The sequence below is a fragment of the Colossoma macropomum genome, unplaced genomic scaffold (assembly GCF_904425465.1).
Source record: "Colossoma macropomum unplaced genomic scaffold, Colossoma_macropomum, whole genome shotgun sequence".
NCBI lineage: Eukaryota > Metazoa > Chordata > Actinopteri > Characiformes > Serrasalmidae > Colossoma > Colossoma macropomum.
Window position 1 is genome coordinate 4,598,173 of NW_023494790.1, and position 134,592 is coordinate 4,732,764.

The 134,592-nt window shown below is 41.2% G+C and overlaps 7 protein-coding genes across 7 annotated transcripts; 5 read left to right on the forward strand and 2 right to left on the reverse strand.

Moving 5' to 3' along the window:
* The first annotated feature begins 3,855 nt into the window (after positions 1 to 3,855).
* On the forward strand, positions 3,856 to 8,418 carry LOC118809029 (putative zinc finger protein 286B). Its single transcript, XM_036571960.1, has 2 exons — positions 3,856 to 3,925; positions 5,624 to 8,418. The coding sequence occupies exon 2, from the start codon at positions 5,762 to 5,764 to the stop codon at positions 6,365 to 6,367; it is 606 nt and encodes a 201-aa protein (XP_036427853.1). The 5' UTR covers positions 3,856 to 3,925; positions 5,624 to 5,761; the 3' UTR covers positions 6,368 to 8,418.
* Positions 8,419 to 12,284: 3,866 nt separating this feature from the next.
* On the reverse strand, positions 12,285 to 31,701 carry LOC118808931 (zinc finger protein 585A-like). The gene is made up of 4 exons (XM_036571810.1): positions 31,568 to 31,701; positions 28,239 to 29,557; positions 21,183 to 22,195; positions 12,285 to 13,992 (listed from the first exon to the last, which is right to left on the reverse strand). The coding sequence occupies exons 2-4, from the start codon at positions 29,442 to 29,444 to the stop codon at positions 12,951 to 12,953; spliced, it is 3,261 nt and encodes a 1,086-aa protein (XP_036427703.1). The 5' UTR covers positions 29,445 to 29,557; positions 31,568 to 31,701; the 3' UTR covers positions 12,285 to 12,950.
* Positions 31,702 to 33,378: 1,677 nt separating this feature from the next.
* Positions 33,379 to 37,096, reverse strand: LOC118809023 (zinc finger protein 239-like). Its single transcript, XM_036571947.1, has 3 exons — positions 36,933 to 37,096; positions 35,881 to 35,979; positions 33,379 to 34,511 (listed from the first exon to the last, which is right to left on the reverse strand). The coding sequence occupies exons 1-3, from the start codon at positions 37,027 to 37,029 to the stop codon at positions 33,565 to 33,567; spliced, it is 1,143 nt and encodes a 380-aa protein (XP_036427840.1). The 5' UTR covers positions 37,030 to 37,096; the 3' UTR covers positions 33,379 to 33,564.
* A 4,590-nt stretch (positions 37,097 to 41,686) lies between these two features.
* Positions 41,687 to 53,032, forward strand: LOC118809035 (zinc finger protein OZF-like). Its single transcript, XM_036571964.1, has 3 exons — positions 41,687 to 41,767; positions 43,122 to 44,090; positions 50,027 to 53,032. The coding sequence occupies exons 2-3, from the start codon at positions 43,229 to 43,231 to the stop codon at positions 50,641 to 50,643; spliced, it is 1,479 nt and encodes a 492-aa protein (XP_036427857.1). The 5' UTR covers positions 41,687 to 41,767; positions 43,122 to 43,228; the 3' UTR covers positions 50,644 to 53,032.
* Positions 53,033 to 54,450: 1,418 nt separating this feature from the next.
* On the forward strand, positions 54,451 to 74,515 carry LOC118809031 (gastrula zinc finger protein XlCGF26.1-like). The gene is made up of 6 exons (XM_036571962.1): positions 54,451 to 54,652; positions 56,934 to 57,670; positions 60,016 to 60,044; positions 62,178 to 62,197; positions 63,493 to 64,061; positions 72,009 to 74,515. The coding sequence occupies exons 2-6, from the start codon at positions 57,033 to 57,035 to the stop codon at positions 72,721 to 72,723; spliced, it is 1,971 nt and encodes a 656-aa protein (XP_036427855.1). The 5' UTR covers positions 54,451 to 54,652; positions 56,934 to 57,032; the 3' UTR covers positions 72,724 to 74,515.
* A 1,938-nt stretch (positions 74,516 to 76,453) lies between these two features.
* LOC118809028 (gastrula zinc finger protein XlCGF7.1-like) lies at positions 76,454 to 80,264 on the forward strand. Its single transcript, XM_036571958.1, has 2 exons — positions 76,454 to 76,534; positions 77,780 to 80,264. The coding sequence occupies exon 2, from the start codon at positions 77,857 to 77,859 to the stop codon at positions 78,742 to 78,744; it is 888 nt and encodes a 295-aa protein (XP_036427851.1). The 5' UTR covers positions 76,454 to 76,534; positions 77,780 to 77,856; the 3' UTR covers positions 78,745 to 80,264.
* A 963-nt stretch (positions 80,265 to 81,227) lies between these two features.
* LOC118808932 (zinc finger protein 585A-like) lies at positions 81,228 to 110,184 on the forward strand. The gene is made up of 9 exons (XM_036571811.1): positions 81,228 to 81,380; positions 83,796 to 85,754; positions 87,501 to 88,806; positions 92,253 to 92,325; positions 94,688 to 95,189; positions 98,591 to 98,724; positions 101,891 to 102,775; positions 106,116 to 106,248; positions 108,572 to 110,184. Exons 3-9 carry the CDS (start codon positions 87,635 to 87,637, stop codon positions 109,429 to 109,431), a joined length of 3,759 nt encoding a protein of 1,252 aa, XP_036427704.1. The 5' UTR covers positions 81,228 to 81,380; positions 83,796 to 85,754; positions 87,501 to 87,634; the 3' UTR covers positions 109,432 to 110,184.
* The last annotated feature ends 24,408 nt before the right edge of the window (positions 110,185 to 134,592 follow it).

Sequence of the window (134,592 nt, forward strand, 5' to 3'; positions counted from 1 at the left end):
GCAGGGTAGTGGAGGAAAGGAGCCAGGAGGGGGCGCTGCAGTTGAGAATTTCAAATGGGAGTCGTGAGTTTTTTATTTTTGTATTCATGTTAAGCTTGTTGCATTACGCAGTTTAGGATTTCAGAATGTTAGAAGGTTACCGGGTGTGTTGTACCTCACTGTAGTTTGCTGGCAGCACAGCACAGTGATTTATTGTTTCTGTTTAGCGCAAAATAATTGTTCAATTTGAGACGATACTGCATTCCAAAACTCTGGGCACTGGAGAGAATCACAGAGTGTGACACATGTAAAGTGTGTAAGCTGTGATTATGTGGGGCAAAAATGAGGAGTTCATTTGCAAAAGTCGATAAACTTCATCCTTTCAAATGGAGCTGACAGTGGTGAGGTAATAACACTCAGCTCATTCTGAACACTAAACACGTTTAGTCACTAAAGCCATTATTGTTCATCATTGAGGCATCACAAGTTCACGTTTCACAGCAGAAACGGTTAAACGTCAGCACTGTTCTCCAGCAGAACCCCGTAAATCAGCGTGCAGTATTCAGGGTCAGGTGACTCAGCACTGCCGCCTATTGTTTGAGGCAGAATCTCAAATGGCTCCTCCATACAAAGAGCAGCAGTCTTAAAATAACGGCTACTGCATCTAAACAGAGCTCAGTGAGTCTGACAGAGAACCACTCTGGATTGAGCCATGAGAGACAATTCATACTGGACATAAAGACCAATATTTTACGGAGCCCCACTGGTGTCATCCTGTATAAATAAAAATAATGCATGGCCACACCTTATTAATGCGTGGGAACGAGATCCTAATGCGTGGCCACGACTTAGTAATGCATGGGAATGAGATCACGCTTTACTAAGTCGTGGCCACGACTTAATCATCTCATTCCCATGCCTTACTAAGTCGTGGCCACGCATTATTTTTATTTATACAGGATGTCACCAGCAGGGCTCCGTAATATTTGGGTGGAAAAGACTAAATTTCTCACAAAGTGACTATATAGGGAGCAGTGAGCCGTTTGAGATTCAGCCTTAGGATTTCCCGAGCTCTGACCTTTTAAATGATTAATATTGATCATTAATGGCTGTTTGTGTTCAGTTTTCAGATCTTCAGCTGCTTGTTTCATGATGAAGGATGTTACATATTGACCTCAAAGGAACTTGTATCTATTAAATGGCTTTAACTGTGAAACTGGCCGTTGGAGTTATCTGCTTTAGACAAAAAACTACGTTAGACAAAACTTTTTTTCAGTACAGTTTAATTTTATAAGTAACCTGTATTTTAACTTCATCAAAACAGCCCAACTGCGGTTTTTGTTTGATATTATCTGGAATGCACAATGAAGTTCACGAAAAATGCAGATCTTCAAATATTTATCACTGTGTCTCAAAGCAGATTTGTTGTGTATTATTACAATAATGTTTTAAAGTTTGAAGAAGTTAGTACATTTCTCGGTGTTGTCCAGTTTTCGTCCTTGTTGGTAGACAAAGAAACACACTTTGACAGATGTGGTGATGCTGACACCATGACACCACTTCTTCTTTATGTCCTGGACTTGCTCTGGTCTCCTAGTTCTACCTGCCAGTCCAGCAGCACCTGCACACCAGGAGTACCCAGCTCTGCTCCTGAGGGCCAGAGTGTGCAGCAGTTTGGTGATTTTTCCTGCTCAAACTAACCAGCTCAACTCGCCTATTAATGACCTGCTTGATTAGGTGTGTTTGATCAGGAAAAACACTTACGCCGTGTTCAGATTGCAGGTAAATCGGATTAGTTTCTCAAATCAGATCTCGACAGTCGATTGTCCGCTCTGTTATCTGTATGTGGTCAAATCTGATTTGTGTGTCCAGACATCACTAGTCTATCTGCATGGGTTGCCATGGTAACAATGTAGACGTCAGTAACTGCATAGCTGTGCTGGTGACGCAGATTTCAAACGCAGATGCAGGAGAGTTGGAGGAGCATCATCTCACCTTCCAAACTCTTCAGAATTCCCTTCATAATCGTGAATCTTTGGAGCTCTTCTTGAATCCCAGCACTTCATCACTCTGGATTTGACATCATCGTTGTTTGTTGTGTTGCACGTGACGAAAAAGACACTTTGAAATCTGATTTGAGCGTCCAGACTGAGACGCATCTATAAAAATCTGACTGGAGTTGCATTTCAAACCACCTCAAAATGTGATTTAAATGCGATTTGCAAAAATCAGGTTTGATGTGTTTTTTGCTGTTCAGACTATTAAAAATCTGGATATACCAAAAATCAGATTTGGGCTGCCAGTCTGAACAAGGCCTAAAATGTGCTGGACTCCAGGACCGCCAGGACCTCCACTCCTCCTGGGTGAGGGGGTTTAACTGATTGGTGCTGTAATACAGGCATCTTCAACTCCGGTCCCAGAGGACTAGAGTCCAGCACAGTTTGGTGATTCACACCTGATTCAACGTACCTGTTAATTGCCAGGTTTAATAGGTGTTTTTAAGTAGGGCAGTTACTGGATTGTGCTGGACACTGGGCCTCCTGAACCAGAGCTGAATAAACCTGCTGTAGGAGATGGAGATTTTAACCATGTTCCCTCATCTAGAGGAGTGTTTCTCAGCGCTAGTCCTGGAGGCTCACTGTCCGGCACATTTAGTGCTTGTCCTGCTTTAACACACTCACGTCAACTCAATAGGGGGCTGATAATGAGCTGATCAGGTGTCTCTCTCAGTTTACTTTCACTTCTCTCTCCTTTATTCATTCACTCTTCATCTCAGATCGGCTGCTGAATCGTTCAACATTCCCCAAACACGTCTTCTGTTTTTCTGATGTACTAAAGTGCTTCTTTGTAAAATAAAGAGTTTTTGTGTTTATGTATGACAGGGCTGAGGAACCATTAAAGGTTCTCCTGGTTCCTTCTGGTGTCCAGTAGTCTACTGGTGTTCTGTATTCTCCTGATGGGTTGATATCACAGTGCAAAGGACTCCTAATGGTTTAACAGGTGTTCTGATTCCAGATGCATTTGATGGTTTCCTAATGGGATCTAAAGGTGTCATACAGTAAGCTAGTGGTCTCTAATGGTAACCATTAATCCAACAAGCTTTATAAAGCAAAACCATCATCAGGGTTTTAGTCCTAAAGGTTCTAATGGTATTTTTTCAGCAGGGAGATAATTTGAAAAAAAAAAGGAACCAAAAAGTTTCCATATAGAACCATATACAACACGTTCTCCATCAATCTGAAGACCCCATTAATGATGCGAAGAACCCTTTAATCATGCAAATGGTTCTTTGATTGTTCACTGTTCTTTATAGAACCATTTTATTTACTAAAGAACCATTTAAGAACCATCTTTTGGTGAATGTAGGAAAACCATGACCCTGCTGAAAAACCCTTAAATGTTTCTGTTGGTTCCTGATGGTTTTGTAATGTGTTTTGGCTTTTTTAATGGGTTGATATCACAGTGTAAAGGATCCTAATGGTTTAACAGGTGATCAGTGGCTGATTCTAAGAGCATTTGATGGTTTTCTAAGGGGATCTAAAGGCGTTCTACAGGAAACATGTAGTCTCTAATGGAAACCATTAGGCCAATTCCCATTAGAGAGCAAATCCCAATGGTTTTGAATGGTCCTTTTTCAGCAGGGACATCACACTGAATCAGTAGAGTTTGTATCTAAAATATTCTGATGAAATTTTATTTCCAGGTTGTGGAATTCTCAGGAGGTGGGGTTTGTAGGAATACGGGTGTGTTTTATAGGAATACGGGTGGAATTTTAAATAACGCCATCTGGCGCCACGTTGAAAGCCCTGCAGTCCAGCTGGGGGCGCTATATCTACAATGGTTTTCCAACAGCAATGCATGTAAACCAGAGAAGAACAAGACCAGCCGTCCCGGCGTCCACAGAGCTGCTGGAGGCGCAGGAGGAGCAGGAGCTGCTCTGCTGAAGGTGAGGAGCTTCAGCTCTACTGAACACTGTTTACTGTGTTCCTTTACAGGAACAGATCCGGTAATGATCAGACTTTTAAAAGGTGCTGATATAAACAGACACAAACAGCGTCTGTGCGCTCCTGAGCTCGTGCCTTCAGTTGATCACGTTCTCCTAACTTACACTCTTAAACAAGATGGTTCTTCAAGGGCTCCTTAGTAAAGAAACTGGTATTATACAGAACCATGAACACTCAAAGAACCCTTTGCGTGATTTAAGGCTTCTTTGCATCATTAAATAGTTCTTCAGACTGATAATGCTGCAAATGGTTCTATAAGGAACCTCACTGAAAGGGTTCTATATAGCACCAAAAAGGCTCTGTTATTGTTACGATGTCTGGCTTGTATACAATAGAAGAATCCTTTGTGGTACTATATAGAAGGCTCTAAATAGAACCACCTACAGCACATTCTCCATCAATCTGAAGAACCATTTAATCATACAAAGAACCATTTAATCATGCAAGGGTTATTTGACAATTCATGGTTCTATATAGAACCGTTTTCTTTACCAAAGAACCCTTGAAAAACCATCTTAGCAGTGAAAGCCTTTTTTTTACTCCCTGTCTGTTTTTGGCTTATAAATGGATGCAGTTGGGTCGAAGACCGTTGGACCGCTTTACTGATTCAGGTCGTTTTTCCTCACATCCTGAGTGTGAATGGAGACACACTGTGATCCAGTCACTGAACCTATATAACATTTGATCTTGCTGATGTCCACTTATGATCAGATCACTCAGGGTGCATGTTAATGCCAGGTGTGATCAGGGCCCGACGTGGATTTGCAATTGATTTTCTTTTCTTTTCATTTTATTCTGATTGTTTTTTACTTGATCTGATACTAAGGCCCAATCCCATTTCACCCCTCGCCCCTACCACTTGGCCCTTAGCCCTCTGTTTTGCGTGTTCTCATCTAGGGGTAGGGTGTCCCGATTCTTGTTGAGATGGAGGGGTAGGGTGACAGGCCCTCCAAACAGAGGTTTTTCAGAGACTCCAAACAGAGAGTTATGAGAAAAAAAGAAAAAACAGCAAGATGGCTGAACGAGAGACCAAAGAAACCCTCAAATGTAAGAATTTTCTCTGTTAAAGAATTACGATAATAGCATACTGATGTCTCGGTAGTTAGCTAGCTAACTTTGCAGTTCCACCTTAAATATTCCAGCTGTTCTGATGCCTGAAGCGCCAGAATGTAACTGCTGCACCATTTAAGGTAGAACGGGAAAATTCGAACAAGAAGCTGGTGAATATCTGACTTCAGCTTCATATCACTGAAGAATTAGCGGTGGGCGATAATAAATAATTGCCCCCCTCTTTGAAGGCATATGATGCCCTAAATGTAACTAAAGCCCAGCAGTGAGGTTGTTGAACGTTACCCTTCTCTGCTGTCACTGAAGATGGGCCGGGTCGCCTACAGAGCAGCGCTAGTAGCTGTTAATTCAGCAAGGTTGTTTTTTTTTTAATTTATTCAAGGGTCCCATTTTGTAGGGCAAGATTTCAACCACTACCCCTTGTAACTCAGTTCCAAGGGGTTAGGGTGACACTCGAAAACAAGGGGTATGGATAAAAAGAAGAAATGGGATTGGGCCTAAGTGAACTTTTGTACAATCCTGACATACGTTTGTGCACCAACAAATTGAATTCTTTTGCTTTTCTCCTCCAGCTATGAACAGTTTCCTGTTCCAGATCTTCTTCTGGTCCTGGTGTCCACATTCCTACGCAGTATAAATTTACCTCCAAACCAATCAAGAGGTTCCACCAAGAGTAGTACATCACATGGTTGAGGTCAGAGGAGATTACCATGGCATCCAGAAGAAGCTCAAGGACTCAAACGTCTTCTGGTGCTCTCTGCGCCAACACATCTCACAGACAGAGGCAGAAAAGTCCAGGAAAGAAGAGGAATCATCAGTGCTCAGAGTGCGGGAAGAGCTTCACTCAGCGAGGTCACCTCCACGTACACCTGCGCATTCACACGGGAGAGAAACCGCATCACTGCTCAGACTGCGGCAAGAGTTTTATTGAAATCGGTACTCTGAAAAAACACCAGCGCATCCACACAGGAGAGAAGCCGTATCGGTGCTCCGAGTGCGGGAGGAGCTTCACTCAGCAGAGCGGACTCCAGCGACACCAGCAGATCCATTCCGGAGAGAAACCTCATTACTGCTCGGACTGTGGGAAGACGTTTAATCAGCTCGGTCATCTCCGACGACACCAGCGCATCCACACAGGAGAGAAGCCGTATCAGTGCTCCGAGTGCGGGAAGAGCTTTAACGTGCAGAGCGCTCTTCATCTGCACCGGCGCATTCACACCGGAGAGAAACCGTATTACTGCTCAGACTGCGGCAGGAACTTCAGGCACTCAAACACTTTAAAGACGCACAAATGCATTAAGAACGAAAGCTCTTGATGATAAAATAACATTTTAATTTTCATGAGTTGTTTTCAAAGGGATGGGTATCTTTAGGATTTCATCAATACCGATATTGATACTGATATTGCTTATCGATACTGATACTTTTGATCCAAAAACAGACATGACATGAAAAGATCTGAAAAGATGTGAAAAGGCTGTGGTCATCTCCAGATGACCGATAACTATTAACAACTGTTAAACCCTATTTGGACAGGATTCGTTTAACATGATGAGGAGGGTAATGTAAATACTACTGGTGTTTCTCAGTGATTTAATTTCATCTAAATGCACCATGTAGTCATTTTACTGACTGTGCTTTCCCGCTTCAGTAAAGATTCTAGCGCCTTTTACCTTCCATAAAACGAGCCATAAAAATAATCTCGGGTTATATGAACCCAGTGCGAATCAACATGTCGGTGAAAGTGCTGAAAGTCGGTGAAAGGAGTTATTTAAGTTTGGAGGCTTGAAGAAGTGCTTACTTGTGTTCTCTGACGAAGCTGAAGACGGCTTCCTATTCGCCAGCTTCTTGTTTGAATTTTCACGTTCCACCTTAAATGGTGTGGCAGTTATAACGCTGAGGGCCAGAATGTAACTGCTGCACGATTTAAGGTGGAATGGCAAAATTTGAACAAGAAGCTGGTGAATAAGAAGCCAATTCTGCCTCACTGTTTTCTGTGGCAAAAATCAGGCTGATGTGTAAAAATTAGTTTGATTTTATGCGGTGAAGTCGACTGTTGTGAATTCTCAAGCTAACGGTGATGCTATTGACGCTCTGCATTCACTTAAGACAGAAAGGTAACTGGTTAGTGTAAACAAAATTACAGCTAAATTAAATGTTTTAACATTGTTTCTACTCTTTTGTGGAGTGAAGGAGTGAATGTAAATTGAGTATCTGCTCCATCTCGTCAATTAGACAGAGATTTCTTATCCTAAGTGAATCACTCATAAACATTAGACATCCTGGGGTAAACTGGCATCATCCACTTCCCCATAGAAAACTGAGCTAAGATCAGCTTAAAGGAGCAGTGTGTAACCTCTGATACCAACTTTTCTGAAAAGGACATTTAGACTATCAAACTCTCCCACCTGCAGTTTTAATACGAGGCTGCAGTCGGCTTCCAATCCGCCAAATTCTTGTTCTAATTTTCCCATTCCACCTTAAATCGTGCAGGTGGAACGGGAAAATTAGAACGAGAATTTGGCAAATAGGACATTGACTTCAGCTTCTTAGTTTTAATGCTGGTAGTATTTTTGATAAATTGATTTGAGAAATGTCCCACCTAGAGTTTCATGTATGGAGCAACCAATAAATGTGCGCTACAGTAGGACATTTTGACAAGGTAAAAAAAATTAATCAGAACACCAGGTTGAGGACGGTGGTGCAGCAGCCGCTTTGCTGAAGCAAACACACATCACTGCTTCAGATTTATAGCATGTTGTGTTTGTGTTTGATGAGGCTGCTGGTGTTCACACACAACTACTGCCTTACATGCATTACATTAATCTGCAGTATCGTTACATTTAGTAAAGTGAATCACGCTTTTGAGTCACACTTACACTTTCAGCCATGATGGAGAGCACAGAATGACGCTCAGCATCTGGAATGGTTAATGTACTCAGAGGAACACTTTCGTCACGCAGACGCCCCTCCCGCTCATCCAGTCAGCACCAACTATTTAAAAACGGCAGCTAAGTAGAATAAAATTAATGTTACATAAATACTGATAGCAGCACCATTTGTCCAAGAGTTTATTGATACTTCGGTACTGACCGGTACCAATTTAGTACCGCTTCTCGATACCCATCCCTAGTTTTAAAACATGCTGTCTGTGTTTCTGCTTTTTACTCGCTTCTGCTGAAGGTTTTTGGCAGGCTTAGAATTATGATTGTCAAAATTCAGTTGTGTGCATACAGTTAATTTACTAATCATTATTGCCATTTCCAACTCACATAAGGTACCTTATTGAAAATGTCATACTAAGTAATAAGTTTGTATCTCATCTGATGAATGTGTGAAAACCAATTAAAGTTCATATTTTGTCATATTACGCTCCCAAGCAGTTTGTTGGAGGGTTTAGTAGTTTGGCTGCTGTAACTTGGAAGACCACACAGTTAAACCTGTTGCACTTTGACTTGGAAGACATGACCTATTTAGGCTTATTGATAACATGAAAGTGACCCAAACTTGGTCGCCCAGTAGCAAGATAGCTAAGTCAGCTGAATCATCTACAAACCAGAACTAGCTAGTAAATGAAATGCCGTTGAAGGTTTGTGAATGCAGATCATGAAGCTGCTGATATGAAAAATAAAAATAAATCCTAAAACTGATTTATTTAGCTGACAGTAGTAAGTTAAGTTATTATAAATAGTTATTTAGTATTTAAAATTATTAGCTACTTCATCTATACATTGAGAAAGTGCAGTAAAAGATAAGCTGAAGGTTTTGTCATTTTGGTACCTCTCAACTTTGGGGATGTTGAATAGTTTAGATAACTCGCATTTAGCATTATAAGCTACATCATCAAAACATCAAGCTTGCTGCCAAGTACTAATTAGCTAGCTAGCTAAAATAATGTAAAAATATTTGCTTTTCCATTAGAAAGCAAAACTTAACCTAAAGGTTGTAATGGTCTTTTTATGCTTAGTTGAACACCAAGTGTTGGTGCGCTGTCACGTAAAAACCTTTGAAAATATTTGAAAAATAAAATGAACACAGAGGGGCAAGGACACCTCCATTAACTTACCTGCAGTTTGGAGTTCAGGACAAGTTCTTAATCTTATTTATAATTTTCAGGTATTTTAGTGTCCCACACCTGAGTTTATGTACCTTCCATAGTGTTTTGCAGGCTATAGGCAAGTTTGAATCAAATGCAATATTAAGTAGGCAATCATGCTTAAATTAATGCTCAATTTTATGTATAAAAAATATGGATGCATGCTTGAAAAGTTCTTTAAAAGATTTATTTAAAAGTCATTAAACAACATGCATACAATACAGACACACCAAGATGTGCACGTTGGTAAAACGAGGGGGAAAAAAAACAAGGGCTGTGAGATTTTCTCAAAATTATTTTGATTATAGAAGAAAATTATCATAAACTTTATTTTTAGAGCATTTGTCATACACAAAGCAGCTCAGAATGCTTTAGAATTAAACAGTAAAATAAAAGCAGACACACGAGCTAAATAAACAGAATAAAATTTAAAAAGTAGTAAAAATAATCCGATTATTTAACAACCAGTCCTAAAACTGAAAATGAAACTGAGAGTGAAGGAAGTGATGAGAGTGACAGAGCAGAGAGCCTGTGAGGAAATAAGGCTGTCTGCAGAGGGATGACCTGGCGTAGCTGACGTACGTGTGTGTGCAGGTGGGAGTGAAGGTGATGACTGGTGATTGTGTTTGATTATTTCTGGGGGTGGTGGGAGGGAAAACATGCTATGATAAGTGATTCATATTTCCCCCGGCCCCTTCTACACAGTGATGTCAACCAAACGTCAGGTGGTAAGAGGTGGGAAAAGGATTTTGGCTTTTGGATGATACGTGTGGTTCTGATTTTGGTGACCAAGGTTTCACCTTTGAGAGATGTGCATGCATCCAAGCCATTTAAGCGGATTTTAGTATAGCATGTTGCTTTACTTACATAACCATGATTTATGTATGCTTACAAGAGGTACTCCTAGCTGTAGAAGGAGCTTATGTTTCTCTAAACATTAGGTGGACTCTCACTGTTCTTTAAGTGCAAGAGTTAGATAAGTGGTCAACTCTTTACAGTTTCCCAGGCTCCATGGTTCTGTTATCTGTCCTGAGGCCTGGCTGAACTGACAAGGGGCTACTGTGATTCATTGTATAGTGGCCTTGAGGGTGCAGAGACGAAAGTTTCTGGAAGGGGCGAGGTGGAAGTCTTTCTGACCATATTAGAGCTTCCTTCCTTTTTATTCATTATGCATATATGTTAGCACTGTAACTTTGGTCTGTCTTCAGAGACGTTATTGTTTTCTGGTTTGTTTAGGTTTTTTCTCAACGACATATGACACAAAAGGTTGTGTTTAATATGACCACAAAGTGAAAAAGGTGCATTTTGATTTTATTTTGACTCATTTACTCGGTTTTTAGTTTCACAACATCTTAGTGCAAATACACTTTTATAGAGAAGGCCTGCTGTAATTACATATGGTTGGATAACTTAACATCACCCTACACTCTTAAAAAAGATGGTTCCTCATGGGTTCTTCAGCAAAGAAAATGGTTCTACATAGGACCACGAAGACTCAAAGAAGCCTTTGCATAATTAAACGGTTCTTTGCATCATGAAAGATTGATGGAGAACGTGCTGTAGATGGTTCTATATAGAAAATGGTTCTGTAAAGCACCCAGAAGGGTTCTTCTATTGTTACAGTGTCAAGCTTATAACAATAGAAGAACGGTTCTATGTTCTCTATAGCACATCCATGCACATTTTCCATCAATCTAAAAAACCTTTTACGATGCGAAGAACCATTTAATCATGCAAAGGGTTCTTTGAATATTCATGGTTCTTTATAGAACCATTGAAGAACCATCTATTTTAAGAGTGTACTTAACATAGCTGTGAGTGTAGCTAACCATTAGCATTTTATTTTGAAGGACCAATTTACTCCAGCCCAGCGGTTTTGGAATTAACTTCCCATGACTCTGTTCTCACAAGCGAGAATTCTATCATAAGAGAATCTGGAAGGTTCTGTTGCTGTATTTGTTTAAGTGCTGCCTACTTTGACAGGAAAGGGAGGTTTGACTGACACGTAAAACAACCAATCACAAACCATCGCTTTAGCGCGACGTGTAGAGGTGAGTATTTCAAATGCATGAGGATTTCACTGTTACTAACTACTGAATAACTGTAGGATGTTGTTTATACGCCCTTACAAAAGTTGGTTCTCCAAGGGTTCTTTAGTAAAGAAATGGTTCAATACAGACCCATGAACACTGAAAGAACCCTTTGCATGATTAAATGGTTCTCTGCTTCATGAAATGGCTCTTCAGAGTGATGGGGAATGTGCTGTAGATGGTTCTATATAGCACCAAAAAGGGTTTTTCTATTGTAATAAGCTTAACGTCATAACAGTAGAAGAACCCTTTCCAAATAGGTTCTACAAAGCACCAAAAAAGGTTCTTCTATTGTAACAAACTTGACATCGTAACAATAGAAGAACCCTTTTCAAAAATGCATTGTAAAAGTGTTCTTCAGATTTATGGAGAATGTGCTGTAGATGGTTCCATATAGAATCTTTTTGAAAAGGGTTCTATATAGCACCAAAAATGGTTCCACTATTGTTACAAGCCAAACAACCCTTTTTGCTAAGGGTGTAGGCTACAGCTCTGCATTTAACACCCTCATTCCTTCTAAACTGCTGTTAAAGCTGAGCAGCCGGGTTCTGTGCAGCTCCATCCACAACTGGGTACTAGACTTTCTGACCAACAGATGGCAAACAGAATCAGAAACATACTGGAAACTGGAAATGAATTAAATTGGAAACATGTATTGGAAACACTTGCATGCCTAAATGGTTCTTCAGATGAAGACTGCGCTGTATATGGTTCCTTTTTTTAAAAAAATGGTTCTGTATAACAATAAAAAGCGTTCTTCTCCTATTACAAGCTTGACGTCGTAACAATAGCAGACAATACAAAACAATAGCAAAGGGTTCTTCTATTATCATGATGTCAAGCTTGTACCAATAGCAGAACCCTTTTTGGTGCTATATAGACCATATACAACACACTCTCCATCAATCTGAAGAACCATTTCACCATGCAGAGAACCATTTAAGCATGCAGATGTTTCTTTGAGTGTTTATGGTTCTACGCAGAACTACTGTCTTTGCTAAAGAACCCTTAAAGATCCATCTTTTTTAAGAGTGTACAACAACGGTCTTAAGATACAACTATGCATTTAAAGTACACTACATTTCACTTTTCCCAGAAAGGGGTATATTTATACCTTTTCATAATCAAATGAAAAAGAGAAGAACCAATGTAAAAGGCTGGAGTCGGGACAGGGTCAGTTAGGGTTGGGCTGATAGACGACGCCGTCGTCCACCATCAATGGCGGACAGACATTACAATGTTGAGGCAGCTATGATGTTTTTAGCTTGTAAAAGGCGTGTAAGTAACATTCCTTACTCTGTATGTCTGTTTTTAAGTAATGCTTTATTTAAAGGCTTAAACTTGACGTCTGTCTTTTATTACTTAGGCGTTAGCCTGTTAGCTTTCTGCTAACCTGCTCTAATCAGGACAGAATCCAGTTATAACACGAATGTAAAGTGTAAACCAGTTAATGTGAGTCTGTTAGGAGCAAACAGTGATGTTTAACTGGCAGTTTTCATCTGGTTCTGTTTAATAGACTCAGATTTTAACGCTAACAGCTGAGCTTTTTCACTGAGTCATTACGAAGCCAGTGTCGTGTCTGCTGGAGCTCTGAGCTGTTTATGTTTGACGCACTGCTGTTCAAACGTACTGCAATCTGCAGCCATATCTGAAAGACAGAGCGGGCAACTGCTACTAGAGTGTGATTCCCATCAGACTACAAAAAGGCCACTCTTAGGATGGATCAACTTCTATTGCACCACCAAACTCCAGCTGAAAAGAAGTGCACTTGTGTGTCTTCAGAGTGTGTGCATGCCTGAAGTTCCTCCCGCACTCTGAGCACTGATACGGTTTCTCTCCGGTGTGAATCAGCTGGTGTCGTTCGAGGCCGTTCTGCTGATTAAAGCTCTTCCCACACTCCGAGCAGGAGTACGGTCTCTCTCCGGTGTGGGTGCGCCAGTGCACTTGGAAGTTACTCTGTCGATTAAAGCTCTTCCCGCACTCCGAGCACTGATAGGGTTTCTCCCCGGTGTGAACGCTGTGGTGGAGTTGGAGGTGGCTCAGTTGGCTAAAACTCTTCCCGCAATCCGGGCAGCGATACGGTTTCTCTCCGGTGTGAATGCGCACATGTGCTTTCAGATTTCCTCGGTCACTAAAGCGCTTCCCGCACTCTGGGCACTGATACGGTTTCTCTCCTGTGTGGACGCGCTGGTGCGACTCGAAATCTCGAACATCTCTAAAATTCTTCCCACATTCCGAGCAGTAATACGGCCTCTCTCCGGTGTGAATGCGCTGGTGCAGCTGAAGGTTATTCCGCTGACTGAAGCTCTTCCCGCACTCCGAGCACCGATACGGTTTCTCTCCTGTGTGGACGCGCTGGTGTGCTTTGAAGGTACGTTTGTCTCTGAAGCACTTCCCGCACTCGGAGCACTGATGCGGTTTCTCTCCGGTGTGGATGAGCTCGTGTCGTTGAAGAACACTCTGCAGAGTAAAACTCCTCCCACACTCGGAGCAGCGGTACGGCTTCTCTCCGGTGTGAATGCGCTGGTGTCTTTGGAGAGAGCTCTGGTGGTGAAAGCTCTTGCCGCACTCTGAGCAGTGGTGAGTTCGCTTCTTTTCTGTATTGTTCTGAGTTGGGCTGTGAGGTGTGTCGGTTTCAGGGGTACCGGAGGACGCCTGCTGAGCGCCAGAGCTCGTCTCGAACGTCATATTCTCACATTTAACCTCTCCTGAGTTTATCAACGTGATGTATTCCATGATCTGTTTATGGAGATAAATTTAAGCTGTGTAGGAAGGTGGACACCGGGATCAGTGGGAGACTAGGATGGTGTTTGTGTCTGGAACACAAAAAGAAAAAAAGTTTTTGTGAAATGAAAAATGAATGTAAGAACACAGTCAAATGACACACTACCTCTTGGGGTCCTATTGGGCATGGCCCCACACTTACACACCAAGATTGATGGCAATACAGCTTTACCTCATTTCAGTGTCACTGTCAGCTATTGGTGTTATTTCACTAGGCAGTGTGGAAACGTGACGATTATAAATCTGTGATCACACATTTTGTCCTCATTTCCTCTGCCAACTGAGCCGGACCACACCTTACTACCCATGCTGAATCTGGTTGCCCATCTCGCTGGGACACCAAACATTCCAACACAGGATGCATGGGTGGAGTTAGTTATGGTGCAAACTACCTATTGGTCAAACTTCAAGGAATCATCCTACAGTGTCACTGGAGTTGTATGACCATTTTTAAAAAAAAATCATGTGACCACATTGCATTTTGTTATTAGAGTTGCTGCTATCCTTTCATGCTCAGGTCATCACACCCAGGGGCACAGCATCAAATTTTGGGCCCGGAAAACAGAAATAACAGGACTGAGTTGCACCAGTTTATGTGTAAAGTACTTACTGAGTCCTCAGGTACACTAGTGAGCTTTAAACTGTCCTTTTACAAAATTTGGTTGCACCAGAAATCCATAAATCGTATATTAACTAGTTACAACTGACTAACACATAAGTTGATTTAATTTGATGAAAATGATCAGTAAACCCGCTGCCAGGGAATCATGCTGGCAGCTGCTCTGACTGAATATCCAGCCTAGAAGAGAACAATGTGTCCAAGTTAAACCGAATAAAACTAATGATCTACAGCCGCTGGCTGTCAAATACGCAGCTTTTTAATCGACAGTTTCTGGCTGAGCAACAACAGCAGCCTCAGTTCAGCCGTCTGTGCAGCTGCTGAGACTCTGAGCTGGAGCTGTGGGGGTTTCATGAGTTTAAACCAGGGCTTTAGATTAGACCTGTGAGGAAAATCACAGCGTATAGCGTTCAGAGTTTTTAGCTTAGTAACCAATAAAGTCATGTTTTTGGTCTTTTTGTGCTCTCTATGTAGTTTCTCATGGTTTCCCCAAAACCTACACCTGCTGGGGTGGGGGGGTGGGGTGGGGGCGTGAATATTTAGTAGCTACTATGCTCAGCATTAAAACTAGTATGTGGTGCAACTCGCTTTGATTTAGTAATGAACTTACGTACAGTTGGTGCAACCAGGTAGATAAGCATGGGTGGAGCCAGTAATGGTGCAAACTATTGATCACAGTCGACTTGCTGCGGCCCTGTGCAGCGCTGACTTAACGTAGTGCATGCTGGACTTAAAACAATGCATGCTGGTTAGAAATTCTGTCCTCACTTACACTAGCGCTGCAGAACGTCACCATGACACATGACATAATATCTGGTGGAATCAGGGCAGCTGCTCTCCATCCGCTGCACAAGCTGCAACACACACTTTGTGACGTCAGAACATCACCATCACACTCACTAGCTGGAATCTCTAATTACAAACGTATGTTCCATTTTTATGCTAAGAACTTCAGATCCGTTATCTCCTGCAGTTCTCTCTCCCAAAAGGGGAGTTCCTCCTCCTGCAGCTCGTTGTTTACATACAGCCACTATAAACACTACAGTTGTATTTCCAGCAAAAAAGGCTATGAAACCAGTTTAGTTAAGGAATTTGTTATTTTAAAAGAAATAAAGCCATCGTAGGTCATAATTTCGTCTTTAGATTCCTGTTATCTTGCTGTATGGCTGCCTTTGTAATTTTGTCATTTTTACTGTATTCTCAGGTATCTGGTTCTCAGTAAAATAGAAATAAATAAAATACCTCTGAACCAGTGTGGCTCTAGCAGGAACTCCACGTGTGACTTTTTCCCTGACACATTAACTCACTGTCCAAGATGTTTTCAGGAAACATCACTTAGATTTAATTTGATGTGTCAAAAGTCTAATGTAAACTTTTACACGCTTTGATCTGTCTGCAACAAAAAAGGCAAACGCCGCAAGATCGGCCGTTGCTGCGAGCTCAGTAGGGGCAGCAGAACATGTCTGGCTTGATGGCAGTGTTTTTGTGTTCCTGCAGTCATCAGCAGTTCACACTGACCATCAACATCAAGTCAGCCAAAATCAGGCTAAGTCAAAAGGAACGCAGCCATTGATTGGTCAAACGTCAAGGAATGGAAACGTTATGATCATGGAAAATGCAGTTATGTAACAGAGAGCATCAAAATTGGAAACCAAAATCAATTTTTTCCGAGGCTTTTGTAAAGCCCCCCATTCAGAGAGGGCTCTGGTTAGTCAGGTCCCATTCAGTCCGACGCCCTGATCACATCCTGCCTCTAAACGGGACCTTCAAGACCAACGTGAATGCACACGTTAGAAAGATGCAAAGCCTGATCACTTACTGATGGTGATGTGCTCGGTTTCGAGTGTGAACACAACAGAAAATGCCACTTAACCTTTTAATGTTGAAAGAATACATTTGATCAAGAATATCTATGAGAAAACTAATCTAAAACTGAATTATCAATTCCTTTTTTGGGTTTAGTGTCATTATGTTACGCTGGTTACAGCATCCGACTTATTTTATGAGTGATCAGACGTCCGACTTCTGAGCTTCTTAAGAATTGTAACTTATTTGTATTGTAGATCAACAGCGAATCTAAAAGAACAGGGTCAGTCAGACTTCAGTGCTTATTCTGAGAGACGCTGGATGCACCAAGAGGTTCAGCCACAGTTAAGCAGCAGGTCAAAAAACTGTTTGTGTTTCTACCAAGTTATTTTTTGAAATGGTACTTTTACATCTACTTAACTCATGACTTCACATAAGCAACAATACTGCAGTATGAGTTACCATAGCAACCACATTTACACAGATTTATTTATATATATTCACACCTGCACTAAATATAGCATGACCTCTTTTAATATGTGTGCACAAACTGACAATACAGTAGAGAAATACCTGCAAATAAAGGATTTGAGGGAATTAATAAAGAGAAACAATGGAACAATGTTCTGAAAAGAACAAAAGAAAAGAATAAAAGCTAATAAATAATAATAATAAAAACTCATAAGAGTTTTAGGCCCAGAGTGTCAAATAATCAATCAATTATCCAGCCAATCGAGTAATAAATGCAGAATAACCCTGCTGAAAAAGACCATTAGAACCATTAGGATTGAACCCTAATGGTGTTGATTTTTAATGGGAATTGGTTTAATAGTTTCCAATGGAGGCCACTATTTTCCTGTAGAACAACTTTAGGTCCCATTAGGAAACCATCAAATGCATTTAGAATCAGCCACTAGTCACCTGTTTAGCCATTAGAATACTTTACACTGTGATATCAACCCATTAAACAAGACATAACACATTACAAAACCATCAGGAACCAACAGACACACTTAATGGTTTCTATTGTTTTTTCAGCAGGACGTTATTCAGACAAACCTACGCGATTCTTACACTCATGTATTTCTGCACCTCATATTAATCACCTCATTAATAAAGAACTGTAAACAGGTCAGGTGGTCATTACCTGGAACTGTCCAGCTCCTGTTCATGTCCTTCCAGCAGCACAGATGGAGGAGTGGACTAAGCAGGGGCTCTTCTTCTCTGCTTTACTGCGGTTGGAGAAAGCAGCGCCCCCACCTGGACTGCAGCAGCGTCACACTGGACACCACGTGATCTTCGAGTTTAGAGTGTAACTTAATCCCACCCGTATTCAGACAAGCGACTGGGTAGTAGACATAGACATACATACATACATACATGGTACTAGATATGAGCAGCTCGCCCACTGGCCAACTGTGAAATCATCGGTGCAGTAGAACTTAAGTGGCTTTAGATGCTCCACAGCAAGAGAAGATCTACAATAGAGTTTTTACTGATGCAGTACAGCAAGTCCACCTCTTTGTTTCTACACTCACTGTCCACTTTATCAGCTCCACTGACCATATAGTTTCACTAGTCCATCTGTTTCTCTGCATACTTTGTTACCCTGTTCTTCAATGGTCAGGACCCCCAAAGGGCAGGTATTATTTGGGTGGTGGGTCATTCTCAGCACTGCAGTAACACTGACGTGGAGGTGGTGTGTTAGTGTGTGTTGCGCTGGTGCGAGTGGATCAGACACAGCAGTGCTGCTGGACTGAGAACCAAAAAGCCGACAGCGTCCTGTGGGCAGCATCCTGTGACCACTAATGAAGGACTAGAGGATGACCAACACAAACTGTGCAGCAGCAGATGAGCTATCGTCTCTGACTTTACATCTACAAGGTGGACCAACAAGGTAGGAGTGTCTAATAGAGTGGACAGTGAGTGGACTCAAAAACTCCAGCAGTACTGCTGTGTCTGATCCACTCGTACCAGCACAACACACACTAACACACCACCACCACGTCAGTGTTACTGCAGTGCTGAGAATGACCCACCACCCAAATAGTACCTGCTCTGTGAGGGTCCATTGGGGTCCTGACCACTGAAGAACAGGGTAAAAGGGGGCTAACAAAATATGCAGAGAAACAGATGGACTACAGTCTGTAACTGGAGAACTACAAAGTGCACCTATATAGTAAGTGGAGCTGATAAAAATGGACAATGAGCGTAGAAACAAGTAGGTGGACCAGTCAGTGTACATAATGTGATAAAACTTTGGTAACAAAAAAGATCAAATTATCCATGTCAGATTTATTTTTAAGTCCTGTCTGGCAGCAAATCAGGAAATGATTCACAGAAAGAACAAAGAGAAGTTAAAAGCAAAAATATCTTAAAAGGGTGAACAGCAAAGAGCACTAATATTAATCAGAGCTGATTCATCTCTGCTTTGGGAGGTTAGGTTCCTGTTATCTGTCCTAAGAAATAGGAATTCCCAGTGTTTCAGTGTAATATCAGGACTCTCCTAGTGTTGGTCCTGCCGTTCCATGTGGCTTCTTGAGGTGTGGAGGTTGAAGTACAGCATGGATCTGATCCCGTCCTCCCACCTGACCTGTCCAGCTAAAAGACTCCATCAAGCATTTTCCCACTGCTGTTATCTCAAAATGTTTAACAAGGTCTCAGGAAGGGCTGAATGATTAATCATTTTTATATCGAAATCGCAATTTGAAAGACTGCAATTTTCAAATCATAAGAGCTGCAATTTTTATTGTAATCTTATAGTCTGTCAACAGACTAATAAATAAATGAAATTTAACCTAATAACATGGGGCTAGTGAACAGCTTTTAGATTAGCTCAACTAATCAGAAGCAACCAAACATCCATGTGCTGTGACATCACAACCACAATTAACTAGCAGGCTGTTGTGTTATCTAACTTAGATATTGTGTTAAGCCTTCAAGCCTCAAGCCAGAAAAAGTATACGCTGGTCTTACAGGCCCAAAAAAGGCCCATAGCTCAATATATAGAAAACAATCGCAATTTAAATCAGAATCGCAAAATTGGTCAGAAAAATCACTTAGATATTTTTCCAAAATCAGTCATCCCTAACCTCAGGATCGCCACCGTTTTCAGACATTCAGAACCAAAGTGGCAGATTAATGCCTGACAGACGTCCACAGCTGGTCCTGCTGGTTGAGGTATAGTGGTGTGGGTACAGAAAACAGTCTACAGGTTGAATCTGGAGAAATATCTGCTCAATATCTGTCAACAAAAAAAACATCACATTGCTATGGTAATATGAGGACGTTACCCAAAGCATGTTTTACCTTAACTTGTTTACCTGCATAAAAAATCTGTTGCCTGACGACAGCAGTCACATTTATGATTGTACAGACTCTGAAATGAGGAGGTATCTTGACTCACATTGATTCATACAATAGCAAATCAGCACATGTTGCAATAGCAGCATTGAACGTACACAACTGAACAAATAAACTTGTTATATAATCATGAAAATAAATAAGCTGTTTGTGTTATTATATTTCATATATAACAAGCATTCCCTGATTTTGACTGCTACTCTAGCACTAATGCCCATTAGCAGCACTATGGGAATTGCTGTATTATGTTAGCATAAAGCTAGTGGTGGTGCACACTAACGTTAATAAAACTTACAGTCTACTTAAATCGATAACAACATAAGTAACATACCACAGTCTTCAGTGAACGTTTCAGTAAAAATTTCAGCTGTTAGCTATCTGCTTAACTGGTTAGCCTTGTTAAACAAAAACACATTCTTACGTAGGGAATGTTTAGTATGATCTCAGGTCTTTTACTTCATATACATTCAGTTTATGACTGCAAACATATCTGTATGTGTGCCTCCTGCTGGTGTGAGTTCATGCCATTTTCCTCCCTTTTAATGATGCACTCAAAGACTACTTGTTTGCTGATGGCTGCTCTCAATCTGGATAACTTAATCACCCTTTTTGTGCGTGTCAGCTAGCTAACATTGTTGGATGTGTAGCTAACCTCATCACTAACCCTGATTTTAACCCCTTCATTTCGGAAAAGCAATTAACACTACATAACATGGCTTGGTACCCATTTTTGTAACTTATGCTTCTAGTCTTCCAAGCTAGACTTCCATCATCAACTGGGACAAGAACCACCTGCCAGGATGGAGAGATTTGACGGAGATATGAAATAACCAAACACAAACCACTGTTTTAATGTGATGCCTGGACACGGGTGCTGAACAAAACATACCTGCATGCTACTGAGTGGTATGTATCAGCAAACACAAGGATATTTCTGTTGCTTGCTAATAAATTCTTCAAAGTAAACTCCGGAATGAATAATTTAATGCAATGCCATAAACTCCAGAAAGGTTTTGCACTTCTGTGACAATGTCTTGCTCAGAAAGACTCATTCACCAGCCATTCTTAAGAAGAAATTTCTTCCTAAAACCTACTTACGCAGTTCTGAGGAAGATTCTGACTCACCAATGTTTTCTTAGTTGGGATTTGTTCTTAGGTAAGACCTGAATCTACACACACTCAAGAGCACAAAGGTGAGAACAGTTCTGCGCTTTAAGAACACGTCATGAATCTGGCATAGACTTTTTCTTAGGACCTTTCTCAAAAACACATTTAAGAACAAACTTAGGAAGATACTGGAGAACGAGTTCCAGTGTTGTCAAAGAGTGCTGAGCGTTCAACTACTTGCAAGATTGTCCAGAGTTCAATATTACGATGGATCAACATCTACAACACCCCCCAACCTCCAGCTGAAAACAGAAGTGCACTTATGTGTCTTCAGAGTGTGTGCATGCCTGAAGCTCCTCCCACACTCTGCACAGTAATACGGTTTCTCTCCAGTGTGAATGCGCCGGTGTCGTTGGAGACCACTCTGCTGATTAAAAGTCTTCCCGCACTCTGAGCAGTAATACGGTTTCTCTCCCGTGTGGGTGCACTGATGCACTTGGAAGTTACTTTGTTGGTTAAAACTCTTCCCGCACTCCATGCAGTGATACGGTTTCTTTCCTGTGTGAATGCTTTGGTGCAGGCGGAGATTACTCTGCTGATGGAAAGTCTTCCCGCACACTGAGCAGTAATACGGTTTCTCTCCGGTGTGAATGCGCATGTGTGCTCGGAGGTTGCCTCGGTCACTAAAGCTCCTCCCGCACTCTGAGCACTGATGCGGTCTCTCTCCTGTGTGAATGCGCCGGTGCGATTTGAAATCAGTTCCATCTCTAAAACTCCTCCCGCACTCCGAGCAGCAATACGGTTTCTCTCCGGTGTGAACGCGCTGGTGTAGTTTAAGACTATTCCGTTGATTAAAGCTCCTCCCACAGTCTGAGCACTGATACGGTTTCTCTCCAGTGTGAATGCGCTGATGTGCTTTGAGGGTTCCACGGTCTCTAAAACTCTTCCCGCACTCTGCGCAGTAATACGGTTTCTCTCCAGTGTGAATGAGCTGGTGTCGCTGGAGACTGTGCTGTGCTGTAAATCTACTACCGCACTCTGAGCAGGCGTACGGTTTCTCTCCGGTGTGAACGCGCTGGTGTCTTCGGAGGCGACTCTGATGTGGAAAACTCTTCCCGCACTCTGGGCAGTGGTGAGCTTTCTTCCTTTCCGTTTTTGGGCTCTTGGCTGTGTTAGTTTGTAGAGTACTGGCGGACGTCTGCCGAATACTGGAGCTCCTTTTGGATGACATACTGTCACATTTAATCTCTCCTGTGTGACAAATTCTTCTTGTAGGCATCTCTTAAGATGTTTGAGCAGGACAAGACTTGAATGTTATTCATTTCTGGAAGAGAAAAAGAAAAACAAAGTATTATTCAAACGTTTTTGAGAAATGCAACAAAAGTAAAACAGAATTGTTGGGGCTGTAGACGATGCAGATGGCACTCTACTTTCAAATCAAATAAACAGAGTTTAAATAAAAGTTGACATGTTCATTAAATTCTGCATGACCCAAAGTTTGTCACAAGATCATGTCAAGCGAGAACAGAGCCTACCGAACTCCAGTTCCTATTCTAGGAGATGCTGAATGTACTAAAAAGTTCTGCCACAGTTAAGCAGCAGGTCAAAAAACTGCTAAGTCTACTCTACCCACCCCATCACGGTATATTCACAATGAGAGATCAAACAGTTTCTAGGACAGTTTCCATCAGGCTCCTGAATGGCTATTACCCCCCACTCCTACCGCGCCTCCACTAATCCCTCTGAAGGTCACCCACCAGTTACGCTGGACGCTCTACCACCGACTGAGCTGGGCACTTTAAGCAAACCAGTACCAAAAGACCTGAGTAACAGGCTGAGGTGTAATGATGGAGAAGTTCCACGTAAGGCTTTGAAGGTTATGAATAGTAGTTTTTATTGTGTACAGAAAGAGACAGAAAACCAGTACAGTTTGTAGAGAACAGGTGTAATGAATGCAGAGCATTTTGTGTGGGTGAGGACTTTTGAACATACTGTATTTTGGTGAGGAGTTCGGCTGAGAAGGGACCAAAGAGAAGGGCGTTACAGTAATATAGACGAGAACTAATATGCACATGAACCAGCATATCTGCATCATTGCTACTGAGCATGGGACGGAGTCTGGAAATGTTACGGAGGTGACGCAAGACTGTTTTAATAAGTGAGCCAATATGATGATCAAATGAAAGTGAGGAATCAAACATGACACCAAGACCTGATGACAACAGTTTCTGATGGTTTTATGTGTACTCCATCAATGTCAAAGCTTTATCAAAGCAGGTGCTAGTGAATATTTTGGGGGCAAATATTGGGACATCAGTCTCATCGGAGTTAAGCTCAAGGAAATTAGAGCTCATCCAACTCTTAATATCACAGATACAGCCAGTTAGAGAGGGAGCAGAGGGGCTGAAGCTGATATAGATCTCTGTACCATCAGCTTCACACCTGTACCTACAGGAAAGCATGACCTCCTTTAATGAACTGATTTCAGATTGGTTTATAAGATGTTTTATGTGTGCACAAGCTGTAGAGAAAGACATGCAAAGAAAGGATTTCAGGGTTCAGTGAAACATAACAATAAAGGACAAACAAAAACACATAGGATAATCATTTCAGTCCCACCTTAGCAAAGTCTGCTCAAAGGCAAAATTCAATCTCTTTTCAAAGTTGTCTTTCCTCAATATGACCTGTGAACACTATGAAAGCATTAATAACCACAATAAATATGAATATATAGCCAGTCTTTTAGGTAAAATACGACTAAATCCTAAACAAAGCATTGACAAAGGGCTCTACGTTTGCAAACCCAACCAGGAAAACATCTCTATCAACCAAAACCACAAGACTTCACATCATACATTCAGCCTCTACAGCTGCTTCCTTCGTGTTCACTTATATTTATTCATCTTTTGACACTTTCATAAAAATAACTATCAGTGTCTCTCCAGTCATTTCTCGAATAACCAATAAAAACTCCGAATTCAAACAGACCCAGTGTTCACTACCTCGACCTGCTCAGCTGCTTCTCTTCCTCCATCAGCTCTGCTGAAGGCGTGGAGAGATCAGACTCAGCTTCTTCTCTTTATTGGGGTTGGAGAGTCCTAGTAGCACTGGCGCCCCCACCTGGACTGCGGGGGCCTCGCAGCCAAACCACGTGCTTGGGGCGAACTTTACAAACTGATAAACCCCGCCTCCTGCGCTACGATTGGGTGGTGGTGCTCATGAGCAGCTCGCCTATTGGCCAAGTGAGAAATCGTTCACATTAATGCAGCAGAATTGGCGCTGGATTCGGACCCTGCTAGAAAACCAGCTCCAGTAAAATCAGCATATGTTGTGTCTTGATGCTGGTATGAGGGTCAACCAGCAGAACCGTGCTGGCATGACTAGTTAAAGGTCAGCCTAGACCAGCACGAAATGCTTGCTGGTCTGTGCTGTATTTTACAGCGGGGTGGTCTCAACTACTGCATCCAAAACCTCACAACACTGTACCATTCATACTACTGTACTATACATGCTACTGTATAATACATCCTACTGCAATATACATATTACTGTACTATGCTACTGTACTATAAACTACTGCACTATACATACTACTATACTGTACATGCTACTATACAGACTAGTGTCCCATACATCCTACTGTACTAAACAGCCTACTGTATTATACATCCTACTGTATTATACAAGCTACTGCACTATACATGCTACTGTACTATGCATACTACTATACAGTGCATGCTTCTGTATTATACATCCTACTGTACTATACAGACTACTGTATTATACATCCTGCTGTACTATACAAGCTACTGCGCTATACATGCTACTGTATTATACATGCTACTGTACTATACATGCTGCTATACAGTACATGCTTCTGTATTATACATCCTACTGTACTATACAGATTACTGTCCCATACATTCTACTGTACTATACAGACTACTGTATTATACAGTCTACTGTATTATACATCCTACTGTACTATACAAGCTACTGTATTATACATGCTACTGCACTATACATACTACTGTACAGACTACAATACTGAATGCACTAATATCAGTGTTGTACTATTTTAAAAGGCCAGTTAGTATGATAGTATGTGGTTTCAGAGGCCGCCAAGGTCTAATAAGTACTGATAGAAAGGTCAATTCATTTTATTGGTTGAACGTCAATGAACGGAATCAGGCTGGTTCTCTTTTAACACACAGATACATGGAAGTGTAAATCAAAGCCATTGTCCAAAACTACACATATGGACAGTGTTCATGCTGATAAAGCTAAACAAACAGGCTCTCTATATCAGGTTCTTTATGTTCTCTAACTGGACTATTTACTTTCATTAAAGTAGGCCAGCAGAAAGCTAACATGCTAACAGGCTAATCAAAGTCAAAGAGAATTCAATATCTAATATTTACTTCAGAACTCCAACTTACCTGAACTTTGTGTTGGAAAAAATGTTTTAGAAGTGTAGACAATATATTTTTTAATTGGTTAATGTATTACTTTTTACCAGTGATGACAGTGAATGCAATACAGGTGCATTAATATGGCTGTAATATGTTTTTTTTTTTGTTTTTTTTTTATGGGCACCAAGGGTCATAATTATTAGGCCAATGACTATTATTTTAAAAATCTCATATAGACTTCTCCAGTGAATATCTCAATAAATGTGAGTGTATTGTGATTATATGAATGTATTGAGCATGGATTCTATGCAGAGTCACTGCACTCCTCTACATAAATGACAAACACAAAACAATAATTTTGCACATTATGTTGTACAAAACACCCCTTTGAGTCCCCGAAAATTACATCAATTAAATTAAATGAATGGAATTAAATGAGATTAATTAAATTCGTCTAGTCACATATGTTTACACATACTTTCATTTTGATGAGACTGAATATGACTAAAATTATGAAGTATTAGTATGGAAAATTAAAGTTAAAGCGATAGTTAAATGATTTACATGGCATAACACAAAACACAAGCTAGCTAACTGGCTATCTAGCTCCTAAAAATAACTTATAAGTAGTGACTAAACCCTATAGCTATAGTTTTTTATAAATATAAGCTATATCTGAGTAAAATTTAAAATCAGCGCATGGCTCAAGGTTTTAATCTTCTTTCTAAGGTCAGTTCTCAGTGGCTAATGTTGCTTCTTCAGTTGTTGGCTAACGTTAGCTGTCTGGCTAACTATGTTTTCTAAAAGGCTAACCGCTGACTGATGTGTGGTGCGCAGGCTAACCACGCTAACCAAGTTATTCAGCTTTGGTACCTCATTTTTGGTAGTAAGCTGAAGTGAGGTGGAATGAAATGTTGAACAGGTGAGCCCACAGTGAGGAGAGACCATTACAAAGTACACAATTTTACCCCAAAATCGAGTGAAGTGGCCGCGGTTGTGGTAGCGTATTACCAAGTTTGCTTGTGATGGTAGCGCCTTAGCCAGTGGTTAGCGCGTTAGCTCGCGGCTACAGTGTTACCTATTGTAGGCTGTGTAGTAAATTAACATGTTGTTGTTATTGAATTTATCACTTAAATTAAAAACTTCAGTTACTTTTTTGTCTTGGATTGTAACTAAAGATGTTGTAATTAGAGTTTGTGTGCTGTGACGATTATCTCCACCCCTACGTCAAATTAACAGACTTTCCTGCCTAAATTGATATGTTTAAATGAACAAACCAGCAGCGAAGATTAGTGAGGTACGTAATATACGTGAACAAGAATGTTTACAAATGTTTGCGTTTGTGTACTTTGAATTAACGGTATTGACTGTTATGAAAATGCTTATGTCCTAATATGTAACATTAAAGATAGCTACAGCTAATAATAACATTATAGCATAACACTTGAAAAGCTATAACGTTAGCTAACTGGGTATCTTACCCTTTAATCTGTTAACAATGATGAAAATGTCTATTTACATTTTTATTATTATTATTGTGAATATGAAAGAGGAATTCCACTGACATTTTCAATATTTCTGCCTAACTAAGTGTGAGATGTAAACAGAGTGATTCAGAGTGGTTTGGTGTGAAATAGCTAAGATGTCTTTACAGTGGTGGTGATAGGAACCAGGGGTCGCCATGACTACAACACAAATATAGACATTTTATTTACTATCAAAAACCACCAGTGAACCTACACGTGTCCTGAGTTTATATGGAATGTTGATGATGGGAAAATAGTGAAAAATCTGAAATAATAAGTTTCCTTTGGGGACTATTTTGCCTCACAACACCCTGCATGTATCCCTCCACCATGAATGGATTAAAATAAACAGAATGTAATATTATGTCTCAAACATCAGACAGTGTATTATTAACCATTTCATGTAGTAACTTTCTGTGAGGGAGCTTTTAGAGGGGCACGTCTGGTTCCTGTCACCATCACTGTGAACAATTGTGACTCTGCAAATTTCTCTAGAACGTAGCGTTTCACACCAAACCGCGCTGAACGACTCTGTTTATGTCTTGACCACTTAATCATATAGAATCATGTACAGTTCCCCTTTAACAGGAACTAACCATTTCCAAAAAAAGAGACCACAGAAAGAGACTGCTGAAGGCATAAAAATGCTCATGATTGCATTATTGTATAAATTAAACAGTTACATTTAAGACATTTAGCAGATGTTCTTATCCAGAACGCTTTACAAAAGTATTTTGTTTTCTCCTGTGAGAGAATGAATCCAACAAGCACAAACAGTTTAGAGTCCAGGCAGCCTACACAGGGTGTCATGCGTGAGAAAAAGCAGCAGAGAAAGAATTCAAAGAGCTAGAAATGAAAATTTACAGTCTATGTGAAAGCATGTGAGGACCACTCACCAAATTTCTTAATGAAAAACTGGACTGAATGTCACAAATGCCCGACAGTGACTCAGCCTATACCGAGATCAGAGGATGCACTGCAGTCTCAGTTAAAGGACAGACAATAAGAGAAGCCCAGATTATTTATATGTCTATAATTATTGACAGTGGTACAGACAGGTGGTACATAACTGGTGGGTGGCTGGAGGTTAAAGGGGCCCAGTGTTATTATGGGTGCACCAGGTAAGCATAATGGTTTGCATGTTTGGCACTTAAAGGCTGTAGTACCAGTCTGGAGCCCTGCTGCCTTCTCTACACTGCGTCCGTCTAAAGAAATGAAAAGATCTGCAGCCGTTAAGGCACGTCAGTCACACAATCATGTTGGCATACAAATCATAACAGCAATTTTTGTTTCACCATCACCAACTGGCTACTTAAATCTCAAACCCATACAGATTATGTCATGTGTTCACCTTAAATTACTAATCAATATCAGAAACTCAAACTATAACAGTCTTCACCTCCACCATAGTGCACTTCACACAGTGTCTCTTCAGAGTACTGAAATGCCGGAAGCTCTTGCCGCACTCTGAGCAGTAATACGGTTTCTCTCCAGTGTGAATGCGCTGGTGCACTTGTAAACCACCTCGGTCACTAAACTTCTTCCCACACTGTGTGCACTCGTACGGCTTTTCTCCGGTGTGGAGGCGCAGGTGTAGCTGGAGACTGCCGAGTTGATTAAAACTCTTCCCGCACTCCGAACAGTGATATGGTTTTTCTCCGGTGTGAATAAGCTGGTGTCGTTGGAGACCTCCCATCTGTGTGAAACCTTTCCCGCACTCTGAGCACTGATACCGCTTCTCCCCCGTAGTGCACTTATGTTCATTTAAAGTGTTCGAATGCCTGAAGCTCCGCCCACACTCCGAGCAGAAGTACGGTTTCTCTCCTGTGTGGATGAGCTGGTGTCGTTGGAGACCACCCAGCTGAGTAAACCCTTTCCCGCAGTCCGAGCAGTGATACGGTTTCTCTCCGGTGTGAATGCGCTGGTGAATCTGGAGCTGCCTCTGTACGGTGAATTTCTTGCCGCACTCTGAACACTGAAACCGTTTCTCTCCTGTGTGGATGCTCAGGTGTCTCTGGAAGTCACCTCTGTCTCTAAATCTCCTCCCGCACTCCGGGCAGCAGAACGGTTTCTCTCCCGTGTGAATGCGCCTGTGCGATTGGAGAGTGCTCGGCTGATTAAAGCTCTTGCCGCACTCCGAGCACTGATACGGTTTCTCTCCGGTGTGAACGCGCTGGTGCCTTTGGAGGTGATCCTTCAGAGTGAAACTCTTCCCACAGTCCAGGCACTGATACGGTTTCTCTCCGGTGTGGATGCGCTGGTGTCTTTGGAGAGCGTTCTGTTTGGTAAAGCTCTTGCCGCACGCCGAGCAGTGATACGGTTTCTCTCCTGTGTGAATGCGCTGGTGCGCTTGGAGAGAACCTTGCTGAGTGAAGCGGCTCCCGCACTCCAGGCACTGATACGGTTTCTCCCCGGTGTGAACGCGCTGGTGTCTCTGGAGATCACACTGATGATAAAAGCTCTTGCCACACTCGGAGCAGTGATGAGTTCTCTCCTTTCCTGTGCTCTCCTGCGTGAGGTCCTGAGGTGTGATGATGGAGAAACTACCTGAAGATGTTTGCGGAGCACTGGAGCTTCTCATGGACTCCATATTCTCAAACTTTTAACATCTCCTGATTCTAGCCGTCGGGCACATTCCTCTGGGTGGAGGCAAGTTTAAACTGCAGGAAAGCAGAGCAGAAGACTTGTGGGAGAAATTTACTTCTGGAGGAGGAGGAGAAGCAAAAAAACAAATAAATGTAAGTATGATGAATTATAGCAAGTGCCGATACTATGCAGATAGTTACAAATAAAAGATCAAAAACAATAATAAAGTAAAGTAAACACCAAAACTTCTGCTGTGAAAGAGGAAAATGGTCCAGGATGGGGAAGGGGCATTTACAAGTCAGCTACAAATAAAGATGAAGCAAAATATTATTCAAGAAAGCAGTGATCCTGGACTCACCAGCAAAACCAACATATATTGTGTTTGGTTGCTGTTATGCTGGTCAACCAGTAAAACCAGCATATGTTGTGTTTTGATGCTGGTATGCTGGTGAACCAGTAAAACCACTATATGTTGTGTTTTTATGCTGGTACGCTGGTCAACCAGCAAAACAAGTATATGTTGTGTTTTGTATGCTGGTATGCTGGTCACCATCAAAACCAGTATATGCTGTGTTTTTATGGTGGTATTCTGGTCACCAGTAAAACCAGCATATGTTTCATTTTGATGCTGATATGCTGGCCACCATCAGAACCAGTATATGTTGTGTTTTTATGCTAGTATGCTGGTCACCATTAAAACCAGTGTGTGTTGTGTTTTGTATGCTGGTATGCTGGTCACCATCAAAACCAGTATATGTTGTGTTTTTATGCTAGTATGCTGGTCACCATTAAAACCAGTGTATGTTGTGTTTTGTATGCTGGTATGCTGGTCACCATCAAAACCAGTATATGTTGTGTTTTTATGCTAGTATGCTGGTCACCATTAAAACCAGTGTGTGTTGTGTTTTGTATGCTGGTATGCTGGTCACCATCAAAACCAGTATATGCAGTGTTTTTGTGCTGGTATGCTGGTCATCATCAAAACCAGTATATGTTGTGTTTTGGATGCTGGTCAACCAGCAAAACCAGCATGTGTTATGTCTTAGATGCTGGTCACCAGCATATGTTATGTTTTAGATGCTGGTCACCAGCATATGTTATGTTTTAGATGCTGATCACCAGCAAAACCAACATATCTTGTATTCTGATGCTGGTATGCTGGTAAACCAGCTAAACCAGTACATGTTTTAGATGCTGGTATGCTGGTCACTCGGCATGACTGTGCTGGGGTGACCAACTAAACCAAAACCAGACCAGCACTAATTCAGCATAGGCCAGCATTCAGTCCTTCCTGTTCTGTGCTGTTTTTTCAGCAGGGTGAGTTGGTGTGTTAGAGCAGTTAAACACAATACTGTGCAGGACACAGGAGGGGTTCTCCAGAACCAGGGTGAGGAACCTGCGCAACAGGCCTCTACGTTCTGAAATGTGTTGTCTTTACATTGCCATATCAGGAGAACATCACCTCATCGCACCCTGTAATAAACAAACCCAATAAATGTGTCTGAGGAGAGGCCTCAGATAAACCTCCCTGCTAAAAAAAACCCCACAAAAACCAGTAAGTGATTCTGTTGGTTCCTGATGGTTCTGAAATGTGTTTTGGCTTTTTAATGGGTTGGTATCACAGTGTCAAGGATGTTAATGGTTTAAAAGGTGAGCAGTGGCTGATTCTAAATGCGTTTGATGGTTTCCTAGTGGAATCTAAAGGTGTTCTACAGGAAACTAGTGGTCTCTATTGGAAACCATTAAGTCAATTCCCATTAGAAAGCAAAACCATCAGGTTTTAATCATAATGGTTTCTAATGGTCCTTTTCCAGCAGGGCTGAGTCACGGATCAATCTTAAACAGCCTTTCATTTGGCGCCCTACAGCTGCAGTGACATTTTGAGTCACCCTATCGCAGCTAATAGCAGATCAATACTTCAATAATAAACAACTATTAACTGGTAGTTTTCGGGTTTTCAGCCAGCAGGTGACGCGTGCACCGTTCTGAAACGTCTCGAGTGGAGAACCTTCTATAAACACGGTTTAATCCTCTGAACTGTTTCACTGCGTCAGGAACCTTCGCTTTGTCCTGTGTTCAAAGGTCAGTGGAGAACCCAACGAGAACACGTGCTGAGGAGGTTCTTACCTTTAATCCATTCACTTTCTCTCTCTGTCTGTCTCCCCAGCACCACCAGAGCGGAAGCGCAGAGGTGTGGACTGCAGGTCAGAGCGGGGTTTCCTGCTGCTCTTTGTTGGGGTTGGAGAACCTCAGCTGAAGTATTAGCGCCCCCATCTGGACTGCAGGAACGTCACACTGGAGTCACATGACTACAGAGCCCGGCAGGGTATGGGGGTTATTTTTATCCCACCCGTATTCCCTCCCTCTGACCCAAATTCCAAATTTGTCCATGTTTACTAGCAAAGGCATTGCTTGTGGGCCCTGCTGAAAAACCCATAGAAACCATTAAGTGTACCTGTTGGTTCCTGATGGTTTTGTAATGCATATTGGCCTTTTTAATAGGTTGATATCACAGTGTAAAGGATCCTAATGGATTAACAGGTGGCCAGTGGCTGATTCTAAAGGCATCTGATGGTTTCCTAATGGGATCTAAAGGTGTTCTACAGAAAACTCGTGCTCTATTACTATTGGAAACCATTAAGCCAATTCCTATTAAACATTAGGGTTTAAGTCTAATGGTCTCTAATGGTCCCTTATCAACAGGGCAGCCATTGGTCACCTGTTAAACCATTAGAGTCCTTTGCACTGCGATATCAACCCATTACATAACCAAAACACATTACAAAACCATCAGGAACCAACAGACACACTTAATGGTTTCTGGATTTTTTCTTCAGCAGGGTTGTTTTCGATATTGTCATTTCCTTGTATTTATTGTCTTAACAATCTTTAGATTTGTTTTCACTCGGTTACCTGCTTATTTTATTACTATTGCTAATGTTGCCCTACTGTGGTGATGACATTTCAGCTATTAATATTAAAAATAATAGTAATAATAATAAAGTATTCCCATACACACCACCTGCAGCACTGCGATGAGGTAAGCAGTTCATACTTACCATACTGCCAATTGGCTGGTTGAGAACTCATTCACATCAATGTAGCAACCTGAACAGTAACTGTGTGTCCTCAGCTGTTAGGAGGTTTAAAAGGGTTTTATTCCAGCTGAGCACAGCTGTGTATTTTACCATGTTCTGTTTATCTACACCAATAATCTGATCATTACCAGATTTCTGCAGTTATCTGATTATTAAGTGGTCATGTAAACAGCACATTCTGATTTCTTATATCAGATTGAGATCTATAAATCTGATCAGTAAATTTGATAAAGAGGCTGGATTTGAGCTCAGTAATGGAGTTTTTCAGTGCATGTAAACTCTCACTCTGATTTCTTTCGTTTCTCTTAGTTTGAGCATGTGTGAAAACAGAGCGCCGTCCCGGAAACAGCGAGCAGCGTTTAACACCCACGAGACGCTGCACAGCACTTTTGGAGCGACGCTGAAACCGACTACATGCTCAACAAAATTAATGATTCAAATATTTTCATCTTCTAGATGATGTGTTCATATTTTTTAGCTAAAGTGACTCAATGTGTTTAAAAAAAGCCACTCGTGAGGTTTGGGTTTTATGTTACGTCATGTCTTATTCTGCGAGTTTATTGGCTGGTTGTAAAGCAGAAATCTAATTACTGCCTGACTCAGTTTCCCTGTTATCTGATTACACAAGAGCATGAAAACACACTGAACCAGTTACTGACACAATCTGATTTTGTGCAGTTATCAGACTATTAAGTGTGAACACACTGAACCGGTTTCTGGCACAATCTGATTTTCTGTGGTTATCAGATTATTAAGTGTAAACACACTGAACCAGTTACTGACTCAATCCGATTTTCTGGAGTTATCAGATTATTAAGTGCATGTAAACACACTCAGTGTTGGGTACGGTTGGGCAGCAGGTTAGAACTAAATTCTGCATGAAAAAATCTTCAGGAAAGGGTTTGGTCACCACTAACCTAAAGAAATAATCATGTTAACATACAAACCATACAAGAGAAAAACAGAACCATTTAAAATCACAAAACTACAGGTTACATCATTGTTTTTGTAATAAATACCAGAAACTCACACTATGACAGTTTCCACCTCCACCATAGTGCACTTCACACAGTGTCTCTTCAGAGTACTGAAATGCCTGAAGCTCTTGCCGCACTCTGAGCAGTAATACGGTTTCTCTCCAGTGTGAATGCGCTGGTGCACTTTTAAACCAGTTCTGTCAATAAATTTCCTCCCACACTCTGAGCACACATACGGCTTTTCCCCGGCGTGAACGCGCAGGTGTAGCTGGAGACTTCTCTGTTGATTAAATCTCTTCCCACACTCCGAACACTGATACCGTTTCTCCCCCGTAGTGCACTTATGCTCCTTTAAAGTGTGTGAATGCCTGAAGCTCCGCCCACACTCCGAGCAGTGATACGGTTTCTCTCCTGTGTGGATGCTCAGATGTTTGTGGAAGTCACCTCTGTCTCTAAATCTCCTCCCGCACTCCGGACAGCAGAACGGTTTCTCTCCTGTGTGAATGCGCCTGTGCGAGTGGAGGGTGCTCTTTTGAGAAAAGCTCTTGCCGCACTCGGAGCACTGATACGGTTTCTCTCCGGTGTGAACGCGCTGGTGCCTTTGGAGGTGATCCTTCAGAGTGAAACTCTTCCCACAGTCTGGGCACTGATACGGTTTCTCTCCGGTGTGGATGCGCTGGTGTCTTTGGAGAGCGTTCTGTTTGGTAAAGCTCTTGCCGCACGCCAAGCAGTGATATGGTTTCTCTCCTGTGTGAATGCGCTGGTGCGCTTGGAGAGAACCTTGCTGAGTGAAGCGGCTCCCGCACTCCAGGCACTGATACGGTTTCTCTCCGGTGTGAACACGCTGGTGTCTTTGGAGATCACACTGATGATAAAAGCTCTTGCCGCACTCAGAACAGTGATGAGTTCTCTCCTTTTCTGGGCTCTCCTGTGTGAGGTCGTGAGACGTGCTGGTGGAGAAACTACCTGCACTGGAGTTTCTTATGGATGCCATCCCTGCTGAAAGAAATCAGAGAAAACATTTAAAGCTTCTGCTAGTTCCTGGTAGAGTCCAATAGTCACTATTCCTGATGGGTTGATATCAGAGTGTAAAATGTCCTACAGGGTCTCTAATTAAGCCAGTTCCCATTAGAAAGCAAAAACGTCATCAGGTTTTAATCCTAATAGTTCTGATAGTCTTTTTTCAGCAACATAGCCAAACCCAGCTGTGGCTGGCACTGGCAAAATTGTTTCTGGCCGCATCTGACATTCTGCCAACTGTGCCAGCAGTAAAGCGGGAACTGATTTTGCTGGCTGGGTTAGAAAAACGATGACAAAATCCTGATGTTTGTTCTGTTCGTTCCCGCCCAGAGAGCGTATTTGATATGGCCCAAACCTGCGCCACATTTGGCATTTACCTGCGGCCCACATACTGCATGGAATGATGGCACAGGAGGGGGCCAGATGCGGTTGAACCCAGCCTGTTTACTGTCATTAGAGGGCCTCATCTCAGCTAACTTTAAACCAGCACTGCCAGAACTGACCCACCACTCAGAACCACACCATTACTTCCCTGTTGTGGGACTTCCACTGCCGCACGGTTCCACCAGGCTCAGGGAGCAGAGACTGGCAGGTGCTTCCAGCTGCAGATGACTGTGGTGTTGATGAGATCTGAACTCATGATGATGGGGCAAATGCTTAGCCTACCGCACCACTCAGATACTCCTGTTTACAAGGCTATGTTTCCAAAACGTTACACTGTTTTAAATGTCTTTTTAATTCACTGTTTGAAGTAAGCAGCCACAAATGATTTTAAACTAAATCTGAATTGAACCGCAAACAGGGATATGTAGTTGTGTTCCAAGTACTGAGGCAGATTGTGTTTAACTAACTAAAATCTACATTTTAATATTCTTTGTTCAAATAACAATGAAAATGTCACACATGACATGTTAGGTTAGATTTTGTACAGTGTACCGTGTCTGAGTGTGGCTGAGATCTGAATTTAAACTGGCCCAGATCTGTTTTGGCACATGTGGGCCACTTTTGGCTCACATGCAGTTTGCCAGTGCTGACCATTGGCCAGCAGTGCCATATCTTAGCCAGAAGTGGCTCACATCTGCCTCCTGTCTGAGTGGGAGTTTTGTAATGTGTTTTGGCTTTTGTTGATGGATTGGTATCATATTGTATAAGATCATAATGGTGACCTGTGACTGATTCTAAACACAGTCAATGGTTTTCTAATAGAATCTAAAGGAGTTCTACAGGAAACTGATGACCTCTAATGGTGACCAGTAAAGCCAATTCTCATTAGAAAAGCACAATCATCAGGTTTTACGGCTAATGGTTCTATTTTCAGCAGAGATATTCTGAGATTTAATCTTGCCTGATTTCAGCCATGCAACATATTCCTCCTGGTGGGATTTGCCGCGGTACCTTTCAGCCGTACAGGAGCAGAAGTCTTGAAAGAGAACTTTATTCATTTCTGGAGGAGAAAAAAATACAATGCAAGGCTAGTATGACAAACTGTTGAGGGTTTTATCAAATGCAGATTATAATCAGTTAGTTTCACATTAAAAACAAACCTAAACAAACAAAAAAGCTTGAAGGAAGGATGAAAATAGTGAAATGGGAAAATGCTGAGCAGCCTGTAAGGCAAGATGAAACACTGGTTCTTGCTTCCCTAAAACTGTATTTTATTCTTAAAAAAGATGGTTCTACAAGGGTTCTTTAGTAAAGACAGTGGTTCTATGTAGAACCATGAACACTCAAAGAACCATTTCACGCTTAAACAGTTCTCTGCATGGTGAAATCAGTTCTTCAGATTGATTTTCAGGCACATCCAAGGGAAGTGTTTAAGCCTGCAAATGGTTCTTTCTTCAGATTGATGGAGAACGTATTATACATGGTTCTATGTAGAAAAGGGTTGTGTACACCACCAAAAAGGGTTCTTCTACTGTTCCAAGCTTGACATGACATCGTAACAATAGCAGAACCCTTTCTGGTGCTGCACAGAACCATATACAACACATTCTCCATCAATCTGAGAGCAATTTCACCATGCAAGGAACCATATAAGCATGCAGATGGTTGCTTGAGTGTTCATGGTTCTACATGAACCATTGTCTTTACTAAAGAACCCTTGAAGAACCATCTTTATTAAGAGGGTTCTGCAGGAAACTAGTGGTCTGTGTTGGAAATCATTCATCCAATACTCATAGGAAAGCAAAACCATTATGTTTTAATCCTAATGGTGTCTGATGGTCCTTTTCAGCAGGATCCTAATTGTAGGTCTTCGTGCTGTCAGACAGGTTAAGTGCGCTCTGCTCTTAAAAGCCTTTCAAAGGAACCTGTTATCAGGTTTAACCCTTTATATCTTCGCTTTGTCATCACTGTATTTAAGGTTCAGTGAAGAAAACGACATATAGAGGTTCTTACCTTCAGTCCTCTCCCTCTCTCTCTGTCTCTCATTCTTTCTCTCTATAAAGGAAGGTGTGATTCCAGGCTGGAGCGAGTTTTTTCTGCTCCCTTTCATCTTCTACTTCTCCTCTTTGTAACTGCTCGGAGAAGCAGAGTTATAGTAGTAGCGACCCCTCCTGGCCTGCCGGAGCTTCACGCTGGCGCTGCGTGGGTTCAGACGCGGAGCCCGGCAGAGTTTGGCTGTTTGACTTTGGACCACCTTTTATACTGATGCACTCATTCAGGATTGTTTTGGAATGACTTTCACTGCTGGCTGAAGGTTAACATACCAGAACTGAACACCTTCTCAATAAATGATTGATAATAATGCTTGAGATGATAATGGAAGACAGTGGTCTGGGTATGTTTATTAATGTAATTAATGTTTTAAGGAAATATTATATTCATAAATGCCAATATATGAGAGCTCTCCCAGATTTTCAGTTTTTAAGATGGAATTGTCATCAGATGTACTCTCTTTAAAGGAAATGACAATATATAAACTTGAAATATATATACAAATATATATTTCAAGTTTATATATATATATATTTAACAAAAGTGGGCTCAATGGTGGAAATATAAAAAGGGGAAAGAAAAACAAATAAATAAAAAAATAAAACAGGGTGTTATTAATCATAAACACACAACTATTAAGCGACAGTTGTGGGCTGGAAGTTAGAGAACCAGCCCCTGTGACTGGAAGGTTGCTGGTTCGATTCCCTGAACTGACAGTACATGACTTAAGTGCCCTTGAGCAAGGCACAAAGGCACTGTGGATTGGGCTGCCCACTGCTCTGGGCAGGTGTGCTCACTGCCCCCTAGTGTGTATGTGGTGTTTCACTGTTTGGATGGGTAAAATGCAAAGGTGAATTTCCCTGTTGTGGGACTAATAAGGGTCACTTAATCTAATCTATTTTGCAAAGACTGGGGATCTTGCAGGATAACTATTTTCAAGACTGCAGCTGGATTTTTAAGATTATTTCCCATCATGCACCTGGTGGAAATTTACAAGCAGAAAAATCATTTTCCCTCTCGTCGTGTAAAGATCCGGGTTTGGCCCAGTTCACTGCAGAACTGAACATTCTGGCAGATCATCACCCAGAATTTCTACTAATTAACCTGTAAAATGTGCAGTTACTTTATTTAATATGAGGATTTACACTTTAACATGCAGCGAGTCAGCATTGGTGATCTGTGTTATTAATTAAACCATAAAAAACAAACAAACAAAATAAGAAACCCTGTAACAGAAAGTAAAAAATGGAAAGAACAGAGATGCTTCTTCAATAATGCCATTCCTAAAGTCCTTTGTACATTTCCCCACATCACTGTTCCACTCAGTGAACCTGAAATATTAAAACAGCCAGTTTACACTTTCAGGTTAATATGATTATTGTTTTAAAGAGGAGCAGATTTGCCTTTTTACAGAGATTTCTCTCCCTCTCTCTGATAGATGAGAAATAGACTGAGTTAAGACAGCAATCCTGAAACACAGCCGCCCTGAAACACATCCGCCCTGAAACACAGTCGTCCTGAAACACAGCCATCCTGAAACACAGCTGCCCTGAAACACAGCCATCCTGAATCACTGCCATCCTGAAACACAGCCACCCTGAAACACAGTCGTCCTGAAACACAGCCATCCTGAAACACAGCTCGCCCTGAAACAAGGCCACCCTGAAACACAGCCATCCTGAAACACAGCTGCCCTGAAACACAGCCATCCTGAAACACAGCAATCCTGAAACACGGCCGCCCTAAAACACAGCCGCCCTGAAACACAGTGGTCCTGAAACACAGCAATCCCTGAAACACATCCGCCCTGAAACACAGTCGTCCTGAAACACAGCCGTACTGAAACACAGCCATCCTGAAACATGGCCGTCCTGAAACACTGCCGTCCTGAATCATGGTCAACTTGAAACACGGCCATCCTGAAACACAGCCGCCCTGAAACACAGCCGTACTGAATCACTGCCATCCTGAAAACATGGCCGTCCTGAAACACTGCTGTCCTGAATCATGGTCAACTTGAAACACGGCCATCCTGAAACACAGCAATCCTGAAACACGGCTGTCCTGAAACACGGCCGCTCTGAAACACAGCCATCCTGAAACAGCCGCCCTGAAACACAGCCATCCTGAAACACAGCCGCCCTGAAACACGGCCGTCCTGAAACACAGCTGTCCTGAAACACAGCCATGCTGAAACACAGTCAACTTGAAACACAGTCATCCTGAAATACGGCTGTCCTGAATCACAGCCGCTCTGACACACGGCCATCCTGAAATACGGCTTTCCTGAAACACGGCAGTCCTGAAACACAGGACTCCTGAAACACGGCAGTCCTGAATCACAGCCATCCTGAAATCTTATCAAAGTATTTGATCACCCCTAGACTGTCAAAGTACCCACTTTGGGAAATCCTGCCCTATAGGGGAGACCGTAGGGCACTGCATTGTTTTTTCTCACTTTGAAGGGTGTATAAGAGGCACTACTTGAGTTTTGTTTATCTTGAAGGCTCCTGTAGGGAACATTAAGTTCATCCCATTATGAGGGCACCTATATGGCACCACATCACATTTTCTCCTCTGAAGGGGCTCCATTAGGAAAATCCCCCTATATTCTTACACATGTACTGCATGTGTACTACTTCACAGCACTGCATCACAGTTTATCCACTGCAAAGGGCACTTTTGGGACGCTGTCTTGTAGGGGCAGATTAGAGGGCACTTCATTACAGCACCCACAGGGAACGTCCAGTTTACACGATGGTAAGGGCCCCTTATAGGGCACTGCTTCATGTTTTCTCCACTAGAGGAGCTCTCTTTAAGACACGTTATCAAATGTTCTTCTATATAGAGGGCACATCATTTATTGTATGAAGGGGAACTCTAGATGGTACTCTAAAGGGTACATTTTTTCCCATGTGAATGGCAGCCAATAGGGCACTTCCTTACGTTTTCACTCTAGAGGGCACTTTTCAACCATGGGGATGCAAACTGGGTAATTATATACAAACCTAAAACAGGAGATGTGGGAATCTGTCCCACCCACAAAGACACTGACAGTTTATGTGGACCACATTGTATCTCTGATGGTTCAGACAGGCGTACCTGAGTCTGACCAGCAACTCCAGAAGCCAAACCTTCTTCTTTCAACATTCAGTGAATTTGCCAGTGTTTAGGGAAATCACATCACACGCATCGTACAACACACACAATGGTGAATACAATAGCATATAACACAGCACTAAACAGTACATTCCTTCGCACCCCCCCAGGTGCACCAGTGATGCCCCTATTTGAATTAATTCACACATCTTAAACATGTTCATAAGTCTTGATAAGAAATCTTCCACCAGGATAATTCAGTCCTACAGGGGGATGAAAACTTACGCATATACACATCCTTACCGTAATGATGAAATCAATGAGCCAATCCAGTTAGCTGTCCTTCAGCATCATTCAGAAGATCAATTTATTCCTTATCCTTTTTGATTGTTCACTCTGAGTGATGGAGGTGGAATACAGAGTTTATAATTATTTCATTTGTTATTATATCTTTGCACAGATAGGCAGGGAGGGGGGAAAGGGGGGTAAAATAAAGAAATAAATAAACTGATAAGGAGAGAAAAATTTTTACAGCTTTCTTGCCTCAGAGGAAGACGAGGGTTTCAAGTGACACTCCACATCTTTGATAAAGTGATGAAATTGACCTTACACTTCTGCATACAGAACTTTGCCAATAAAACAATTAGATTGCACACAAATATTAATTTTTCACATCATTTTGATAATTTGTAAACCCAAACAAAACATTTTAGAGATAAAGTTCAAACTCTCTGTTAATAAAGTCCAAGATGAAGCTACAGATATAATATCGAGTGTGGAAAAGCCAAAACAGATGAAAGAGTTTCTGGCTGTAAGACACAAAAAGTAGCAAGCAAAGTTTATTTAAATAGCACTTTTCACAACAGGTGTTGTCACAAAGCAGCTTTACAAGGAAATCAGCATTACAGAAAGAAATCCGGGTCCAAGCCCCCATGAGCATCGCCAGTGGCGACAGTGGCAAGGAAAAACTCCCTAAGAGAAACAGGAAGAAACCTTGAGAGGAACCAAGACTCAGAAGGGGAACCCATCCTCCTCTGGTTGACACCAGATAGTAAAACATTGTTAGTATAAAGTATTATAGTACAAAAACAGGGAAAACAGGTGGAGCAAATGATTAATCTGATTAGTTTAGTTCATGCAGCAGCATCAGTGGGGTCAGGTTGTGAGGGTGAGGTTTGCACAGCGTTGTACAGCAGGAGGCTCAATGGTGGTAAGCCGGTCCAGAGGGCTGGCAGCAGTGGCACCCGATCAAGGCAGAAAAGGGCAGCAGCATCAGACGCACAGGATAGGCAGCTGTTCAACTCGGCAAAGAAAAAAGAAAGGAAAAAAAAGAAGAAAAAAAAAGTTTATATCAGTGGACGCCTTAAATTTCGACGGGATTTTACTGGATACATTTGGTGGGTGATCTTGTAATCAACCTTCTTGATTTTATTCATCAGCAAACACTTACTGGGAAGCGTCCAAACCTTCTTCAACGGCTTTCTTTAAACGGTTGGAATACAGGTGGGATTTAACTGAACACCTGAGCTCAGTCAGGCTCAGCGGTCACGTGGTTCCAGTGTGAGGCTCCTGCGGTCCAAGTGGGGGCGCTAATTCTGTAACTGTGGTTGTCCAAACCAAAACACAGCGAAGAAGTAAGAGATGATTTACTCCCCTCTGCTCAGCACAGAGAGACAGAGAAAATACAGGTGTTCAAGGTAACGATGTGTTTAACACTTTGTTTACGTTGTTTACGTTGTTTATTTTGCCCCTGGTTGGAGAGCTGATGCTCTGATTTCTAAGTGCAGGGTGGAAAATAGGTAAACACACAAAGTCTTCAGAGTTGGTCTTATTTTTGATGGAAAATGACCCTGCTGAAAAAAAACAATTGAAACCAAAACCATTAAGTGTTTCTGTTGGTTCCTGATGGTTTTGTAATGTGTTTTGTCGTTTTTAATGGGTTGATGTCACAGTGTAAAGTATCCTAATGGTTTAACAGGTGACCAGGGGCTGATTCTAAATGCATTTGATGGTTTCCTAATAGGATCTAAAGGTGTTCTACAGGAAACTAGTGGTCTCTATTGGAAACCATTACTCCAAAACCTATTAGAAAGCAATACCATTATGTTTTAATCATATTCGTTTCTAATGTTTCTTTTACAGTAGGGAATTTTTTTCTGGCTGGGTTTATCAAAGGCACTGCAGTAATTGCTGTATTAATTGCAGGACCACCACAACAGGGGCTGGGAACTGTTTGTCTTTTCTCCATTTAAGGACTTTTTTGGTCTGAAACACTGAACATTAGGTGCAATCGCCAATATGGACCTAATTTTGTTGTATTTCTATCCATATCTCGTAATCTGGAATATATATATGAATGGAGTTTTAAACACTGTGTCCACTCACTGTCCACTCCTACCTTGTCAGTCCACCTTGTTTATGTAAAGTCAGAGATGATAGCTCATCTGCTGCTGCACAGTTTATGTTGGTCATCCTCTAGTCCTTCATCAGTGGTCACAGGGCGCTGCCCGCAGGACGCTGTTGGCTGGACATTTTTGGTTGGTGGACTATTCTCAGTCCAGCAGTGACACTGAGGTGTTTAAAAACTCCAGCAGCACTGCTGTGTCTGATCCACTCATACCAGCGCAACACACACTAACACACCACCACCACGTCAGTGTTACTGCAGTGCTGAGAATGATCCACCACCCAAATAGTACCTTCTCTGTGAGGGTCCATGGGGGTCCTGACCACTGAAGAACAGGGTAAAAGGGGGCTAACAAAGTATGCAGAGAAACAGATGGACTACACTCTGCACCTATATAGTAAGTGGAACTGATAAGATGGACAATGAGCATAGAAACAAGGAGGTGGTCAAAATGATATGACTGATCGGTATATATATATATATATATATATAATATGTATACATGTATAGTTTCTGCAAGGGACTACGCATGTGAGATTTTCACTCACCTTCGCACCTGTGTTTATGTGATGTGACAATAAATGTGTTTTGATTTGATTTGATTTGATTCATTTTGAGTTATGAACTGTTTTCTTCTCTTCCAGAAATGAGTGACTCACTCTTTAAGGTCCTCTCCTGCTCCACTTGCCAACAACTGCACATGTGACATAACAGGAGATACCACTCACATTAGGAGATTCAATGTAAGACCATGGCCTCCAGAAGAAGCTCCAGTGCTCAGCAAACATCCTCCGTCACTCGCCGCACTGACACACCTCCCGGACAAACGAAGAAAAGCGACGGAGAGGAGAGAGCTCACCCCTGCGCAGAGTGTGGGAGGAGCTTCACTCAACAGAGTCATCTCCGAATACACCAGCGCATTCACACCGGAGAGAGACCGTTTACCTGCTCGGAGTGCAGCAAGAGCTTCACCCAGCAGGGTAACCTTCAGGTACACCAGCGCATTCACAGAGGAGAGAAGCCGTTTCAGTGTTCGGAGTGTGGGAGGAGCTTCAGAGAGAGGGGAGCTCTCAAAACACACCAGCGCATCCACACCGGAGAGAGACCGTATCACTGCTCGCAGTGTGGGAAGAAGTTCAGCCAGCTGAGTAGCTTCCAACTCCACCAGCGCATCCACACTGGAGAGAGGCCGTATCAGTGCTCAGAGTGCGGGAAGAGCTTCACTCGGCAGAGTCATCTGGATGCACACCAGCCCGTCCACACAGGAGAGAAGTTATACCACTGCTCAGAGTGCGGGAGGGGTTTCAACGTACGGAGCAATTTCAGAATACACCAGCGCATCCACACCGGAGAGAGACCGTACGCCTGCTCGGAGTGCGGCAGGAGATTCACTCTACTGACTCATCTCCAACGGCACCAGCGCACCCACACCGGAGAGAGACCGTATTCCTGCTCAGAGTGTGGGCGGAGCTTCACTTTGTTAGCTCATCTCCAACAACACCAGCGCGTTCACACCGGAGAGAGACCGTATCAGTGCTCAGAGTGTGGGCAGAGCTTCAACATCTCAAGTCATCTACAGACGCACCGGCGCATCCACACTGGAGAGAAACCGTATTACTGCTCAGTCTGTGGGCGGAGCTTCAGGCACTCCAGTTCTTTAAAGATGCACAAGTGCATCAACAAAGAGGAGGAACCCCAGGACTGTTCTGTTCTTTCATCAGGTTCCTGTGTAGAGTGTACTTGGGTTGACTGAAAGGTGCATTAAGGAACATCTGTGGATCTACTTTTTACTGTGTTGTTGTTGTTGTTGTTGTTGTTGTTTTTGTCAGGCACATCCAAGGGAGAAGTTTAAGCATGCAAATGGTTCTTTCTTCAGATTGATGGAGAATGTATTGTACATGGTTCTATGTAGAACCTTTGTGAAAAGGGTTCTGTACAGCACCACAAGGGATTCTTCTGTTGACACAAGCTTGACATCGTAACAATAGAAGAACCCTTTTTGCTGCTTTATAGAACCATATACAACACATCAGTCAACCCGAAGAACCATTTCACCATGTAAAGAACCATTTAAGCATGCAAATGGTTCTTTGAGTGTGCATGGTTCTATATAGAACCATTGTCTTTACTGAACCCTTGAAGAACCCTCTTTTTTAAGAGTGTATGAATGGTTTGTGTATGAAAGTGTATGAAAACTCAAGACTGTTCTGTTCTTTCATCAGGTTCCTGTGTAGAGGGTACTGTGGGTTGTTTGAAAGGTGCTAATAAGAACATCTATGGATCTACTTTTTACTGTTTGTTGTTGTTGTTCTTGTTGTTGTTGTTGCTGTGGGTTAGTTCAACACTATGTTTAGTCCATGTCTAGGAGACCAGCCCAAATTGTTGCTCCCAAACATGTTCTTTACATAAATCGGGCAGGTTCTGTTCATGGACTGTTCTAGCTATGTTACTTATCCTTAAACACACGTTCAGACACACCTTTTTCATCTCCAGCTATTTAAGATTTTAATTTCAGGTTTTTGCTGCACACGCTTAAAAGAGATGGTTCTGCCAAGGTTCTTCAGTAAAGACAGTGGTCCTATTTAAAACTTGAGTTCTATAAAAATCATTTGAATGCATAAATGGTTCTGTGCATGGTGAAATAGTTTTTCAGATTGATGGAGAATGTGTTGTATATGGTTCTATGTCGAACCTTTGTGAAAAGGGTTCTGTATAGCACCAAAAAGGGTTCTTCGATTGTCACAAGCCTGACATTGTAACAGTAGCAGATCCCTTTTTGGTGCTTTATAGCATCCTACATAGAACCATATACAACACGTTCTTCATCTGAAGAACCATTTCACCATGTAAAGAACTATTTAAGCATGCAAATGGTTCTTTGAGTGTTCATGGTTCTATATAGAATCACTGTCTTCACCCTTGAAGCACCATTTTTAAGAGTGTATGAATGGTTTGTAATCGTGTTTCAGGCTAAACTGAATTCTGGACTCAGTTTCTTGTGTTCACTGAATGTACATCAGTATTTTGATTTGTAAGTGGTTTGATTAATGATTTGATAAATGAGCAGCAGAAATGATTAAATTGGATTCATGTTAAATGATTATCTCCCTCCCTGATAAGCTGGTATTATTCATAAAATAACACCATTTGTATGATCAAATGGTTCATTCCATGGTAAAATGGCTCTTCAGATTGATGGAGAATGTGTTGTTTATGGTTCTACACTGATCAGACATAACATTATGACCATTGTTTCTACGCTCATTGTCCATTTTATCAGCTCCACTTACTATATAGGTGCACTTTGTAGTTCTACAGTTACAGACTGTAGTCCATCTGTTTCTCTGCATACTTTGTTAGCCCCATTTTAGCCTGTTCTTCAGTGGTCAGGACCCCCATGGACCCTCACAGAGCAGGTACTATTTGGGTGGTGGATCATTCTCAGCACTGCAGTAACACTGACGTGGTGGTGGTGTGTTAGTGTGTGTTGCGCTGGTCTGAGTGGATCAGACACAGCAGTGCTGCTGGAGTTTTTAAACACCTCAGTGTCACTGCTGGACTGAGAACAGTCCACCAACCAAAAATATCCAGCCCACAGCGTTCTGTGGGCAGTGCCCTGTGACCACTAATGAAGGACTAGAGGATGACCAACACAAACTGTGCAGCAGCGGATGAGCTATCATCTCTGACTTTACATAAACAAGGTGGACCGACAAGGTAAGAGTGTTTAATAGAGTGGACAGTGAGTGGACCTCCAGCAACACTGCTGTGTCTGATCCACTCGTACCAGCACAACACACACTAACACACCACCACATCAGTGTTACTGAGAATGATCCACCACCCAAATAGTACCTGCTCTGTGAGGGTCCATGGGGGTCCTGACCACTGAAGAACAGGGTAAAAGGGGGCTAACAAAGTATGCAGAGAAACAGATGGACAGTCTGTAACTGTAGAACTACAAAGTGCACCTATATAGTAAGTGGAGCTGATAAAATGGACAAAGCGTAGAAACAAGGAGGTTCAATAATTCATAGATACATTTGTAATTGTGTATATATTGTTTGTATAGTTATATATTTCATAGATATGTCATATTTATGTCTGTTATTGCACATTTGCACTGTCTGTTTTGCACTATTTCTACTATTTGCTGTTTTGGTAGATGCTAACTGCATTTCGTTGCCTTGTATTTGTACTGAGCAATGACAATAAAGTTGAATCTATCTGTCTATCTGTCTATTCAGGGGGTTCTGGACCCCAAGGACATCCTGCATTTCGCACGTTGAGTATAACTCCTACAGCTTTATACGGTTAGTAAAGCAGCCAGTGAGTGTTCACACACTCAGTCGTGCCACCTAATGGCTGAGTTTGTCGGAATACGGGTGGGATTTAAATATTAAACCTCTGCTTCTACCAGACGTGATCGAGTGATTGTGTGTGAAGCCCCAGCGGTCCAGATGGGGGCGCTAATCCTACAACTGCGGTTCTCCAGCTCCACTGATTCAGGGAACAAGAAGATGGAAGATCCTGTTTTGGTCAGCTGATCACAGCGCTCGGACAGACAGTGAGGATCTGCAGTGCTGAAGGTGAGGAGCTGAACATCTGCACTGGGTTTATTACAGACTATTGGACGGTTAACTGAATTAAATTGAACTGAATTAGTTAATTGCTTTTTGAAAAGGTGGTAAATCTGCACGTCTGAAGTCTGAAGTCTCGCTGACCTCACAGATTGATTACCACACTCATCAATTAAACATCTCCATTTCAGCTTTACCTGAATACTCAAACGACACCTGTGATCACCTGTTAGCCCTGCTGAAAAAGGACCATTAGAAACAATTAGGATTAGGAAACCTGGTGATGGTTTTGCTTTCTAATGGGAACTGGCTTAATGGTTTCCAATAGAGACCACTAGATCCCTACAGAGCCCTGCTGGTGACACACTGTGTAAATAATAATTTAAAGCACAGGAATGAGATAATAAGCCTGGGCCATAGCTTAATAAGGTGTGATCTCGTTCCTATGCCTTACTAAGTCATGGCTATGGCTTAAATATCTCGTTCCTACACCTTACTAAGTCGTGGCCATGCATTATGATCTTGTTCCCAAGTGTTAACACGGCGCGGCCTCGTAATTTCCTGTAGGACACCTTTAGATTCCATTAGCAGACCATCAAATGCATTTAGAATCAGCTCCAGATTGATGGAGAATGTGTTGCATGTGGTTCTGTATAGCACCAAAAAGGGTTCTGCTGTTACAGGCTTGACATCATTACAGTAGAAGAACCCTTTTTGGTGCTATAGAGAACAATATACAACACATTCTCCATCAAACTGACCATGCAAAGAACCATTTAAGCATAAAATGGTTCTATATAGAAGTTATGCTTCTAAATAGACTCTTGTCTTTGCTGAAGAACCCTTGAAGAACCATCTTTTTTAAGTGTTTACAACTGGATTGTCTTCAGAGGTGTTAGTCAGAACCCAGAGAACCCGTCAGAGTCTAAATGGACGTTAACACTGTTCATTAAAAGCTCCGCTCTATCCAAGCCCGGTTGTTAGAGAGGGGTGTGGCTAGAACATTTACAACAGGGTGGCCGGGTGGGAGATTTAATTATTAATCAACTTTTATTTAAACTGAGAGAGACCCTCATTTATAACACCACCAACACAAAGAGCTCATATCACCCCGTTTACACGCTGCACTGACCACCTGGATCTTTTAGAGAGAGTTTAAAGCTCTGCTGCTGGTTTTTAAAGCTCTAAATGACCTTAAAGCTCCTGAATGTCTGTTTATGATCTTAGACCTGCAGATACTGAACTTCTGAACACCTTCAGTAAAATACAGAAACATGGAGAGACTCTTTCAGTTGTTCTGCTTCTAAACTGTGAAGCTCAGTTCACCTTTTATGAGACAGTCGAGCTCAGAGCTCACTTTTAATAAACAACTGAAAACGCAGCTCTTTAACTCAGCGCTTCATTAAAACTCTATGGCTCTTTGGTCTTTATCTGTTTAGTCTGATCTGTGTTGGCACTCTGAGCTGCGACAGGCATGAAAAGTGCTTTAAAAATAAAGATTATTATTATTATAATAGTTGTTGTTGTTACTACTACTATTATTATGTAGCTGAGCATTATACAAGGGATTGAAAAGAGTAAATATACATTTATGGTAGAAAGTATATAGAAGTATAGCAGTCAATAAGTTACAAGCTTGTGACAAAACCGTTGGAATATCAACTATTAAAAATACATAATTGATAACTTTTCTGCCTGATTCAGTTTGAATTGTTTATTGTCAACATGATGTTTAAACATCTCAATTACAGCTAGTATATTCCAAAATCACAGAACTTCATGTGTGTTTGATTTGTTATATATCTGTTAAATATCTGTAGCTTTTTTATGAAGCAGTATTTCTGGATGTAGTGTTTGATAAGTCTTTCGGTTGTTCCATAGTCAGTTCACTGTGTAGCAAATGCCATATTTAACAAGCGAAAGTGGTTGGTGTAGCGTAGTGGGTAACACCTCTGCCTTCTACACTGTAGACTGGGGTTCAATCCCTGTCTAGGTAATCACCCTACACTATACCAATAAGAGTCCTTGGGCAAGACTCCTAACACTACCTTCATCAACCTGTGTAAAATGATCAAATTGTAAGTCGCTCTGGATAAAAGCGTCAGCCAAATGCCATAAATGTAAATGTAAAGTGAACCATTCTGAAGGAAGCAGTAGTGTTCACCCATTTTCTGCACATTGACCAATGAAGTGGGCTGTGGAAATCTGTCAGTCATTAAACTTCCACACTGGCTTATTGTTCAAAAAGAGTAGAATGCAGAATGATAACAAATTAGTCAAGTCAAGTCAAATGTATTTATATAGCGCCTTTTGCAACAGATGTTCTCACAAAGCAGCTTTACAGAGAATCCGGGTCCACGGTCCCAGTGAGCAAGCCTTGGCGACAGTGGCAAGGAAAAACTCCCTCAACAGGAGGAAGAAACCTTGAGAGGAACCAGACTCAAAAGGGGAACCCATCCTCCTCTGGTCGACAGCGGATAACAGCACAGACACAAAACAGTATAACAGTACAAATTAGGTTAAACATTTTCAAGACAGTGAGTCAGCATTTTGAGACAAGAGATGCAGTAGAGCTCTCCGCCTCTTTGTCTGGACGACGCACATCATGGGAGAGAGATTTTATCCATCATATTTTTTATTCTGAGATTAACCGAACATTAGGAACAAACCTCAAAGCTTTATGTCACACATTTGCTGCATTTCACACTGAAATGTTAATGTTTTTGTTTCTTTTTCTTGTCCAGAAATGAGATGAGATGAGATGCTGGTCCAAGTCTTCTCCTGCTTCTAGTGTCCATTTGCCCACACACCTCCACAAACACATCAGGAAACACCACCAAGATGGAAAACCTCCCACTGCTGGAATGAGAATATGGAGTCCAGAAGAAGCCCCAGCCCTCAGCAGACATCGTCCGGTACTCTTCATGTTACCACACATGAGCAGGACAGCGCAGGACAGAGGAGAACACATCCCTGCGCAGAGTGTGGAAAGGAATTCAGAGAGAGATGTAACCTCAGAATACACCAGCGCATCCACACCGGAGAAAAGCCGTATCAGTGCTCCGAGTGCGGGAAGAGCTTCAATCAGCGGAGCAGCCTCCAACGGCACGAGCGCGTTCACACCGGAGAGAGGCCGTACCGCTGCTCGGAGTGCGGGAACAGTTTCAACGAGCTGAATCATCTCCGACGACACCAGCGCATCCACACAGGAGAGAAGCCGTATTCCTGCTCCGAGTGCGGGAAGAGATTTAACTTACTGAATCATCTCCAACGACACCAGCTCATTCACAAAGGAGAGAAGCCGTATTCCTGCTCCGAGTGCGGGAAGAGCTTCACTCAGCTGCCCCATCTCCAGCGACACCAGCGCACCCACACCGGAGAGAAGCCGTATCAGTGCTCACAGTGTGGGAAGAGCTTCAATCTCCAGAGCCATCTACAAACACACCAGTTCATCCACACCGGAGAGAAGCCGTATTACTGCTCCGAGTGCGCGAGGAGCTTCAGACACTGGAGCTCTTTACAAAGACACCTGTGCATTCAGAGAGAGGAGGAAGCTCAGCACACCAGCTTCCCTCATTTCCTCTGAGTTCTTCTGCAGAGTCTGCCTGGGACGGTGGGATTTGAACGGTGCTTGTGATTAAATTTGTATTGTCAAAGTCAAAGTTCACTTATTTATCACTTTTTACAACAGGCGTTGTCACAAAGCAGCATTACAGAAAAATCAGGGTCAGAGCCCCGATTAGCGTCGCCAATGACGACAGTGGCAAGAAAAACTCCTTAAGAGCAAGAGGAAGAACCTTCAGTGTGTCCCGTTTCAGGGGCTGCATCCTTCGGAGGCTGCATTTGAAGGCCAATGGCGTCACAGCGGCGCGACTGGGCTGTCCCATTTCAGAGGCTATGTCCTACTTTTCTATGGCAACGAAGGATCCATCAGGTGCATCCCTGGCCAGCCAACATATCCCGAGGTTAACTGTGTGCCGGCAAGGATTCGAGAACATGGCGACATCAACAGAGAAGCGAATGGCGGCTGAAGGGCCACTTTTATATATAAGTTTTGGGTTTAAACTTACAAATGTAAAAAAAACAAAAACAAAAACAATCTCATCAGTAGCCGGCGGTGAAGCATCCCCAACTCTAATAAATGAAAAAATGAACAACTAAAATCAAAGTTTTTGGCTCCATCTTTAAAGAACTTTAAAATAACTTGATAAGAGCGGTGCTTTGCGGTGCACAGGTAAGGGCGGGAACAGCGGTGCTGTGACGCAAACAGGATATCAGCCGTAGAGCCGACCGTCTCATTTCGGTTCAGCCTTCGCGGGTCTAAGTAGCCGTCGAAGGACACGCCTTCGTAGACCGCGTCCTACGAAGGATCCAGCCCCTGAATTGGGACACACTGCTAGAGAGGAATCTCTAACTCAAAAGGACTCAAAAGGACTCAAAAGGGGAACCCATCCTCCTCTGGACCACACCGGACAGCAAACAGTGTTAGTATAAACTATTAAAATGGAATGAAATGGAACAGAAATGGGAAAAACAGGTGAAACAGTGATTATAATTAAATAGTTTGAGTCTGTGCAGTATCAGAAATTTGTCTTCTCGGAATTCTTTTCATTTTTTAGGTGAACTGTCATCATTAACATTTATTTCTGTATATTTACAGACCTAATATTGAGAGATCTTGTTACATCAATAATATTTATGTATTTATATTTCTTTACTGGCAAGTTTCAGCTCTGTGCATTCTTAAGGGTACTTTAGTAAAGGCAATGGTTCTATAAAGAACCGTGAACAGAGAACCTTTTGCATGATTATTAAATGGTTCTCTGCTTGGTGAAATAGTTCTTCAGATTGATTGAGAATGTGTTGTACGTGGATCTATATAGCACCAAAATGTTTATATATATATATATATATAGATAGATAGATAGATAGATAGCTACATAGAACCATGCGTAACACATTCTCCATCAATCTGAAGAACCACTTCACCATGCAAAGAACGTTTTAATCGTGTAAATGGCTCTATATAGAACTCATGGTTCTAAATAAAACCATTGCCTTTTCTGAAGACTCCTTGAAGAACCGTCTTTTGAAAGAGTGTATTGTCAGTTCCGTGTGATGTAAGACTTCACTATGGAATGGAACGTCCTTCTAAAGTCTTAGTCAGGGTGCTCAGTCCTGATCCTGGAGACCCTACACTCTTAAAGCGTTTTATATAGCACTGAAAACGGCTTTTTTGGACGTATAACAACAGTGGGGTTCTTTGAGTGTTTATGGTTCTATATAGAACCATTGTCTTTACTAGAGAACCCTTGAAGTGTGTGTGTATTTATCTGTCTGTGGATCTGTGGTGTATTTTGATTGTGTGATTGTGGGTTTCTGGACTTTGGACCTATAAAGTTGCCTTGGCCAATCAGTGGCCACCATGTTTAGTTGTCGAATCACCACCGATAGGTAACTAGAAAAGTGCATTTCTTGAACAAAATGCAGAGTGACTGCAGAGTGAACTTAAGCTAGGTGGTTGCTATGGTTCCCCGCATGGTTACTAGAATGTTGCTAATGGACTTGTATCAACATGACACAAGTTGGGCGCACAAACGTTTGCACCCCTTTTATTCCAAATGGGAAAAAATGTAATTTAACGGTAATTATATGAAAACGAAACATCCGATCGGAAAGCTGTGTACAAGCGGTGTCGATATCTCAAAAACTGCAGGCCAAGTTACAAAAATCTGGCAGAAGAAGAAGAAGGAGAAGAAGACACTAATCACTAATAACACTAATAACCACTAATAAACATTAATAATCACTTAAAACATGCAAATCTGTGCCTGTTTTTCCAGAATCACTTTATTTGGCCAAGTGTGTTAGACATATCACAGCTGTTAGAACAAAACCTCGTATGCCTGATGTCCTTTAAATTGTATGCAATTTTCATGATGAATGGACCAAAAGAAACGGCCCAAAATGACTTGGAAAAAATCTGGTTCCATTGACTTCCATTAAAAGTAAAGTACATTTTTCCCTTTTCCTGTAAAGTTACCCTTTTGGAGATGAGGTTTTGTTCCAGCAACAGCGATATGAGGAAGCAGTGAGACATGTATGACATTAACACACTGAACAGACCAGACAAACAGACTGATAGCATTTAAATAAGAAACAAATACAATAAAAACAAGGCAAACATTATTTTGTTGATAGTAATTGAGCCTAGTTGTGTTTGGCCGTTGCTGAGTATTTCATTAATGCTGACCACTGTAATGAACCTGTATGAGTGAAATGTTGACTGATTGACTGTCAGTCATTCGCATCCATAACAGTCTTGTTGACATCACTTCTTCGTTGTTGGTGGCCGGAGTAGCAGATGGAGTGCCCCCCCCCATATTTGTAACATGTATGTTGTTGCTGCTGCTGTTTTTATACATATTCAGAGTCGTGTTTTGTGTGTGTACAGTGCAGAGCAGGGTGCACACTCATCCTGGAGAGCTGGTGTCCAGTGCAGTTTGGTTGTTGCCCGCTCATACACACCTGCTAAGCCTGGGAAGTAACAGATGAGTGTAATCAGGTGTGTTTGAGCAGGTACATCACCAAACTGTGCTGGACACCGGCCCTCCAGGATCAGAGTTGTGCCCCTCTGGCATAGCGTCTCTGAATGACAGCACTAAAGAGAAATTTCCATTTGATGGAAATGAAATGAAGTATTGTATTCTATTCTATTCTGTTCTATGCAGTGTGATTAGTGAGTGTCTGTAGAACTGAGTGTGTTTTTCATGTGCGTCACTGCTGCACTGGATGAAGAGCCACTCATTAGTGCACATCCAAATTTAAACAGATGATTTTGAGAATGTAAACTTGTGGCGCTTAACTAATAAAGCAACTTGAAATATGTATCAAAACTGATAGTTTGTGTGTAATGATTTAATAAATACATAAATTGAATGCTGTATGTATTGCTGACCAGACTGCTATAGGCCTTCCCTGCTGATAAAAACACCACTAGAACCATTAGAACCTTTAAAACCTGATGGTTTTGCTTTCTAACGGGAATTGGCTTAATGGTTTCCAACAGAGACCACCAGTTTCCTGTACAATCTTGGTTCTTCAAGGTTCTTTAGTGAAGAAACTGGTTCTATATAGAACCATGAACTCTCAAAGAACCATTTGCGTGCTTAAAGGGTTCCTCGCATGGTGAGATGATTCTTCAGATTGATGGAGAATGTGTTGTAAATGGTTCCATGTAGTACCGAAGAGAGTTCTGGGGTTGTTACAAACTTGACCAGCAGTGGCGCACAGTAACTAACCAATCGTAGCTCGGGAGGCGGGGTTAGACGGAATACGGGTGTGATTTAAATAATAAACCCCCTGATTCGTGGTTTGGTCAGAGGCCCCTGCAGACCAGTTGGAGGCGCTAATTCTGTAAGTGTGGTTCTCCAACCCCAGTAAAGAGAAGAAGATATAAGCTCTCATTCTGATCAACAGTGCATGGCTCCGTCCAGATCTTCAAAGGTTACCGGCTGTCCGAAAACTGAGGAGCTGCTAAAGACAAACCCATCAGAGCTTCATCAGAGCTGCAGGAGGAGCAGGAGCTGCTGCAGGTGAGGGTCTTGCACACCTCACACACTGAGTTCAGTCAAACTTTTTAAATGTTCTGTTTAAAGATGTGAGCGTGTTTTGTTTTTTTTTAATGGGTTGACATCACAGTGTAAAGGATCCTAATGGTTTAACAGGAGACCAGTGGCTCATTCTAAATGCATTTGATGGTTTCCTACTGGGATCTAAAGGTGTCCTACAGGAAACTAGTGGTCTCTGTTGGAAACCAATTCACATTAGAAAGGAAAGCCATTAGGTTTTAATCCTAATGGTTTCTACTGGTCCTTTACCAGCAGGGCTGTAACACACTGAACAGACCAGACAAGCACACAGACTGTTAACATGCATTAAGATACACTAAATAGAATAAAGAATAATAAAGGTCAGTGCGAAAGGAGCTAAAGAGAAGTGTGAATATCTGCACATATGCAGGTCTGATGGCGTACTATAAAAATGAATATATACAGAAAATTACAGAATGATATGAATATTTACAGGAATTTACATCTGTACAGCTGTGCTCATGAGACCTTCTGAGCTTCAGGGCCTGTTTCTGGTTGATGAAGTGATTTTTCCTGCTATGTTTGTACACAAAAAAGATGGTTCTTCAAGGGATCTTTAGTAAAGGTTGTGTATAGAACAATACAATTGTTCTGTATAGAACGTTATACAACAGTTAGTTCCGGCCACGCAAGCTGATTGGTTGTGAAGCGTTCTAACTGTGCTGTTATTTCACCATAACATCACGTTTTTTCACAAACACCGTATCACTCCGCTGAGACGCCGTTGCCAAGCAACGACTTTGACAGCTGTAGGAGACGCTCAAGCAATTTTAACGTTTTTACTTCTTACTTTGCCACAAACAGAAAATGGACACTTTTAAGACCACATTTGACTGACAGCCGATTTGATCAGACTCTGAAGATGAGACGACACTAAATTCCCAAACTCATCACCACTGAGCAGCTTTTCAGTCGGCAGCTGTGACAGAAGAACAGCTAAACAACCTGGAATCAGCCAGAAATTAACCCAATACCATTCACCAAACTAAATGGGCTGTAAGATGCTTTACAGACTGGCTGGAACAAAACAACATTAATCTGGCAAAAAGTGACAAAACTGAGCTAAACTTGATATTGTGGCAGTTTTATGACTCAGTCCGTACTTCAAAAGGCGACTCTTACAGCAGACTGAGCAGCGAGTGAGTGGACTCTGACGTAGCTCAAGCTGCTTGTTAAGGAACTATAATTTGGTGAAGGAACTGTGAACATTAAAACATTAAAACATATTAAACGCCGCGTTCACGGCCCAGTTTATTAATTTCTTACTTTATTCATTTAACTGTTGTATGAAAGCAATAGAACACTCAAGGTCGTGTGTTATCGCTATAACATCACGGCTGTGATGATCTACGGCACTTGTGATGTTATTTCACGACAACGCACTCCCTCTCGTGTTCTGTTGCTTAAATGAACACTCAGAGAACCTTTTGCATGGTGAAATTGTTCTTCAGATTGATGGAGAATGTGCTGTAGATGGTTCATTTATACAGCCATTTTTGAAAAGGGTTTTCTATAGTACCAAAAGGGTGCCAGTATTGTTACAAGCCAAGGAACCCTTTTTGGTACTATATAGAACCTTTTTTGCTAAGAGTGGACTTCAGGCACAGTTTTCAGGTAGACTTGCTCGGCTACACGAATGCACTGACTGCTATTAGTGATGGGCTGTCGACTCCAAAGCAGTGGATTCTTCACCTCTGTGATTGAGAGTCAGGGTCGATTCTTGGCAACGACTCTGAGAGTCTTACTGACCACTTACTGACAGCTGTGTCCCCCTCACTTCTAAAATGGCTGCCCAGACGTCTATGACCTGTGATAAATGCGACTGAGGCTACTTTGCTTCATAAGTAGGCACAGCATTTTTAAGGCGTTCCCAGTTCTTGAATTTCATAGAACCTGTTAGCATTTGGAGTCTGAGTGCTGAACCAGGCTACACCAATCTCAACAGCAGTTTATTTCTTATATGTTATTGATGGCCAGAAAGCTTGTTATAACCTACCTGGAAATGTCCATCTGGCAATAACTTAGAACAACCAGAGCTGTAGTGGAACCTTCCTGGAATAGGATGCAGCTGTATTTTGCCCCCATGCACTTCTACAGCTGAAATGTATTCACAACGTAGTACAATAAGTTTGTTTTCTGTGTTCAGTTTTACAGCTTTGTTCTGAAAGTAAATGAACGTTGGATACAAACCTCAGTTTTCTGTGTTTTTGGTTGCATTTCACAGACTTTTTTCTTCCCCCGGAAATGAATGGTGAATTTAAATTTACCTCTGTGGACACATGAAGGAATTCTACCATCAGAGAGGAATATCAGGAGAGATTAAATGGCGTCCAGAAGAAGCTCCAGCACTCAACAAGCATCATCCGGTACTCTCTGCGCTGACACATCTCGGGGACAAGTGAAGACCAGTCCTGGAAAGAAGAGAACGCCGCCCTGCTCGGTGTGTGGGAAGAGATTTTCCCAGCAGAATTATCTTCAAAGACACCAGCGGCTTCACACCGGAGAGAAGCCGTATCAGTGCTCCGAGTGCGGGAAGAGTTTTAGGGAGCAGTGCCACCTCAGAACACACCAGCGCATCCACACCGGAGAGAAACCGTATCACTGCTCCGAGTGCGGCAAGAGCTTTAATCAGTGGAACGGCCTCCAACGACACCAGCGCATTCACACCGGAGAGAAACCGTTCCAGTGCTCCGAGTGTGGAAAGAGCTTCAATGCACTGAATCATCTCAGACGACACCAGCTGATCCACACCGGAGAGAAAAAGCACCACTGCTCAGAGTGCGGCAAGAGGTTTACGCTGCTGACTCATCTCCAACGGCACCAGCGCACCCACACCGGAGAGAGACCGTATCAGTGCTCCGAGTGTGGGCGGAGCTTTAATCTTCAGAGTCACCTACGAACACACCAGCGCATTCACACCGGAGAGAAACCGTATTACTGCTCGGAGTGTGGGCGGAGCTTCAGACATCTGAGCTCTTTACAAAGACACCTGTGCATTCAGAGAGAGGAGGAAGCTCAGCGCACCAGCTTCCCTGATTATTCTGTAAATGAATCTGCGGAGTGTGGCTGGGGAATTTGAACAGATCTAATCAATATTTTTCTACTTTATGTATTTTGCACAATATGGGCAACAGAGGAAAAACTAGCACTCGGGATTGTGAGGAAGAAAACAAGAAACGTGTAAGTAAAGTAAAAACAGCTCGTAGAAAGTAAAAATGATGGTTCTTAAAGGGTTCTTCAATAAAAACAATGGTTCTGTATAGAAACATGCTTAAATGGTTCTTTGCATGGGGAAATGGTTCTTCAGATTGATGGAGAATGTGTTGTTTATGGTTCTACGCCGATCAGGCATAACATTATGACCACCTCCTTGTTTCTACGCTCATTGTCCATTTTATCAGCTCCACTTACTATATAGGTGCACTTTGTAGTTCTACAGTTACAGACTGTAGTCCATCTGTTTCTCTGCATACTTTGTTAGCCCCCTTTTACCCTGTTCTTCAGTGGTCAGGACCCCCATGGACCCTCACAGAGCAGGTACCGTTTGGGTGGTGGATCATTCTCAGCACTGCAGGAACACTGACGTGATGGTGTTGTGTTAGTGTGTGTTGTGCTGGTATGAGTGGATCAGACACAGCAGTGCTGCTGGAGTTTTTAAACACTGTGTCCACTCACTGTCCACTCTATTAGACACTCCTACCTTGTCAGTCCACCTTGTAGATGTAAAGTCAGAGATGATGGCTCATCTGCTGCTGCACAGTTTGTGTTGGTCAACCTCTAGTCCTTCATCAGTGGTCACAGGACGCTGTTGGCTGGATATTTTTGGTTGGTGGACTATTCTCAGTCCAGCAGTGACACTGAGGTGTTTAAAAACTCCAGCAGCACTGCTGTGTCTGATCCACTCAGACCAGCGCAACACACACTAATACACCACCACCACATCAGTGTTACTGCAGTGCTGAGAATGATCCACCACCCAGATAGTACCAGCTCTCTGAGGGTCCATGGGGGTCCTGACCACTGAAGAACAGGGTAAAAGGGGGCTAACAAAGTATCAGAGAAACAGATGGACTACAGTCTGTAACTGTAGAACTACAAAGTGCACCTATATAGTAAGTGGAGCTGATAAAATGGACAATGAGTGTAGAAACAAGGAGGTGGTCATAATGTTCTGCCTGATTGGTGTATATAGAACCTTTCTGAAAAGGGTTCTATATAGCACCAAAAAGGTTCTGCTATTGTTATGATTTCTAGCTAGTAACAATACACTCTTAAAACAGATGGTTCTTCACAGGTGCTTTTAGTCAAGAAAATAATTCTGTATAGAACCACAACTCAAAGAACGCTTGCATGATTAAAGCATTGTAAAATGGTTCTTCAGACTGATGTAGAATGTGCTGTGGATGGTTCTATATAGGACCTTTTCGAAAGGGGTTCCACTATTGTTAGAAGCCAAAGAACCCTTTTTTGATACAATATAGAACTCTTTTTGCTAGGAGTGTAGAAGAACCCTTTTTGGTGCTGTATAGAACCATATACAGCACATTTTCCAATTTCCATCAATCTGAAGGACCATTTAAGCATGGTTCTTTGAGTGTTAATGGTTCTTTAAAGAACCACTGTCTTTACTAAAGAACATTTTTAAGAGTATACTTTACCTGAAATAACACAGTCGCACTGCTGTGATCAAATGATTTTAATTTTTCACATCAGCTATAATAAATAATAAGCAGTTATGAATATTTAAATGTCATTCCTTCCTCAGTTGTATATGTTAATGAGTTTGTTTTATAATGATTGTGATTGTTTTTCCTTACTGGTAAATTAAGTTACCTCTGTATAAACACTGTGAAGCTCTGTGACTGTAAGAAACCCTAAAAAGTGTCAAAGGGGGTTTAAAATATAAGATTTTTATTTCATTTCTTCTCAAGTCCTCGTTTTAGGTAATTTCTTTTAAGGTTTATGTTTATTTATTTTGATTGTACTGACCCTGAATTTAGTCTTTGCTTAGTTAATGTATTGTTTGGCTTCAGTCATCATAAATGTAAGAAAATATAAGAGTATTATTAATTTAATTAAACTTTTGGCAAAATTTCTTATTCCTGAATGTAAATTTATTCACGTCAAACCTACATTTCTCAAATTTGAAACAGAAGATAAACAATACTCAAGAAATTTTATTCTATTATCCTCCCCAAAAACAAAATATGCACCTTATTTAATAGATTTTTGTAAAGCTGATCAAGCTTGTCAGCAGACTGTTCTACTGAAATAAAGGAAAGATAAATTAAACAGTTTATTATAAAAATCTATAACTCGGCGTCGAAACTGTGCCGTCCTGGTTTCTGCGGAGATGTGAATGATTTCTCATCTGGCCAATCGTCGGATATAAACTACCCACTCATAGCGCAGGAGGCGGGGTTTGTCGGACAACGGGTGGGATTTAAAAAATAACCCAATTCCTCCAGGCCACATGACCACGTGGTTCCAGTGTGAATCCCCGTGCGGTCCAGGTAGGGGCGCTCATCGTCAGCCGTTGTGCCTCAACGTCCTATAAAGCAGCAAGAACAAGATAGAAGATCCCACTCTGATCACACGGTTCGGTCCAAATCCCGGAAAAGTTCTCGGTTGTTTACCTCCTGATTAAACTCCGTGCTGCCTTACGGGCGGTTTCGGAACCGGGGGAACCCACCTCAGAGCTTCCACAGAGCTGCTGGAGGAGCAGGATCTGCTCTGCTGAAGGTGAGGATCTTGTGTTTTTAATAAACCTTTTAAAAAGCGGTGGATAAAAAAACAAAATGCAGACCAAGAAGATCCTCCCAGTCTTTTCTGAGTGATGTGTGATAAAGTGCGAGCCTGTTTTTGGTGTTTTTGCTCGATTAAAACGTTTAATTCCCCAGTTATGTTTGACAAACACCGAGTATTTTGTGAAAATATTACATGTAAGACAAAAAAAAAACAATCTGTCGGCTATTAAAAACCTCATCTAATAAATATTCATATTTATTATGCTAATGAAGTTTCAGACAGGAACTCTGCTAGTTTGTGTTTGAGCAAACTTCGCCACGTGGGTTCCAGTCCAGGTGTGTCCTGTCTTCTCCACAGAGGTCTGCTCTGCTGAAAAAAAAATCACAGAACTCATTAAAAGGTTCTGCTGGCGTCCAGTAGTTACTAATGGCGTTCTGTGTTCTTCTGATGGGTTGATATCACAGTGTGAAGGACTGGTTTCACAGGTGTTCTGATTCTGAATGCATTTGATGATTTCCTAATGGGATCTAAAGGTGTTCTACAGGAAACTAGTGGTCTCTAATGCTAACCACCAAGCCAATTCCCACTAGAAAGCAAAACCATCAGGTTTCAATCCCTAATGGTTCTAATGGTTGTGATGGTCTATTTTCAGCAGGGCAGGGTGGGGCTGCAGGTTTTCAGTCCATCGCTGACCTGACCAGCTGTTTAAGAATACTGACCGTGTACTATTTAATGTGTGTGTGAAGGCTGTATTATTTTTTGTTAAAATAACTGCTTTTAAAAAATAAACAGCAAAATAGGAAAAGAATTTTTTTTTATTATTATTATGGAAAAAATATATTTTGTTAAATATAAAAAAAATAAATAAAAAAAATGATCAGTTCAGTAAATTGATATTTTGCATTTTTGGTATATTTTACAACACATTTTTATCCTCTCATCTGGTGGAAACAGGCTTCGATTAAAACAACATATGAGCCAAAGGTTTTATTGTACTGGCCATACATTTATATGTACATTTATGGCATTTGGCAGATGCTCTTAGCGACTTACAGTTTTCATTTACACTGGTAGGTGAAAGTAGTGTTGGGAGTCTTGCCCAAGGACTCTTATTGGGATGGTGTAGGGGGCTTTCACAGGTGGGGCATTATACCCACCGCCTACCATATGCATAAAAGATGTCAGTAAATAACCTGCTAAATTGGCCACTGCTACAAAGTGTCGGTAGACTGTTGGTGATTAGTGCTTCTTTTCCTGAACCTGCTAGCTAAAACAGCATGTTCTAGTCTAGGGGCTAGTAGCTGCTCAGTTTAAGCTACAGGCTCCACAGTTGGCTATGCAAGTGATCAACTTACAACTTACGACGACCTCATAATATAATTAGATCAGAATGAACAGGTGAACTGTTAAACAGCATGTTGATGGATTGGTATCATGTAAGGTAATTAAGAAGTCAACAGGGAGGTCAGGCTGCTTAACTGTGTGAGTAGCCGACTATCCTTCCTGTTAGCGAGGGTTTGGCTGAGGCGGCCTTTTCTGACGTTTTTAACTTTAGCTTTTTCAGTAATCAGTGTGGAGAGAGAGAACCTGTCAGTGCAGCAGCACTGAAATGGAACTAAACCTGTGTCATGGTGTGAAGCTGTTTTAGCCTGCTAGCTAGGCTAATGCAAGGTTCATATCCATATCTAGATGCCGCTTTGCCTATTGTTCTCTATCTGAGGCGTCCGCCATGTTGGAGAGGTCAAGATCCGCTTGTGAACAAATTCACTTGTATTGACAGATGAAGAGTCTCAGGATTAAATCAGCCTCAACTTCCTTATTACTCAACCGATTTTCACCAAATCTGTTTTGTTATAATCCTCAGACGCAGATTAATCTAGGCTGCACAAATCTGCTCTCGGTAGCTTTTATTACTTTAATAGCTGTTTGTGCTAATTATCTGTCCAGACCAGCAGAAAAGTATTCAGTCTGCAGCCAGCTACAAAGCATCAACCATCATTGTAAATAAATAACTACTTCATAAAGTTAAGATCCCCTGAATAGACGATTAAATGAAATTAGCTTAATATAAAACCAGAGGAAAAACAATCATCAGTAGGTTGTTTGTGCGTCGCCAACCACATAAACATCACACAAACAATACACATCACACAAACATGAGCGTGGATCGCTGTGTTCCCTCCGTTATATAATCCTATCCCACTTTCTGAGAGCGATATTCTTGAAATAGTGTAATTTTGGACAGTGTCTTTCTTAAACTGCCGCTCTGTAATGTTACTGAATGCAGTCCAGCAGCGATGTTGACCGCCCTGAAATGGCGGCGCTATTGTAAGCCTGGCTGGACCCAATGCGGCATCTAGGTATGTATATCTATGAGCAAGAGCAGTATTAGCTTAGCTAACAGCTCCACTCACCACAGGTTCACCACCCAAATTTGAGCCTTTGTTCTCTAAACGTAAAATACTTTTGGTATTTGAAGTCTTGCATGTATCAATGTGGTGCATGTTTTCATTTATATTGAATTAAAATTAAATACTATTTTCTGTTTGCTCTCTTTTGTTTAGTATTTTGACACAGTTAGTAAGAATTAGGTTTAATCTTTGTAAAACTGATTATTAAACCCTACACAGGAAATATTGGTCTTAATTCTGCTTGCCCATATTTGACCTTATGAAAAGTGCAGTGATTCCCCACAGCAGGGACTGTTGACTACTGAATTAGAGCTGCAGTTTATGTTTACTTTTTCTGCATTCGTTCATTGTTTGTTTACCCAGTAATGTCATACTTTTTCTTCATTTCACTTTATTACCTTTTCCAGAAATGAAAGCCGTCTTGTCCACAGTGCTCCCCTGTTGGTGTCTAATGGCCCACACGGTTTAAATTTACCTCCACAAACACATCAGGAAATGCTGCCGAGAGGAATTCCCAAATGTGAGAATATGGAATCCAGAAGAACCTCTGGAGCTCAGCAAACGTCCTCTTACGCTCTCCACACTAGCACATCTCACAGAAAGAAAAACGGTACCAAACAGAAGAGAACTTACCCCTGCTCAGAGTGCGGGAGAAGCTTCAATCATCGAGGCCACCTGAAACAACACCAGCGCATTCACACCGGAGAGAAACCGTTTCAGTGCTCGGAATGTGGGAGGAGCTTCAATCATCCGAGCAGTCTCCAAACCCACCAGCGCGTTCACACCGGCGAGAAACCGTATCAGTGCTCGGAGTGCGGCAACAGTTTTAACAGTCAGAACAATCTCCAACGACACCAGCGCATCCACACCGGAGAGAAGCCGCACGACTGCTCGGAGTGTGGGAAGAGCTTCACCCAGCGAGCTCACCTGAAACAGCACCAGCGCACTCACACCGGAGAGAAGCCGTATCGGTGCTCGGAGTGCGGAAAGAGCTTCACCCAGAACAGTAATCTGAGAACACACCAGCGCACCCACACCGGTGAAAAGCCGTACGACTGCTCGGAGTGCGGACACAGTTTTGGTGACAGATGCGCTCTCCAAAGACACCAGCAGATCCACACCGGAGAGAAACCGTATTTCTGCTCAGACTGTGGGCGGAGCTTCAGACATTCAAGCACTTTGAAGACACACAAGTGTGTCTCATGGTGTTTGTGAAAGCAGAGATTCTCATAATTATTACTTTTAGTTTAACTGTAACATTAAAATATACTCTGTGATGGCAGTTGGTAATATTGGGCCTCCTTCACCAACCGTTCTTAAGAAGAAATTTCTTCTTAAACCCACTTACGCAGTTTTGACAAAGACTCTGACTCACCGATGTTTCTTATGTGGGATTTGTTCTTAGGTAAGACCTGAATCTACACACACTCAAGAGCACAAAGGTGAGAACGGTTCTGCGCTTTAAGAACACGTCATGAATCTGACGTGGACTTTATCTTAGGATCTTTCTCAAGAACACAGTTAAGAACAAACTTATGTTGGAGAACGAGGACCAATGTGAGGAAGAGGAAGTGTTGACTTGCCTTCTGCTGAGTGATGTGAATGTCTGTACAGTTGTGTGCTTGCAGAGCTGTTTCTGGTGGGCGGGGCCAGACAAGTTCGTTCTTGTTTTAGGCTGCCTCATTCAAATGTTTCAGAGCATACAGTACAGTATTGTGCAAAAGGCAGAAACTATCCATTTATTTATTTCATTTCCAGTCAACATGGGAAATTTATATATATATATATATATATATATATATATATATATATATATATATATATATATATATATACATACACACACACACACACACACACCTATAAAATTTACAATCTTGCAGAAATCTGCAGACACACCTCCAAAGTTCAGTCTTAGAAGCTGGTTGATCATTTTCTGAAGTTATCAAACTCATTCAGTGGTGTTGAGGTCTGGACTCTGGGGTGGTCAGTCCATTGTTCAGCTTCTTTGTTTGTCTCCTGTCTGTCTCCTTTTCTCAGTGAGGTTCTTCTTGATCAGCTACACATCCTTTCAGACCCATAGTGCTGAGTGGTCTTCTCACAGTGGAAGGACGGACAGAAACTCTTGTGGATGTTTTCAGATCTGAAGCAGCTTGATTTTCTCCTCTCTCTCAAAGATGAAAGCTTTAAATGCTGCTTATCTGATGGGGGCAGTTTTGGTGTCTACCAGCTCTTCCAGGTGGTTGAGCCACTTTTTTTTGTAGCGCCGAATGATCCGCTTTATCGAGGGTTCATAACTAAAGCAGCGTCATAACTCCCGACCCCGATCAGCCGTGAGTGAGTTTGAGGTGAACGGTGAGTGAGAGGTGATTAAGCCAGATGTCAAGGTCAATAAAAAGAGAGGATTTCAAAAAAACACAAGCTGCAGTAAAGGAGTGAAGCGAGTTTGATCCTCTACACAACCTCTGAACAGATTCAGGAACCCATACAGATTTTTCTGTTTTGTGCTCCAAACTACAAAATCACAGCTGAAGCTGAACTGTCAGCACACAGATTAGTTAACATTCCCCGTTAAGTATAAATAATCCGCTACAGGCTGTCCCACCTAAAACTAGGCGCTATACGACAACAGGTGGAACACACTGAGTGCGTATACATGCACTCCATAATCTGATCATAATCGGATTTAACTGATTATTCAAATGGTCATGTAAACACCATACTCCAATCTAGAAATCCGATAAAGAGGCTGGATTAGCTCAGTAATCAGATTTCTCAGTGCATGTGAACACTTACTCTGATTTCTTTCGGCTTTCTCAGTCTGCGCATGAGTGAGAACAGACGGTGGATGTCGCGAGATGCAGCAAAACACACTTGGAGAGATGCTGAAACCAAACATAAAGGAAAATAAAAATAAAGGATTTAAATATTCTTCATCTTCTAGAAGATGCATGTTCATATTTTCAGGTAAAGTGGCACAATATTTAAAAAAAAAGCGGCATGAAGTTTGAGTTTTACGTTACGTTTACCTCGCGTCTTCTTCTGTGAGTCTATTGGCTGCTTGCAAAGCAGAAATCTGATTACTGTCTGACTCATGTAGACCCGGAGTTTCCCATTATCTGATTACTCGAGCACGAAAAGATGTTGATCAGATTACTGACAAAATCTGATTTTCTGCAGTTATCGGATTATTAAGTAGATGTAAACACACTCACTGTCAGTTGTGCTACCGTCTGTTCAAAATAAATGTAAATAATCCGGCCTCATGCATTTGGGGGTTTTAGTTTCTTTTTTCTGTTGTACTGAACTCGAACCGAACCGTGATGTCCAAACGGCGGTGTGAACAGAACCGTCACTTCTGTTTACCGTTACAGCCTTAATGCTTATGCAAGTAGATTGTCTTATTTCATGTCCTCAGAATCTCCTTCTGGAAACTGTGTTTGTACTTCATGGCAGTTTTAACTGGAAATTCAGTTGTCATGGTTTCCTCTGTCCCTCTGTCTTCATCTGTTTCTTCCCTGGTAGCCGTGTGCTTTTTAGCCATGTGCTTGTGTTTTGTTTTGGTTCCTGCTCCGCCCTTTTTCCCCACCTTCCCTATTAGGATCCTCACCTGTTTGTATTCCCTGCCTCCTCCCTCTCCCAGGTGATCCCTATTGTTATATTATAGGTATATTAAGCCCTTGTTTCAGTCCATGGTTGTCTAGTCTAGTGTTTGTGTGCCTACCTCATGTTTCTCTGTTGAAACCTTGCAGTTTGTTACTTTGCACTCTGTATTTCTGTTAGTTTGTCTTGTTTATTGAAGTCTGCTCGCAAGTACATCCAGCCTCCTTGCTCTACACACGATATCAGTATGTGAAGGGTGGTCTCTGACTTTTGCACAGTACTGTTTTCAGATGTTTTCAATACGGCACAAAATGTATACTTTTACTTCCTTTATTGTCTATTCAATCTTATTTTTACATATGCATGAAAAAGTATCTGCAAATATTTTTTTTAAATTGCAATCAATATAAATACAGTTTAATCCCACATTTCCTTTGCATCTCTTTTAAAACTTATTCTTCTCAGATATTAACTTTGTGCATACTTTTAAGTCCTGCAATTTCACTGGAATGACTGTTTATAAAAACGTGAGTTTAGACAGTGCAAATGCTTGGATATGCTTACAACACCAGCAACAGTGATGGAATGGCCTTCGGATACAACACAGCAGATTGGGGATCCGTATTTCCGGTTCCTCAGAGAATAAATCGCCGCGCTCCATCCTGACTTTCAGCTTCATCATTGTTGCATTTATTAAGTTTTGCAGTGGGCTTGTTGGGGTTGTGATATAACTTTTTGAGAATGGTTTTCTTTGGCCAAGTTCACCTGTTAGGTTTGCCTACCTGTATTTTGCTGTAAGACCTATAAATGTTTTTTTAATGTGGGGGCAGATCACTAACTTCTTATTTATTACCAAATTATTACCGGCTCGAAATTCCCAAAGGACAAGAACCTTTTATCTCAACTTGCTCAAGAGATTGAGACTCATCCCGGAATGATATTATCTTTGTGAGATAATATTTTGGTTAATTGGTCAAATTTTAATATTCATCGTCTTCGTTATTGCAGTAATTAAATCCTGCCATCGATGAAGTATTTTTGCGTATAACATTTATAGCCAGTGGCATAACTTCGTCCTATGCTACCAACGTCAGTGTGCACTGATATAGTTATTTCTACAGTTCGTAAAAACCTGCCGTAATCTTTACAGACTCGAGATGGCGCACTCTGTATGTTACAACACCTCCCCATAAAAACTAAGTCCAAACAGAACTTCAGAGGAAAATAACAGTGGACGATTGAAAACCAGAACTCTGAATACTGTCTGTGCGGGAAAACAAGTCCGTTGTCTCGGTATATTTTCCGTTTGTGAGCACTTTGCTCTCTGCCTTCGTTTCCTATTTTTATCTTCGCACAATAAAGTTTGTTAGCAGTTAGCTAAAATGTGAAATTCTTAGCTTGACTACTGATAGTTCCCCTCAAAACATCTCTTTCTCTGCGTCTGTTTTAATACCTGTGGGTTGACCGTCCAAACAGAGCGAACTAAAGAAGAGTTTGATCGGTCCACACCGAACAAGGTAGGAGAAACATCCTGAGAGGTGGTTAAGGCAGATGTCAAGGTCAATAAAAAGAGGATTTAAAAAAAAAAAAAAGACAAGCTGCAGTAAAGGAGTGAAGCGGCGGCTGTGTTGTCTCAGACTGCTAACGCTCGATTAGTCTGCGACTGCAGTGTTTTCATTTTTCTAATCACTCGCCCAGAACGTTTCTTTAATTTTAGAAAGTAGAAGAATGTATGTCACTAAAAAGCAAAGAAAACTCACCTATATATTTAATTTTTTCCTTCTAGTGAGTGCTGATTGGTTGGTGAGCGGAGCAGCTCATTGGCTGTTTGCGCTCACTGACGTCATGGACGTAGATGAGGCGCCGTTTTAAACTCGAGTTTAAAAGCTCTTAAAAATGTAACAGCGGTGTTAAAATGTTTTATGTTGTTCTGTGTTCAGGATATGAATGTATTCTTATACATTAAAAATGTTTAAGCGTTTATAAACTATGGTTTTTGCTCAAATGCTCCACATCAACCCATTCATTTTGGACTCGCTCAGGGAGCGCCCTCTAGTGTTTGAGAAACCCCGAAGTCAATGCAGAGCTGAAATTCACCTCTCTACAAGTTCTCTGTTTATACATCTCTGCCGGTCCACTGCGAACTACTGAGCACTACCCCCTGAGTACAGACCCGTGGACCACTAGAGGGTGCTTCACTGCCCACTGGTGGTCCACGGCACACAGGTTGAGAAACCCTCTTCTAGTGCATGGTTAGCATATCGCTGTTGTCGGAAGAAAACCTCGTATCTCCATTTTTGTCTTTTTTCAGTTTTTGTCATAATTTGAAAATGTCTGTTGCTCTTTACATTGTGTGTAAATTTCATGATGAATGGACGAGAAGAAATGACCGAAAATGACTTGGAAAAAACGTCTGGTTCCATTGACTTACATTAAAAGTAAAGTATGTTTTTTCCTTCTCCTGTAAAGTTACCATTTTGGAGATATGAGGTTTTCTTCCGACAACAGCGATAAGATCCTGTTCTGTCGCGGTTGCTATGGCGATGTGAATGAATTCTCAACTGGCCAATCGCTGCGCGAGAGGCGGGGTCTGTCGGAACCATGTTCCAGTGCGGAGCTTCTGCAGCCCAGGTGAGGGCGCTAAGTGTACACGTGTGGTTCCTCAACCCCAATAAAGCAAAGAAGAAGAAAATCGATTATCCCGTTCACAGCAGCAGTTCATGATTTTGTCCGATTTCCCCCAAAGGTCCTGCTTCCCCCCGACTCTGCTCATCTCCCTCGTTTTCCATGACAGTTTACCAGCTGGAGACTATCTGCTCCACACAAACCCATCAGAGCTTCCACAGAGGCGCTGGAGGAGCAGGAGCTGCTGGAGGTGAGGATCTTCTACACCTCACCCTCTGAGTTTCTGATACACTGAGAGGATGGAGAGATGATCTCTTTAGGAAATGTAAGGTTAAACTGACCCCACAGAAACAGCCTTCGACCAGGCCTTGCTGAGTAATGCAGTGTCCGGGTAGCAGGGTGATATTGCTTTATTATTGATTTTTTATCAGAATGATCATTTTCGTCCAGGTTGAAATTTCAGTGTCAGCATTGTGTTAGTTGACCTCTTAATGTTCCCACAGTGACGCTGAATCTGAGACCGAGAGTATGACATTGTTAGAACGGGTGAACATGCAAAATCCTCAGAGCAGTACGCCAGTAACGGTGATATACGGAGCAAAATGTGGCAATAACTAAGTGAAATACACCAATCAGGCATAACATTATGACCACCTCCTTGTTTCTGCACTCATTGTCCATTTTATCAGCTCCACTTACTATATAGGTGCACTTTGTAGTTCTACAGTTACAGACTGTAGTCCATCTGTTTCTCTGATACTTTGTTAGCCCCCTTTTACCTTGTTCTTCAGTGGTTTCTCTGTTAATTAATTTTAATAATTTGAACTCATTGACCATTAGGTACTTTCCTCACTCTGGTGGATCATTCTCAGCACTGCAGTAACACTGATGTGGTGGTGGTGTGTTAGTGTGTGTTGCGCTGGTCTGAGTGGATCAGACACAGCAGTGCTGCTGGAGTTTTTAAACACCTCAGTGTCGCTGCTGGACTGAGAATAGTCCACCAACCAAAAATATCCAGCCAAAAGCGTCCTGTGGGCAGCGTCATGTGACCACTGATGCAGAACTAGAGGATGACCAACACAAACTGTGCAGCAGCAGATGAGCTGTCGTCTCTGACTTTACATCTACAAGGTGGACTGACAAGGTAGGAGTGTCTAATAGAGTGGACAGTGAGTGGACACAGTGTTTAAAAACTCCAGAAGCACTGCTGTGTCTGATCCACTCAGACCAGCACAACACACAGTAGCGCAACACACAGTAACACAACACCACCACGTCAGTGTTCCTGCAGTGCTGAGAATGACCCACCACCCAAATAGTACCTGCTCTGTGAGGGTCCATGGGGGTCCTGACCACTGAAGAACAGGGTAAAAGGGGGCTAACAAAGTATGCAGAGAAACAGATGGACTACAGTCTGTAACTGTAGAACTACAAAGTGCACCTATATAGTAAGTGGAGCTGATAAAATGGACAATGAGCGCAGAAACAAGGAGGTGATCATAATGTTATGCCTGATCGGTGCATGCCAGTAACAGAGATATACAGAAGTAATTTTCCAGCACCGTAGATATACTCAGGGAAATGTGATAATAACCAAGTAAAAAATATGCCAGTAACCGAGATATACTGAGGAAAATGTGGCAATAACTAAGTGAAATATGCCAGTACCTGAATGAAACAGGCCATTAACTTAATTATATATGCCAGTTGCTGAATGAAATATGCTGGTGGCTGAGTTAAATACACTCAGAAAATAGATGGTTCTTCGAGGGTTCTTTAGTAAAGATAGTTCTATCCTGCTAGAAAAAAAAACAGCACAGGCCAGCATTGCTGGTCACCAGTAAAACTAGCATAATGACCATGCTGGGGTGACCAGCTAAACCAGCACAGACCAGCTTAGACCAGCATGAAATTGTCTGTGCTGTTTTCTTCAGCAGGGTTTCTAGAACTCTGAACGCTTAAACGGTTCTTAGCAAGGTGAAATAGTTCTTCAGATTTATGGAGAACGTGTTGTATATGGTTCTGTATAACCTTTTTGAAAAGGGTTCTATATAGCACCAAGAAGGTTCTGCTACTGTGACGATGGCAAGCTTGAACAATTGAAGAACCCTTTTTGGTGCTATATTATAACTATATTATAACTCATTCTCCATCAACCTCAAGAACCATGTTACTGTGCAGAGAACCATGTAAGCATGCAAATGGGTCTTTTAGTATTCTAGGTTCTATATAGAACCATTGTTTTTACTAAAGAACCTTGAAGAACCATCTTTTTTAAAAGTGTGTGGTAGTAACTGAGTGAGATATGCAGACACAGAGTAAAATGTGAATAGTTTAGATTAATTGTATGCATCAATAAAATAATGTATTGGTTAATTGATTACTAAACAGTTATTAGCTAAACTGAATAGACCTTTTCATTAGAATCTTCCCTGGTAATAAGCTTGATATGGGTGCATGTTTTAACATGAAATTTCATCATTGAAAATTATGTACTGTTTTTTTTGTATTGCAGTAAAATGAATCAAATCAGTCGTCATAGCAGGGACGGAAAACTACCAAATTAGATTTGCAATTGAATGTTCTTTTTATTTTCTCTATTAATTAATTTTAATAGTCTGAACTCATTGACCATTAGGTACTTTCCTCACTTGTGTCGTTTTCTGCATTTTTATGTTGATTTTTTCCTCCTTCAGAAATGAACACCGCCCTCTTCCCAGTGGTCTCCTGCTCCAGGTGTCCATTTGCCTACACAGCTTGAATTTACCTCCACATCAAGGAACACCACCAAGAGGAATTCCTACATGTGAGCACATGGAATCCATAAGAACCTCCAGCCCTCAACAAACGTCCCCTGGGACTCTCCATGCTCACGCATCTCACAGTCGAATGCCAACAGGTACTGGAAGGAGGAGGATTCACCACTGCTCAGAGTGCGGGAAGAGTTTTAGAGACACGTGTACCCTCAAAACGCACCAGCGCGTTCACACAGGAGAGAAACCGTATCGCTGCTCAGAGTGCGGAAAGAGTTTTACTCAGCGAGGTCACCTGCAACAACACCAGCGCATTCACACCGGAGAGAAACCATATCAGTGCTCGGCGTGCGGGAGGAGCTTCAATCATCCGAGTAGTCTGCAAATGCACGAGCGCATTCACACCGGGGAGAAACCATACGACTGCTCAGAGTGCGGGAACAGTTTTAATAATCAGAATAGTCTCCAACGACACCAGCGCATTCACACCGGAGAGAAACCGTATGAGTGCTCAGAGTGTGGGAAGAGGTTTAGAACCAAAGGTACTCTCCAAACACACCAGCGCATTCACACCGGAGAGAAACCGTATTTCTGCTCAGAGTGCGGCAAGAGTTTTAATCAGAACAGTAATCTGCGGACACACCAGCGCATCCACACCGGAGAAAAGCCGTACGACTGCTCAGAGTGTGGACACAGTTTTGGTGACCGGTGCGCCCTCCAGAGACACCAGCAGATCCACACTGGAGAGAAACAGTATTACTGCGCAGAGTGTGGACGAAGCTTCAGGCATATGAGTTCTTTAAAGACACACAAGTGCATTAAGATCACTGAGGGTGATTTTCAAAGCAATGACTTTCATATTTATTACTTTTAGGTTAACTGTAATTTGTGGTTTTAAGTGTTTTCTGATGAGCCCTGTTGCTAATATTCTAAGAAAAAGAGGTCTTGACTTGTGAGATTTGGGGGTCTTTAAGGTTGTGAGTGTTAGGCACCAGATTGTGTGACTATGTACGAGTACGTAATCTGAAAATCAGATTGTGTCAGTAACTGGTTCAGTGTGTTTTCATGCTCTTGGGTAATCAGATAATGGGGAAACTTGAGGTCTACAAGAGTCAGACAGCAATCAGATTTCTGCTTTACAGTCAGCTAATAAACTCACAGAACAGAAACCTTTAGTAATTTATGCATTAAAAACACAGTAATGTTCACCCACTATCAAAACCAGTAGAACTTATATTAAGTGTATGTGAGTGTGGTCTCCAGCTCTGGTCCTGAAGATCTGCCTTAATGCAGAGTCTAGTTCCAACCACAATCTGCTACACCTGCTCCAGCTAATCAACCTCTTCCCAAGTCCCTGATTGGCTGGATCAGCTGTATTAGAGCAGTGGCTTTCATCCTCTAGTGGTGTAGAGGGAGCTGAGCTATAAGGCTAGGCTCCCTGTTTACCGGTCGGTGTACATCACCAGCCTCACCTGTGGTCATGAGTTTGGGTAATGACTGAAAGAATGAGAACGAAGATAAATGAGATATAGATTATGCCCTTGTGTGTTCACGTTAATGTGTGTGGATCTTACAGTCGTGGAGAACGGAGTGAAATAATTCGCTCTTGATCAGTTTATTTTACTGGGTTATTTCAGTCATGGAGGGTTCAGATCAATAGAAATTGCCGTAAAGTACTGCGGTCGCTTCCAAAGCTTTTAAAGACAAGCAGAAAAAACAGCAGTAGATTGTATAAACAAGAACGGAAAAGTTTCTAAACACCTTTTTAAATCACATAAGATGACTTTAGAAGAGTCAGTAAAATTGGAGAATCATATAAAGTATAAACAATAAACTGACATGCCTTCCTGGCGGTGGTAAAGACGGTCTTCACAACAAATTAAAACCAAATATTACCCTAGCTAAGTACTTAAGTAAATGTTTTTAGCTAAAGATGATACTCTGACTGGTTCGGCTCTGGAAAGAACCTACATTCCTTACAGCTGACAAAACAGAATGAAAAGACAGCAACTCGTCCAGAATCATTGGTCCTCTTTCTCCAGTATCTTCCTAAGTTTGTTTTTAAGTGTGTTCTTGAGAAAGGTCCTAAGAAGAAGTCTGTCGTGTTCTTAAAGCGCAGAACCGTTCCCACCTTTGTGCTCTTGAGTGTGTGTAGATTCAGTTCTTACCTAAGAACAAACCCCAAATAGGAGAACATTGGTGAGTCAGAGTCTTCGTAAAAACTAAGTGGGTTTTAAGATGAAATTTCTTCTTAAGAACGGTTGATGGATGAGGTCCATTGTGCTTAATCCACAAAACATACAATCACAGCCTGCCTCTGATTCTGGAACCTCCACCTTTGGGGTCACCAGGGTGATATCAGAATTCAGGTATCAGAATCAATCCAGGCCCAGTTTCCCAAAACCATCTTACTGTTAAGATCATCAAAGCTGGTAGAGAGAGTGTTTAGTGTGATGCTCGCTCTACCATTTCAGAATCATCTTTGGGCTAAGATGCCTTTGGAGAACCCAACACTGAATTAGAACATTTGACACCTTTCAGTACCTTCTGCAGTTCTGTATTAACCTAGAATACCTGGGAGTGGACATAAAGAGCTTGGCATTCAGTACAAATGACGATATTGTCAGGTTAGGATGTGTTTACTTTCTGAAGTATAAACTGGAGGATTAAATTAAATTTTTTATTTAATTAAATTAAATAAAAAGAAATTCTTGCTCAAAACTGTGTCCTTTAATGTCAGATGTCTGAAAATTTAAAAAAAATGTTTGAGGATGATCTCCATCAGCAGTCTATTAAATAATTCCCCTGCAAGTTCTCTTAACATGCAGAACCACATAAAGTGATGTGGAGAACATTCAAAATCACAAATGGCTCCATTCAGGTTCTGTTAAAGCAGGTGTTTCATGAGGAGAACCACTCCGTAATGAGCACTGATGCCGTCAAGATTTTCTTATAATACACACTCTTAAAAATATTCTTCAGCTGTTCTTAAGTAAAAGGAACAGTTCTATTTAGAACCATGAGTTCTATATAGAACCATTTCATGATCAAAGGGTTCTCTGCATGGTGAAACGGTTCTTCAGATTGATGGAGAATGTGCTGTATATGGTTCTATACTGAACCTTTTTGAAACAGGTTCTGCATCCACCAAAAGGGTTCATGTGTTTTTACAATGTCAAGCTTTTAACAACAGCAGAACCTACATGTATATAAAACATATGGTTTTAAACAGAACCATTCCTTTTGCTGAAGAACCCTCTTTTGTAAGATTGTATAACGTTAACTCAGTGGTCCTGCAGATCAGCCTTCAATTCCAGCTCCAATCTTCTCCACCTGCTCCAGTTAATGAACCTCTCCAGAAGTCCCTGATTGGCTGGATCAGCTGTATTAAAGCTAATTTGTAAACTGTATTAGAGTTAATTAACCTCTCCAGAAGTCCCTGATTGGCTGATCAGATGTATTAGAGTTAATTGAGGGGGCAGAGCAGCTTGTTAGATGCAGGTTGGAACTAAACTCTGCAGGAAAGTAGATCTCCAGGAGGAGTGTTGGTGACCATTGGCCTCGTCCATCTGGATATTAAGTTGTTGATCACTGCGACCGTCCGAGATCAGCAGGAATTAAAATACCAATGTAGGTGTGTATGGGGGACCAGATTTGCCAAAAAATAAATGACTTAAATAAATGATGTAAATTAATATATGAAGTAGAATTGCAAAGAATAATAATGATAAATCTAAAAATAAATAAATATACAAAACAATTAACATTAATAATTAAAATCTTACATAAATTAATATGTCTGCATTTATTTATGTCTGATTAGTAATTTACTAATTATTGTATATATATTTTTTGTTATTTATATGTGTGTTCAGAGCTTCAAAGGAAGCGGTTCAGCGTCTTTTACTGTAAAATTCAGATCACTCAGACATTCGTAGCCATCGAGAGTTACTTATCAGCAGGTTTGTCTGTTCATGACGATGCAGCTCTTTATGGAGCTCTTTATGAGCAAAGAAATACAGAAATAAATAAATGAATTACTGAAAAAATAAATAAATGAATTGATGAAAAAATAAATGAATACATGAATCAAAGAATAAAGTGAACAATTGTTAAAAATATAGATATGGAAAAAATATAAAAACGGCATTAATAAAACAAAATAAATATATAGAAATATATAACTGCAGAAAAAGGAAATGTGTATAATTACAATCACAATAAGCAATATATACTTTTAGTTTTTTTATTTATTGATTAATTTACTGAGCCATTTATTTTTTAATTTGGTTTATTTTTCAATTTGGCAAATCTGGTCCTCCATAGGTGTGACAGCAACACTGCGTCTATCAGGCTCTGCATTTTAATAGCAGCGTTATTTTGGGCGCATTTTCTTGCTGAATGACTGACTTGTCAGTCGGCCAATCGGCGGACTTCGTGCTCACCCATAGTGAGGGAGGCACCACGTTCCAATGTGAAGCCACTGGAGCCCATATGGGGGCGCTACTCCTGTAACGGTGGTTCTTCAACCCCAAAAAAGTGGAGAAGAAGGAGATCCCGATCTGCTGAGCAGGTCGCGGCCTTGTTCTAGATCCTGCGGAAGGTTCTGCTTTTTCCACTCGTCACCCGAGTTTTGCTTTTCAGTGCCGCCTTCAGAGCTGCAGGAGGAGCCGGAGCTGCTGAAGGTGAGGATCTTCTGCACCTCCCACACTGAGTTTCTGATGCACTCTCAGAGGAATGGACGGAGAGATTCCTGAAAAAACCCATAGAAACCATTCAGTGTGTCTGCTGGTTCCTGATGGTGCTGTAATGTGTTTTGTCGTTTTAATGGGTTGATATCACAGTGTGCAGGATCCTAATGGTTTAACAGGTGACCAGGGTCTGATTCTGAATGCATTTGATTGTTTCCCTAATGGGATCATGAGCTGCGTTCACATTACAAGCCTCATTGTTCAAATCTGATTTTTTTGCTCAAATCCGATCTCTCTGACAGGATGGTTCACACTCGTTTAGGTAAGTGACTCAAATCTGTCATTAATGTGACGAACCGGCGTCCTGAAATGACCCACATGCGCACATCCTGCTCAGTAACGTCACGTGGATGAATCACGTGCATCATCAGCACAAACTAACGAGCAGAACGAGCTTCACTGAGAAGATAATTAACTCTGATCAGCTCTCAGCTTCATTATTAGAGCGAGACGAAGGAGAAAAAGGTGAGATGTGTTGCTTTTCTGCCATTTACAGAGCCATGAACACTTCACATGATTCGAGAATTCTTTGCATGGTGAAATGGGTCTTCAGCTTGATGGAGAATGTGCTGCAGATGGTTCTATGTAGTACCAAACAAAGGTTCAGTGGAGCACCAAAAAGCAGGACCCTATTTGGTGCCATTTGGAACCATTTTTAAAAAGTTCTACGTAGAGTTTACAACATAAAATTTTAAAGCATGAAAATTAATAAACAGTGTGTTGGTTGGTTCATAGTAATCTGATTTACAATTGAAAGGTTCTTTTTTTTTTAAATTATGAAGTCTAAATATTGGGATATGTATTGTGTATTATTAAAATAAGTATCATGATATAATATTTAAGCCATATCGCCCGCCCCTACTATGAGCAGAGAGTTGAAGTGGTTGTAGTACAGCAGGAAAAACACTAAAATGTGCAAAAAGAGGTTCTCCAGGACCAGGATTGGGAATACCTTGGGGAAAGAATGAGGATATGTGTAGGAAGTCATATATGTCATCTAGTGTCACGGTTCTATAATGGTGCCCCATCACTGCTAACCTGGAATAACACTCAGATGAGTGAGACTGAATAAGATTCTCTATGAAGTCTTTTTGTTCTGAGCTTGCTGAACATTATGCTGTGTTTCTGCTGCATTACAGTTTCACATTTTAATGTCTTTCTTTCCTTTTTCTCTTCCAGAAATGAATGACGTCCTGTTCCAGGTCCCCTCCTGCTCCTAGTGTCATTTTCTACAAACCTTAAATTTACCTCTACTCATGTCTGGAAACACCACCAAGATGGAACAACTCCCACTGCTAAAAAACAAACCAGGAGGACCTGAACGTGAGAACCTGGAATCCGGAGGAACCTCCGGCACTGAGGAGACGTCCTCTGGCACTCCAGACACCAACGCGTCTCTCAGTCAAACGAAAAAAAGGAGCGCAAAGAAGAGAACTCACCAGTGCTCACAGTGTGAGAAGAGTTTTACTCACCGGCGTAACCTGCAGCTACACCAGCACGTTCACACCGGCGAGAAACCGTATCGGTGCTCGGAGTGCGGCAAGAGCTTCACTCAGCGGGCTAACCTGCAGCTGCACCAGCACATCCACACCGGAGAGAAACCGTACCACTGCTCAGAGTGCGGTAAGAGCTTCAGCTATCCGAAAAGTCTCCAGATACATCAGCGCACCCACACAGGAGAGAAACCGTTTCCCTGCTTAGAGTGCGGCAAGAGATTTGGTGAACAGAGTCATCTCCGAAGACACCAGAGCATCCACACAGGAGAAAAGCCGTATCAGTGCTCAGAGTGCGGAAAGAGCTTCAGGAACAGAGGAACCCTCCAGACACACCGCCGCACTCACACCGGAGAGAAGCCGTATCAGTGCTCGGAGTGCGGAAAGAGTTTTAATCAGATCAGTAATCTCCGAACACACCAGCGCACCCACACAGGAGAGAAGCCGTACGACTGCTCCGAGTGCGGGATTAGCTTCGGTGATCGATGCACCCTCTTAAGACACCAGCAGATCCACACCGGAGAGAAACCGTATTACTGCTCAGAGTGTGGGTGGAGCTTCAGACATTCAAGCACTTTGAAGAAACACAAGTGCATCAAGATCACTCGTGGTGTTTATCAAAACAGTGATTATCATTGTTTTTACTTTTAGATTAACCTGCGTTGTCGCGATTTAAATATCAGTCATTAAGTTATTAATGCTGTGAGGAAAAACTGATCTTGAGGGCTGGTTTGAGAACCGCTGTTCTATATGATTGTGTAACTAGAACTGTTGACGTGTTTTTTCACTGCTTCATTTGCATATTTCATGGCACAAACAAGTAAGAGTATGTATGATTATCTTACTTACAGGCCAGTTTTGGTTCTGTATATTCAGTTCCTTATTTCTGACCAGAACATGGAATGGAGTGTCCATCTTCATAATAATAATAATAATAATATTTTATTTGTCTCACCTTTCCAAAGCTCAGAGTTGCTGTGCAGAGCATCAAAACCAGGCAGCAGAACAGCCAATTATGAAACACAAGAATATCCTAAAGAAAATGAAACAAAGGGTATGTGAAGCAGACGACACAACAAACATGTATGGTAATAAAATAAGGGGTTTCAAAAAATATGCACCTCCAGAATCGAGCCATTATTGTTCCACTTTAGCGCCGAATGGTGGCTTTATTTATTTTTTTTAATAATAATGGCTCAACTGTCTAAAAATTGGTCCCATCATCAGGAGGCTGTGAGTTTGATCCCTGGTTATGCTGCAGTCGTCCATGGTCAGGAGTCCAAGAGAGCACAGTTGTCCTCGCTCTCTCTGGGTGGGCAGGATGGCCCCTCTCCTGTAAGAGAAAGAAATGTCAGCAAATCAAATCAAAAAGCGTATGCGGCCTATCTGAGAGTTGGCGTTGGTTCCCAGGAAGGAGTCCTGGTTCATTGTGCAAAAGACAGACTCTTATTTTCCAAGTAGGTGGACAGATTTGGTGGGAAGACAAAGGGTTGTATTCAACCACCAACTCCAAGGCATCACATGGAATATTAAGGCTGGACCAGCAGTTTAGGTGAGTGTTTCCAGACGCTGGTGCTGAAGGTTTGTTGACGTTTTCCTGCTTTAAAACACACTGAGCTCGTTAGTTGGATCAGGTGTGGTGGGAGCAGAGAAAACACTAAATCTGCATGGTGGTGGGCGTCCAGCTGCGGGTTGGACCTGATCTGGGCGTTGTCCTCAAACACTGAGAGCAGTGGAGAGTGAAACTGGGCTCCCAGACAAGAGATGAATCAGACATAAACTTTGTTTGTGATGGGTGTTTGCTTATATTTTAATCTGTTTCTTATTTTGTTTTTTTTTTTAATCATGTTTTTGCAAGACAAGTTCTTCACTAAATGTACAAAAACACGTTGTTGTAGTATTATTATGTTCGCCTATATGGTTGGTGCATTTACACCCAAATATGTTTTTGTAAAGCAATGATTACAATATTTTTACTAGCATTAGCTGAATGAATCGTTTAAGCTTGACAGACCAAACTAAATTATGAACCATATGCTGTATTATAATCTTAGTGCACATCAGTGTTTTTGTTGGATTGCAGTTACTAATGAATTATTGTGTAACAATGCTGGATATATTCTTCACTCCTAAAACTCACAGATAATTAAACTGGATGCCTCACATGAAACTTAAAACATTCTGTCTCTTATTTCTTCCTTTTTTGTTGTTTATCCTTTTTGGTTATAATAAGTGAATTCTAATTATACAATATAATGATGCTTTTCCATTACGATTGCAGAATCTTTTGAAGACCTAAAACATTGCTGAATGTGAACTACATGGTTTCTCAACGAGTTACGTTTCTATGTCCCGAACTCAAACAAAAATTATGGAACAAAATTATGTAAAATGGGTTTTAAGGTGGTATCTGTGCTCAGTGTGATGAGTTGAGGTTAGAAATTGCAAATATTCTGAGGACTCATGATCGCATTCTTTTACATTAAAAATGTTTAAGCATATATAAACTGATTTTGCTCAAATGCTCCATATCAACCCATTCATTCTGGACTCGCTCAGGAGCGCCCTCTAGTGTTTGAGACACCCAGAAGACATTGCAGAGTGGTGATTGTCCTCTCTACAAGTTCTCTGCTAACACCTCAAGGCTGAGACTTATTTATGGTTCTGTCGTTGAGCTGTAGCAGGTTGTTTCAGTGCATGCTGGGAATTGTAGTCCAGCGCACTGTGAAGTGGGAAAATATTTAAAGAAGAAATTTAAAATAATTCCTGGGTTGTACTGCGGACCTTGTGTTTGACATACGGGTCTTAGATTCTGTATTGAGAAAGAGGACTTCACTTTTGCAATTATTCAATCAATTTGACATCAGAATGTGTCAGACAGACTACATCAGTGTCCCACTTTCCCCAAAATATAAAGGAAACTTTAAATTTTGCTAATTTAAAGGAAGTGTAGCCTTCACATCCTTTTTAAGGAAAACGGTTTGTGCATTTTGTGCACATTTACACATCTGACCATCTATTGGTTGCGTTTTTGGGCTCCAGGTTCCATGGTGAAGCCTCAGCAGGCCAGCTGGGGGCGCTAATTCTGTGACTGTGGTTCTTCCACCCCAATAAAGCAGAAAAGAAGAAGAAGATCTCGTCCACGCTTTGGCCGTATTGCTGTTTGTTCTCCCTCATGACCCGAACTCTGTGTTGCGGGCTGTTCCAGAACCGGAACCGGAGGAATTGCTCCAAACAAACCCATTAGAGCTTCCCCAGAGCTGCTGGACAAGCAGGAGCTGCTGAAGGTGCGGATCTTCTACACCTCACACACTCATACACTGAGTTTATAACACATGGGGAAACCCATAGAGACCACTGTGTTTCTGTTGGTTCCTGATGGTTTTGTAACGTGTTTTGGCTTTTTTAATGGATTGATATCACAGTGTAAAGGATCCTAATGGTTTAACAGGGGACCAGTTGCTGATTCTAAATGCATTTGATGGTTTCCTAATGGGATCTAAAGGTGTTATACAGGAAGCTAGTGGTATCTATTGGAAATCCCTAAAATATTCCCATTAGAAAGCAAGACCATCAGGATTTAATCCGACTGGTTCTAATGATCTTTTTTCTGCAGGGTAGTTACTGAAAAGACTGGGTTCTAATGGTACTGTGGCTAAAATAACTTAAAGCCGCTGATGAAGGATAAACAGACGTGCTTTCCCTGCTGAAAAAAAGACCATTAGAACCATTAGGATTACAACTGGATGGTTTTACTTTCTAATGGGAATTGGCTTAATGGCTAATGGTTACCAGAGACCACTAGCTTACTGTACATTCTTTAAAAAGATGGTTCTTGAAGGGTTCTTTAGTAAAGACATGGGTTCTGTATAGTACCATGAACAATCAAAGAACCATTTGCATGCTTAAATGGTTCTTTGCATGGTGAAATCGTTCTTCAGATTGATGGAGAAGATGTTAGTTCTATAAAGCACCAAAAAGGGTTCTTCTGTTGGTACAAGTTTGACATTGTAACAACAGCAGAACCTTTGTGGTGCCATACAGAACACATTCTCCATCAATCTGAAGAACCATTTCACCATGCAAAGAACGAAGTATCCGATTCATGGCCATGCGGCCTTAATGTGAACATTCAGATCGGAATTCATGTGCTTTTTTTTCCACTGCGCGTGCGCCATCTTTTAGTGTTGCCATGGCAGCAACGCCGAACAGAAGATAAAGCCTGTAATCAGTGGAAAAGCAACACATCTCACCTTTTTCTCCTTCGTCTTGCTCTAATAATGAAGCTGATCAAAGTTGATTATCTCCACAGCGAAGCTCGTTCTGCTCGTTAGTTTGTGCTGATGATCACGTGACGTTACTGAGTAGGATGTGCTCATGTGGGTCATTTCAGGACGCCGGTTCGTTCACATTAATGACAGATTTGAATCACTTACCTAAACAAGTGTGAACCATCCTGTCAGAGAGATCAGATTTGAGCAAAAAATCGGATTTGAGCAATCAGGCTTGTAATGTGAACTTAGCTAAAATCCCAATAGTTGTGCGCAGCTTAATGTGCAGGCCACACCTACTGGGATTTTGTCAGTAGTGTCAGTTGCTCCTTTGATGTTTGGACGTGCGCTCCTTTACCTGCACGTTACCGAGAAGGTCCACACAGCCACAGGGCTGTCCGATTCCGATACACACCTGGGCCGTGTGAGCGATAATGTGGACTTCCGGCAAATTTAGAGAAGGGCCGATTCGGAAGCAGGCTTCAGCAGATTTTTGCTACGTTCATGACTGTGTGACCACATAGAAACTGGGAAAACATATTTGAACATGCCTCTAAGTAATACCTTACTAGAAAACACAGCGTAGACCAGCATGGCTGGTCACCAGCAAAATCAGCATATTGCTGTTGTCTGAACAAAACCTGGTATCTCCAAAATGGTAACTTTACAGGAGAAGGACAAAACATGGTTTACTTTAATGTAGGTCAATGGAACCAGAGTTTTTCCAAGTAATTTTGGGTCGTTCCTATGGTCCGTTCATCATGAAATTTACACACAATGTAAAGAGCAACAGGCATTTTGAAATTATGTCAAAAACTGAAAATGACAAAAATGGAGGTTTTGTTTCGTCAGCAGCGATATGTTGTGTTCTGGGTGCTGGTATAACCAACTAAACCAGCACAAGACCAATTTAGACCAGTATGGGAATTCATGCTTGTCTGTGCTGTTTTCTTCTGCAGTACCACTCAGAAAATTGGCAGAATTATCCAGTTAGGTTTAATCTTTGTGAAACACACACAGCAGAGGTTTAGCTTTTTTTCCACTCACCTATTTTAAGCTCTAAAAAAGTGCAGGGATCCCTGACAGCAGGAACTGGGAGCTACCGAATTAGATTTGCTACTTAAATTTTCCTATTTTTAATTTTTGATATTCCTAAATTTTGGAACTTCCTAAGAAATAGCTAAATCTGTTTTATGTTACATCCCGCCACCCAGAAGGATAAGTGACTTAGAAAGTGTGTGTGTGTTTTATGTTACACATTTGCAGTGTTATATCTTTTGATGTTTTTAGAAGTTCATCTGACATAGACCTGAATTCTAACTCACTCACTCATGTTTAGCAGGCTGAAAATGCCATTTTGATGTTTCATAAGAGCAGTGCTTCCCATCAGTGACACTGCGTTTCGTTGTTTTTTTCCTCTTCCTCCTCCAGAAACATATGCCATCTTGCTCCAAGTCCTCTCATGCACCTATTGTTCATTTGCCTACACAGTTTAAATTGACCTCCTTAAACACATCAAGAAACGGCAACAATACGAATAACGCACACAGCTGCCGTCAGAAGAGACTGAATGTGAGAATATGGAACCCCGTGGAAGATCCAGCACTCAGCACATGTTCTCCAGTTCTCTCCACACAAATGAATCTAGTAAACGAACACAGATGAACACAGGAAAGAAGAGAACTCACCACTGTTCAGAGTGCGGGAAGAGTTTCACTCAGCGAGGCAATCTGCAGCAACATCAGCGCGTTCACACAGGGGAGAAACCGTTTCACTGCTCAGAGTGCGGCAAGAGTTTTAATCATCCGAATAATCTCCGTCGACACCAGCGCACTCACAAAGCAGGGAAACCGTATCAGTGTTCAGAATGTGGGAAGAGTTTTAGAGAAAAAACAAGCCTCCAATTACACCAGCGCGTTCACACAGGAGAGAAACCGTAGTACTGCTCAAGAGTGCGGCAAGAGTTTTACTCAACAGGTTCATCTCAACACACCAGAGCCGAACTGTGTCAGTGTGGGCAGAACTTCAGGCATTCAGAAGCTTTGAAGAGATACAAGTGCCATCTCAGTGCTTAGGTGGAAACAGTTTTGGTGATAGATGTGCCTTTTTTCTCTCAGTTGTTTATTATATTGGTCTTAGTTTCTTTTCCAGAATAAAAGGCTGTGTGCATTTAAACCTAGTTAGACCTTGAGTGCAGGACAATAATCTGGGTGGTCTGAGGGTGGACCAGCAGTCAATGGAGTGGCACCTTACCAAGCAAACGGACCAAAATATGCACACCATCTTAGTTGCCTCTATGTTCTCTGCTGAAAGAATTCTTTGAACACATTAAACGTTCCTGCTGGTTCCTGGTAGTGTTCAGTTGTCACTAATGGTGCTCTTTGTTTTCCTGATGGGTTGATATCACAGTGTAAAGGATTCTAATGGTCTATCAGGTGTTGTAGAACTGATTCTAGATTAATTTTATCATTTCCTAATGGGATCTAAAGGTGCCCTAGGGACCTAGTGGTTTCTAATGGTAACCATTAAGATAATTCCCATTAGAAAGCAAAAACGATCATTTGTTAATCATAATGGTTCTAATGGCCTTTTTTCAGCAGGGCAGAGAGATGCTATCACTGCCTGTAAGCACAAGATAAACGCAAATTTGAATATTATTTCACTCTGACACGTTTTATGTATGTTATCAGCTTCCTCATTTCATTTTTGACAGCTCTTGTATCGCCACCTGTTGGAAACCGAGGCGAATTACAATTATAGCGTTATTTAGCAATCATTCGTACTTGCTAAATAGGCCTAACAGCTTTGACAACTTACCCAAACTGGTGTAGCAACTCTGATTAGCTGGCCAAGCTGGTCTGCCAACTTGAAATCTTACCCACAAGCTTGGCCAAGCTGGTCATCCAGCTTCAGACCACCCTGACCAGCTTAGAATTTAAGCTGGTTTTTCCAGCAGTGTAACAGTAAACAACATGCAGGAATGTCTGACGATTATAACAAAGCAGTTTTGGTGAAAATCTGTGTAGGAATTAGCACATTATGGCAGAATTAATCCTCAACACATCTTAATACGTTAGTATTTAGTTTATATACATAACTTAGTGTTTGTTTACATGCGGATCTTGACCGCTCCAACATGGCGGACGCACAGACGTGTCGCCTCTTCTGAGAACAGACGCCGCGTTTGTGTATCTCTCTACTGGAGTCCAGGCGGGGGCGCTAATCCTGTAACTGGATCTTCGACCCCGTAAAGCAGAGAAGAAGAACCCGGTTTCTAAACCCCTCAAAAGTTCCTGCTTTCTCCTCTCCCGGTGCAGATCTTCTCCATAGTTACTGGAACGGTGTTCTCCGTCCCCCCTTACCGGCTGTCCCAGTACTGCAGTGCTGAAGGTGAGATGCTCGACACTTTACAGGCTGTTTGTAATGCATGTTAAACAAGCCTGAACCTCCTGTTCCAGCATTAGCAACAGCTCAGTTTCAGAGGCGTCAGTCAAGTCGAGTGGTCTTTACTAACATTGCCCAGCACAGCTTGAAAGCATTGGAACGAAATGAGGTTCTTCAGGCCCAAAAACACAACAGCAGCACATTGACGGGACTACACAGAGTGTAGGACCAATAGAACCATTAAGAGTAAAACCTGATGGTTTTGCTTTTTAATGGGAAATGGCTCAATAGCTCTAATTACAGACCACTAGTTTCCTGTAGGACCCCTATTAAATCCCATTAGGAAACCATCAAATGCATCTGGAATCAGAACACCTGTTGAATCATTAGTCTTTTACAGTGTGATATCAACCCATCAAGAAAACAGAATACCATTAAAGACTATTGAACACCACCAGGAACCAGCAGAACCTTTTGATGATGTCTATGATTTTTTTCAGCAGGGAATAAATACACCACACAATAAATATACAGAACAATAAATACTCAGGACAGTACAGTATATATGAATGGATGTCATATATATGTAAATACACACACATACACATTGACATTAATTGACATTAAGCAGCATGTTGGTGATGAAGGAACTACTGCAAGCACTGTCACTGTAAACTGGACAGAAAGACTCACATAGAGTCACAGAGTCACATAGTTAAAGAGTTTGAAGTGCAGATGTGCAGTGATGGTAAAGGGTGTGTGATCAGTCTATGGTGGATGTTGGAAACAGTCTAGATTAGTCCAGGTGGATGTTGGAGAGGGTAAAGTCAAAGCTTATTCATATAGCGCTTTACAACAGCCGTTGTTGCAAAGCAGCTTTACAGTAAAATCTTGCAACAGTGGCAAGAAAAAACTCCCTAAATGCAAGAGGAAGAAACCTTGAGAGAAACCAAGACTCAAAAAGGGAACCCATCCTCTTCTGGTCCACACTGGATTGCAAATAGTGTTAGTATAAACTATTAAAATATAGAAATGGGGGAAAAACAGGTGAAGCAATGGTTATAATTAAATAGTTTGAGTCTATGCAACAGCATCATCATCAGGAGGGTCAGTTCATGCAGCTGAGGTTTGCACAGCGTTGTACAGCGAGAAGCTCCATGGAGGTCAAACCGGTCTAGAAGGCTGGCGAGCATGGGGAACTTGATCAGGACAGAAGAAGCAACAGCATCAGGATGATGGAAAGTGTCTAGATTAGTCCATGTGGATGATGGGAATGGTATTGATTAGTCCAGGTGACCTCACAATCTTTAGGGTCCTGCGGTCAAAGATGATGCAGCTCTCAAACCAGACAGTGAGATTGTTGGTCAGGATGTTCTCTGCTGCCCCCTGTAGAACGCAGAGAGGATGGAAAGAGGGGCATTTGCTCTATTTATCTTTTGCATAAAGTAAGTCCCTGCTGGGCTTTCTTTACTGTAAACCAAACCTAATAGATCCACTCTCATCTTAATAGTTGGGAAAATTTGCTTTTCATCAAATGCTGCTGCTTTTTTACTCTCCAAACATGTTGAATGTAGCCAGAGTTGAATTTTTACTTCATCAGTCTGTAGCACTTGATTCCTAAAGGCTTCTGGTTTATGTAAGTGTTATTTGGTGCACTTTACATGTCTTGGATAAAAACCATGCCAGCCCTTCATATGAGCAGTGCTTTGCATCAGTGACACTGTTTCATTGGTTTTTCTTTTCCTCCTACAGAAACGTATGCGGTCCTGGTCCAAGTCCTCTCCTGCACCTACACAGTTTAAATTGACCTCCACAAACACGTCAGCAAATGGCACCAAGACGAATAACGCACACTGCTGCCGTCAGAAGAGACTGAATGTGAGAATATGGAAACCACTGGAAGGTCCAGCACTCGGCGAATGTTCTCCAGTTCTCTCCACACAAACGAATCTAGTAAACGAACGCAGACAAATACAGGAAAGAAGAGAACTCACCACTGTTCAGAGTGCGGGAAGAGTTTCAGTCAGCGAGGACATCTGCTGCAACATCAGCGCATTCACACAGGAGAGAAACCGTTTCACTGCTCAGAGTGCGGCAAGAGTTTTAATAATCGTAATAATCTCTATCGACACCAGCGCACTCACAACGCAGAGAAACCGTATCAGTGTTCAGAATGTGGGAAGAGTTTTAGAGAAAAAAGAAACCTTCAGTTACACCAGCTCAGTCACACAGAAGAGAAACCGTTTCAGTGCTCAGAGTGCGGAAAGAGTTTTAATCAGAACAGTAATCTCAGAAAACACCAGCGCATTCACACTGGAGAGAAGCCGTATCACTGCTCAGAGTGTGGACACGGTTTTGATGATAGATATGCCTTCCAAAGACACCATCAGATCCACACAGGAGAGAAACCGTATTACTGCTCAGACTGCGGGAAGAGTTTTACTCAGAGAGGTCACTTAAAACAACATCAGCGCACTCACACAGGAGAGAAACCGTTTCAGTGCTCAGAGTGCGGCAAGAGTTTTACTCAACAGGTTCATCTCCAAACACACCAGCGCGTTCACACAGGTGAGAAACCATATTACTGCTCAGAGTGTGGGAAGAGTTTTAACAGTCAGAATAATCTCCAACGACACCAGCTGATTCACACAGGAGAGAAACCGTATCAGTGTTCAGAGTGCGGGAGAAGTTTTAGAGAAAAAGGTTGCCTCCGAACGCACCGCCGCATTCACACAGGAGAGAAGCCGTATCAGTGCTCAGAGTGCGGAAAGAGCTTTAATCAAAAAAGTAATCTCCGAACACACCTGCGCACTCACACAGGAGAAAAGCCATACAGCTGCTCAGAGTGTGGACACAGATTTGGTGACCGATGTACCCTCCAAAGACACCAGCAGATCCACACCGGAGAGAAAAAGTATTACTGCGCAGAGTGTGGGCGGAACTTTAGGCATTCAGGTACTTTAAAGATTCACAAGTGTATTAAGCTCAGTCATGGTGACCGAGCTGGTTCTGACCTCCCTGGGGCCCTAAAGGAAATTCTGCACAGGGGCCCTCCTACATGACCCATGAGCCATGTAAACCTTTACAATCGCCACACCTGACACCCCAGCACTCCCACTACAGTCCTCACTACATAATCACTGTTAAAAATGATTGTTTAAAATGATGTGCTTTTGTGCGGAGTGTGCCATCACGCCGATATATTGTCTGAGCTGAGCTGCTGTTTATAAACACCATAGAAATACACAGATCAGGCATAACATTCTGACCGCCTCCTTGTTTCTACACTCATGTGGTGGTGGTGTGTTAATGTGTGTTGTGCTGGCTGGTCTGAGTGGATCACACAAAGCAGTGCTGCTGGAGTTTTTAACACTGTGTCCACTCACTGTCCACTCTATTAGACACTCCTACCTTGTCAGTCCACCTTGTAGATGTAAAGTCAGAGACGATAGCTCATCTGCTGCTGCACAGTTTGTGTTGGTCATCCTCTAATCCTTCATCAGTGGTCACAGAACACTGCCCACAGGACGCTGTTGGCTGGATATTTTTGTTTGGTGGACTATTCTCAGTCCAGCAGTGACACTGAGGTGTTTAAAAACTCCAGCAGCACTGCTGTGTCTGATCCACTCAGACCAGCACAACACACACTAACACACCACCACCACATCAGTGTTACTACAGTGCTGAGAATAATTCTCCACCCAAACAGTACCTGCTCTGTGAGGGTCCATGGGGGTCCTGACCACTGAAGAACAGGGTAAAAGGGGGCTAACAAAGTATGCAGAGAAACAGATGGACTACAGTCTGTAACTGTAGAACTACAAAGTGCACCTATATAGTAAGTGGAGCTGATAAAATGGACAATGAGCGTAGAAACAAGGAGGCGGTCATAATGTTATGCCTGATCTGTGTATTTCTATGGTGTTCATAAACAGCAGCTCAGCTCATAATGTTATGCCTGATCGCTGTAGATCTGCCATTGATCTACTAAATTATATCAATAAGGTTTATCTACATGATGATCATGACACTCAAATATCCATGGACATGGTTGCAGGGTGATTCCTGACAATGACCATTGTGACAATGTGAGAGAGATGTTTTTCTTAAATTTCAGAACCAGAGTTACAGTCCACGTTCTCAACCAATGAACATTGTTTTAAGTTCCACTGTGTTTTGTTGTGGTTGTTACAGTAATGTGAATGACTTCCCAACTGGCCAGTGGGAGGACTTTGAATAAACTACCTATACTGTTGTAAAAAGGATGGGATCTAAATAATAACACCAGTTTCATCAAGTCCCGAGTTCCTGTATGAAGCCCCTGGAGCCCATAGATATAAGTACATAGATGGCGCTTTGGGTTCAGCCAGGCGCCTCAACAGCGCTGGACTGCATTCAGTACCATTACAGAGTGGCAGTGTAATAAGGACACGGTCCAAAACTACACTGTTTAAAGATCACTGCACTCAGAAAGTTTCTCTCTCATGTTTGTGTGATGTTTATGTACAGATATGACTGTATGGTTGGCAGGGTTGGGCAAAATACTTTGAAAAAACACTGTCCTAAATGTATTGAGTAATATTTTCTAGTTACAGTACATAAATGTAATATTCAGAATACATTTACAACACACATTGATAAAAATCTGCTGTAATCTGTATTTATTTCAGGCTGTTCCTCGCTGTTCCTGGTTGGCAGTTTTGTAATTTTTCTGATAATGTTTCATGAAATTTCAGTTATTCAGATGAATACCAAATTCCAAAATACCAAACGTTATTTTCTCTTTCATGGCCTGCTTCAGGCCACTGCTGCTCCCACAATCCCACTGCCCATTCATGATCTAAACCAACAGTTCAATATATTCCAATATCAAGATCTCACAAATTTGACTATAAAATGAGTAGCTGTGTGACTTTCAGTTAATGATAGGTATGTAATTTGCCACAGAACACATCGCAGGCACAAGTCCAGAACAGTACCAAAGCTAAGCTCACTCGAGCATATGTGCAGTACTCCGTTCAGTCACCCCTCAAAAGTGTTTATTAACGCTTTAATTAATAACTGATCACGTTATCAGTCTACTCAGGCTTTAGCAGAGCTCAGTAACACTGAGATTAATAACTGATCACATTGATTTATCAGTCTACTCAGGCTTTAGCAGAGCTCAGTAACACTGAGATTAATAACTGATCATCCCATTGATTTATCAGTCTACTCAGGCTTTAACAGAGCTCAGTAACACTGAGATTAATAACTGATCATCCCATTGATTTATCAGTCTACTCAGGCTTTAGCAGAGCTCAGTAACACTGAGATTAATAACTGATCACATTGATTTATCAGTCTACTCAGGCTTTAGCAGAGCTCAGTAACACTGAGATTAATAAATGATCACATTGATTTATCAGTCCACTCAGGCTTTAGCAGAGCTCAGTAACACTGAGATTAATAACTGATCATCACATTGATTTATCAGTCTACTCAGGCTTTAGCAGAGCTCAGTAACACTGAGATTAATAACTGATCACATTGATTTATCAGTCCACTCAGGCTTTAGCAGAGCTCAGTAACACTGAGATTAATAACTGATTACAGTTATTTTCTAAAGGTAAAAAAGTAATAAGTTTTTAACACGGTTGTTATCCACAGACTCATTTCCATCCCCACTCGGAAGGAGAGATCTGGAATTAGACTGTACAAAGGTGAAAATTGTTAAAATTCAAACAAAATATCTTTCTTTTCCTATTTCACCCAAAAAGAAGAAAATACATTTTAAAACTATAAACAAGATTTATCCATGCAATGAATTCCTGAGGCACGTATTTAATACGGATTGTAATGCTTGAACTTTCTGTGAAGAAGACACAGAATCATTGGAACATTTGTTTTTTTTTTCATGCAAGCGATAAAAGGTTTTGGAATGATCTTTATGCTTGGCTAAAAACAAGATCACAATTACTTGACTTGGCATATCAATTTATGAAACATGGTATTTTTTAAGATAATTCTAAGACTTTTTAGTTACCAATAGTATAATTTTGGCTAAATACTACATACATACATGCAGAATTAATTAATTAATTGATTGATTGATTGATTGATTGCTTAATGAATTATTAATTCATTAATTTAAGGATTTGTAAAACAAAGCCAATTGGCTTTGTTTTACAAATCCTTAAAATTCACGTGTAGTAAAAATGCCCTTAAACTGTGCTCATTATTACATTTGTGTTTTGAATATTAATGCCTTGCATTTCTTTTTTTCTTTTTGTTTATCTGTTTACCCCGAGGTCCGTTTTATGTAAGCTCTTGTTCTTATTCTTCTTTGTTGAGCCTCTTTCATATTGACTGAATTTAAAAAAACACGTTTGTGTATCTCTCTACTGGAGTCCACTTGGGGGCGCTAATCCTGCAACTGTGGATCTTCGACCCCGTAAAGCAGAGAAGAAGAACCCGGTTTCTAAACCCTTCAAAAGGTACCTGCTTTCTCCTTTCCCGGTGCAGATCTTCTCCACAGTTACCGGAACGGCGTTCTCCGTTCCTCCTTACCGACTGTCCCAGTACTGCAGTGCTGAAGGTGAGATGCTCGACACTTTACAGGCTGTTTGTAATGCATGTTAAACAAGCCTGAACCTCCTGTTCCAGCATTAGCAACAGCTCAGTTTCAGAGGCGTCAGTCAAGTCGAGTGGTCTTTACTAACATTGCTCAGCACAGCTTGAAAGCATTGGAACGAAATGAGGTTCTTCAGGTCCAAAAACACATCAGCAGCACATTAAACGGGACTACACAGAGTGTAGGACCAATAGAACCATTAAGAGTAAAACCTGATGGCTTTGCTTTCTGATTAGAAATGGCTCAATAGCTACCATTACAGACCACTGGTTTCCTGTAGAACACCTTTAGATGTCATTAGGGAACCATAAAATACATCTGGAATTAGAACACTTGCTAAACCATTGGAGTTATTTACAGTGTGATATCAACCCATCAAGAAAACACAATACCATTAAAGACTATTGAACACTACCAGGAACCAGCAGAACCTTTTGATGGTTTCTATGATTTTTTTCAGCAGGGAATAAATACACCACACAATAAATATACAGAACAATAAATACTCAGGGCAATATAGTATATATAAATGGACGTCATATATATGTAAATACACATACATACATATGGATTGAAATTGAGCAGCATGTTGGTGATGAAGGAACTACTGCAAGCACTGTCACTGTAAACTGTACAGAAAGACTGAGTCACATAGTTACAGAGTTTGAAGTGCAGGTGTGCAGTGATGATAAAGGGTGTGTGATCAGTCTGTGGTGGATGTTGGAAACAGTCTAGATTAGTCCAGGTCCAGGTGGATGTTGGAAAGTGTCTAGATTAGTCCAGGTGGATGTTGGAGAGGGGTCAAGATTAGTCCAGGTGGATGATGGAGAGGTCTAGATTAGTCTGGTTGGATGATGGAGAGGGTCTAGATTGGTCCAGGGGAATGTTGGAGAGGGTGGAGCAGATGCTCTGGGACCTTCTGCTAGATGGCTGGAGGGTGAAGAGTCCTTGAGAGGGGTGGGAGGAGTGCTTGACATTGCTGGTACAGATGCAGCGGTTGTGGTAGGAGGTGTCAATGGTGGGCAAAGTGTTACTGCAGTGCTGAGAATGATCCACCACCCAAATAGTACCTGCTCTGTGAGGGTCCATGGCGGTCCTGACCACTGAAGAACAGGGTAAAAGGGGGCTAACAAAGTATGCAGAGAAACAGATGGACTACAGTCTGTAACTGTAGAACTACAAAGTGCACCTATATAGTAAGTGGAGCTGATAAAATGGACAATGAGCGTAGAAACAAGGAGGTGGTCATAATGTTATGCCTGATTGGTGTATGTAAACAGTAGCCTGTAGATAAATGATCTATTGTATTAAAATTCTGCATGTGCACCATAACTGGAGCTAGTTCTGTGACATTAATGAAAATTTACACCCTGTGGTGATTGGTTTAATTATAAGAACTACAGATCTAAATTGTCATTCATTTAGGGCGATCCTTACTTCCGTCTATCCCCACAGCATTTCCTGACTGTAAAACAATGCATAATAGATCCACCCCAGTGCTTAACAGTTTGAAAGATTTTCTTAGAGTTGCATTTTTACTTCATCAGTCTGCAGCACTTGATTCCTAAATGCTTCTGGTTGTATGTTAGTGTAGTTTGGCGTACATCAGACGTTGACACTTTTGAATTTCTTTTCACTTAGGAAATCAGCAAAACGTCATTTGACTGGGAGTGCCCAAACTTTCATATGCAACTGCAGCAGTGTTGACATGTTCTTATCTCCGTGGCTCATGTTATTGGCCCTGCTCCTCTCTGGATGCGTCAGATGGCCTCCTTTCCTACATACTCTGTTGTTTAGTGTGATGCTAACCTAATGTTTTTATTTTAGGTCACACATCCAGAATAGGGCAGACAGATCTCTCTTCCAAGCGCATTCAGTTGTTCTGTGTTTTTGCAAGATGAGGTGGCTGGCTTTACATGTCCTGAATGAAACAAATGCCAGCCCTTAATTTCCCAGGTTGGCAGGTATTGTACAGTAGGGGAAAGTAAACTAGCTGAAGCCGATAACGAGTAAATTGGGAGAAAATTGGCCAAATCTTCTGTGTATTACTTATATCTGTTATTAGGCATACGGTAACCTATCAATCCCAATTTTATATCATGCCTTTGCTGAATTATATAAATATTTTTAGATGCGAAGAACCTCTTGGACTCCACAAGGGAAGCCCTATTTTGATGTTTTATAAGAGCAGTGCTTTGCATCAGTGACACTGTGTTTCCTTGTTTTTTCTGTTCCTCTTCTAGAAATGTATCACGTCCTGGTCCAAGTCCTCTCCTGCACCTCCTGTTCATTTGCCTACACAGTTTGAATTAACCTCCACATACAGGTCAGGAAACGGCACCAAGAGGAGTACCACACACTGCTGGAGTCAGGAGACACTGAATGTGAGAATATGGAACCCAGCGGAAGCGCCAGTGATCTCGGCACTAAAACATCTCGCAAACGAATGCAGACAAATACAGGAAAGAAGAGAACCCACCACTGCTCACAGTGCGGGAAGAGTTTCACTCAGCGAGGTCATCTGCTGCAACATCAGCGCATTCACACAGGAGAGAAACCGTTTCGCTGCTCAGAGTGCGGCAAGAGTTTTAATCATCCGAGCAGTTTCCAAAGACACCAGCGCACTCACACGGAAGAGAAACCGTATCACTGCTCAGAGTGCGGCAAGAGCTTTACTCAGCAGTGTCACCTCCAACTACACCAGCGCGTTCACACCGGAGAAAAACCGTATTACTGCTCAGAGTGCGGGAACAGTTTTAACAGTCACAATAATCTCCAACGACACCATCAGATTCACACAGGAGAGAAACCGTATTACTGTGCCGAGTGTGGGTGGAGCTTCAGGCATTCAAGCACTTTAAAGACGCACAAGTGCGTTAAGCTCACTCGTGGTGACATTCAAAGCAATGACTTTCATATTTATTACTTTTAATTGTTAGTCTGTAGTTTTTCCAATTTAAATATATTTGGTTTTGGCTGGTCAGAGTCCAGATTTAAACCCTGTATAGAGTTTTTCGTTCTTGCATCAAACACAAACTAGCTCAGCAGTTTTTTTTTCAGCTGTTTGAAACCATCAAAGCTGAGTGGAAAAATATTGACTCTCCTTTATGTAAAAGCACTCCAAGTTTGCCCACAAGACATCAATTTGATGAAATCGCCGGGAAAAGCTCTCTCACACTAAATTACTGCGGCTATTTGTTTAACTGTTGCTGATTTATTGATTAATAATTTGTATTTAAGAGTATTAAGCTTAACATGTTGCCATTTTGGGCTTGGCCAGTTTTGGGATTGTATGCACATGCAGGCAGGTTTTTCCTACTGTAAGGTTTTGATTCTGTATCTTAGTTCCTTAAAACCACTGTATCTGCATCCACATCTGCAGAATGTGTTCAAATTCAAATTGTTAATTGAAGTGTTCTGTTTATTTTATCAACATGTAAATTTGTCTTTCTATAGTTCAGTTTATAGTAGGTCGAATTTTCCGTGATCTTTACAGACACAGAAAGCCGCAATCCATACATTTCTCAGATATGACGAGACTAAAATCACAGAGATAATCTGGGATGAATTACATTGCCTCTCCCCCTGTAAACTAATCCCATCCAAACTGTACTTTAGATGAAAAGCACAGTAGACGATTCAAAACCAGCACTTGGAGCGTTGTCCTTGTGGGAAGCAAGTCTGTCGTCTCTCTATATTTTCCGTTATTGTCGGAGTTTTTACTTTCATAAGTGACTCGCTTTTTGCCTTCACTCTTTTTCATGTTAGTATGTGAAAGACTGAAAAGACTCTTGTATGCAGTCTGCTTTTCCATTAGTCAAATCCAAAAACAGAAGAAAAGTAACTTATATGACGGTAAAGTTACATAGCTGGCCTATATACCCTCTTGGAAAAAGTTAAAATGTGAAGATAAATTATCTGTACTCAGATTAACAAATTACCTTTTTTTACAATATATAAACTTGACTCCTGAAATTTCCCCTTACGAAATATAGGTATTGTAGCATTTACCGCTATTAAAGAAGGAACAGCTGATGCACAAGTCATTGTGCTTTATTAGAAGGCTGTAGCTGGCCACAGCCACACCGTACACAAGGAGAGTTTTGTCTAACAATTTTCTCTAAGCCTCTCTGTGTCTTGCTCCCTCTGCCATCGGCGTCAGACTGTCTCAGTACCAGAGCTGTTTAAAGCGAAATCTGGCCTCTTCCTGTTTCCCCCATTATATCAAAAACCTCAATGAATGGGGGTAAATGGAGCTAAACGGCTAAAAAGGAATGTTAAAATAGTTTCTAATCACTTACACAGAACTTTTATTTTAGAAAGTAGAAGGATGTGTTTCACTAAAAAAAAGCAAATAAAACTCACTTGTATGTTTCCTTTTTTCCTACAGCAGTTGGGTTTTAGGCAGCAGGACGCTAACATTACTGCTACTGAGTGGTGACTGGTTAGTGTTACTGCTACTGAGTGCTGATTGGTTGTCGAGCAGAGCAGCTAATAGGCTGTTTGCAATCAACTGATGCCATGAAGGTACATGAGGTGCCGTTTTAGACTCCTACAACTCGAGTTCAAAAGCTCTTAAAAATATAACAGCGGTGTTAAAATGTTTTATGCTGTTCTGTGTTCTGGAAATGAATTATTTTATATTAAAAATGTTTAAGCACTTCTAAACCGATTTTGCTCAAATGCTCTACATTAACCCATTTACTTTGGACTCGCTCGGGAGCGCCCTCTAGCGTTTAAGAAACCCAGAAGACAGTACAGAGCGGTAATTCTCCTCTCTATCAATACTTCCTACTCTACACAGAACACAGCCACGGCTAGCCCTACCTTCAGAAGTCCTTAAAGAAAAACCCAACAAATAAATGCTGCAAATATCCTACTACACACTGCTCGTGTACTGATTCTGCTCGAAAGTAGTGAGCAGCATGCAGGGTGACCAACATGAATTTCTCCAGTATGTCAAAGATACCCGGATGACGCTCTGCTCCAGCTAAACAGTATGAATAGCTTGAAATGCTTGGTCTTGAGGTGGTTTGCTGACTTCTGTTCAATCTATCTATTTATTCAATAAAGCCAACTTTCTGCATAATGTGGATAAAACAGCAACCTTGTGTTCTCCAATGGACAGGACCCCCACAAAACAGGTATTATTTAAGTGGGGGGTCATTCTCAGCACTGCTGCTGGAGTTTTTAAACACTTCTGTGTCACCGCTGGACCGAGATTAGTCCACCAACCCAAAACATCCAGCCAACAGCATCCTGTGACCACTGATGAAGGACTAAAGCAGGGGTGGCTGCAGGTTTTCCCTCCAAACAAGCTGAAGCACAGCTGATTCTACTTGCTTGGTCAGTCTTACTCTTCAAACATTTCATCAGGTCACCTCCTGCTTTGTTTTAGTGAAAACCTGCAGCCATGCTGGCCCTCTGCAGATAAGATTGGACACCCCTGGACTAGAGGATGACCAACACAAACTGTGCAGCAGCAGATGAGCTATCATCTCTGACTTTACATCTACAGGGTGGACCGACAAGGTCCAAGAGTGGACAGTGAGTGGACACAGTGTTTAAAAACTCCAGCAGCACTGCTGTGTCTGATCCAATCACACCAGCACAACGTCAATGTCAGTTGAGAATGACCCACCAATAAATAGAACCTGCTCTGTGGGGGTCCTGACCATTGAAGAACAGGGTAACACAGTATGCAGAGAAACAGATGGACTACAGTCTGTAACTGTAGAACTACGAATGAACTATATGGTCAGTGGAGCTGAAACAAGGAGGTGGACTTAATGAAGTGACCGATGAGTGTATGTGTAATTTGACCAGGGGTGCCCAAACCTTTGCATACAACTGTATGTTGACACATTGCTGTAATGCGAATTAATTTCAGAACCAGAAACAGTGATGGAGCCCACGTTCTCAACCGCTGGATGCTGTTTAAGTTCCCCTGAGTTCTGTCATGGTCGCTATGGTAATATGGATGATTTCTCAGCGGACCAATCAGGAGACTTCGAATGAACAGATTGTCGGAATACGGGTGGGATTTGAATAATAACACCTCGACTCCCACCAGGCTCCAGATTCCAGTATGAAGCCCCTTGAGCCCAGGTGGGGGCGCTAATCCTATAACTGGACCTTTAACCCTAAACAGCGGAGAAGGAGGACCCGTTCTGCTCACGGCGTCTTCCAGATCCCTAAAAAATTCCTGCTTTCTTCTCTCCCGATTTAGACCTTTTCTTACCTTCTCCCTTCCCGAATTATGTTTTCGGCTTTTCCAAGACTGGAGGAGATGAAGAAGCTGCTCCAAAGGCACCTCAGGGCTTTCAGAGAGCTGCTGGAGAAGCAGGAGCTGCTCTGCTGAAGGTGAGGAGCTCATCTACACCTCACACACTGATTGTATCATGTGTACAACAAGCCTGAACCCAGTTTCCCATCATTAGAAGCCAGTTCAGCATCAGAATGAGGCGTCGGCCAAATGCCAGTCAGTCCTTGTTGGTGAAACAGTGTTTGGTGGTCGTGTTCAGTCAGTAGAGGTGGGCATATGTAAACAGCAGCCTGTTCTATTAAAGTTCTCTGTGTCATAACTGGAGCTATTTCTCTACTATTAATAACATTTTCCACCCTGTGGGGCTGGGAATTGGTTTAAATGTAGTCGTTGTCATTCATTTAGGGCAGTGGTCTCCATTACTCCTTCTCCTGGAGATCCGCTTTGCTTTAGAGTTTGGTTCCAGTCTGCGTCTAACATGCTCACCATACACTGATCAAGTCCAGTGTAAGGTGGTCTTTATCGTCATTGCTGTAGCGCTGCGTGAGGCTCGTTGCTTACTATGGAGGACCAGATTTGCCAAATTGAAAAATAAATAAAATTAAAAACAAATGACTTAGTAAATTAATATATGAAGTAGAATTGCAAAGAATAATTATGATAAATCTAAAAAAATATATATATATACACAACAGTTAATATATTAATAAATAGAAGCTTACATAATGTCTGCATTTGTTTACATCTATTTAGTAATTTCCCCTTCTCACTCATTTTTGTATTTATTTTTTTAATTATTTGTTTCTTTATTAACATTTTTTGTTTTTTCTATTAATTTATTTTATTAATTTATTTCCATAACTATTAATTTCTCTTTATTTCTGTATTTCCTTGTCCTTATGCTAATAAAGGGGCTGTCAGTCAATGATTGACTCTTCCATGTGGAGGCTGTGGGGACAATTTGCTCCATTTGGCTGCCTCTGCTGATACAGAGGTTGACCCGTAGTGTTAGAACTTTAGAGGAGGTGGTTCATCGTCTTTTTCTGTAAAATTCAGATCACTCAGACATTTGGACACCCTTCTCACATACGGCCTGTGGAGACATCGAGAGTTATTTATCGGCAGGTTTGTCTGTTCGTGGCATTGCAGCTCTTTATGGAGTAAAAGAACAGTTTAATCAGCTCTTCTCCTCCTGGGCTGGATTGCTGAGCCTGAACGTGAAAAACACGCCTCCTCATTATCATATGAGCAAAGAAATACAGAATTAAATAAATAAATTAATGAAAAAAATTAATGAATACACGAATCAATGTATAAAGTGAACAATTGTTCAAAATATAGATATGGAAAAAAATATAAAAATGGCATTAATAAAATAATAAATAATACAGAAATAAATGAATTGAGATATATAACTGCAGAAAAAGGAAATACGTGTATAATTACAATCACAATAAGCAATAAATACTTTTTTTTATTAATTTACTGAGCCTTATTCTTATTTTTAAATTTATTTTTCAATTTGGCAAATCTGGGCCTCCATACTTACAGGACCCTGTAGTTCCTCGTTTGAGCTCTAGATGGAAATACAGACCTTTTGACTTTTATAACTTTTTCACACAGAGTTCGATTTTTACGAATGAAAGAAAAAAACGCACGTCAGGTTTCTAAAGTGAACACACTTATATTAACCCCGTCTTTTGCACCAAGTATGTTGGAAAGTGGTCAGGAATACTCCAGGTGGATATTGGAGAGGGGTCAGGATTAGTCCAGGTGGATGTTAGAGAGGGGTCAGGATTAGTCCAGGTGGATGTTGGAGAGGGATCTAGATTAGTCTAGGTGGATGTTGCAGAAGGGTCAGGATTAGTCCAGGTGGATGTTGGAGAGGGATCTAGATTAGTCCAGGTGGATGTTGCAGAAGGGTCAGGATTAGTCCAGGTGGATGTTGGAGAGGGATCTAGATTAGTCTAGGTGGATGTTGCAGAAGGGTCAGGATTAGTCCAGGTGGATGTTGGAGAGGGATCTAGATTAGTCCAGGTGGATGTTGCAGAAGGGTCAGGATTAGTCCAGGTGGATGTTTGGAAAGCGGTCAGGATTAGTCCAGGTGGATTTTGGAAAGCGGTCAGGATTAGTCCAGGTGGATGTTGGAGAGGGGTCAGGATTAGTCCAGGTGGATGTTGGAGGGGATCTAAAATAGTGCAGATGGATGTTGGAGGGGGTCTTGATCAGTGCAGGTGGATGTTGGAGAGGGTCTAGATTATGGAGCCTCTGGGAAGAAACTGTTCTAGAGTCTGGTGGTGGTGAAGTGGATCTCCTGGAACCTTCTGCCAGATGGCAGGAGGGTGAAAAGGCCATGAGAGGGGTTGGAGGGGTCATCCACAATGCTGGCGGCCTTGTGGATGCAGCGCTTGTGGTAGGAGGTGACAGTGGTGGGTACAGACACCCCAATCTCATCAGCTGTCCCCACAATCCACTGTAGGGTCCTGCGTTCCAAGATGGTGCAGTTCCCAAATCAGTGAGACAGCTTGTCAGGACACTTTCTACTGCCCCCTGTAGAATGTAGAGAGGATGGAAGATGATTCATCTGATCCAGTCAGTCAACTTTTACGTGCAATTGCAGCAGTGTTGACATGTTCTTATCTCCGTGGCTCATGTTGTTGGCCCTGCTCTCTGGATGGGCCAGATGGCCTCCTTTCCTGCATCCTCTGTTGTTTAGTGTGATGCTAACCTAGTGTTGTTTGTTTTTAGGTCACACATCCAGAATAGGGCAGTTAGATCCTCCTCCAAGTACATTCAGTTGTTTTATGTTTTTGCATAATGAGGTGGCTGGTTTTACATGTCCTGGATGAAACACATGCCAGCCCTCAACTTCCCAGGTTGGCAGCTATCATACAGTGGGGGGGTGCTTGGTTAGCAGTTGGACATTGGTAGTGACTAAATTTTCTTTTTTTGTTCTAATTGTATCTATTTTTTTTTGCAACTCACTGGGCTTTAAGATATAAATCCCAATTTTATATTATGCTTTTGCTATTAAATATCGATTTTTTTTATTTTTTTTTAGATGCAAAGAATGTTTTGGACCTGGCTTGTGACTTGCTCACTAACATTTAGCAGGCTGAAAATTTTGATGCTTTATAAGAGCAGTGCTTCACATCAATGACACTGTGTGTTCTTGTTTTTTCTCTTCCTCCTCCAGAAATGTATGACATCCTGGTCTAAGTCCTCTCCTGCACCTACTGTGTATTTGCCTACACAGTGTAAATTTACGTCCACAAACACATCAGGAAACGGTACCAAGAAGAGTACCACACACTGCTGGAGTCAGAAGAGACTGAATGTGAGAATATGGAACCCAGTGCAAGCTCCAGCACTCAGCGAATGTTCTCCAGTTCTCTCCACACAAATGCATCTCGCAAACAAATGAAGACAAATACAGGAAAGACTAAATCTCACCACTGCACAGAGTGCGGGAAGAGTTTCACTCAGCGAGGTCATCTGCGACAGCATCAGCGCATTCACACAGGAGAGAAACCGTTTCACTGCTCGGAGTGCGGCAAGAGTTTTAATCATCCGAGCAGTTTCCAAAGACACCAGCGCACTCATACGGAAGAGAAACCGTATCACTGCTCAGAGTGTGGAAAGAGTTTTAATCAACAGTGTCACCTCCAACTACACCAGCGCGTTCACACCGGAGAGAAACCATATTACTGCTCAGAGTGCGGGAACAGTTTTAACAGTCAGAATAATTTCCACCGACACCAGCGCATCCACACCGGAGAGAAACCATACGACTGCTCAGAGTGCGGGAAGAGCTTTAGAGACAGTGGTTCCCTACAAACACACCGTCGCATTCACACCGGAGAGAAACCGTATCAGTGCTCAGAGTGCGGAAAGAGTTTTAATCAGAACAGTAATCTCCGGACACACCTGCGCATTCACACAGGAGAAAAGCCATACGGCTGCTCAGAGTGTGGGAACAGTTTTGGTGACAGATGTGCTCTCCAGAGACACCAGCAGATCCACACCGGAGAGAAACCGTATTACTGCGCAGAGTGTGGGTGGAGCTTCAGACATTTGAGAACTTTAAAAACACACAAGTGCATTAAGCTCACTCGTGGTGATATTCAAAACAATGATTCTCATGTTTATTATTTCTAGATTAATTGCTCATTTGTAGTTTTTCTGCAGAATTATTTTTCTTGGGTAGAGCCAGACAATTTTTTTGTTTGTACACCGCCTCATTCTTATGCTTTAGAGCAAGGGTGCCCAATCCTGGTCCTGGAGATCTACTACTCTGCAGAGTTAAGCTCTAATCTAAGGGTGTCTTCCCACATGTCCCTGAATACTTGTCCGCACCCAGGACTGATTCTGAGCTTGTTTGGGGAAGGGGCTCATTATCACTGTTTTGCTTTCACACACAGTAATTCATTCCGAACTGTGGATCGATTGTGCAGTTCCACACATCACTTTTCTGTGTGCAGGTTTGCAGAATGATCGGCGCAGCTTTTTATTATTTTCTTTGGATACAAATACCGAAGTGGTGAAGAGCAGCTCTTTCTGTCCACGGCAGTCCTCTCCACCATCACCACACTCGAAAAAAGGAAGTGATGCGATAAGTTGAAGCAGTAACGTTACAAAATGAACCAATCACGCAGCCCCACACGCAGCGCTGGGGGAGGAGAGCTCTCACCAGAGACCACTGATTTCAGGAGGACCAGAGATCGGTTCTTTGTTCCGCTCCTGAGCTCGAAAACGGGTTTCACGCTCGACCAAACGTACTAGAACAAGAACTCACAGAACAAGTGGTCCTGGGTCCGGAAAAAAGCTCTAGCGTGAAAACACCCTAATACACCTGATCCAGGTAATGAAGGCCTTCAGGAGCATCTAAATATTAGAGGAAGATGGATCGGAATTAGAGGAAGTGTTGGATCGGAACTATCCAGAGTGGATATCCAGATATCCTTCAGGACCAGGATTGAGCACCGCTGTTTCAGAGCATGTATGCACATGCAAATAAGATTATTTTTAATCTGAGTTGAAAAACAAGTAGTTAATTTAAGCCATGTTTCAAAAGCTTGCACACGTTGAAAATTTGCTTGTGTCATCTTAGTGGGCACTATGCATAATATGCATAATAGTGGGTACTAAAAACAGTCTGCGTTTGTAAGAAAGGATGCTATATGAAGCTCATTGGGTAGCCAGTATGAATGGTAAAGAAAGCTATACAAATTATACTACATGTTTATAAAGGCCAGTAAATTATACAATAAAATATACAGTAAGTATATTTCTAGTTGTGTATCTGTTTAAAAGAGTGTAAATTGAAAGCAGGCTGTGAAAAGCACCAGCTGAACAGTTTTAGCTTGCAAGATTGTTTAATTGTTTGTCTGCAAATCAATCATAAAATATCTTTTTTCCTTTTTTTTTTTTGTCTCCAATCTAATTTTGCCAGCCAAATCTTTCCCAATGACATGACAAAGCAGCCTTGGTAAACAGTTCTACTTTGCATTATATGACTAACAGGGTTGGGAGGCTTTAAAATGTATTCCAGTACTGATTACTGATTACATGTTAAAAATGACCTAATCCAAAGAATACACTCACAAAATCTGATTACTTTTAGGTGCTTTTAAATTACTTGTCTTGTTAAAGGCATATTAATCAACATTCAAACAAAACTGAGTTATGGGTTTTAACAACTGATATTGCGTATATATAGCATACTGTAGAAGTTAGATGTAGATTTCTTAATAAATAAATTATAACTGCAGTCTTATAATATTGAATGTTTAAAAAATTACTCTTGCACTCACACATACACCGATCAGGCATAACATTCTGACCACCTCCTTGTTTCTGCACTCATTGTCCATTTTATCAGCTCCACTTACTATATAGGTGCACTTTGTAGTTCTACAGTTACAGACTGTAGTCCATCTGTTTCTCTGCATACTTTGTTAGCCTCCTTTTACCCTGTTCTTCAGTGGTCAGGATCCCCATGGACCTTCACAGAGCAGATACTGTTTGGGTGGAGAATTATTCTCAGCACTGTAGTAACACTGATGTGGTGGTGGTGTGTTAGTGTGTGTTCTGCTGGTCTGAGTGGATCAGACACAGCAGTGTTGCTGGAGTTTTTAAACACCTCAGTGTCACTGCTGGACTGAGAATAGTCCACCAACCAAAAATATCCAGCCAATAGTGTCCTGTGGGCAGCATCCTGTGACCACTGATGAAGGACTAGAGGATGACCAACACAAACCGTGCAGCAGCAGATGAGCTATCGTCTCTGACTTTACATCTACAAGGTGGACTGACAAGGTAGGAGTGTCTAATAGAGTGGACAGAGAGTGGACAAAGTGTTTAAAAGTTGTTTTAAGTATTTAAAAACTCCAGCAGCACTGCTGTGTCTGATCCACTCGTAGCAGCACTGCTGTGTCTGATCCACTCGTAGCAGCACTGCTGTGTCTGATCCACTCGTACCAGTACAACACACACCACCACCACCACCACATCAGTGTTACTGCAGTGCGGAGAATGATCCACCACCCAAATAGTACCTGCTCTGTGAGGGTCCATGGGGGTCCTGACCACTGAAGAACAGGGTAAAAGGGGGCTAACAAAGTATGTAGAGAAACAGATGGACTACAGTCTGTAACTGTAGAACTACAAAGTGCACCTATATAGTAAGTGGAGCTGATAAAATGGACAATGAGCATAGAAACAAGGAGGTGGTCATAATGTTATGCCTGATTGGTGTATGAGTAAGTTTTGAATGGATGTCCAGGAATAGAGATGAGCACCAAACTAGAATGAAGTTGAAAATTGCCCAACAGATGACAAAGATGGTTCTTCAAGGATTCCTTAGTAAAGGGAATGGTTCTGTGTAGAACCATGGGTTCTGTGTAGAATCATTGCATGCTCAAATGGTTCTCTGCATGGTGAAATGGTTCTTCAGATTGATGGAGAGTATGTTGTATATAGTTGTATATAACACCAAAAAGAGTTGACATCATAACAACAGAGGAACCCTTTTTGGTGCTTTACAAACATAACACATTGTCCCTCAACCTGAAGAACGATTTTACCATGCAAAGAACCACTTAAGCATGGAATGGTTCTACAAAGAACTCATGGTTCTGAACAGAACCAGTCCCTTTACTAAGGAATCCTTGGCGAACCATCTTTTAAAATAGTGCTCTACAAAATGCTCGTGGTTGCTATGGTGAATTAATGACTTCTCAACTGGCCAAACCAAGCGCGGAGGAGGGGGTTGTCGGAATACGGGTGGGTTTTGAAGAAAAAAAACACCGCGAATTCCGTCGGGCTTCAGTTGCAGTGTGAGCCCCTGGAGCCCACGGGAGGGCGCTAATCCTGTAATTGTGGTTCTCCAACACTAATAAAGTGGCGAAGAAGAAAATCCTGTTCCGATCAGCAGTTCACGGCCTTGTCCAAATTCACAAAAGTTCCTGCTTTCTTTCTCCCTGAAAAGATTCCCCTTTTCCGTTACCCGGATTCTGTTTTCCGTGCTGCCTTACGGGCTGTCCCGAAACCGGAGGAGCTGCTCCAAACCAACCCAACTCAGAGCTTCCTCAGAGCTGCTGGAGGAGCAGGAGCTGCTGAAGGTGAGGATCTTCTACACCTCACACTCTGATACACTGTTTTAATACACTCTCAGAGGAATGGATGGAGAGATGGTCTGTTATAGTAAATATATGTGAAAACAACACAACGAAAAGAACACAAACGCTTAGAAAAACAGGCTTCAGTACAGGCAGTGAGTTCTATATAGAACCATTTCATGCTTAAATGTTATTTTTGCATGGTAAAATGTCTTGAAAATGGTTCATTATAGTACCAAAAAGGGTTTCTTCTAGACTACAAGCTGGATATCATGGCAATAGAACCCTTTTGGTGCTGTGTAGAACCATATACAACACGTTCTCCAATCTTAAGAACGATTTCACCATGCAGAGAATCATTTACATGCTTTGAGTGTTCATGGTTCTATATAGAAACATCTTAAGAACAATCTTTTTTTAAAGATGTAGAACTCATAGTTCTGTAGAACCATTGGCTTTCGTAAAGAATCCTTAAAGAACCATCATTTTCCAGCGTGTACTTTACAGTATGCAAGTTTGATCACCTTTTTATAGCTTTTGAAAATGTTTTCTGCTTTGTTTTTGTCAGATGCAGAGATTTCAGATTTCATAGATAGTAAATACTATATCAAAGTTGGAATATTTAGATTCGAATAGATTAGATTAGATTCAACTTTGTCATTGTGCAGAGTGCAGGTACAGAGCCAGTAAAATGCAATTAGCATCTAATACAGTATTATTTATGTACAAAGTGCAGAAAAGTAACTGTGATAAGCGATGCTGTGGTTACAATATGTACAGTTAAGGATGGTAGAGTGGAAAGAAATATACAACCCCATTTCCAAAGCAAAGTTTGAATGCTGTGCAGAATGTAAATAAAAATAGGATGCAATGATATGCAAATCATGTAAACCATATTTTTAAAAGAATATAGTACAAAAAACAACATATCAAATGTTGAAACTGAGAAATTTTGTTGTTTTTTGAAAAATATATGCCCATTTTGAAATTGATGCCGACAACACATTCCAAACATCTGATATGTTGTCTTTGTACTATTTTCAATCAAGTATAGGGTTTAAATGATTTACACATCATTGCATTTTGTTTTTATTTACATTTTGCACAGACCAGTACAGTTGGGGGTGTGTTTCACAGAGCAGAATTTCTCAACTGGGCCAAAAAACAAGCCTGTCCAATAGAAGAAGAGCTAAGGAACTTTCCTCACCTTTTGGCCTAAGTTACCCAGTTTACTGAGAAATACCCCCCTCCAGGTCACCAGTGAAACCAGCATATGTTGTGTTTTGGATACTTGTCACCTAGCTAAACCAGCACCAGCTCAGCGTAACCAACATAAACCATTCTAGACCAGCTTGGAAATCATGCTGGTCTAATGTTGTCTTTTCAGCAGGGTCACCTACAAAAAAAAAACATTAATGGATTTGTATTTATCATGGTAATCAATTGGACACTCCATCCGGATTAGGATAACCTCCTAATGGCGCACTAAAGGGTGGGAAGAAGTTATGAATAATTACAACTGCAACAGCTGGATTTTTTAAAAACATTGTTTCAAGCATAATACCAGTGAAATTCGCCATCTGGTCTCCTGCCTTCACCAGCTTAATCAGGACAGCAAAGGATGACCCAGCTCTAAACTGTAGTGCAGAAATAAAGAAGAATAATCATCCCACTTTTCCAGCCTGTGGGGCTGAGTACTATTATAATAATGATAATAATGAGAGCTGTAGTATATATAGAGTATATCATCATTATCAATGAAAAGCATCTTCATTTTTGTGTTTATTTTTATTTTTCTACATCATTTGATCACGGCAGCTGCTACATTGAGTGAATGTTTCATGATAATGTACTGTTAGTCCACTTGTCGGGTTTAGAATTACAACGTTCCATCTTCAGTTCAATTTAGAGATACTAAGTGTTACATTTTTTACTGAACAAGCAGATTAAAGCCATCATACAGGGGGAGGAAATGTGACAATTAGTTAGAAATTGGTGATGAGAAAATTGGCTAAATTATCCAGCTAGGCTTAATCATTTTAAAACTGCTTTGTGAAACACACACCGCTTTTACTCCTGATAAAATCCAGGGATCCCCCCCCAACAGACACTTTCTCTGAAGTTTGATTTTTCTGAATATTAGATAAATATCTCAATTGTGTGTCATCATTTTTGCTGCAGTACACAGTGCTTATTTAATGTTTTTTCCCCTTTCCTTCTCCAGAAATGTATGACGTCCTGGTCCAAGCCTTCTTATGCTCCTAGTGTCAACTTGCCTGCACAGTTTAAATTTACCTCCACAAACACGCCAGGAATCAGCTCTAAGAGGAATACCTCACACTGCTGCAATCAGGAGAGACTGGATGTGAGAATATGGAACCCAGCGCAAGCTCCAGCACTCAGCAGATGTTCTCTGGTGCTCTCTGCACTCCCACATATCGCAGACGAACACAGAAAAACGCAGAAAAGAAGAGACCTCACCACTGCTCAGAGTGCGGCCGGAGTTTTGCTCAGCGGTGTCATCTGCAGCAGCATCAGCGCATTCACACAGGAGAGAAACCGTTTCACTGCTCAGAGTGCGGCAAGAGTTTTAATCATCCGAGCAGTTTCCAAAGACACCAGCGCACTCACACGGAAGAGAAACCGTATCACTGCTCAGAGTGCGGCAAGAGCTTTACTCAGCAGTGTCACCTCCAACTACACCAGCGCGTTCACACCGGAGAGAAACCGTATTACTGCTCAGAGTGCGGGAACAGTTTTAACAGTCAGAATAGTCTTCAACGACACCAGCGCATCCACACAGGAGAGAAGCCGTATGACTGCTCAGAGTGCGGGAAGAGCTTTAGAAACAAAGGCAGCCTCCAATTACACCGGCGCATTCACACCGGAGAGAAACCGTATCAGTGCTCAGAGTGCGGAAAGAGTTTTAATCAGATCAGTAATCTCAGATCACACCAGCGCATTCACACTGGAGAGAAACCGTACGACTGCTCGGAGTGCGGGATTAGCTTCGGTGACAGGAGTACCCTCCAGAGACACCAGCAGATCCACACCGGAGAGAAACCGTATTACTGCGCAGAGTGTGGGTGGAGCTTCAGACATTCAAGCACTTTAAAAACACACAAGTGCATTAAACTCACTCGTGGTGATGCTCAAAGCAATGATTCTCATGTTTATTATTTTTGAGTTAACTTTAATCTGTGTTTCAGATATTTTGTAAGAAAAAACTGTAAGGAAAAGAGATCTCTCTCTTAGATGATTTCTATGTCTGTATGACTGTGGGATTATATCCTTGGTCTTCATGGGTCGAACCAGATAAGTTGTTTTCCATTTTTCCACTGTTTTATTGACCTATCAAAGCGTGTGTTCACATGCATGTAGAATTGTGTGATTATTTAAGTAGCAGAACTGAGCTCCCAGACACACCACAAAGCAAGCTCAAAAAATAATAAAGACCAAATATGCAAAAAGGGAAGGACTTACCTAAAGTGTTTCAGCTGGAAAAGACACCCTTTTGCTATTCTCCTTGTCTGATTGCTTTGGCTGTGTTCAGACTGCAGGCAGATTGGATTTGATTTTCAAATTGGGTCTTTTGAGACGACTGTCCGCACTGTTATTTACAAGTCGTCAGATCGGATTTGTGTGTCCAGACATTACCAGCCTAATGACGCAGGCGTCATTGACTATGTAGCTATGCTGCTGACACGGATTTCAAATGCGGATACAGGAGAGTTGGAGGAGCATCATCTCGCCCTCCAAACTCTTCAGAATTCTCTTCATAATCATGAATCTTTGGAGCTCTTCTTGAATCCCAGCATTTCATGACTCTGGATTTGACATTGTTGTTGTTTGTCACGTTACAAATGACACAAAAGACACTTTGAAATCCGATACTGGGACTTCAAATGTGGTTTGGATCTGATTTGCAATCATATCGTGTATTTTGATGTCCAGACTATCAAAAACCTATCTGGATTCAATCTTGGTATGACAAAAATTGGATTTGGGCTGGCAGTCTGAACATAGTCTTTGACCCTGTTTACACCTGGTCTCTTCATGTGTCTAGTATCTGGATTGTTTCCTGATAAGATTTTAGCCACATGCATTTACACTTGGTAGTCAAATGTGTCTCCGGTTAGTTGGACTGAAATCCAATTGCTGTGTGGGACGGAATATGCAAATCTGCTTGTTACGCGGCAGCCAATTACCAACTGTTTATCCTTTCAGCATCTTCATCTTCAGTGTGTTTTGCACAATAGTGTCCATATTGCTATTAAACATTTGGTTTTGTTCCCAATCATGTGTGTCCTCCACGATGATCTTCCTCACAGACACGGATCACGAGTTTTGGTTTACTGGGAGGAGTTTCGGTTGTCAAATGTGTCTTGGAGAGATGGATGTATTTACACTGATATAACGTGTGGCTCGAATGTGTCTCAGTCCACCTCCTGAAGTGGTTTGAGTGATCGGACTTGTATGTGTAGGTGGGTTTACATTTGCATTTTTATGTGGCCTCATCCAGATATAATTCCTGATACTCATGATACATGAAATGACCAGGTGTAAACAGGGTCTTTGCTCTGGAAAATAGTTACATTCCATACAACTAACAGGAAAAAATAATTAAAGAAATCTTGACCCAACTTTTCTCCCTGCTTAAAGAATACAGTCGCAGCCTGGGACTTCCACCATTAGGGTCAGCACAGTGAATCAGAGATTTAGATATCGGTATCAATCCAAATGATAAGGTTTGGCTCCTTTCAGAACCTTATTTTACTGAATCCTTATCTTATTATCTTAACAAAACTGGGAGCAGACAGAAGGGCTAGCTACAAAGAAATTCTGTAACGACCTTCAGATCAAATTTTTGCAAAAGTATTGGGTTAAACTACTACAGAGTGAAAATAATTATATTGCCATGTTAGAATGTGGTTTTATTTTTCATGTAATCTCACTAACATTTCTTCTTCGCTGTCCTTTAAGTACAGACTGATAAATAAACAGAGCTAATATATTCATTCACTTAATTCATCTTCTAAGCTGCTTATCCTTCTGGGTGGGGGAGGTGCTGGAGCCTGTCCCAGTGCTCGTTAGGTGGAAGACAGGAAACACCCTGGGCAGATCGACAGTCTATCACAGGGCAAAACTAATACAGTGAAATATTAGAATGAGAAAAAAACCCTGAAATATCTAAATTTACATATAGAACTAATATACCTATATGTAAATTTAGATTGTTTTGTTTCTTACAAATTAGTTGTTATTTTAATTTTTTATTTCTGTTTCAATTTTATTTTTCATATTTTAAGTATTTCCTTTTAGCTTTTTATTTAGATTTTTAAATTATTTTTATATTCACATTTTTTTACAGTGTTTTAAAGTCAAATTTATTTTGATATACTAATGCAGAGGACAAGTCGACAACTTACTCCCCTACTGTTGGCCCATATGGTCGTAACACAATGTTGAGGACAAGTCAGTACCTTGATGTCACAGTAAGATTGAAATGATGTTGGTGTACCAACACTGACACAGGCTGGAAATCTATGTCATAGTAACACTGAAATTCCTGTTGATATTTTGGAGCCTAAATTTGCACTGGTCATTCATATCTAAGGGTCCACAGTGGGCTAAATGATGTGGAACCAGTGTGGAGTGACCCACCATGGGCTTGTGTCAGGTTATCTGTGGTAGAGTAGTTCCCAAAGAGAAACCCTTTAGGACCCGCTGTGAACTGACTCACAACGGATCAGTACAGGTTTATCTGTTGGCTAGTCTGAGCCCACAGACAGACCCTTTTTGATGGGTTTATATCACGTGTCAGGCTCCAGTCTTCACGGGCCAAAACACTGCAGACTTCAGCACACTGCCCCATTAAACACACCCGATTCTGCTCATCAGCTAATTATAGCAAGACCTTCATGAAGTAAATTCAGAGCGTTAGATGAGGGTAAACGCTGATCTCCACAGCACTTTGGCCCAGTTTGCCATGCCTGCTGTAAAGGATACACAATGTAAATGCATTTGATAGTTTCCTAATGGGATCTAAAACCCATTAGGTTTTAATCCTAATGGTTTCTAATGGTCCCTTTTTCAGCAGGGCTGACAGTTCCGTCAGGCTCTGTGATCAGGTGGTTCCAGTGTGACGCTCCTGCAGGCCAGGTGGGGGCGCTTATTTAGCGGTGCTTGATTCACAGTAAAGCGGAGAAGAAGAAAATTGCGGCTCCCATTCGATCAGCCCATCACAACTTGGTCCAGTTCACCCCAAAATTTCCTGTTGTTGCCTCCTGAACTCCTCTCACCCGTTACCTGAATTCTGTTTTCTGTGCTGCCTTACCGGCTCTGCCAAACCCAGAGGACCTGCTCCAAACAAACCCATCAGAGCTTCCACAGAACTGCGGAAGAACCAGGAGCTGCTGAAGGTGAGGATCTTCTACACCTCACCCTCTGATACACTGTTGTATAGGAAAGAATGGAGAGATAATAGAGGTAAATGTAGGGTTAAATATGTTCACGTGAAAGGACTTAGTATGTAAGCACTGGGCCGGAGCGCAGCCCTAATTACAAACTGGTTCCTCTGGATCTTTTGGTTCGTGTGAACGGAAAACGGAGCTGTGCACCAGTAACAGTTACTGTAATTTAATGGAAATGTTAACTGCATGTGGTGACCAGTTTGGTGGCTCTCACTCATGTCGTTCAACCCATTTTCACAATAATCCAAGTACGTGTTGACTGATGGAGGTGTGATGTAAACGTCCACCAAAACGATGTTTATATTTCAGCATTACACTGTACTATAATATCCTACTGTGTACAGTGTTTCCACACATGTTACTGCACCATCTACACTGTATATTCACACTGCAGTGTTGTTAAGATAACACTTCATTCAAAGGGAAATAATGTTCCAGCAGCATACATACAAGACAAACATGGAATACAAAAAATTGGGGATGCATCAATACCGAGTACATGTTTTTAGTACTCGCCGATACCAATTCCGATACCATAATGAGGAACCTTCTTAGAATGAAGTAGTTCACCCAATGTAAGGCATACACCAGTCTGTTACTCATTAAATGTATATATTTAATTTGTAAATCGGTTCAGTTAATCAAATATAGCACATTCAACTAGTCTGGAGTTAACATAAGTACTGGATAACCAAACTCGCCGAAAACAGTGTTGAAAAAGTCTGTTATTAGTAGTTTCATTAACTACAGTGGAGATTTTCTTTCCGTGGATCCTTCGCAGAACTACATCCAGGTGTTGTTCAAAGACCTGGGGCAAGTAAGTTTAATGAGAATTGCTTTCTTGTTCTGGTACTGCTTTGTTTGCAGCGTTTAATTGTGAAATGTGATTTTGTCGTTTCCTCTATTGTTACTTGGAAGGGCATACTCGAGTTTGATTTCGCCTTGTTCTTGAGGTATGTTTTGGATTTGACATGGTCATTGCAAGCATCTTTTTGTGATCAGTTTATAGTATGCTGGCAAAACTTGTAGAAAAGTACCTGAAGCTAGTCTCTTCAACATTATTCCCACTCCCACTAGCTAGGTAGTTAATTTATTCAGACTGTGATGTTCGTGATTATACATGTACAAAGACAGACGTATTTCAGGATTTGTAGGTGCTAAAAGAGCAAATTCACAGTTTTTGAACAGTACAAGAACATGTCTTTAATATTTCAAATTCTACACATTTCCATCTTTATATCTGAAATTCGTTTTTATGCCTCGGTTCCGCAATTCAAGGTCAGAGGTCTTTGTCATTGTTTTAAAAACAACGGGACATCATTGCATCTCCGCAATTAAGAACAATGATTAGTTAATGAATAGACATATCTATAATAATAAATTAATAAGTGAATAAGGCACATAAATTGTGCTGGAATAAGTGACACTTCTGTCAAAGGGATGTTTAATAAAGGGGTACTGGGGGCATGGGAGAGCTAATAAGCAGTCTTATTGCTTGAGGTATAAAACTGTTAGCCAATCTGGAGGATCTGAACCTTCTACCAGATAGTTATAGTATATATAAAAGTGGTGGACGGGGAGTGATGAGTCTTTGAGGATACAGAGAGAGCGTTTCAGGCAGCGGGAGGTGAAGATGATGTTGATGTCCGGCAACATAACTCCAATGATTTTCCTGCCGTGTTAATTACCCGCTGTATGGCTGCCCGCTCTGCTTTTGCGCAGCTGAAAAACCACACTGACGCATAATATGTCGGTACACTTTTGACGGCACAACGATAAAAGTTGATCAGCAGCTTCTGTGGCAGGTTTTCATTGTTTAGTTTCCTCAGAAAAAAAGACACATTTGTTAGGCTTTCTCGATTTCAAAGGCCGTGTTGGTATCCCAGGTTCCTTAGGCGCTGACAGGCCCAAGAACTTGAAGTTGATGACCCGTTACACTTTCTCACTGTTCACGTAGAGCAGATGATGGTTGTGCTGACCCGATCTCTGACCCAAAGTCCACAATCATCTCCTTAGTTTTTCTGATGTTCAGGTTTAAATTGTGGTCATAACTCCAAACTGCCAGATTTTGTACCTCCCTCCTATATGAAGACTCGTTGTTTGTGATGAGTTTGAGCACCTTGGTGTCATCGGCAAATTTAAAGATAGAATTTGACAGGTAGGAGAGGGAGCAGTTGTGTGTGTAGTGTGTGTACAGCACTGGACGGAGTACACATCCCTGTGGGGCACTGATGCTGATGGTTAGTGTTGACGATTGGTGCTTTCCAGCATGTAGTTGATGTGAGATGTTGAAGTTTAAGTCCAGTAGTTTTGTAATAAGTTTGCCTGGCAGGATAGTATAAAATGCAGAACTGAAATCGATGAAAATCATACAGACATAAGTGTTTTTCAACTCCAAATGCTCCAGTGTAGTGTAAAGCATGAGGGCTATAGCGTCTTCTATCTACCTATTCTCCCTGTAAACTGGTGCTGGAGGAAAGAAGCTGGAATGATGCTCCTGATGTTTTTCATGACCAGTATCTCCAGGCATTTGGCAGGTAAGGGGTTCAGAGCCACAGGCCTGTAGACATTCAAGCATGTGACTGCTGACTGTTTTGGTACTGGAATTACTGTGGAAGTTTTGAGACATGGAGGGACACATGGGAGAGATGGGGAGCAGTTGAAAATGTTTGTGTCTTCTTTTAAGACACGTCCCATCACCACATCTGGGCCAGCAGTTTTCTTGGGGTTGACCCTCTGCAGGCAGAGTCATCATGGTGGCTCAGTATGGGTGCAGCATAATTGGAGAGAATGGGCTGCAACTTTTGGTTCCTGTTGTTTGTCAAACCAGGCATGAAACAGGTTTAGATAACAGGTTAGCGATACTGCTGTTTGTGGAGGGAGATGTTGTCCTCTTATAGTCGGTGATTGCCCTTATTCCTTCCTGCACTTGCCTTGTTCAACCTGATTTTATACCTTTCCTCAGTGCTGATCTAGCTGCACTGTGTGATGCAGCATCTCCAGATCTGTAGGCAGCATTCCGAGCTTGTCATCCAGGGCTTCTGGTTGGAAAATACTAGGACTGTTTTCCTCATGGTAACATTGTCCACACAGTAGTTTGTGTAATCCATGACTTTGGTTGTATATTCCTCCAGTGCCCTTCTAGGATCGTCCGACATAACTTGCCCGCCAAATCTGTTCCAGTCCATGGTATCCAAGAAGTCTTGGAGCCGAGAAACAGTATCCTCAGGCCAGACTCTGATGGTCTTGGTTATAGGGGCAGCAGTTTAAATTATTGATTGTATAGGTGGTACAAAAAGAGTGAGAATGGTCAGACAGTGATGAGTCAGACAGCTTTGTAGGCCTTAGCAACATTAGTATACACCTGATGCATTATCTTACTGCCTCTTGTTGCACAGGTAATTTATGATGGAAATTATTATTATTATTATTATTATTATTATATGATTAGCATGGTTAAAGTCTCCTGCAGCAATAAAAACACAGTCTGGATGTGCAGCCAATCTCTTATTGATGATGTAATGATAACGCTAACTCAGCATTAGCATCAGGGGGATGTACACAGCACAGATGTAAACAATGCTGAATTCCCTCTGTAGAAGTAGAATGGCTTGCATTTAAGTAACAAGTATTCCAGATCAGGGAAACAGTGATGCTGTTCAGTGATTCAGTGATGGTTGTGATCGTGCACCAACAGTTGTTAATGTACACATACAGACCTCCACTGATCTTCTTACCACAGTCCACTGTTCTGTCAACTCAGTAAGTGGTGCAGCCTCCTAGCTCAGTTGCAGCATCAGGTACGGTGCTATTCAGCCACGTTTCCGTGAGAATCATAAAGCAGAAATTAATCAGCGTCTGCTGAGTTATGAGGCGCACTCTGATTTCATCCATTTCATTCTGGATCAAACAGACATTAGTGAGGAATACTGCGTGAAGCAGAGCTTTAAATGGGTTAACTTTTAGCCTGGCATGTACGCCAGCCCACTTGCCTCGTTTTTGCTTCTGCTCCCAGCATCTCCTTTGCCGCCTCCCATCTGACTCCAGTGTCGAGGTCTGCTCAGCTGCTCTAGCAATCTCGGAGGGGGGTAAAAATCTCCTCTGTCAACTGGTGTATTCCTCTGTTTATATCAAGGAGTTCAGCATGACTGTGTTGCTGTGCCTGTGCTAGGAGTTGTAGTGTGACAGCACTACAAGATTACCAAAAAAAACCCCAATCTTTCTTTTGAAGCACGCACGTCCATGTTCTTCGTATCTTGGAAATCATTGGGCCCTAGACCTGCAAAAGTGTGGAGCGAGGCTGGAGCACTCTGCAGCTCATTGTACTCCTCTGTCCTTGCAGTGTTCTGTGGAGTGGGTGGTTATTTATGATCAATGATACCTTTGCCAGCACATTCCTCTCCACTGTGTCCACTTTAGCCCCCAGGACTGAGCCAGCCTTTTTAATCATCTTGTTCATTCCCTTCATGTCCTTCACTGTAACACTGCTGCCCCAGCACACTACAGCAAAAAAAATGGCACTTGACACCACAGACTTAAAGTCCTCAGTAGCTCGCCTCAGAAAGTACAGTTGGCTCTGGCTCTTCTTGTACAGCTTGTCTATGTTACTTGCCATGCCAACCTGTCACACAGATGTACATTCAAGTTCATTGTAGGTGTTAACCACCTCATTGTTCTCACCCCGGATGGTGACGAGCTGGAGGAGACTTAATTTCCTGAAAGTCCGCCACAATCTCTTTTGTCATCTTGGTGTTTAGTTAGAGATGGTTGTGCTGACCTTTTGTAGGTGACACGTCTCATACGTGAAATAAAGAAGTAAAAAGTGAAAATAAACGGAGCAAGAATAGTGTAAGCACCTGACACTTTCACTTGAATGTTGTGGTGCCACTTTTTATTTATTGTTCTTTGTTCTTTGGCGTAGATGTCTAATATGTGCAGTATCTTTCTTGTATGTGCAGTACCTGTATCCCCGTAGTGTAAGAATTTCATTGCATTTTTGAATGCCCTGTATTCTGAATACGTTTGGCAGTAAACCAATTGTGAACTACTAGATTAGATTTTCAACTGAATACTTAGTTGTCATTATTCTGAAACTAACTGAACTTTAGATACAAGCACCAATTCTATGTCATATTTTTGTCATACATTTCATATTGAGATTGTAATGCTTCTTTTTCATTTTTTCTTCTCCAGAAATGGTTGACATCCTGGTCCAAATCTTCTCCTGCATACACAGTTAAAATTTTGCCTCCACAAACAGATCAAGAGGAACACACCACCTGCTCAAATCAGGACTGATCAGATGTGACAATGCAGAATTCAGAAGATGCTCCTGTAAAACATAGCAAAGAAGAAAACTCCCCAATTAGAATGTATATGGTTAGTTAGATGCTGCCTAAGACATCCTGGGTTCTAATATCCCTACAAGGCACCTTCTGAAAGCAGTAATAGTGATTGAATAAATGGCATAAGATCACATTCAAAACTTGCGTCCCAACGTGCAGCCCATGATTCATTGCATCATCAGCCTGGAGAGCTGAAAGGCCTCCTAGCTTCCCAGCTCCACTGCCATCTTCTGCCTGTCTGTGAGATGATCCTGGAGGTGTAAAATCTAAGATTTATCTTATCTTCATCAGGTGTGATGACCCAAGCAGCAAGTTGCATGGCAAATTGAACTTGATACCAAGACTCCTAGACCTGGCTGGTATTCCAGCCTGTCATCTATATGTTGCTTCTCCAGGCTGCAGCACTGACTGCGTGTGATTGCTGGTGAGGTAATCTGTGGATCTACTTGATTCCTCTAAGAAGTCTCAGCCCATGTTGCTTTGTTTTTAAGAGGCTCCTGGAAATTCTTTAAAAAGGTCTCATATCCTGTGAGGCTTCTGCTGTTTACTAACTATGGAAAATATAATCATCTCCAAGAGTGCAGGGCCACTGCATTCGGATGTGCCGCCATCCTGTGAGATGGGAGAAGCGTCCTCTGCTAGACAAACTCAGAAAAATCCAGGAAGGAACAGAAAACATCTCTGCTCGGAGTGTGGGAAGAGCTTTACTCAGAAGAGTGACCTGCAAAAACATCAGCTTACTCACACAGGAGAGAAACCGTATCGGTGTTTAGAGTGTGGAAAGAGTTTTACTCAGCGGTGTTACCTCAAATTACACCGCCGCATTCACACCGGAGAGAAACCGTATCAGTGCTCAGAGTGCGGGAAGAGTTTTAATCAGATCAGTAATCTCCGAACACACCAGCGCACCCACACAGGAGAAAAACCATATCACTGCTCAGAGTGTGGGATTAGTTTTGGTGACAGAAGCACTCTCCGAAGACACCAGCGCACTCACACAGGAGAAAAGCCGTACGACTGCTCAGAGTGTGGGATCAGTTTTAGTGTTCGATGTACCCTTCAGCGACACCAGTACATTCACACAGGAGAGAAACCGTATTACTGCTCAGACTGTGGGAGGAACTTCAGGCAGTCCAAAACTTTAAAGACACACAAGTGCGTTAAGAGAGCTGGACACTCATGAGTTTATCAGAGGAACAGATATGACTTTTTTATTGTTTTGTGAGGTTTACTATAACTTGTATTTTTGCAATATTAATATTTTGTAAGTTACTGATTTCCTTCTATCATTTATATGTTGATACAGTTAGGGATGTGAATCGAGAGCCGGTTCCAAATTGGCCAATCCATTTAAATCCATTTAAATGCCTCTGAGGTTATCCATTCCCAATGCTAGCATGTTTTTCAGACAGTGCGTTGCGAAAACTCATGCATCATGGCATTGTGACGTCAAACTCCATCTACGCTGCTAGAAACTTGCAACAAGAAGGAGTCATGGCGGAGGGGAAGAAGCGGTCCAAAGCGTGGCTTCATTTCACGAACAAAAATGACAACAGCGCTATTTGCCGTGTCTGTAAAATGATAATTTCAAGCAAGAGTGGAAACACCAGCAATACGTTAAAATCGATGTTGATGTCTTTCGACACATCATGGGCTAGAATTCCAGGAATGCCATGTATTTGACATTCTACACACACAATTGCCACTGCTTCCCAACCGAACAGCATGTCCATTACTAGGGGTGAATATCCTGTGTTATAATTACAAATCAATGAGGAAATAAATAAAGAATTGATTGATTAGCAGAATCTATTATGGCATTGGTATCAATAAAATCTCATTCCTAGATACAATTCTGATTTTCATGCATATATGATTTTGTGATTATACCTATGAGCTTCAAAATTATTTTGAAGGGTCGTGCCTAAAAAGTAATACAATATAGTGAAATTATAAAGTATGCAGTAAATATTTTCTGGTGATATACAATTCACCATTCAAGGACCTCTAAACGTCCAAATAATCACAAATAATGCAATACAAGGGATATTTTGGCAGTGTCTGAGTGTAGTCGGTTACAGTCTATGTCCAGTTTGTTGACAGGCAAACATTTAGCAGGCAAATATGAAGAAATGGAGATATGTGGATGGAACGGCCGATGTCTTGGGCCTTCTAGCAACAAGCGGAGGCTCTGCCACTTTTTTTCACTGGTACTTGATAGATAAATCAGTTGTAATGTTTGCCAGATTTCAGCAGTGTCTGACAGGTAAAGATGTAAGCTCAAGAGAACAATAAAATTAATACTGAAAAAAAAAAAACATTTAGGACAGTTTTTGTTGGCACTAGTGAAACTACTGCATACTTACATATCGCTGGTGTCGGAAGAAAACTTCGTATCTCCATTTTTGTCGTTTTTCAGTTTCTGACATAATTTGAAAATACCTGTTGGCCTTTACATTATTTGTAAATTTCATGAAGAATGGACCAAAAGAAACGACCCGAAATTACTTGGGGAAAAAAGTCTGGTTCCATTGATTTACATTAAAAGTAAAGTATGTTTTTTCCTTCTCCTGTAAAGTTACCATTTTGGAGATATGAATTTTTTCAGCGACATGTTTCATTATTATTATTATTATTATTTATTATTATTAGTAGTAGTAGTAGTAGTATAAAAATATTCTGATTCCTGGCAACCAATTTGGCAGTGTTCCTCCAGAATATTCTGTCTTCTGCTTGGGTATTTAGGGTTCTGAATGGCCGGTTCATGATCCCTTTCATTGTCTCCATCCGTCTTGTAGCTGGTCGTCCTCTTTTACCTTCAACTGTTCCAAGCATAATTGTTGAACTGGTTGAACTGAAACCCATTAACTGGTTATTTTTTTATAATATGTCTGAAATATGTTCCTCCATACTTTAACTGCAGGAAATGCTGAGATATTTACGTATAGTTCTTTCTACAGTTTGTTTTCTAGTCATTAAAATATATGATCTTTACAGAAGTCGGAATGTGTTGTCCGTACAATTCTTGGATTTTGAAGGAACATCAAGGATTTGGACAGGGCTTCAATCACAGCTATATTCAGGGAATAATTGCCACACCACCAAACAAAACTAATCCCATCCAAATAGCATTTCAGATAGATAAGAAACGCACAGAGGAATTTGAAATGTGCAGTGAAAACATTGTCATTGCTGAAAAGCAGGAGTTATTGTGTTATTCGTGATTATTTGGACGTTTAGACATTCTTAAACTGTAAATCTATCACAGTAAAGTCTTTATTGTATAATCTGACTATATTGTACTATTTTAGACACTCCTCTTCAGGAATAGTTCTGAAGCTCATAGTTATAATCACAAAATCATATATGCATGATAATCACAATTGCATAATATAGGGATAGGGTTTTATTGATATCAATGCCATAATCGATTCTGCTTATCGCTCCGATTCTTTATCGATTTATCTGTTGAATTATCTTTCATGAGTGCTTTGCTCATCTTCACTCCTTTTTTATATTCATATAAAAAAAGACAAAAATCATGTGGTCTGTATTTCCATCAGTCGAATCTAAAAGTGGTAGAAAAAAGTAAGCTGTAGCTGTTGACTTGAATGGTGGGTAAGTGACCCAGGCAGCCTACATGGGGTGTTGTGAAAAAAATTAAATATGCTGGAAAAGTTGTTTTTCACTGGTTCTTTCTTATGTTTCAGAGCATGTGCGCATGTGTAAGTAGGATTGTGAGTGATTGTTTTACCTTATTGGCAGACAGATCAGACAGTAGAGGAGAGAGAGCAACACTGGGCTCTCAGACTGACCACAAAGCAAAAAAGTAAATTCTACATATAATGCAAAAAGGGGAAGTACTTGCCTAAAGCGTTCCAGCTGAAAAAGATACCCTTTTGCTGTCCTCCTCATCTGATTACTTTGGAAATCAGTCTCTGGAAAAGAAAACTCACATTCCTTAACTAACAGAAAAACCAGTAAAAGAAATCTAGACTTAACTTTTCTCTCTGCTTAAAGAATACAATTACAGCCTGGGACTTCCACCATTAGGGTCACCACAGTGATTCAGAAGTTCAGATATCAGTATCAATCCAAATGATAAGGTTTGGCCCCTTTCAGTACCTTATCTTACTGAATGCTTATCTCACTTTATTATCTTAACAAAACTGGGAGCAGACAGAAGGGCTAGCTACAAAGAAATGTTGGAAATTTTGCACATTTCTGCAAAACATAGCATAAACTAGAGAATGGAAAAAAGTATAATATTGCCATGTCACAATGTGGTTTTACTTTTCATGTAATCTCAGTGTAACATTTCCTCTTTGCTGTCACTGAAGTTCAGACTGATAAATAAACAGAACTATTTTTTCAAGACTGTACAGTCCTTTACAACACAGACCAGATGATTTATAAAGCTTTCCTTAACTTCAGAAAACAGTGATGTAGTCAACATTCACACTAAAAGACACAAATGGATCTCCACAAGTTCTGTTGAAGTCCAGGGGCCATATTACAGAAGCTAACATTATTCCTCCTAATAAACAGACACACGTTCAGCTCTGTCTCCTCATTATTCACCACCATCACTGTAATATTTCATCATCAACATTAACACACGAAGGTAATCAGAGGGGCGGTGGAGATCGAGTCTGCAGCGTCTGAGATTTTTAAAATGCAGAGTTAGAAAAGAAAATCATCTCACAGTGAAAGCAGCGTTTTACAGTAGAAATAAATGGAGCTCATTATGCTGGTAGTGAACTATGCTACCTGACACAGCTGCCTAACGGACCTTAAACAGAAGTTAGGACCCTGTTGGGGTTCATCCTAAAGTTAGGACAGTATTTAGGAGGTTTAGTCTAGTTAGGATGTTTGTGTGATACTGTTTTCTTATATGGAGCTAATGATGAGATATGAAGTTAGGAACTGTTATTCTGGAATAGCTACTGTCTGAAATTCAGTCCATACTGAAGTCGGCATGGAGTCTAAACATGTCAGATTTTATGGTTAGGATGTTTCTCTAATATGGCTCCTGGGACCACAGAACAGAAAATTCTTAAGTCTCATAGATATATCAGAAATATCAAAACAATCTCTCTAATTCTAATTGTCAAAAATAAAACGTAATAGAATTTTATTGTGAGTTTCATTCAAATAAAATGGAAAGTCACTTTGAATTGACATATGGACACACTATTCACCCAAACACAGTAAAGATATAAATGAGTCGAGCCCTAATATTTATACACCTACACCTTTATACATATATGCTTATTTTGCACATGATCACTTGTTTGTGTTTGGAGATTTTGGCTGAAATATCTCGCTGGGGAATGAAAGTGTCATTCATTAAGGTTATTGTTTTAAGTTATTGTTTTGTCTAATTAAATGTCTCCAAGTCATTTCTCAGACAGCATGCAGAGCATGACAGTGCAAGCATGAACAGCTCAGAGCTCCAACAGACACGACACTGTGGCTTCATAATGACTCAGTGAAAAAGCTCAGCTGTTAGCGTTAAAATCTGAGTCTATTAAACAGAACCAGATGAAAACTGCCAGTTAAACATCACTGTTTGCTCCTAAGAGAATCACATTAACTGGTTTACACTTTATATTCTCTTTATAACTGGGTTCTGTCCTCATTAGAGCAGACAGAGCAGGATAGCAGAAAGCTAACAGGCTAACAGGCTAACGCTCCAATAATAAAAGACAGGCTTCAAGTTCAAACCTTGAACCTTTTTAACTCTTTGGAACCGCCGGTGGTTCCAATACACACTTCGCCATATTCTTTATTTCATAACTGTCATATTTCATAAGCTACAATCAAAAGGTGGGTGTCATATGAGAGCTGTAACGGACTTCTTTCTAGTCAAATAGATGGGTGATGTAATTTTAAACCCTTATAATAAAAGAAACTAAACTCACATTTTTTTTTCTACTGAAAGTCGACCCATTTTTCCACAAATCTGGGCTATAAACTGGATCTCAGATGGTGTCTCTTCAGTGATATATACTGTAAAATATATTTTATAAAAAAATACAAAGAGCGTCTAAGATTTTTGGCTTTCAGCAGTAAATTGTAAGCATATAGCATTGTGTTTATGATCATAAAATACATTTTCTGTTAATTTGAAGGAAGCTTTTACCAAAAAAACCCAAATATCAACTTTTATTTTATGCAGTTACTGAATAATTTGCCTTAGAAATTTGGGCATGTAAATTCAGATGGAAAAATACCCACGAGCATAAATAAAGTGATACTTAAAAACAGACATACAAAAATTTAAACTAGAGCTGAGATTAAAGTCCCATATAGTGCTGAGCTAACTCCGCTATGGGGTACGGGGACACAATTATCACACAATAACCAAAACACATCACAGATCCTCTGACAGATAAATGTACACGGTGGAATTAATTACCAATAACCAAAGTCACACACCTGAAAAAATATTAAAAGCTATAAAAACTCCACTGTTCTTCCGTGCTGAGAAGTTGAAGTTAGCTTCTTCTTCAAACTTACCGTTCCACCTTAAATGATGCAGCAGGACCAGAATGTAACTGAATTCGAATGAGGAGTCAATGAGGATAACTTAAGGCAGCACAATATGAACGCAGTCATGCTTCTCTTTTTAATCTCTACAAATTACTTTTGTCTGTTTCAGTTAAAGAAATGACTTTTTTCACTTGACCGTTAGCTAACTTGGCTAGCTAGCGAGGCTAGACTGAGACTGAATTTAAACTCACCACACCGTCCTCTTTTAGCGTGTTAAAGTCTTTTCCAGCTGCTGTCTTCTTCTTTAAATCGTCACACGGACACCACTTATTTATTATTATTCACTATTTAGTGTTTTTAAACTTGTTCTCTTCCTCCCTCAGCGTGTCTCTCCACAGCTTAGCGGTTAGCGGTTACCTCAGCGCAGCTAACGGTCCTTTATTTATAAATCGCGCGAAAGCTTCTTAAAGAGACAGGCACCATTAAAAGGCTGACTATCCAGTCTTTCAATCTCTCTCTCTCTCTCTCTCTCTCTCTCTCTCTCTCTCTCTCTATATATATATATATATATACATACAGGGTGTCCCAAAAAAATTTGACATCATTTTGTAGTCTAATAACAATTCTCCCTTAAATTATCTCAAAACCAAAGTTTAATTTTTAATGTTTTTTTTTCAGGTTGAAGAATGGCGTTCACTAGAAATGAAAAGGCATTTTGTGTGTTAGAATATGCTCCAACACAGTCAAACAAGAGTGTGCAGCGTGCATTTTCCCGAAAATTCAATAAAAATGCACCAACTGAAAAGCAGATTTGGACACGGCACAAAAAATTCAAAGAGGAAGGCTGTCTGTGCAGGGCGAAGGGATCTGGACGACCACCAGTATCAGAAGATATTACGTTTGTGAAGCTGACTTTAATATACTAACATTGAGGACAAGTCGACTCCGTAATGTCACAGTAACATTGAAACGATGTTGATATATCAACACTGAGACAGACTGAACACCTAGTAACACTGAAATTGTATTGATATGTTGGATTATCTGTGTTTTAGTGTAAGGTGCACTGCCCATTCGAATACCCCTGATAGCAAGAGGATAGTGGACCACTGGTGGCCCGCTGGCGTTTTGCTCAGCGTTTTCTGGGCGGCCCACTGATGGTTATGCAGAGTCATAGACAAAATTCCACTTATCTTCGCTCGTTTTCCATTTACAGTCCAGTTTACTTATTTTTCCTTACTTCCTTTCTTTAGGTATACTTTGTAAATTAGTTTAGTAAATAATTTTAATCCTGCACAGTGTCAGCAGTAACATTTTCTATAAAACCATTTTACATGAGGCCTAGTAATTATTTTTTTTCTCTCGGTTGTTTGCAATGTTTGTCTAAAGTAATTTTTCAAAATAAAAGGCTCTGTTCATTTAAAATCTGTTTGAGAAAATTAAAAACTAGTTAGAGCTTGTTTGCAGGACAGTAATCTGGGTGGTCCAAGGGTGGGGTGCCGACCTTATTAAGCTAGCAGACCCATATATGCTATCTGTCTGGGACACTGAATGGGAGGGTCCCAGTGGGTTAAATGATGTGGACCCAGTGTGGAGAGACCCACAGTGGTCCTGTGTCAGGCTATCTGTGGTTACGAGTGTAATTCCCAAACAAATACCCTTTAGAACCCACTGTGGTGTCAAGGATGTGACCCCTCTGTGGGCTGACTCACAATGGGCCAGTATAGGGTTGTCTGAGCCCACACAGCCCTTAGTGGACTCTCACCAGCATTCTCCATTTGTCTGAAGAACTACATCATAAAGACATGTGAAATATTATCAAGCTTCAGCAATCAACATCTAACATAACAGTAAGCCAAAACCATCTATATGTTTAACATATGGTATCTTTGAGAAAAGAAACATAAAAAATTAGATTAATTGTCATAACCGTTCCATGCTATCTTAGAGATGTGACTGAAACTGTACACCATTGACTTTTATTTTGGCTTATTCAGGCTTAGCTTTAGTTATGTTGACATGTGACTTGACAAAAAAAAATCAGCGTTGGAAATCATGCCTTTAATTTTCTATCTCTGGACTGGAATGCAGCTTTCTTTTTGTTGCTTCTTCTTCTTCTTATTATTATTATTCATTATTATTATTAGTAGTAGTACTAGTAGGCTAGAAGCAGTGGTAGTGGTACTGTTATTATCATGATCGTTATCATTATTGCATTATAATGAAACGTCTACTGATGTTATTAACAGGTCACCAATTAACTGACTTCTTTAAAACTGATTTTAGACATCTACTGACGTTATTAACAGGTCACCAGTTGACTGACTTTTTAAAACGGATTTTAAACGTCTACTGACGTTATTAACAGGTCGCCAATTAACTGACTTTTTAAAACTGATTTTAGACGTCTACTGACGTTATAAACAGGTCGCCAATTAACTGGCTTCTTTAAAACGGATTTTGGACGTCTACTGACGTTATTAACAGGTCACCAATTAACTGTCTTTTTAAAACTGATTTTGAACATCTACTGACGTTATTAACAGGTCACCAGTTGACTGACTTTTTAAAACGGATTTTAAACGTCTACTGACGTTATTAACAGGTCACCAATTAACTGTCTTTTTAAAACTGATTTTGGACGTCTACTGACGTTATTAACAGGTCACCAGTTAACTGACTCTTTAAAACGGATTTTAAACGTCTACTGACGTTATTAACAGGTCACCAGTTGACTGACTCTTTAAAACGGATTTTAGACGTCTACTGACGTTATTAACAGGTCACCAGTTGACTGACTCTTTAAAACGGATTTTGGACGTCTACTGACGTTATTAACAGGTGACCAGTTAACTGACTCTTTAAAACTGATTTTGGATGTCCATTGACGCTCATAACAGGTCCCCGACTGACCGACTATTTTTAAACACATTTTGAAACGTCCACGGACGTTCTTTGTTTACTGGAATTTCATCATACAAAGAACCATTTAAGCGTACATGTTTTTGAGTGTTCATGATTCTATATAAAGCCATTGTCTTCACTCAAGAACCCTTCAAGTACAATCTTTAAAGAACATAGTGCGGGTGGCGGGGCTTGCTGGAAAACGGGTGGGATTTAAATAATAACGCCTCTGACAGTACCGTCAGGCTCTGTGATCAGGTGGTGCCAGTGTGACGCTCCTGCAGGCCAGGTGGGGGCGCTCATTCAGTGGTGCTTCATCCGCAATAAGTCGGAGAAGAAGAGAATTGAGGCTCTTCAGCACATCACAACTTGGTCTAAACCCTCCCCAGATGTTCAGTTTTGCTGCTCCTGATTAAACTCCTCTACCCTGTCAGCTGAATCCTGGATGAGCTGCTCCAGACAAACCCACCTCAGAGCTTCCACAGAGCTGCTGGAGGAGCAGGAGCTGCTGAGGGTGAGGATCTTCTACACCTCACACACTCATACATTGAGTTTAAATAGGAAAGAATGGAGAGTTGATAGGTTTAAATGTAGGATTAAATATCCTTCTGCAGATGGAGGTGTGGCTAGAACTGTTAAAATGCCCAGAGAAAAAAAATCTGTCTTAAGATTGTCTCAGAAAAATAAAGCAGATCTCAATATTATATTAATGAAGAATCACTGTTTCACATCAGTGCAGCAGCGTAAGATTTTGGGAGAGTCTATTCAACATAAATGATGAACTAACCTAACTTTGTGTAAATAGACCACAATATAGAAATATGTACACATATGCAGTTGTGTCTGTCATGTTTCTTTTTTCTGAATTTATACAAACACTATTTGTATAGTATAGTAAATTAATTTTTGCTAGTTTATGTTTATGAACAGAGACCTACAGATGCAGTTTAGTAAAGGAAACTCATTTGTGAATCTGAGTTTAAAGCAGGTTTTTATTAAACTTAAACTTGTAACTAAGCTGCAAATAAATCTTAAACTGAAACTTTGCTTGTTAGTAAAAAGTGATTTCAGAGCCACTCAGTTCTACCTGATGGAAACTGTTTGCCTTCAGTGTTTTGTTCTTATGATAATTTTAATAGACATCAGCATCACTAATTAATGACTCTATTAAAAGACTGGTTTACCAAGAGAGACACTGGAGTATTTTCACCTAAAATGAGTTAATGAAGCGAGTCTTGTTATAAAAATGGTAATAAGACATTAGAGTCATAATTAATCTTTTAGTACTTTTACTTTCGATACTTAAGTGCATTTGAAGGTAAATACTTTTGTACTTTTACTCAAGTGGAGGTCTAAAGGGAGGAACTTCTGCTTTTACTGGAGTAATATTTTACCTTGGGTATCTCTACTTTAACTCAAATACATGATTTGTGTACTTCGTCCACCACTGGATGGCACACAGCTAAAACAAAATACAGTATCACTATGTTATGTAGTTTAAAATGGCATAAAAAGTGGTGTATTGTTTTTTTTTTCTTTGTTTATATCCAAACCACATAAAATTTCCACATGAATAAAATTGTACATCAACACATCAAGTGTTTTGCCAAAAATAAACTGAAAGACAAAGAACCAAGCGCACATTCACTTGGTTGTTTGGTCAGCAATTAGCTAATTACAGCAAGATATGCTAATTACTAAACGCAGCGTCATCAGACTTCCATAACTAATTGCTAACTACCCTGATTTTCACCACAAAGGGTTATTGACATTTTATTGATGTCTGACTGTCTCACTTTCCATAAATGGGATGGCCAGAAGGACAGCCATGCTGTATTCCTTGTCTGTGCCTCTGTAAACTGGCTCCTTTGGTTCCTTTGGTTCTTTGGTCCTTGTGAACTGAAAACGGAGCTGAGCTCCAGTACTGTAATGGAAATATTTCCAATGCCGTCATTGTGAAATCTGTTTAATTATGCCACATGATAAACCACGCTTTAAAAACTTTACACATTATTTTGGACTAACACATCCACCAAAGTTTGCATGATTTTTTACCTCTGCACATCGTGGCATACACTCCTCATGTCATTCTAACGATTTTCACAATCATGTACGTCGGTGCAGGTTCACCATGCTTGATAATAATAAGTAATATAAACTTTTACCAAAACTATGGAAGAAAATCTTTGACAGTTGACAGTTAATTAAAAAAAATAGTTGTACTGCATGATGTCATTAACAAATCAATCAAGTTTAGCCATTTAGTTTCTGGTGTTAGTTTGACATACTTAGTGTCAGTCATTCAACTAGATATGTAACCTTTTTCCTTCTTTCACAACAAAGGCGGTAAACTTCTGGTTCACTTCTGGTGAAGTTCGGTCCCTGTTTGTACTGAGACTAACTGAACATTAGGTACAAATGCCAATTCTGTCATACTTTTGCTGCATTTCAGATCTAGATTTTGATGCTTCTTTTTTCCTTTTCGTCCTCCAGGAAGGATTCATGTCTTGTCTTCTTCTGCATACACATCAGGAAACAAGAGGAACACATCAATTACTCAAATCAGGACTGATTAGAAATGAAAATACAGAATCCAGTAGAAGCTCCCATAAAATACAGGAAAGAAGAAAACACTGCATCAGAATGTAATTTCTTTTTGCAACTAATCAATTATGATGCATGGATCACAGCCAAAACTTGCGTCCCAACATGCAGCCCATGAGATTCGTTGCATCATCAGCCTGGAGAGCTGAAAGGCCTGCTAGCTTCGTAGGTCCACTGTCTGTGAGATGATCCAGGAGGTGTAAAGTCTGAGATTTATATCATCAGCAGGTGTGATGAGCTGAGCATACTGCTAGCTTGCTCTGAAGATGCATGGCAGATGGAACATAATACCAAGACTCCTAGACCTGTCCTGAATCCCAGCCCTTTATCTTTTTTTTTTGCTTCTCCAGGCTGCAGCACTGACTGTGTGTGATTGCTGGTGAGATAATTTGTGGGACTTCTACCTGGGATCCTGACCTTGAGTGGAGGCAGCAGATCCACTTGATTTCTCCAAGACAAACATGTCAAACTGGGGACCTTCCGGGCCAAAGTGCTGCAGAGATCAGCGTTTACCCTCACCTAACACTCTGAATTCAGTTCATGAAGTCCTTGCTAATTAGCTGATGAGCTGAATCAGGTGTGTTTAATGCAGTCTGCTGAAGCCTGTAGTGTTTTGGCCCGTGAGGACTGGAGTCCGACACATGCTCTAAGATGTCTCAGCCTGTGTTACATTGATTTTAAGGCTCCTGGCAATTCTTTAATAAGGTCTTATATCCTGTGTGGCCTCCGCTGTTTACTAACTATGGAAAATAGCATCATCTCCAAGAGTGCAGGGCCACTGCATTCGGATGCTTCACCATCTTGTGAGATGGGAGAAGCGTCTTCTGGTACTCACGGCACTCGTGACACATTTTGTAGACAAACTCAGACTCAAAATCCAGGAAAGAACAGAAAACATCTCTGCTCGAAGTGTGGGAGGAGCTTTACTCAGAAGTGTAACCTGCAGAAACATCAGCTTACTCACACAGGAGAGAAACCGTATCGGTGTTTAGAGTGTGGAAAGAGTTTTACCCAACAGTGTCATCTCAAATTACACCGCCGCATTCACACCGGAGAGAAACCGTATCAGTGCTCAGAGTGCGGGAAGAGTTTTAATCAGATCAGTAATCTCCGAACACACCAGCGCACCCACACAGGAGAAAAGCCATATCACTGCTCAGAGTGTGGGGTTAGTTTTGGTGACAGAAGCACTCTCCAAAAACACCAGCGCACTCACACAGGAGAAAAGCCGTACGACTGCTCAGAGTGTGGGATCAGTTTTAGTGTTCGATGTACCCTTCAGCGACACCAGTACATTCACACAGGAGAGAAACCGTATTACTGCTCAGACTGTGGGAGAAAACTTCAGGCAGTCCAAAACTTTAAAGACACACAAGTGCATTGAGAGAGCTGGACACTCATGAGTTTATCAGAGGAAAAGGTGCATGCAATGGTTTGGACTGTATATATCTGTGTCTCTCTTCTGTATGCTGTACACTGCTACCCATTCAAGGGTTATTCAGGGGTCGGGTGCTGAACTGATGTTCTAAATGATTCCACATTTGTCAATCATTTTGAAGTTGGGTGCACAGCTGGCCTACATGATAGATGCGTTGCTTCTCTGAGTAGCATTGTGCTTAACTGTCCAATAACAGGGGGGTTTATTAGGTTAGATTAGTGAAATTCAATGTATTCATTTAAATTAATTAGGTTATTAAACTGGGGGATTCATGTGTCCGTCTACATTCTGTGTGAAACTGACCAATGGACACTCAGGAAATCACTAAGGACTGACCATCACACCGGAAACCCTTCATTCTTCATTCAGTCTACATTGGAGACACGTGTGAAACGGCGTGCATAGAGTTTACAGCTGCTGAAGTTGCTGCAGCGGTTTTGGAAAGTAGTGATGAAGATAACGGAGCATTTTGATATGAAACATATGAGGATCATGATATATGAAGAGCCTTTAAAGGAGAGTTTAAGGAGAGATGAACAAATCAAGAAACACTCTCTGACCCCAGAGGGTTAAATAGTCTGTCGGTGGTGCTGCTTTGGCGAACTGACCAACGTAAAGTGTCCGCTATTAATAGGCATATAGCTGGTTGACCAGCATAGGATATGTTTTCATTTCAAGTTGGCCAACCAGCATGACCCAGCTGGTCACACAGGCTAATAGACCAGCTGGGTCATGCTGGTTGGCCAGCTTGAAACGAAAACATATCCTATGCTGGTCAACCAGCTACATGCCTATTAATAGCGGACACTTCACGTTGGTCCGTTCTCAATATTGGGACTCAACTGGAACAAAAATAAAATGACTAAAACTCACTGTCTTCTTATTTTGGATACACAAACAATGATGCTTCTGTGGACAATTAAAAAACAACCTGAATGATTTCATTGATTTTTACATTGTGAAAGTAAGATTTGAATATAAATGTTTAAATGTTGCTTTTCACAATCTGCACTGTTGTCAGAGTTTTTTACATACATAGTATTTCAATATTTAATGTCATTACCACAACAGACTGACTGCTATTGAGGGTTTTTCATTTTCATTTGTGCCACATTTTTTTTTTTTTGATTTCATTTCCTTGGGGTTTACATGGAAGTTAAGAGATTCAACAGTTAAAAGTAATACAGACCCAATTTTTCTGATTGAAAACAAAAGTCCAGTAATGAGAAACAGATATGTGGACATATCGTATTAATGATAGCCAGGAATGTTAAAAGAAATAAATAAATAAACCAATAGACAAATGAATAATTGAACTTTTTGGTGTTTTATGTAGAGGTTGCTGTGTGAAGGCCCTGGGCTGACCCCAGTAAAGTAGAGAAGAAGATGGTCCCATTCTGATCAGCAGTTCACAGTTTTGTCCAAACCCCCCCAAAAATTCCTGCTTTTTTCCCTCATTCACAAACTCTGTTTTCCATGCCATCTTACCGTCTGTCCCAAAACCTGGAGACTATCTGCTCCAAACAAACCCATCAGAGCTTCCACAGAGCTGCAGGAGCTGCTGAAGGTGAGGATCTTCAACACCTCACACACTCATACACTAAGTTTCTGATGCACTCTCAAAGGAATGGAGGGAGAGATCATCACTTTTTAACATTGTAGATACAGGTTACACATTTTCCACATACTTTCTTTGACCTCTTTGAGTTCTATCCACCCCACTGGCACTCTATCAGTTATATCCAGCATCTGAAAATGGTTCCTGGTGTTTTCGTCAAAGACAAGTGGGAAGTTCTCCAGGTCATATTTTGGACATCTGATGGTTTGATCTTTTTCCCCTCACATTCACTTTCATCTCAGAAGTTCATGATCTGTTCCACGGTCATCTCCAGGCTTTGTTTTTGCTGTTAAAATGGAGCTCTTAGATCTTTGTGCAAAGAATCAGTGAACTCCATGGTGATGTTCAGTTGCACAGGTGTCGTTCTGGTTGCTTCAAGAATGTATTAGTTATGAAAAAGTCATTGTGTTCACAGAAGTTTTAGATGTTCTCCTGCTTCATTCCTGTTTCCAAGGCCATGGTGTCCATCTGTATTGCCCTCCTCATCCCCAGTGTTGGGGAGCAGTTAATTACGTTTAATTAACTAGCAGTTTAACTGCATTCATATTTGCATAGTGATTCACATAGTTAAATGATTTTTTGCTATTTGTTGTGTAGTTAACTATCGACACTACACACAATTTTGGGCCATAAATGCTGACGTTGCACTTTCCCATGAACAGTGGGTTATTTTATTATTTTGTTTATGTATGAGCTGTGAAACTCAGTTGTGTGGCATTTTTTGTATATTTTGTTATAATCACATGTGCACTGTCAATTAAGTACTTGGGTCACTCTACAGAAACGTCCACTTTTCTATCCCTCCATAGGAGTCACTGGTGTTACTGATCCTCATTGGTGTTACACATAATAAAGGGAACACCAGAGACATTTTAACGAAATATGCGTTTTACAAAATAATGCTACAGAGCATCAAACCACATGTTGTCAATCATGGAATATCCACTAAAATATGTCATTTAATCCATTTATATTCTGTTTTTTCACAATTACCTCAGAATAAAGTCGGTCACACCAGTGACTTCAGCTAAAAGCTTCATATGAAATCATGAGCTAAATGAGAAAATCTCTGATAACTGAAAGACACAGTGGACTCACCATGTGCTTTTCTTCATAGATCCTCAGAAAACAGGTAAAAGGAAGTCAAGTAATGTCATCAGTGTGACTTTTATTTCAAAATAAGAGATTTTTTGTTACGCGGTAACACCAGTGATACGACTCCTGGGGACAACAACTTCCATTATATATTTTATTATAATTATTTGGCATTTGTTTTCTTTATGTCATTTAATTTATATATTCCACAGTCATGTATAGATTATTTTAGTTACATTTTCAGAAAAACATGTTTTTTTTTCTTCAGAATATGGCCTCAGCCTGTACACATGACTGTGGGGACAAGCTCTTCTGTGGTACTTGGAATTCTAGATAATTGATTTAAAAACCAATATTGCTAAATTGATCAAGAAG

Bases quoted from the DNA above. Each gene is read 5' to 3' on its own strand.
- LOC118809029 (XM_036571960.1), top strand. From the start codon at position 5,762: ATGGCATCCAGAAGAAGCTCAAGGACTCAAACGTCTTCTGGTGCTCTC.
- LOC118808931 (XM_036571810.1), bottom strand. From the start codon at position 29,444: ATGGAGTCCATGAGAAGCTCCAGTGCTCCGCAAACATCTTCAGGTAGT. The intron at 22,196-28,238 runs GTTTGAGTTTCT...ACATCTTAAGAG, and splicing joins TGGAGGTGAAGACTGTTATA to ATGCCTACAAGAAGAATTTG. The intron at 13,993-21,182 runs GTAATATTGAAC...CACAGCTTAAAT, and splicing joins GTTGTAGATGTTGATCCATC to TTATCTCCATAAACAGATCA.
- LOC118809023 (XM_036571947.1), bottom strand. From the start codon at position 37,029: ATGAAAGGGAGCAGAAAAAACTCGCTCCAGCCTGGAATCACACCTTCC. The intron at 35,980-36,932 runs GTAAGAACCTCT...TTTCTCCTCCAG, and splicing joins AGAGAGGGAGAGGACTGAAG to AAATGAATAAAGTTCTCTTT. The intron at 34,512-35,880 runs GCAAGATTAAAT...TTCTTTCAGCAG, and splicing joins TGTTGCATGGCTGAAATCAG to GGATGGCATCCATAAGAAAC.
- LOC118809035 (XM_036571964.1), top strand. From the start codon at position 43,229: ATGGCCTCCAGAAGAAGCTCCAGTGCTCAGCAAACATCCTCCGTCACT. The intron at 44,091-50,026 runs ATTACTGCTCAG...AGAGGAGAACAC, and splicing joins CCACACTGGAGAGAAACCGT to ATCCCTGCGCAGAGTGTGGA.
- LOC118809031 (XM_036571962.1), top strand. From the start codon at position 57,033: ATGGCGTCCAGAAGAAGCTCCAGCACTCAACAAGCATCATCCGGTACT. The intron at 62,198-63,492 runs GTCAAGATCCGC...ACCAAACAGAAG, and splicing joins GCGTCCGCCATGTTGGAGAG to AGAACTTACCCCTGCTCAGA. The intron at 64,062-72,008 runs GTGTGTCTCATG...TACTGGAAGGAG, and splicing joins AGCACTTTGAAGACACACAA to GAGGATTCACCACTGCTCAG.
- LOC118809028 (XM_036571958.1), top strand. From the start codon at position 77,857: ATGTCTGGAAACACCACCAAGATGGAACAACTCCCACTGCTAAAAAAC.
- LOC118808932 (XM_036571811.1), top strand. From the start codon at position 87,635: ATGGAAACCACTGGAAGGTCCAGCACTCGGCGAATGTTCTCCAGTTCT. The intron at 95,190-98,590 runs GTGGGTGGAGCT...CTCCCGATTTAG, and splicing joins ACCGTATTACTGTGCCGAGT to ACCTTTTCTTACCTTCTCCC. The intron at 102,776-106,115 runs TATTTCTAGATT...CTCCCTGAAAAG, and splicing joins ACAATGATTCTCATGTTTAT to ATTCCCCTTTTCCGTTACCC.